General features: G+C 43.4%; 4 protein-coding genes across 12 annotated transcripts; 1 reads left to right on the forward strand and 3 right to left on the reverse strand.

Moving 5' to 3' along the window:
- Positions 1–5,571: 5,571 nt before the first annotated feature.
- fbxo5 (F-box protein 5) lies at positions 5,572–9,569 on the reverse strand. Its single transcript, XM_035754564.2, has 5 exons — positions 9,216–9,569; positions 7,816–8,493; positions 6,841–6,931; positions 6,384–6,581; positions 5,572–6,192 (listed from the first exon to the last, which is right to left on the reverse strand). Exons 2-5 carry the CDS (start codon positions 8,457–8,459, stop codon positions 5,935–5,937), a joined length of 1,191 nt encoding a protein of 396 aa, XP_035610457.1. The 5' UTR covers positions 8,460–8,493; positions 9,216–9,569; the 3' UTR covers positions 5,572–5,934.
- A 147-nt stretch (positions 9,570–9,716) lies between these two features.
- mtrf1l (mitochondrial translational release factor 1-like) lies at positions 9,717–68,918 on the reverse strand. Of its 4 annotated transcripts, XM_052498689.1 has the most exons (8): positions 14,068–14,330; positions 13,808–13,957; positions 13,311–13,390; positions 12,972–13,155; positions 12,689–12,852; positions 12,434–12,551; positions 12,183–12,319; positions 9,717–10,184 (listed from the first exon to the last, which is right to left on the reverse strand). In XM_052498689.1, the coding sequence occupies exons 2-8, from the start codon at positions 13,824–13,826 to the stop codon at positions 9,975–9,977; spliced, it is 912 nt and encodes a 303-aa protein (XP_052354649.1). In that variant the 5' UTR covers positions 13,827–13,957; positions 14,068–14,330; the 3' UTR covers positions 9,717–9,974. The 4 variants fall into 4 exon arrangements, with proteins under 4 accessions (XP_052354649.1, XP_052354650.1, XP_035610454.1 ...); XM_052498690.1 differs by lacking the exons at positions 13,808–13,957; positions 14,068–14,330 and adding an exon at positions 68,896–68,918; XM_035754561.2 differs by lacking the exons at positions 13,808–13,957; positions 14,068–14,330 and adding an exon at positions 15,185–15,961.
- Positions 29,962–97,290, forward strand: slc29a1a (solute carrier family 29 member 1a). 4 transcript variants are annotated; one of them, XM_035754566.2, is made up of 13 exons: positions 29,962–30,110; positions 86,630–86,710; positions 86,840–86,921; positions 88,384–88,553; positions 89,816–89,955; positions 90,456–90,590; positions 90,743–90,840; positions 91,311–91,395; positions 91,589–91,704; positions 91,816–91,924; positions 92,162–92,247; positions 94,733–94,932; positions 95,200–97,290. In XM_035754566.2, exons 2-13 carry the CDS (start codon positions 86,682–86,684, stop codon positions 95,309–95,311), a joined length of 1,362 nt encoding a protein of 453 aa, XP_035610459.1. In that variant the 5' UTR covers positions 29,962–30,110; positions 86,630–86,681; the 3' UTR covers positions 95,312–97,290. The 4 variants fall into 4 exon arrangements, with proteins under 4 accessions (XP_035610459.1, XP_035610458.1, XP_035610461.1 ...); XM_035754565.2 differs by lacking the exon at positions 29,962–30,110 and adding an exon at positions 68,077–68,238; XM_035754568.2 differs by lacking the exon at positions 29,962–30,110 and adding an exon at positions 68,078–68,238 and having other exon boundaries at positions 91,619–91,704.
- A 500-nt stretch (positions 97,291–97,790) lies between these two features.
- LOC118383761 (atlastin-2-like) lies at positions 97,791–121,426 on the reverse strand. Of its 3 annotated transcripts, XR_008095182.1 has the most exons (15): positions 121,288–121,426; positions 115,997–116,361; positions 111,304–111,447; positions 111,014–111,118; positions 110,796–110,846; positions 110,630–110,686; positions 110,414–110,506; positions 103,884–104,022; positions 102,766–102,893; positions 102,595–102,651; positions 102,417–102,488; positions 100,084–100,515; positions 99,731–99,907; positions 99,349–99,605; positions 97,791–99,067 (listed from the first exon to the last, which is right to left on the reverse strand). XR_008095182.1 is itself a non-coding variant. In XM_052498688.1 (13 exons), the coding sequence occupies exons 1-13, from the start codon at positions 121,358–121,360 to the stop codon at positions 98,948–98,950; spliced, it is 1,833 nt and encodes a 610-aa protein (XP_052354648.1). In that variant the 5' UTR covers positions 121,361–121,426; the 3' UTR covers positions 97,791–98,947. The 3 variants fall into 3 exon arrangements, 2 of the variants coding, with proteins under 2 accessions (XP_052354648.1, XP_052354647.1); XM_052498688.1 differs by lacking the exons at positions 99,349–99,605; positions 99,731–99,907 and having other exon boundaries at positions 111,304–111,444; XM_052498687.1 differs by lacking the exons at positions 99,349–99,605; positions 99,731–99,907.
- Between the last annotated feature and the right edge of the window lie 17,842 nt (positions 121,427–139,268).

Below are 139,268 nucleotides of genomic sequence, written 5' to 3' on the forward strand. Positions count from 1 at the left end.
TGCCAGTCACTCCTTATCAGCGTCACATGGTCCAGAGCTTCGTACCTACACCAACCCACAGGTTGTGTCTGGACATGTGCATCAACCACTGTTTGTGATATATGGTGTGTGTGTGTGTGTGTGTGTGTGTGTGTGTGTGTGTGTGTGTGTGTGTGTGTGTGTGTGTGTGTGTGTGTGTGTGTGTGTGTGTGTGTGTGTGTGTGTGTGTGTGTCACCATCACATACTGAGGGATATGAGGATTCTGCGACCAATCAGACTGGACAGAATGTGTTCGCCGCAAGACGTCGGAGAGGAAAGCAAATCCAGACTCTTGGTGGAGAAGAAACAATAGTGGGCATGGCGTTGGGCCGACGCCATGGTGGGTGGGTAGTCATGCTAGCAAAATGGCTCTTTGATGGGAAAATTACCCAATCAAAGAGACAGCATTACCAATGTCCCCTCAGCCATCCTACAGAGGCATATGTTCAGAATTCCTCTGGGACTCATGAAACTGTCCTTCAGACTCATTGGCCGCTGCTCTATAAGTCCATGGCAGACTTGAAAGTCACGACCTTAATGAATGATAGAGGCAAAAGGCCGTGTTAGCATGAGCAGTGCCATTGAGGGCTTCCACCATTTTAATGAAGTCGACTTGGTTAGACTTCCAGCTTCATTGGCTGATCCTTCCTGGTGACAATGTTAGAGTCATGTCCAACCGAGCCATCAGGAGTGATCAGCCAATCGTGAAGAAGAAAATGTCCTACTTCAAAATGGAGATAGCCTCAATGTTGCTATAATGGCACAGATACAAAGATGGTCACAATACATACATTATATTTACCTCTGCATCTTTGTGGACGCATGGAAGGTATTGCTGTTATGTGGTACAGAAGACGCTCGCTGCAGATGTTGACAAACACAATTGTGGAACTTGTCTGATTTGTCATGGCAAAAAAAAAGGTGAATATCTGAAAATTGTCAGAATCAGATCAATTAAAGTAAGTTACTGTAGTATCCCCTGTATGACTCATACACGACTCCACTGTTGACTTAAACAGGGTAGGTAAACACCTGATTGTGTGAAAGTCTGATGAGTTCAATAAATCAGATTAATTAATGACCCATGTGAATATCTGTCATGGAAAGGGCAGCTAAGAGATGTATCATCTGGTGTGCTTTGAGCACAAATGGCATCTGACACATACTCACAGTCAAAGGCTGTCTCCTTTCAACTTACAGTCATTCCTGTCCATGTTTGCTGGTTTCATGGAATTCCAACCCTTTTTAATAGCCTGAAGTCACAAGATGCACTGAGAAAATTAAAGATTTTAAAGATTTTGGAAAATGTTAAAATTCAGGATGGGCGATACGCTACTCACTAAATCTCTACAACTGACTTTACGATAAGGACCTATCAGGAACACATCAGAAGAAGGGTCATACTCAAAATGCCACATTTAATGGCAGAACTATTTTTGGCCAAATAAGTCAAATAACTGTTCACAACTTGCTTGGGCCAAGAAACACGAGCAATGGACATTTGACCGGTGGAAATCTGTCCTTTAGTCTGATGAGTCCAAATTTGAGATTTTTGGTTCCAACCGCTGTGTCTTTGTGAGACAGAGTAGTTGAACAGATGATCTCAGCATGTGTGGTTCCCACCGTGAAGCATAGAGGAGGAGGTGTGATGGTGTGGGGGTGCTTTGCTGGTAACACTGTCAGCGATTTATTTAGAATTCAAGGCATACTCAACCATCATGGCTACAACAGCATTCTGCAGCGATACGCAATCCCATCTGGTTTGAGCTTAGTGGGACAATCATTCGTTTTTTTAACAGGACAATGACCCAACACACCTTCAGGCTGTGTTAGGGCTATTTGACCAAAAAGAAGAGTGATGGAGTGCTGCATCAGATGACCTGGCCTCCACAAGCACCCGACCTCAACCCAATTGAGATGGTTTGGGATGAGTTGGACCGCAGAGTGAAAGAAAAGCAGCCAACAAGTGCTCAGCATATGTGGAAACTCCTTCAAGACTGTTCGAAAAGAATTCCAGGTGAAGCTGGTTGAGAGAATGCCAAGCGTGTACAAAGCTGTAATCAAGGCAAAGGGTGGCTACTTTGAAGAATCTAAAATGTATTTTGATTTGTTTAACACTTTGTTGGTTATTACATGACTCCATATGTGTTATTTCATAGTTTTGATGTCTTCACTATTATTCTACAATGTAGAAAATAGTAAAAATAAAGAAAAAGCCTTGAATGAGTATGTATGTCCAAACTTTTGACTGGTACTGTATATGAATTATATTTTTCTCCTTTATACTATTAGTGGAAGAAAGGGGGAGGAAAAGTGTTACACTTACACTGAAGAAAAATATAAACGCAACATTCAACAATTTAAAATATTTGACTGAGGTACAATTCATATAAGGAAATCAGTTAATTTAAATACATTAATTAGGCCCTAATCTACAGATTTCACATGACTGGGAATACAGATATGCATCTGTTAGTCACAGATACCTTAAAAAAAAGTAAGGGTGTGGATCAGAAACAAGTCAGTATCTGGTGTGACCACCATTTCCCTCATGTAGCGCAACATCTCCTTCGCATAGAGTTGATCAGGTTGTTGATTGTGGCCTGTGGAATGTTGTTCCACTCCTCTTCAATGGCTGTGTGAAGTTGCTGGACATGGGTGGGAACTGAAACACGCTGTTGTACACGTTGATCCAGAGCATCCCAAACATGCTCGATGGGTGACATGTCTGGTGTGTATGCAGGCCATGGAAGAACTGGGACATTTTCAACTTCTTGGAATTGTGTTCAGATCCTTGCGACATGGGGCTGTGCATAATCATGCTAAACATGAGGTGAATGGCACGACAATGAGCCTCAGGATCTAGTCACGGTATCTCTGTGCATTAAAATTTCCCTTGATAAAATGAAATTGTGTTCATTTAGTTTATACCTGCCCATACCATAACCCCAACGCCACCATGGGGCACTCTGATCACAAGGTTGACATCAGCAAACCGTCCGCCCAGACAACGCCATACACGCTGCCATCTGTCCTGTACAGTTGAAACCAGGATTCATCTGCGAAGAGCACACTTCTCCAGCATACCAGTAGCCATCAAAGGTGAGCATTTGCCTACTGAAGTCAGTTACGACGCCGAACTCGAGATGAGCTTCCCTGAGACAGTTTCTGACAGTTTGTTCAGAAATTCTTCGGAAGTCATGGGTGAACAGGGAGTACAGGAGGGGGCTGAGGACGCATCCTTGTGGGGCCCCTCTGTTGAGGATCAGCGAAGTGGAGGCGTTGTTTGCTAACTTCACCACCTGGGGGGTGGCCTGTCAGGAAGTACAAGACCAAATTGCACAGTGCGGGGTTCAGACCCAGGGCCCCGACCTTAATGATGAGCTTGGAGGGTACTATGTTGTTGAAGGCTGAGCTAGTCAATTAACAGCATTCTTACATAGGTATTGTTCTTGTGTGCAGAGCGATGGCAATTGCATCGTCTGTGGATCTTTTGGGGCGGTATGCAAATTGAAGTGGGTTTCGGGTGTCAGGTAAGGTAGAGGTGATATGATCCTTAACTAGCATCTTAAAGCACTTCATGACAACAGAGGTGAGTGCTACAGGGTGATAGTCATTGAGTTCAATTACATTTGCTTTCTTGGGTACAAGGACAATGGTGGACATATTGAAGCAAGTGGGGACCTCCGACTGGGATAAGGAGAGATTTAATATGTCTGTAAACACTCCAGCCAGCTGGTCGGCGCATGCTCTGAGGACACAGCTTGGTATACCGTCTGGGCTGGCAGCCTTGCAAGGGTTAACACACAAATGTTTTACGGCGGCCATGGAGAACGAGAACCCAGTCCTTGGGAGCGTGCCTCTTCGGTGGCACTGTATTACCCTCAAAGCGGGCGAAGGTGTTTAGCTTGTCCAGGAGCAAGACGTTGGTGTCCGAGACGTGGCTGGTTTTCCCTTTGTAATCCGTGATAGTCTGTAGACCCTGCCACATACGTCTCGTGTCTTTTCCATTGAACTACAACTTCAGTCTCTCTATTGATGTTTTGCCTGTTTGATAGCTTATTAAACATGGGACCAACACTTTACATGTTGCGTTTATATTTTTGTTCATTGTAGTTCCATCACCGGGGGTGTTGGCCAGAGCACAAGGGGGAGTCACAAAAATGGCTACTTCTTGTCACCATGGCTGGCAGGACACATGGCGGAATGGTCGACTGCACATTGACATTTTGTGAGCAGAGGGAGCTGTGGCCAGACACCAATGGACAGGGAGGACACACGCTGAGTGGAAGGCTAACTGGAAAAAACACTGATGTATTGGGTGTGCATCTATTTTAAGTGACAGCAAAATGCTTTTAATGCAGAGAGCATGTTTCACTATTGAAAAATAAAATTGTGAAATAAGTTGGCCCGTTGCTTTACCATAGACACCGACCAAGCACCACTTATTTCAGGCACCAGATAAGGCCTATGAAATCAATTTGTCAGACGGGAGAGATTGTGTTTGTATTACTCAGACTTTATAATTGAACATACATTTCTCAATTATGAAATGCCCCCAATGTGTATAACACAGGAACGTTTCAGATAAGCTTACACATCCAATTTGATTTTATTGGAGAATACCGGTAATTGTTTTTGAGGTGAATCAGCCTTTTCTCTGCATATAAAAATTTGGGCAGAAAATGTATCATGGATCTCATGAGTTGTTTTTAGACAGGTATGATTTGGCTCCACTCTGTACAGCCAACAAGTTGCACCTCATTCCAAACCATTAGAATGAGTCTGTTGTCAGTCAGATATAGCACATTATCAAACCCTTAGAGTAATTTACTGAGCCAGCTACCCTGAGCAATGTACTGATTATATTTTCATTGACAAATTATGACCATGAAGAGTGTGAATGACTGGTGTCCAGCCTTCAACTCCTTAAGGTTAACAATGCATCTTTCCAGGTAATGAGGATTTTAGCACAGCATAGGAACCCCTGTGCAGTATGTGAGAGAAGTACAGGGAGAGAGCCATAGTTGAGGTTAACCATTTGCAGCTTGGTAGAAATTCATTTGGAATTACAATGTAATGCCTTTTTATTAATTAATTGGCATCATTACTCCTTTATACAGAGGTGAGATGTTGAGGCCAAACAACTTTGTTAAAGTCACAAGATTTGACTGCCAATTCCATTGGAAAATACATTGCAGTATGGCACAAATGGATGAACGGCGTAGTTTCACCAGTTCACCAGCGCTTTTGAAGCTAGTGGCATTGTAACATGCTCCGCTTGCAACCTTTATTTAAGAAGCCAAGTCAGTTAATTTCAAATTCTTATTTACAATGACAGCCTACCCCAGACGATGCTGGGCCAATTACACGTCACCTTGTGGGACTCCCCATCACAGCCGGTTATGATACAGCCTGGAATCTAACCAGGGTCTGTAGCCTCTAGCACAGATGCAGGTCCTTAGACCAATGCGCCACTCTGGGCTTGATTACATTTGAAACTAAGTTTCCTGGTGGTATGTAGCTTTGAAAAATACACTTGGAGAAAAAAATCCCCAAAGATATTTTATTTCAACAATATAAATATTTACATCTCACATTTAAAAAAATATATTTACATACAGATATTCCAGTAAGAAATATTAAATTAATGTACAATTCAGGTAAAATGATATTTTTTGGCTTCCAGTAAGATTGTCGCTTTCTGACGACTAATGCCGGACAACTGACATCACGGGATTGTCACAGAATACAGTGTGTTCTAACACAGAGTATTCCAATAGCCCGAGATCCTTTTGGCCTGAGAGGGGGCAGTGTGTTAAAAGGTCCATGACTAAAACTAATAAATAAGATTTGAAATGTTGTTGGTTTTAAAAAGGTTAATGATTGAGTCTTCATCCAGGGCTGCATTGATCTCACAGGCGTCTGACGTTCCTCTTGCTGCGAGCACTGCCGATGAGGATAGGGTTAGCCCTGGAGCTGCTAGGCCCCCGGGCCAGCCCTGTCTGGCAGACTGAGGAGCCATGAAAAGGGCCCTGGCACAGGGTGCAGAAGTCAAATCCACAGCTGAGGCGGGTACAGGTGGCCCTCATGGCGTCTGCATTGTGCTTGGCAGGAGAGCCGCAGCGTTTACAGGGTTTCAACGACTCGTGCTGCTTCAGCAAACTGGCAGCCTAGAGAACAAAACCAAAGTTAAAAAAGACTACAGAGCATATCTCACTCATTGTATCATTTGTAACATGAACATGTCAATGACTTTCTTGGAACTGATTGAAGGGTGACACCAACTCTCAATAAGTACACACACTGAGCACCATTATGTCCTCTGAACCGTTACAAGCAGAGTGGATAGCACAACCCTCACCTCTTGGTATTCTCTGAAGCGAGATTGCTGGGAGCAGTACAGCGTCTGTGCACCTTCTCTCTGGGAGCGCGTCCTATAGGTAGACTTCTGGATAGGGGTTGAAGCTACTCTCTGCATACAGGACATCACAACCCGGGACAGCGCCGCATCTCGCGTCAAAGAGCCCACATTCTCCAGTCCTGCAGAGGTTCTTGTGTCCTACAACAAAAATGGACATTGTCATTTATCAAACAATATTCATACAGTGGATTACCCTATGGTTAGGTAATTAACATTGAAGTACTGGAAGGGGCCCCTGTAAATGAATCCAGATAAAGAACATATCAGCATAAGGGATTAGCAAAGTTGGGAGCCGCTGCAAGCTAAAAAACAAACCATCAATGTGGTTCAGAACTATTGCCACCCGATAAAGGGTATACAATGACTATAGGAACCCCAGTTAAATGTAAGGGCTTACCCTGAGTCGCTCTTTAGCCTGGTCGCATCTACAGAGTGCAGACTTGTTTTGGCAGATTACTTTTCTCCAGGTCTTGCTCACTTTTCTACAGCTGTGAAGAAAACAAAACCACCATGAATGAACAGCGGTGTAAAGTACTTAAGTTAAAAACACCTGAAAGTACTAGTTAAGTAGTTTTATTTTTTACATTTACTTAACTACATTCCCAAAGAAATGTACTTTCTACTCCATACATTTTCCATGACACCCAAAAGTATGCATTACATTTTGAATGCTTAGCAAGGTAGGAAAATGGTTCGATTCACTTCTATCAAGAGAACGTTTAATATATATTTAAATTATTTTTATTTTATTTATTTAACTCGGCAAGCCAGTTAAGAACAAATTCTTATTTTCAATGACGGCCTAGGAACAGTGTAACTGCCTTGTTCAGGGGGAGAACAACAGATTTCTCCCCTTGTCAGCTCAGGGATTCGATCTTGCAACCGTTCGATTACTAGTACAACAATAATCACTAGGCTACCTGCCGTCCCACATCCCTGGTCACCCCTACTGCCCCTGATCTGGCGAACTCACTGAACACATGCTTCGTTTGTAAATCATGCCTGAGTGTTGGATTGAGCACTTGGCTGTCCGTAACTTAAATAAGAAAATGGACCAGTCTGGTTTGCCTAACATAAGGAATTTGAAATGATTTACACTATTACTTTTGATACTTAAGCACATTTGAGCAATTACATTTACTTTTGATACTTAAGTATATTTAAAACAAAATACTTTGACCTACTCAAATAGGATTTTACTGGGCGACTCACTTCTACTTGAGCAATTTTCTATTAAGGCAACGTTATTACTTAAGTATGACATTTGAATACTTTTCAAACCACTGTCAATGAATACACAAGAGTATAAAGGCATTTCCCAGTTGAAAAACCTCTACAACTGTCATAGGACCAGTAAAGATCACACGTTTACCTTATCAAGTCTACATCTCCTAGCAGAAGCAGGATCCTTGTGAGGATGTGCTTCATGTCCCTCTCTAGCAGTGCTTTTAAAACGTCCATACATTCAAGGCCCAAGTGCCCACCAATAACCCTTTCAAGGCCAGAGTCCTCTGCTAGCCTGCTAATGACAGACCAGTCATAGCTTTGGGTCCTCTTGAAACTGTTGGCGAGTTCTTGGCATACAGCGTGTTGAAACTTCAGTATGGGGAGTTTTGAGGCAGTATGCTTAGCCTTGTTGTGATAATCAGCAACTGGAGTACTTGGGGAGAATATATGCTGTCCTGGAGACTTCTCTAGTTCCTTTATGTTATCAAAGTCCTCTATCTGGCTGTTCTGTAAAGACAGGAAACCGCTGTCCTCGAATGCTTCACAGCCTAGGTTCACCCCGTCAAGGTCCACATTATGTTGGTTATTCTCCTTATTGTGAACACCTTTCACATCATCCTCGAGGCAAAAGTTTGCAGCTGTGGTGACACATGGTGAGAGCTGTGATTTGGCTACTACTTGGGCGCATTCCTTTAGTGGTGAGGTTCTCAGGCCAGACTCCTTGTATGTGACATGTTTCTCCATGTCGCATGGAAATCGGGGTTCCTCGTAGTTGGACGGATATTTCATTTTTTTAATGACTGATTGTGTTCAAATTGTAACCCTGAGGTAGAGAAGATAAAAAGTTGCATTAGCCAGTTTCATCTCAATCAAAACGCGCCAAACTGGATAGCTAGTCAGAACTACAACACGTTGTGCATCAAACCAGTGGATTGCCCACTTATAGAGTTTGTTATATTCTCTAAAATGTAACATTAGCTAGATATTGTTTGGTTGATCAAAAAGTATAAAGACAACGTAGAACTGCAATCTCTCCAAAGGGCGCACTCCTAGTTCCCCCCAATTTAGCTTGTAACATAGCTAGCTAACTGGCTAGACAATTGAGTAAAATACTGTAGTTAACTACGAAAAGACCATCGTTAACGCTAGTCGTTTGCAGCATCAGATCTTTCCAGTAACGTTAACCTTCGTTATATTAAAGATAATGTTGACTGTGGTTATTATATTAATAGGATAGCCAAGGCTAGCTAACCTCTAATTTTACGCGCGTACGTTTAGCGCTTAAAAACGAAACTGTAATATTGATATTAACGTCATTGCAAAATGTATAGCTACAAAGCAGTTTAACTACCGGACGTTAAATTAATATTAAACTTCATAGCTAGGTAGCTAAGCCAGATAGTTATGGCTAGTCAAATTGGTTATCATTTACTAACGTTGCAAACTAACCAGCCTGCATCAAATTAAATACGACATATCATAGCTGAACACAAGTTAACTAGCTATAATAGAAAACTTGAGGTAACGTAACAAAATGTTTCATACCTGTAACTTTAATGACTTCTTGATTCCCACCTATTTCTGCTGTTAAACTTTTGCTAACGACATTAGCTCGCTAAGCGGGGTTTCACGAACTTGAGAACTACTTGAATGAAGACAATATGAAAATGCGCCTGTTTCCTAGCTACACATTTGAAATCCGTGTCCAAAAGGCGCACACCAATGAGGACCAAGCACGGCAGTTACCTTTAAACCGGGAAACAAATGGGAGTAGAGAAAAGCGCACGCTGACGTTATACGTCAGAGCGCAATAGACCGCTGCATTTTCCCCCCAGTATTTCAAACAATACCATTTTTTATTTTCAGTTTAAAAACCTTTCTTGGAAAATACAGTAGAAAATATGTCGAGGTGTACGCGACTCGTTTAAATATTGGTGCAATGATTTTTTTTCTTATTCTTTTACAAATGTGTTTGAAATATGGGAAAAGAAAAGAGCAGTCAACACAGCATGAATAAAGTAATAGGCAGTCACTGACAAATACCTGTCATGTCATACACAAATATAATTAATTGGGCAATACTTTGTCTCTGCTGGGGGGAGGGGGTACTGAAGTATTTTGAAGTTTTACTGCTAAAAGAGAAAAAAGCAGTTTGAGAACTGGCAGTTCACACCCATGGGCGGAGTGTGTAAAGTGGGCTCTTAAACTAAAACCATGAAGGCAAACAAGCAAACAAACACACTGATCTTGCAAAAGACAACATGCATAGCTTCATAGATTTAATGTAAACTACCACATAGACTATTATTGATCAGAGTTATTTTCTCCAAGAATGTCCATGAGAATCTCCTGATTAGAGAACTCCTCTAGTGCCAAATTCATTTCCTCCAGAAGCTCTTCACCCACAAGAAACTCCCTGACATCATGCACTGTTTTCAAAATCCGATGATCTGTGATTCGGTCCTGGGGAAAGTTGTAGGTCCTGATTTTCTCAGATCTACCTTTGGTACCAATCTAAAAAAAGGATAGATTAAACATAGTCAATAAAGAAAATGTGCTATACAGACCAACACTTAGTGTAAAAGCTTTGTAGCCAACAGACAGCCGGCAACTATTTGAGTTCCCACTCCCCCAAGCCCATCTCAGCTTCCACTTTCAAGGCAGTAAATCTTCCAACAGACAACTTTCTCCCCTATGTCAGTCATGTCGATTCTATCATTGCAAACCATATGAACTTTTGCCCATTGCTGTCCATTGTCCTTCTACAACACTGTCTTTTTGAGAGTTCAAGTCTAGGTTTTGTAAATTACTTTGTAGTAAACATACAGTGCATTTGGAAAGTATTCATACCCCTTGACTTTTTCCACATTTTGTTACATTACAGCCTTATTCTAAAATGTATTAAATTATTTCACCCCTCAATCTACACACAATACCAGATAATGACAAAGCAAAAACAGTTTAGAAATGTTTGCTAATTAATAAAAAATAAAAAACTATCACATTTACATAAGTATTCAGATCCTTTACTCAGTACGTTTATGAAGTACCTTCGGCAGCGATTATAGCCTTGAGTCTTAGGCATGACGCCACAAGCTTGGCAAAGCTGTATTTGGGGAGTTTTTCCCCATTCTTCTTTGCAGATCCTCTCAAGCTGTCAGGTTGGATGGGGATCGTCGCTGCACAGCTATTTTCAGGTTTCTCCAGAGATGTTCGATCGGGTTCAAGTCCGTGCTCTGGCTGGGCCACTCAAGGACATTCAGAGACTTGTCCCAAAGAAACTCCTGCATTGTCTTGGCAGTGTGCTTAGGGTTGCTGTCCTGTTGGAAGGTGAACCTTTGCCCCAGTCTGAGATCCTGCGTGCTCTGGAGCCGGTTTTCATCAAGGATCTCTCTGTACTTCACGCTGTTCATCCTTCCCTCGATCCTGACTAGTCTCCCCGTCCCTGCCACTGAAAAACATCCCCAGAGCCTGATGCTGACACCACGCTCCACCATAGGGACGGTGCCAGGTTTCCTCCAGATGTGACGCTTGGCATTCAGGCCAAAGAGTTAAATCTTGGTTTCAACAGACCAGAGAATCTTGTTTTTCATTGTCTGAAAGTCTTTAGGTACCTTTTGGCAAACTCCAAGCGGACTGTCATGTGCCTTTTACTGAGGAGTGGCTTCTGTCTGGCCAGTCTACCATAAAGGCCTGATTGGAGGAGTGCTGCAGAGATGGTTGTCTTTCTGGAAGTTTCTTATATCCCCACAGAGGAACTTTGACTGAGCTCCAGAGTTACCATTGGGTTCTTGGTCACCTCCCTGGCCAAGGCCCTTCTCCCCTGATTGCTCAGTTTGGCCAGGCAGCCAGCTCAAGGAAGAGTGTTGGTGGTTCCAAACTTCTTCCATTCAAGAATGTTGGAGGCCACTGTGGTCTTGAGGACCTTCAATGCTGCAGAAATGTTTTGGTACCCTTCCCCAGATCTGTGTCTCGACACAATCCTGTCACAGAGTTCTACGGACAATTCCTTCAACCTCATGGTTTGGTTTTTGCTCTGACATGTATTGTCAACTGTGGGACCTTATAGACAGGTGTGTGCCTTTCCAAATCATGTCCAATCAATTGAATTTACCACAGGTGGACTCCAATCAAGTTGTAGAAACATCTCAAGGATGATCAATGGAAACACTATGCACCTGAGCTCAATTTCAAGTCACATAGCAAAGGGTCTGAATACTTATGTAAATAAGGTATTACAGTTTTTTTTTTTATATACATTTGCAAAAAATAAAAAATACAACTTGTCACTTTGTCATTATGGGGTATTGTGTGTAGATTGATGAGGAAATGTTTTTATTTAATCCATTTTAGAATAAGGCTTTAACGTAACAAGATGTGGAAAATGTCAAGGGAGCTGAATATCTTCCAAATGCACTGTATGTAAAACTTTGAACTGGATTTTGATATCCATTCCTTATATAACAATTTTAACCAGGAACAATCTTGTATATGTGCAGTTCAGATTCGTACCTGGACTTTCCGTGCAGTATATCGCTTACTGGTCTCTTCTTCCAGCCTCATACTATAGAGTTTGGCACGTAAAACCTTCATGGCCTTCTCCTTATTTTTCAGCTGGGATCTTTCCTGCTGGCATTCTGATACCACACCTATGACCCCAAAACAGAGATAAAACGCCATTGGTTTCAAATCAAATCTATATAAGAATAGGAGTTTCATACTCCACTGTCTGATCCTTGCAAAATTGTATTGGCTGAGATTACCTGTCGGTAGATGAACTATTCGCACTGCGCTGTCTGTGGTGTTGACATGCTGGCCCCCGGCTCCACTCGCCCTCTTGGTTTCAATCCTCAAGTCCTTCGCATTAATTGTGAAAGTGATCTGAAAAAGAAATAATGAATTGAGCAATTAGCAAAATAAGTCTGTACTTAATCTTTGGTAACAGTGGTAATGTTACCAAAGAAAGAAGGTAAGTACAAGGTAAGTACAAGGGCCAAATGCTTCAGGGAAGGTCTCACCTCTGTAGGCTGGGGTAGCACTGCCACGGTCATGGTGCTGGTGTGCATTCGGCCCTGTTTCTCAGTCTTAGGGACTCTCTGCACGCGATGCACACCTGCCTCAAACTTCATCCTCTTGTAGCTCTTAGGACCACTGACACTGGCTGATGCATGACGTAACCCACCTGCAGACAGTTGACATTCACACACACAAAGTTACCATTCATAAAATGGAGTCAGTTGAAGTTTGGGTAAACACTAGCAACAGGAATGATTTGACAACAAACCTGTTAATGTGACTGACCTATTTCACTTTTCATGTACTCCAGGATGTCAAACCCCCAGCCCTGGTGTGCTGCAAAGCTCTGGTACATGTCAAAGACCTCTGCAGTGAAGAGCATGGCCTCCTGACCTCCGACCCCTGCGGTGACCTCCAGGACCAGGTCACTCATGTCTGACTCCTCCTCAGGGATCAACAGGGACAGGATCTGAAGGAATGTAGAAGAATCAGACATGACAGTTTAGTAATTTTCTCAAACTATGTTTTCCATACTGATTCGATTTCCTTTCGCCATCCTAAACGTGCTTTAATCAGTGTCATCTTATTCCGACTGTAGGGGGAACTTAAAATGCAGGTGTGTACCTTTTGTCTAACATCTTTAATGGCTTTCTGACAAGCCTCCCTCTCAAGGACTGCCAGGTCACGCATGTCTGGGTCGTCATCTTAGAAAGGAAAAACAATGTTTCTTATTTCACTGAATTTACTATCAGTGAAAGATCCATTTATACCGAACAGAAATATAAATGCAAAATGTAAAGTGTTGGTCCCATGTTTCAATACGCACAAAAAGCTTATTTCTCTCACATTTCACACATTTGTTAACATCCCTGTTAGTTAGTTAACATTCTTTGCCAAGATAATCCATCTACCTGACAGGTGTGGCATATCAAGAAGCTGATTAAACAGCATGATCATTACACAGGTGCTGGGGACAACAAAAGGCCACTAAAATTTGCAGTTTTGTCACACAACACAATGCCACAGATGTCACAGGTTTTGAGGGAGCGTGCAATTGGTATACTGACAGGACGAATGTCCAATAGAACTGTTGACAGAGAATTTCATTTGAACTTTTCTACCATAAGCCACCACCGTCATTTTAGAGAATTTGGCAGCCGGCTTCACCACAGCAGACCACGTATACCCGCCCCAGCCCAGGGCCTCCACATCAGGCTTCTTCACCTTCGGGATCGTCTGAGAACAGCCACACGGACAGCTGATGACACAAACTGTCAGAAAAAGTCACAGGGAAACTCATCTGAGTGCTCATCGTCCTCACTTGGGTCTCGACCTGACTGCAGTTCGGTGTCGTAACCGAATTCAGTGGGCAAATGCTCACCTTCGATGGCCACTGACACACTGGAGAAGTGCTCTTCACGGATGACTTCGGTTTCAACTGTCCCGGGCAGATGGCAGACAGTGTGTATGGTGTCGTGTTGGCGAGCGGTTTGCTGATGTCAACATTGTTAAGACTGCCCCATAGTGGCTTTGGAATGGGCAGGCATACGCTACGGACAACGAAGACCACATTTTATTGAGGGCAATTTGAATGTACAGAGATACCATGACAAGATCCTGAGGCCCATTGTCGAGCCATTCATCCGCCGCCATCACCTCATGGTTCAGGATGATATTGCACAGCCCCATGTCACAAGGATCTATACACAATTCCTGGAAGCTGAAAATGTCCCAGTTCATCCATGGCCTGCATACTCAAGAGACATGTCACCCATCAAGCATGTTTGGGATACTCTGAATCGACGTGTATGGCAGCATGTTCAAATTCCCGCCAATATCCAGCGACTTTGCACAGCCATTGAAGAGGAGTGGGATGACATTCCACAGGCCACAATCAACAGTCAGATCAACTCTATTCGAAGGTGTCGTCACGCTGCATGAGGCAAATGGTGGTCACACCAGATACTGACTGGTTTTCTGATCCATGCCCTGACCTTTAAAAAAAAGGTATCTGTGACCAACATATGCATATCTGTATTCCCAGTCATGGGGGATTGGCCACCCCACATAGCCTGGTTCCTCTCTAGGTTTCTTCCTAGGTTTTGGCCTTTCTAGGGAGTTTTTCCTAGCCACCGTGCTTCTACACCTGCATTGCTTGCTGTTTGGGGTTTTAGGCTGGGTTTCTGTACAGCACTTTGAGATATCAGCTGATGTACGAAGGGCTATATAAATACATTTGATTTGATGTGAAATCCATAGATTTGGGCCTAATACATTTTTTTCAATTGACTGATTTCAAATATGAACTGTAAATCTTAGAAATTGTTGCATTTATATTTTTGTTCATTGGTAGATACAAGATGCATACATTATACACAGTCACCTGATGTAGGAACAGGTACCGTTTGTTACAATGTCAAACTCACAAGCTGCTGATACCTATTGGCCATGAGATGCCCTTCTGTTGATAGAACATCACACATTAGGTGTGGCCTCACCTTTCAGTAATGTTTCAGTTTCAGCAAATTCCTGCTGTTTTGTCTGAAGCTCTCTAGTGTACTGGATTAGTGGGGCTAGTACAGAAACTCTTGTTCTCTTCACTCTCAATTCCTCTTCACCGTCCTGCTGTCCCTCTGTCATGTTGACAACTGTCAGACTATCTCTGTACTCTGTCTCCATCTTCTTGATGTAATCCTGTAGTGATCTTCTGGCAAAGATCTCGTCCACTGACAGTAACTTTGTAATCATCAATGGCCGAGTTGCATGCATAGCTCTACTATTTGGGCAAAGCTTTTGGGACGAATTTTGACATCTACCGCATAGAACCGCTCCGTAATCTCTTTGTCTTTGGGACATGACAGTAGACCCCCTCTGGTAAAAGGACATCCAGGACCGAACACACACGTTCCCTACGTGCATTTTGACAGCTTGAGTAAAAGCCATACTAAACAATGGTTCGCATAAAAGGCTCAATACAACAGTGGAACAATATTACTCTTTATAATTTGTTGATTTGTTTAGCATGTTATCTAGTTAGCTAGCTGATTTGTTTTGTACTACACAACGACAGCTAATTGAAGTGATATGACGTTCTGAAGGGTTTTGGATAGTGTGTACAGTTGTATCGACCATAACGACTATTTTCCATAAATCATTTTTTTCTGGATGTTCATTTATCGTAGCTAGCTAACCATCACCAAAGCCAGAGAAGTTCTTTGAGAGGTGCAGCTCAAGGGCGCTGACATGTTAGTTTTTGCACATAGGTAGTTGCGCACTATTTCGATTCTCATATACCGTAAGTATGGAAATAAACACGTAAATTACCGTAAGTAAACAAATACACGTAGCCAAAACATTAAGATGTATTTGTAGTAGTAGCTACAGTATATAATAAACCGGATAGTTTGGCTCCTGGTGCTGATTTGCAAAAAAATATATATTTATTTACTGATAATTACCTTAGTAACCCGTTTATAATAGCAATAAGGCACATTGAGGGTTTGTGGTATATGGCCAATATACAACGGCTAAGGATTGTATCCGCGTTGAGTCTGCTTTGAGTCGTACATAAGAACAGCCCTTAGCCTTGGTATACTGGCCATAAACCACAGCCTCTCGTGCCTTATTCCCTAAGTATCGCATTGTGTAAAAATAACAATGTTGTATAAAACTTCACCAAAGCATTCAAATGTCAAAACATGAATGGGTCACTGCACGGGACTGTCGTAATGACCACTTTGACTGTTGTGTTTACTGTTTATGGAAACAACCCAGGGAACAACCATCCCATGTTCCACCAGCAGATGGGAGGCAACATCCATCCAACTTTGCAGTTCACTGAATAGTCAATTTACAGATTGTGTAATGTGTAACTAACTACCAATGATATATATGTAACTACCCACTATATATGTAACTAAAAACTGGTTGAATCAACGTTGTTTCCACGTAATTTCAACCCCCCAAATATATGTGATGAGGTTGAATCAACATGGAAAACTGATTATATATGTATTATATATCTTCACCCAACTTTTACAAAACTAGACGTTGAACAGTGGGTAGACGTCTGTGCCCAGTGGGTAGAAACTAGACGTCTGTGCCCAGTGGGTAGAAATGGGGTAATGGTTTCATTACAGTACTGTATGTGTATGATGTTGGTAGGTTATTGCTTGCAGCTGTGCACCATCATACGATTGATTGGCAGCTCATAAAGCAAATCTAGTTCAAGAAGAGTATTGCCAAATTTGGTATTCCTTGGAATTTGCCTTGGGCAGAATAAAACATATTATATTTAACCAGATTTGGCTGTTGTTCAGCACTTTTGGTTCCTTGGAAAATGAGGATTTCCCAGCTGTGATTCACATTTTCTTTGCCCATAAGATAGATAGGATGGAATGCAAGGAACACACACAGTTTCCAGTAGTAATCAGGTTGAGATTTTTACTACTTGATGTTGGTAGTAAATAAGTAGTCACAACACTACAACCAGACTACACCAGCTTTTCGCAACTGCAGAAGAAGACAAAACAGGAAGTAGTTGGTTGTTGTTAGCTAGCTACTGTTTTTGACCATCCTGAATGTAATCATCTTCCATCCTTCGTCTGCCTGTCTTTCATGGCCCTTATGCTCAAATCAATCTTTAAATGCTTGTTTGATTTGATTTAGTCCTATTGATTTGATTTAGTCCTTTAACTTTGAGTTTTGGTTGAGATGGAGATGTGAATCCAACACAAACATGTTTTATTTGAAGAAAACTGGAATTAAAGCCAGACTAAGTCACTGGCACAGAAGGAACTATCCAAGCAGAAAATGCATCTCCTTCAAATGTTGATATTTGGTTGCGTTCACAACGAAACACAATTAAATAAACCAGAGCTTGAAATCCTAGGGCTATTGTATTGTCTCTTTTTAGTTTACTTCTGTGTTGAATTGAAGCAATAGCTGTTGATGACTTTATAAATGCTATGTAGGCCTAAATAACATCATTGATGATTGATAAAGTACAGTCACATTTCATTTGCTCTGTTAAACCTACCCTTTGGAATGACTTCGATAGCAGCTGTGAATCTATATTTAGTTTTTAAGTGGAGATCTCTCAACAATCATTCTCATGATAGCACATTGATAATAGTCAGTGACAAGTATCATATCTAAGCTGGGCTTGTTTAAAATGCTGGATAGGAGACCAAAATAATAGCTTTAGATCAATTATCCATTAAGAAATTCTCTAAAATGACTTTGGAGGCAGCTTATGGTAGAGAAATGAACATTAAATTATCTGGCAACAGCTCTGGTGGACATTCCTGCAGTCAGCATGGCAAGTGCACGTTCCCTCAAAAACTTGAGGTATCTGTGGCATTGTGTTGTGAGGACAAAACTGCACATTTTAGAGTGGCCTTTAATTGCCCCCAGCACAAGATGCACCTGTGTAATGATCATGCTGTTTAATCAGCTTCTTGATATGCCACACCTGTCAGGTGGATGGATTATTTTTGCAAAGGATAAATGCCCCCTAGAAGGCATGTAAACAAATGTATGCACAAAATGAGAGAGAAATAAGCTTTTTGTACGTATGGAACATTTCTGGGATCTTTTATTTCAGCTCATGAAACATGGGACTAACACTTTACATGTTGCATTTTATTTTTGTTCAGTATATTTTATACAAGGTTTGTCTATGTTGGTTACCATGATGACATAATCCTGTGGTTGAAATATCACTCTCAAAACAATCATTTTGATGACTTTTCCAAATCCAGTGTATATTCCACGTGGATTCCATGTCACAATACGTTGACATTGCGTTGAAAGAATGTTGATTTAACCAGTTTGTGCCCAGTGGGGTCGATTCCCTGTGAGGGATACAAGCCCAAAGTGACAATTATAGGGTTTAGCCTTGGTGCCGCTGCCAATATAGTGAAATCACTATCTCTTGATCAAAAGTAACTACAAAAATCCCCCCAAAGACACAATGACCACCCCTGTAGATGTGGAAATTAACTTGGTTTACTTTGTGCTGGATCAATGGGTCGCTTCAAAGAGTAGACAGTGTTATCACAAGAAAGATCAGACAATCAGACACACTGGTTTAAATCATCTTTCACAATCTACCCCCCAGTTTGCTAAAATTCTCAATACAAGACTCGGGTGATCCTATGGATGAATAACTTCTGGCTGCAGGACTTCCATCAGACTTTTTGGGCAGGCTGCCCCATATGATTCCTAAAAAAAAGGTTAATCTCCTGCAAAGTTATGCTTCGTGCTAATTATTTAAGGGAATTAGAAGGATTTTCTTGATATGGGTCAGGCCAGCGACTGTGCTGTGTCACCATAGATTACAGGACCTGGGGGGCTGTCAGGGGTGTATTACACTTGTAATATTCTAAGGGGGATTTTCAGTCGGAGGTGAGGGAGTTAGACAAAGGAAGCAGAGAGCTGCAAAACAAGACAAGTACTGTTTTAAATGTGTATTTCAAACAAAGAGTGACTTGTTGAATGAGGTCAGGATTGTGGTATACATATTAGGAAATTCCCCACCCCTCCTCGTCAGACTTCACCCCTCCGCTAGTCATGTCTCACCATGCACTAGTTAAACGTCACTACTCCCCTTCAACGCTTACCCCTGATTTGCTCAGGTGTCACCCCTCCGCCTCACCTCTCTCACCCATGCATCAGTCACATCTCATCTAATAGGGTGAGGGTTGAGGAGGAAGGGTGATGCTTGACTAATGCAGGGTTGAGACATGACTAGGGGAGGTATCAGTTCTGAGAAGGAAGGGTTACGATCTGACTTCTGAGGAGGAAGCTCTGATGATGGAGGAAGGTCTTACTGACATGGAGGGAGTTCCTAATATGTATTCCGTTCTTGGGTGACTCCTCATCCAATTCTCTCTCGTTAGAATTTTATGTGAATGGAAAAAAATATTTTCTATTTTAGTCAGAAGTTATCAAAGAAATGGGATTTACTTGCAATCCACAATAAATATAATATCAAATAAGAGGAATTCACAAGTGCTTTTACATTCTTGTCAGAATGTTTAATATGAGGTAAGGTAGTTAAACAATTCCACAAAGGCCTACTCAAACAAAACAATTCATGTTGCCTTGATGTAGGAGAAGAGGGATTTTCACATCGCCTCAGTAGAAAGTAAAAACTGTCAGTCATATCAAACAACACTCGTTCTCTCCTCTGGGGTTCCTGGATGAGATTGCATGACCTTTCCCTGCCAGAGTTCCCCCCGTGCTTGGTTGAACATTACAGTGCATTTGGGAAAGTATTCAGACCCCTTGACTTTTTCCACATTTTGTTACGTTACAGCCTTATTCTAAAATGGATTAAATACATCAATCTACACATAATACCCCATAATGACAACGCGAAACAGTTTATTTTTTATTTTTTTGCAAATGTATTAAAAATAAAAAACGGTAAGTATAACATAAGTATTCAGACCCTTTGCAATGGGACTCGAAATTGAGCTCAGGTGCATCCTGTTTCCATTGATCATTCTTGAGATGTTTCTACAACTTGATTGGAGTCTACCTGTGGTCAATTCAATTGATTGGATATGATTTGGAAAGGCACACACCTGTCTATATAAGGTCTCACAGTTGACAGTGCATGTCAGAGTTGGCTGCACGGTCAAACTGAGCAATCGGGGATTAGGTCCTTGGTCAGGGAGCTGACAAACAAGCTGATGGTCACTCTGACAGAGCTCTAGAGTTCCTCTGTGGAGATGGGAGAACCTTCCAGAAGGACAACCATCTCTGCAGCACTCCACCAATCAGACCTTTATGGTAGAGTGCCCAGATGGAAGCCACTCTTCAATAAAAGGCACAGCCCGCTTGGAGTTTGCCAAAGACAGCTAACGGACAGCTGTCAGCCCTTGAGAAACAAGATTATCTGGTCTGATGAAACCAAGATTGAACTATTTGGTCTGAATGTCAAGCGTCACATCTGGAAGAAACCTGGCACCATCCCTACAATGAAACATGGGGGTGGCAGCATCATGCTGTTGGGATGTTTTTCAGAGGCGGGGACTGGGAAACTAGTCAGGATCGAGGGAAAGATGAATGGAGAAAAGTACAGAGAGATCATTGATGAAAACCTGCTCTTGAGCGCTCAGGGCCTCAGATTGGGGAAAAGGTTCACCTTCCAACAGGACAACAACCCCAAGCACACAGCCAAGAAAACGCAGGAGTGGATTTGAGATAAGTCTTCTGTAACGGATCTCCTCCTCTTCGTCTGAGGAGGAGTACGGATCGGACCAAAGCGCAGCGTGGTAAGTGTTCATGATGAATTTAATTAAAGAAAGCACTGACCACTGAATCAAACCAATAACGTGAATTTACCAAACGAAACAGTACCTTGTGGCCCAAACACTCACACGGAAACAAACACCCACAACTCAAAAGTGAAACCCAGGCTACCTAAGTATGATTCTCAATCAGAGACAACTAACGACACCTGCCTCTGATTGAGAACCATACTAGGCTGAACTCAAAACCCCAACATAGAAAAACAAACATACACTGCCCACCCCAACTCACACCTTGACCATACTAAATAAAGACAAAACAAAGGAAATAAAGGTCAGAACATGACAGATGCTCCCCACCCAACCTGATAGAACTTGAGAGTATCTGCATAGAAGAATGGGGGATTCTAGGCTGTAACCGCTGGCAAATGTGCTTCAACAAAGTACTGAGTAAAGGGTTCGAATACTTATGTAAATGGGATATTTCAGTATTATTATAAATATATATATATATATTTTTTTAGGGGTAGATTAGTTTCAATATGGCAGAAAGATTGTAGCTTCCATCAATGTAATTGTTTCCAATTGTAACGAGTTTCCTCCTCTTCTTCCGAAGAGGAGAGGCGAAACGGATCAGAGGACCAATACGCGGCGTGGTAATTTTCCATGGTACTTTTTAATGCTATCAGGTACACATGAACAAACTAACAAAACAAAAAATTTGAAAACTCAAATTACAGTCCTATCTGGTGCACACACAGAGACAGGAAACAATCACCCACAAACACACAGTGAAACCCAGGCCACCTAAGTATGATTCTCAATCAGAGACAACTAATGACACCTGCCTCTGATTGAGAACCATACTAGGCAGCTTATAGAAATTCCCAAAACCTAGACAAACAAATATAGACTACCCACCCAACTCACGCCCTGACCATACTAACTAAACACAAAACACAGAAAATAAAGGTCAGAACGTGACAGTACCCCCCAAAGGTGCGGACTCCGGCCGCAAAACCTTGACCTATAGGGGAGGGTCTGGGTGGGCGTCTGTCCGCGGTGGCGGTTCTGGCGCGGGACGCGGACCCCACTTCACCCTTGTCTTTGTCCGCCTTATTTTCCGCCTCCGTGGCTTCCGCCTCCGTGGCTTTCTCACCATGGCAACCCCTCTCAATGACCCCACTGGACAGAGGGGCAGCTCGGGACAGAGGGCAGAAGCTCTGGACAGAGGGACAGGGGCTCTGGACAGAGGGACAGGGGCTCTAGACAGAGGGACAGGGGCTCTGGCGCCTCTGGGCTGAGGGCTCTGGCGCCTCTGGGCTGAGGGCTCTGGCGCCTCTGGGCTGAGGGCTCTGGCGCCTCTAGGCTGAGGGGCTCTGGCGCCTCTAGGCTGAGGGCTCTGGCGCCTCTGGGCTGAGGGCTCCGGCAGCGGCGCCGGACAGGCGGGAGGCTCCGGCAGTGGCGCCGGACAGGCGGGACGCTCCGGCAGCGCGCCGGACAGGCGGGAGGCTCCGGCAGCGGCGCCGGACAGGCGGGACGCTCCGGCAGTGGCGCCGGACAGGCGGGGCGCTCCGGCAGCGGCGCCGGACAGGCGGGAGGCTCCAGCAGCGGCGCCGGACAGGCGGGACGCTCCGGCAGCGGCGCCGGACAGGCGGGACGCTCCGGCAGCGGCGCCGGACAGGCGGGAGGCTCCGGCAGCGGCGCCGGACAGGCGGGAGCACCTGCAGAGAGGAGACAGAGAGACAGCCTGGTGCGTGGAGCTGCTACAGGAGGCAGCGGCGCCGGACAGGCGGGAGGCTCCGGCAGCGCGCCGGACAGGCGGGAGGCTCCGGCAGCGGCGCCGGACAGAGCGGGAGGCTCCGGCAGCGGCGCCGGACAGGCGGGAGGCTCCGGCAGCGGCGCCGGACAGGCGGGAGGCTCCGGCAGCGGCGCCCGGACAGGCGGGAGGCTCCGGCAGCGGCGCCGGACAGGCGGGAGGCTCCCGGACAGGCGGGAGGCTCCGGCAGCGGCGCCGGACAGGCGGGAGGCTCTGGCAGCGGCGCCGGACAGGCGGGAGGCTCCGGCAGCGCGCCGGACAGGCGGGAGGCTCCGGCAGCGGCGCCGGACAGGCGGGACGCTCCGGCAGCGGCGCCGGACAGGCGGGAGCACCTGCAGGGAGGAGACTGAGAGACAGCCTGGTGCGTGGGGCTGCCACAGGAACTACCAGGCTGGGGAGACTTTCAGGAGGCTTGGTGTTAGGAGGAGCCTGAAAGACCGGGCTGTGGGGAGCACTGGAGCTCTGGTGCGCAACCTTGGCACCACTTCCCCAGGCTGGACAACTACTCGAGCCCGGACCCTCCAGAGTGCAGGCACAGGTTGAACCGGGCTGTGGGTAAGCACGGGAGATCTAGTGCTTACTACACGCACCTCTCCCCTAGGCTCCACTCCCACAGTTGCCCGGTACGAGCGGAGCGCAGGCAGAGGACGCACTGCACCCTCCCAGCGCCCGGAGACACAGCACGCAGAGCCGGCGCAGGATAACCTGGACCAAGACTGCGTACCGGCGACCAGACCCGCTGAGCAGGCACCATACGCCCTGGCTCAATGCCCAAACTCGCATGGCACTCTCGGGGGGCTGTCCTATAGCGCACCGGGCTATGGACACGCACTGGCGACACCGTGCGCTCAACCGCATAACACGGTGCCTGACCAGTAATGCGCTGCTTATCATAAGCACGAGGAGTGAGCTCAGGTCTGCTACCTGGCTTAGTATCACACCTCGTGTGCCCCCCCCAAAAAAAATTTTGGGGCTGCCTCTCGTACCTGTCGCACTGCCGTGCTGGCTCCTCATATTGCCGCCGCTCAGCTTTCGCTGCCTCCGTGGCTTTCCTAGCTGCCTCCACCTGTTCCCATGGAAGGCGATCCTTTCCCGCCAGGATCTCCTCCCAGGTGTAGCAACCCTTGCCGTCCAATACATCCTCCCATGTCCATTCCTCCTGTGATGCTGGCCGCTGTTGTTGCTGCTGCTGCTGTCGTCGCTGTCCTTTACCACGCCGCTTGGTCCGATTGTGGTGGGTGATTCTGTAACGAGTTTCCTCCTCTTCTTCCGAAGAGAGGAGGCGAAACGGATCAGAGGACCAATACGCGGCGTGGTAATTTTCCATGGTACTTTTTAATGCTATCAGGTACACATGAACAAACTAACAAAACAAAAAATGTGAAAACTCAAATTACAGTCCTATCTGGTGCACACACAGAGACAGGAAACAATCACCCACAAACACACAGTGAAACCCAGGCCACCTAAGTATGATTCTCAATCAGAGACAACTAATGACACCTGCCTCTGATTGAGAACCATACTAGGCCGAAACATAGAAATTCCCAAAACCTAGACAAACAAATATAGACTACCCACCCAACTCACGCCCTGACCATACTAACTAAACACAAAACACAGAAAATAAAGGTCAGAACGTGACAGTACCCCCCAAAGGTGCGGACTCCGGCCGCAAAACCTTGACCTATAGGGGAGGGTCTGGGTGGGCGTCTGTCCGCGGTGGCGGTTCTGGCGCGGGACGCGGACCCCACTTCACCCTTGTCTTTGTCCGCCTTATTTTCCGCCTCCGTGGCTTCCGCCTCCGTGGCTTTCTCACCATGGCAACCCCTCTCAATGACCCCACTGGACAGAGGGGCAGCTCGGGACAGAGGGGCAGAAGCTCTGGACAGAGGGACAGGGGCTCTGGACAGAGGGACAGGGGCTCTAGACAGAGGGACAGGGGCTCTGGCGCCTCTGGGCTGAGGGGCTCTGGCGCCTCTGGGCTGAGGGGCTCTGGCGCCTCTGGGCTGAGGGCTCTGGCGCCTCTAGGCTGAGGGCTCTGGCGCCTCTAGGCTGAGGGGCTCTGGCGCCTCTGGGCTGAGGGGCTCCGGCAGCGGCGCCGGACAGGCGGGAGGCTCCGGCAGTGGCGCCGGACAGGCGGGACGCTCCGGCAGCGGCGCCGGACAGGCGGGAGGCTCCGGCAGCGGCGCCGGACAGGCGGGACGCTCCGGCAGTGGCGCCGGACAGGCGGGACGCTCCGGCAGCGCGCCGGACAGGCGGGAGGCTCCAGCAGCGGCGCCGGACAGGCGGGAGCGCTCCGGCAGCGGCGCCGGACAGGCGGGACGCTCCGGCAGCGGCGCCGGACAGGCGGGAGGCTCCGGCAGCGGCGCCGGACAGGCGGGAGCACCTGCAGAGAGGAGACAGAGAGACAGCCTGGTGCGTGGAGCTGCTACAGGAGGCAGCGGCGCCCGGACAGGCGGGAGGCTCCGGCAGCGGCGCCGGACAGGCGGGAGGCTCCGGCAGCGCGCCGGACAGCGGGAGGCTCCGGCAGCGCGCCGGACAGGCGGGAGGCTCCGGCAGCGGCGCCGGACAGCGGGAGGCTCCGGCAGCGGCGCCGGACAGGCGGGAGGCTCCGGCAGCGCGCGCCGGACAGGCGGGAGGCTCCGGACAGGCGGGAGGCTCCGGCAGCGGCGCCCGGACAGGCGGAGGCTCTGGCAGCGGCGCCGGACAGGCGGGAGGCTCCGGCAGCGGCGCCGGACAGGCGGGAGGCTCCGGCAGCGGCGCCGGACAGGCGGGACGCTCCGGCAGCGGCGCCGGACAGGCGGGAGCACCTGCAGGGAGGAGACTGAGAGACAGCCTGGTGCGTGGGGCTGCCACAGGAACTACCAGGCTGGGGAGACTTTCAGGAGGCTTGGTGTTAGGAGGAGCCTGAAAGACCGGGCTGTGGGGAGCACTGGAGCTCTGGTGCGCAACCTTGGCACCACTTCCCCAGGCTGGACAACTACTCGAGCCCGGACCCTCCAGAGTGCAGGCACAGGTTGAACCGGGCTGTGGGTAAGCACGGGAGATCTAGTGCTTACTACACGCACCTCTCCCCTAGGCTCCACTCCCACAGTTGCCCGGTACGAGCGGAGCGCAGGCAGAGGACGCACTGCACCCTCCCAGCGCCCCGGAGACACAGCACGCAGAGCCGGCGCAGGATAACCTGGACCAAGACTGCGTACCGGCGACCAGACCCGCTGAGCAGGCACCATACGCCCTGGCTCAATGCCCAAACTCGCATGGCACTCTCGGGGGGCTGTCCTATAGCGCACCGGGCTATGGACACGCACTGGCGACACCGTGCGCTCAACCGCATAACACGGTGCCTGACCAGTAATGCGCTGCTTATCATAAGCACGAGGAGTGAGCTCAGGTCTGCTACCTGGCTTAGTATCACACCTCGTGTGTGCCCCCAAAAAAATTTGGGGCTGCCTCTCGTACCTGTCGCACTGCCGTGCTGGCTCCTCATATTGCCGTCGCTCAGCTTTCGCTGCCTCCGTGGCTTTCCTAGCTGCCTCCACCTGTTCCCATGGAAGGCGATCCTTTCCCGCCAGGATCTCCTCCCAGGTGTAGCAACCCTTGCCGTCCAATACATCCTCCCATGTCCATTCCTCCTGTGATGCTGGCCGCTGTTGTTGCTGCTGCTGCTGTCGTCGCTGTCCTTTACCACGCCGCTTGGTCCGATTGTGGTGGGTGATTCTGTAACGAGTTTCCTCCTCTTCTTCCGAAGAGGAGAGGCGAAACGGATCAGAGGACCAATACGCGGCGTGGTAATTTTCCATGGTACTTTTTAATGCTATCAGGTACACATGAACAAACTAACAAAACAAAAAATGTGAAAACTCAAATTACAGTCCTATCTGGTGCACACACAGAGACAGGAAACAATCACCCACAAACACACAGTGAAACCCAGGCCACCTAAGTATGATTCTCAATCAGAGACAACTAATGACACCTGCCTCTGATTGAGAACCATACTAGGCCGAAACATAGAAATTCCCAAAACCTAGACAAACAAATATAGACTACCCACCCAACTCACGCCCTGACCATACTAACTAAACACAAAACACAGAAAATAAAGGTCAGAACGTGACACCAATCCCCAGATATATATATATATATGAGAACCATACTAGGCTGAACTCAATATATATATATATATACACACAAATTACCATTGAAAAGTTTGGGGTCACTTAGAAATATTTACATTTACATTTACATTTAAGTCATTTAGCAGACGCTCTTATCCAGAGCGACTTACAAATTGGTGCATACACCTTATGGCATCCAGTGGAACAGCCACTTGCATCTAAATCTTTTTTTTGGGGGAGAGAAGGGGGGTGAGAAGGATTACTTACCCTTACTTACCCTATCCTAGGTATTCCTTGAAGAGGTGGGGTTTCAGGTGTCTCCGGAAGGTGGTGATTGACTCCGCTGTCCTGGCGTCGTGAGGAGTTTGTTCCACCATTGGGGGGCCAGAGCAGCGAACAGTTTTGACTGGGCTGAGCGGGAACTGTACTTCCTCAGTGGTAGGGAGGCGAGCAGGCCAGAGGTGGATGAACGCAGTGCCCTTGTTTGGGTGTAGGGCCTGATCAGAGCCTGGAGGTACTGAGGTGCCGTTCCCCTCACAGCTCCGTAGGCAAGCACCATGGTCTTGTAGCGGATGCGAGCTTCAACTGGAAGCCAGTGGAGAGAGCGGAGGAGGCGGGGTGACGTGCGAGAACTTGGGAAGGTTGAACACCAGACGGGCTGCGGCGTTCTGGATGAGTTGTAGGGGTTTAATGGCACAGGCAGGGAGCCCAGCCAACAGCGAGTTGCAGTAATCAAGACGGGGAGATGACAAGTGCCTGGATTAGGACCTGCGCCGCTTCCTGTGTGAGGCAGGGTCGTACTCTGCGGATGTTGTAGAGCATGAACCTACAGGAACGGGACACCGCCTTGATGTTAGTTGAGAACGTCAGGGTGTTGTCCAGGATCACGCCAAGGTTCTTAGCGCTCTGGGAGGAGGACACAATGGAGTTGTCAACCGTGATGGCGAGATCATGGAACGGGCAGTCCTTCCCGGGAGGAAGAGGAGCTCCGTCTTGCTGAGGTTCAGCTTGAGGTGGTGATCCGTCATCCACACTGATATGTCTGCCAGACATGCAGAGATGCGATTCGCCACCTCAGATTTAGTTTAAATATCCTTGTTTTTGAAAGAAATGCTCATTTTTTGTCCATTAACATAACATCAAATTGATCAGAAGTACAGTGTAGACATTGTTCATGTTGTAAAGGACTATTGTAGCTGGAAACGGCTGATTTTTTAATGAAATATCTACATAGGTGTACAGAGGCCCATTATCAGCAACCATCATTCCTGTTGTCCAATAGCATGATGCTGGCCTTCTAGGCAGAGTTGCAAAGAAAAAGCCGCATTTCAGACTGGCTAATAAAAAGAAAAGATTAAGATGGGCAAAAGAACACAGACACTGGACAGAGGAACTTTGCCTAGCAGGCCAGCATCCCAGGGTTGCCTTTTCACTGTTGATGTTGAGACTGGTGTTTTGCAGGTACTATTTAATGAAGCTGCCAGTTGAGGACATGTGAGGCATCTGTTTCTCAAACTAGACACTCTAATGTACTTGTCCTCTTGCTAAGGTTGTGCCCTGGGGCCTCCCACTCCTCTTTCTATTCTGGTTAGGGCCAGTTTGCGCTGTTCTGTGAAGGGAGTAGTACACAGTATTGTACGAGATCTTCAGTTTCTTGGCAATTTCTCGCATGGAATAGCCTTAATTTATCAGAACAGGAGTAGACTGACGAGTTTCAGAAGAAAGGTCTTTGTTTCTGGCCACTTTGAGCCTGTAATCAAACCCACAAATGCTAATGCTCCTGATACTCATCTCGTCTAAAGAAGGCCAGTTTTATTTTCAGCTGTGCTAACATAATTGCAAAGGGGTTTTCTAATGATCAATTAGCCTTGGATTAGCTAACACAACTTGCCACTGGAATACAGGATTGATGGATGCTGATAATGGGCCTCTGTACGCCTATGTAGATATTCCATTAAAAATAAACTGTTTCCAGCTACAATAGTCATTTACAACATTAACAATGTCTACACTGCATTTCCGATCAATTTGATGTTATTTGAATGGACAAAAAATGTGATTTTCTTTCAAAAACAAGGACATTTCTAAGTGACCCCAAACTTTTGAAAGGTAGTGTATATATTTTAATACATTTGCAAACATTTCTAAAAACCTGTTTTTGCTTTGTTATTATGGGGTAATGTGTGTAGATTGATGGAAAACAAACTATTTAGGCTGTAACATAACTATATGTCAAAAAAGTCAAGGGGTCTAAATACTTTCTGAATGCACTGTATATGATTAGAGGAAGTCACACCTGCTACCCTAGATATCACTACTGTCAGGGCTGGCTGAGTGACTGCTATTAAAAACAGGACAACATGTGACACTGTTGCAGTCTGAGGTGGGATTCTTGGTGAACTAGTACAGTTGTATAGGAGAAGGAAATAAATAGGGCCAACCAAAAAAGCCTCTCAAGTGGATATTTATGGCAGGCATTTGTGAGTCAGAGCACATTTCAATGTATACACGCCACAGTGTCTCCCCCAGTGTTAATGTGTTATGTGGCTTCCTGTTTGGGAGGTGCTGAGTCATGGTAGTAATGGAGAGTGAAATTAAAATTGAGGCAAATTGAAACATTGAGTCACAAACCATTATGCTACATCAAATAGATAACATGGTTGTGACTCATACAATTGACTCATTCACTTTATCTTTGCAGGGAATTAATATTTGAATTTGTTACAACTTGCTACATTTTATCCACAGGGGTATTTCCATCCAATGTTTAGTGTGCTCTGGCTTTGTTTTCCCCATATTAGGATGTTTATCATTAGAATTAATAGTGTTCATAGTGTTCATGAATTAATGCCACATCAGTGTAATATAGGGGCTATAATAAAACTTCCAATATAAACTTTCCATTATAAGCTAATCAAAGTCCACTACATGTTATGACCCAAATTCTTATAGTAAAATATTTAAATCCTGGATTTGTAAGAATTCAAAGTAAGAGGTGCTCTGCTTCAAGGAATTTGAATTTCCCCTAATGCTAATTTGCATGTGTCACCATCATCACCACTGCTTTCGGAATGAATGCAGCCCAGTTTACACGTTTTGTCGTCAAATGAGTAGGCAACTGTAACGAATCTGTTGGGAAGATAACAGAACACCCCACCAACTTTTTGTGGCGGAAATGGAGCGCGTTTGAATGTGACAGCATCACACCACTTCTGATCATGTAAGTACATCGTTTTACTCCTATAGCTAACTATGGAAATACCATTATTTACATGCGACAACAGTCTGCACATGGCAAAAGCTTTTATTGGGCAGACGATATGAGTCGAATCTTCATGATGTAGCCAAGCGTTCGTCAGCGAAATTTCTAATGGTGTTGATGCACAGGTTTTGGGATTAAATTGTTTTAACAAAAGCGTTTACCAAACACCGTGCATGCATACTGCACAGAGTAGATCACAAATACCAACTCGTTTATAGCTGAAGGTCAAATGGTGACAACATCGCACTGCGCTACCTCGAAATGACAGGTGCACCGTTACATTTGAAATATGTCATGCCATGCGTGTGCATGATGCGAGGTGTTCGATTAGCCTGTGTTACATGCGAGCAGGTCCAACATGTTCTTTGATATGTGTGTAACTGCTATATGACCTTGCAACATTAGTAAGCCTATATTTTATGATTTCACATTTTGTGTGTGTGTGTGTGAGAGAGAGAGAGAGAGAGAGAGAGAGAGAGAGAGAGAGAGAGAGAGAGAGAGAGAGAGAGAGAGAGAGACATGTTTGGTCAATGTTTGGTCAGCTGTCCCAGTAGGATGTTGTGTTCCTATGAACTATGCAAAACAGTCCCTATAGAATAGACATATCTAACATACAACCTCATCCTTTTACAATGTGCTTCTGTGCTCAGATAAGCAATTGCTTATAGTCATCTGGAGTGAGATTGCATTCTCAGCTGTGTGGTGGCAGCAGTTCTGAGGAAAAGGGTCCTGCCCCTTTCTGGACAGTATGGGCCCAAACTATCTTTTAATTAAGCTGCTCATTTAGAAATGTTCATCTGCAACATCCTTAATAACATAAAGGATTGCATCAACTATTGCAACAACACATCATCAGTAGGGAAAACGAACCTGTCTCACAACGGTCTAATGCCTTTAATGTTACTTGCTCTGTGCCAATGGGAAGGTCATTTTTCAGACATGTCCTTAATAACTTTGTTGTTACATAATCATAACTCACAAATCATAATTCCAAAATCATACCATCATACCATCATACCACCAGCATTACCATTTTATATTACATTATACAGTGTCATAACACACATTACATTTAACCATTTAACCATATAGTTTTGCAACCTCAGGTGGCTTTTACTCAATGGCTTTTACTCAATTAAATCATTGTGGCCAAGGGGTTATTACAGGGTTTATAATTTCTGAGCCGCACTGACACAATCCTTTAATAACTCTAACTACATGTACATATTACCTCGATCATTAAGAGTATCTATACCGCTCTCCAACTCTCCTGCTGTCTCGAGAAAGTTGAAAACAGCAGGTCTGCTGTTTTCAACTCTCTAGGACAAAAGGAGCGGTAGATATACTCTTAATGATCGGCTATGAAAAGCCAACTGAGGTGCTGACTTGTTGCACCCTCGACAACCACTGTGATTATTATTATTTGACTCTGCTGGTCATCTATGAACATTTGAACATCTTGGCCATGTTCTGTTATAATCTCCACCTGGCACAGCCAGAAGAGGACTGGCCACCCGTCATAGCCTGGTTCCTCTCTAGGTTTCTTCCTAGGTTTAGGCCTTTCTAGGGAGTTTTTCCTAGCCACCGTGCTTCTACACCTGCATTGCTTGCTGTTTGGGGTTTTGGGCTGGGTTTCTGTACAGGACTTTGAGATATCAGCTGATGTAAGAAGGGCTATATAAATAAATTTGATTTGACTAACCCGTGCTCCCGCACATTGACTCTGTTCCGGTACCCCCCTGTATATAGCCTCGCTATTGTTATTTTCCTGCTGCTTTTTAATTATTTGTTACTTTTATTTCTTACTTGTCACGCCCTGACCTTAGTATTCTTTGTTTTCTTTATTGTTTTGGTTAGGTCAGGGTGTGACATGGGTGATGTATGTGTTTTTTGTACTGTCTAGGGGTTGTTGTAGGTTTATGGGCTCGTTTACTATCTAGGTGTTTATGTATGTCTATGGTTATTGTCTATGTCTGTCTATTTGCCTGTGTCTGCACTAGTATTATCATAGCTTCATGTTCGGTTTGTTGGTTTGTATAGTTAAGTGTTCTTCGTCTTCATTAAAAGTATGTATTCATCTTACGCTGCGCCTTGGTCTTCTCACTACGACGAACGTGACATTACTTTTTTAAGGTATTTTCTTAACTGCATTGTTGGTTAAAGGCTTGTAAGTAAGCATTTCACTGTAAGGTTATATTATATTTGGCGCATGTGACAAATACAATTCGATTTGATCTGATCCCTGCCAGAGACAGAATACTTATTGGTGCAAAAGATCACACTTTGGGTTTGAAAGGTATAAGGAGTTCCAAAGAAGCCCAACAGGCATCCCTGGAACTCATGGCACATTAACATCAGGGTGCAGTAAGCTAGAGTCCTACTAACTAACCCTTTCCATGTGCAGCACAGCACAGCACAACAGCAGAGTATTAGCAAGGCTGTTAAGTCAACTCTGTGCCCGCTCTCACCCCCAGAGTCCATCCCAAGCCCCCACAGCTCCCAAATAAACAATACTCCACCAGCTCTGAGCTGCTGTGAGCCAATATTTAGAGGCTGTGACTTTAAAGCAGGAGCTCCGATGAGATGTAACTTGCACAGTAATGTCAAGCTGCGGTTTGGCAGCCAGTACAATAATGTTGTCTCATTGCTGTGTGGAGCTTTTTGGGACAGCTCCCATGAATCAGAAGACACATTTTGATGGATGGAGGAAATCTTTAAGATCAAAGCTGTATCAAATGGTTCCAAAGTACGCAATCTCATATTTACCACTGGTATGTGCTGGTTTGGGTCTCTCAGGTCCAATCTGATCGAAAGAAAAGTCATACCTCAAGAGATGGAAATTGAGAAGGAAGTGCATCATATACTGCAGGCCAGTTGTTCCCAAACTTTTTATAGTCCCGTACCCCTTCAAACGTTCAACCTCCCATCTGCGTACCCCCTCTAAGCACCAGGGTTGGCACACTCTCAAATGTTGTCTTTTGCCAACATTGTAAGCCTGCCCCAGATACACTATACAATACATTTATTAAACATAAGAATGAGTGTGAGTTTTTGTCACAACCCGACTCGTGGGAAATGACAGAGAGCTCTTATAGGACCAGAGCACAAATAATAATATAATAATAATCAATAATTTAGCTATTTATTTAACCATCTTACATATAAAACCTTATTTGTTCATCGGAAAATGTGAATAACTCACGACAGGTTAATGAGAACTGTGTGATTGAAAGATCTGCAATGTTAGGTTGTATTGGAGAGTGTCTCAGTCTTAAATCATTTTCCACACACAGTCTGTGCCCGTATTTCGTTTTCATGCTAGTGAGGGCCGAGAATCCATTCTCACATAGGTACGTGGTTGCAAAGGGCGTTAGTGTCTTAACATCACGATTTGCCAAGACAGGATACTCTGAGTGCAGCCATATACAGAAATCTGGCTGTGGCTTCTGATTAAATTCAGTTTTCACAGAACCACTTGTTGCAATTTCGATGAAGATCTCTTGTTCAGATATCGGTAAGTGGACTTGAGGCGGGTCATGAAAGTTGTTTGTGTCATCTGTTTTGGGAAAGTACCTGCATAATTGCGCACCCAACTCACTCAGGTGCTTCGCTATACCACATTTGACATTATACGTAAGCTTGAGTTCATTTGCACACAAAAATCATACAATGATGGAAAGACCTGTGTATTGTCCTTGTTAATGCAGACAGAGAAGAGCTCCAACTTCTTAATCATAGCCTCAATTTTTGCCCACACATTGAATATAGTTGCGGAGAGTCCTTGTAATCCTAAATTCAGATCATTCAGGCGAGAAAAAACATCACCCAGATAGGCCAGTCATGTGAGAAACTCGTCATCATGCAAGCGGTCAGACAAGTGAAAATGATGATCAGTAAATTAAAAAAAATGTCTTTCAAAAATGTCTTTCAAGCTGTCAGGCATTCCCTTGGCAGCAAGAGCCTCTCGGTGGATGCTGCAGTGTACCCAAGTGGCGTCGGGAGAAACTGCTTGCACGCACGTTAAAACTCCACTATGTCTCCCTGTCACGGCTTTTGCTCCATCAGTACAGATACCAACATGAGCAGCAGCTACAGTTGAATTCAGAAGTTTACATACACCTTAGCCAAGTACATTCCTGAGACAATAACGACCCAGACCATAAGACCCATTTTGTAACCTAGTATGTCACTTCATCAATACAGCTTGAAAGCCTACACTGTGTGCATGACCATGCCAAGAATTTAGTGCACAAACTCAGAACTTATACATTCACTTGTTTTCCTGAAACTGGCTAAAACGACAAAAGGGAGGTCCAAATTAGGGTTGAATATACTCCCTGTATTTTACAAATGTTCCATCCCGAGAAAAAAATCACTTTTCTCCCCAGTAACCCAGTACTTCCTGCCCAAACCGGAAGTGTCATCATAAAGCATATAAATGCCTGGATTTGATTAGGGCAATGATCGGCATGAAAATTCAACCCTGATGCTACCTGAGCCTGATGAGCCCTACATTAAAGACATTATATGAACCCTACATTAAAGATATTTTATGAGCCCTACATTAAATACTTTTTATGATCCCAAGCCAAAAACAGCCCAAAATGATCTTAACGAAGATTGAACGGTTATAGGTGTGATTAAATAACTGCTATGGTCAACCGCCATCGCACGTTCCCTTTTCTTTCAAACTCCCTGTGAGTTCTATTGGCTAATGTATGTAACAGTCAGCAATCAAGAGATTGCATCACTCGTCCAATAGTCTATTAGTATAAGAAACAATAAAAACATTTTTTCCAGCAAGCTAATCTCGTCTAGCTGTTCCTGGGACTCCAAGAGCTAAGGAGCGTTTTTTAAGGAGAGAGGCCAGTAGAGTGCAGGTGTGTAATACGCAAGAGACAGAGGCTAAAAGTTAGAAGCTTATGCATAACCCATCATTCATGAACTAAATATAAGGCTAGTAGGCCTAATGAATACAATGTATTACCTGAAAGAGGTAGGCTAGGATATACAGTTGAAGTCGAAAGTTTACATACACCGTAGCCAAATACATTTAAACTCAGTTTTTCACAATTCTTGACATTTAATCAGAGTAAAAATTCCCTGTCTTAGGTCAGTTAGGATCATCACTTTATTTTAAGAATGTGAAATGTCAGAATAATAATAGAGAGTGATTTATTTCAGCTTTTATTTCTTTCATCGCAGTGGGTCAGAAGTATACATGCACTCAATTAGTATTTAGTAGCATTGCCTTTAAATTGTTTAAATTGGATCAAACGTTTCAGGTAGCCTTCCACAAGCTTCTCACAATAAGTTGGGTGAATTTTGGCCCATTCATCCTGACAGAGCTGGTGTAACTGAGTCAGGTTTGTAGACCTCCTTGCTCGCACACGCTTTTTCAGTTCTGCCCACAAATTTTCAATAGGAATGAGGTCAGGGCTTTGTGATGGCCACTCCAATACCTTGACTTTGTTGTCCTTAAGCCATTTTGCCACAACTTTGGAAGTATGCTTGGGGTCATTGTCCATTTGGAAGACCTATTTGCGACCAAGCTTTAACTTCCTGACTGATGTCTTGAGATGTTGCTTCAATATATACATATCATTTTCCTTCCTCAAGATGCCATCTATTTTGTGAAGTGCACCAGTCCCTCCTGCAGCAAAGCACCCCCACAACATGATGCTGCCACCTCCATGCTTACCGGTTGGGATGGTGTTCTTCGGCTTGCAAGCCTCAACCTTTTCCCTCCAAACATAATGATGGTCATTATGGCCAAACAGTTCTATTTTTGTTTCATCAGACTAGAGGACATTTCTCCAAAAAGTATGATCTTTGTCCCCATGTGCAGTTGCAAACCGTAGTCTGGCTTTTTTATGGCTGTTTTATTTAAAAAAATGTATTCCACCTTTATTTAACCAGGTAGGCTAGTTGAGAACAAGTTCTCATTTACAACTGCGACCTGGCCAAGAGAAAGCATAGCAGCGTGAACAGACAGCAACACAGAGTTACACATGGAGTAAACAATAAACAAGTCAATAACACAGTAGAAAAAAAGAAATAAAGAGTTTATATACATTGTGTGCAAAAGGAGGAGGTAGGCGAATAATTACAATTTAGCACTGGAGTGATAAATGATCAGATGGTCATGTGCAGGTAAAGATACTGGTGTGCAAAAGAGTAGAAAAGTAAATAAATGAAAACAGTATGGGGATGAGGTAGGTAAATTGGGTGGGCTATTTACCAATGGACTATGTACAGCTGCAGCGATCGGTTAGCTGCTCAGATAGCAGATGTTTAAAGTTGGTGAGGGAGATAAAAGTCTCCAACTTCAATGATTTTTGCAATTCGTTCCAGTCACAGGCAGCAGAGAACTGGAAGGAAAGGCGGCCAAATGAGCTATTGGCTTTAGGGATGGTCGGTGAGATACACCTGCTGGAGCGCGTGCTACGGGTGGGTGTTGCCCTCGTGACCAGTGAACTGAGATAAGGTGGAGCTTTACCTAGCATGGACTTGTAGATGATCTGGAGCCAGTGGGTCTGCCGACGAATATGTAGCGAGGGCCAGCCGACTAGAGCATACAGGTCGCAATGGTGGGTGGTATAAGGTGCTTTTGTAACAAAGCGGATGGCACTGTGATAAACTGCATCCAGTTTGCTGAGTAGAGTATTGGAAGCCATTTTGTAGATGACATAGCCAAAGTCGAGGATCGGTAGGAGAGTCAGTTTTACTAGGGTAAGTTTGGCGGCGTGAGTGAAGGAGGCTTTGTTGCGAAATATAAAGCCGATTCTAGATTTGATTTTGGATTGGGGCTGTTTGATATGAGTCTGGAAGGAGAGTTTACAGTCTAGCCAGACACCTAGGTACTTATAGATGTCCACATATTCTAGGTCGGAACCATCCAGGGTGGTGATGCTAATCGGGCATGCAGGTGCAGGCAGCGAACGGTTGAAAAGCATGCATTTGGTTTTACTAGCGTTTAAGAGCAGTTGGAGGCCACGGAAGGAGTGTTGTATGGCATTGAAGCTCGTTTGGAGGTTAGATAGCACAGTGTCCAAGGAAGGGCCAGAAGTATACAGAATGGTGTCATCTGCGTAGAGGTGGATCAGGGAATCGCCCGCAGCATGAGCAACATCATTGATATATACAGAGAAAAGAGTCGGCCCGAGAATTGAACTCTGTGGCACCCCCATAGAGACTGCCAGAGGACCGGACAACATGCCCTTCGATTTGACACACTGAACTCTGTCTGCAAAGTAGTTGGAGAACCAGGCAAGGCAGTCATTAGAAAAACCGAGGCTACTGTGTCTGCCGATAAGAATATGGTGATTGACAGAGTCGAAAGCCTTGGCCAGGTCGATGAAGACGGCTGCACAGTGCTGTCTTTTATCGATGGCGGTTATGATATCGTTTAGTAACTTGAGCGTGGTTGAGGTGCACCCGTGACCGGCTCGGAAACCAGATTGCACAGCGGAGAAGGTACGGTGGGATTCGAGATGGTCAGTGATCTGTTTGTTGACTTGGCTTTCGAAGACCTTAGATAGGCAGGGCAGGATGGATATAGGTCTGTAACACTGTTATGGACCAGTGGCTTCTTCCTTGCTGAGCGGCCTTTCGGGTTATGTCAATATAGGACTTGTTTTACTGTGGCTATAGATACTTTTGTACCTGTTTCCTCCAGCATCTTCACAAGGTCCTTTGCTGTTGTTCTGGGATTGATTTGCACTTCTCGCACCAAAGTATGTTCATCTCTAGGAGACAGAACACATCTCCTTCCTGAATGGTATGATGGCTGTGTGGTCCCATGGTGTTTATACTTGCGTACTATTGTTTGTACAGGTGAACGTCGTACCTTCAGGAATTTGTCAATTGCTCCCAAGGATGAACCAGACTTGTGGGGGTCTACACTTTTTTTTTCTGAGGTCTTGGCTGATTTCTTTTGATTTTCCCATGATGTCAAGCAAAGAGGCACTGAGTTTGAAGGTAGGCCTTGAAATACATCCACAGGTACACCTCCAATTGACTCAAATTATGTCAATTAGCCTATCAGAAGCTTCTAAAGCCATGACATCATTTTCTGGAATTTTCCAAGCTGTTTAAAGGCACAGTCAACTTAGTGTATGTAAACTTCTGACCCACTGGAATTGTGATCCAATGAATTATAAGTGAAAAAATCTGCCTGTAAACAATTGTTGAAAAATGTATTGTGTCGTGCACAATGTAGATTTCCTAACCGACTTGTCAAAACTATAGTTTGTTCAGAAGAAATGTGTGGATTGGTTGAAAAACGAGTTTTAATGACTCCAACCTAAGTGTATGTGAACTTACGACATCAACTGTATGTTTCCCGCAAGAGAGTGACGGTTAATGTCATTGGATGTTAATTATTTGACTAGGCTACCTGTATTTGACATTGTGTTGTTATTCGCTGAACACTAGAAGGTTTAATTTTAATTTTGGCAGTGAAACGGGGCTACTCAGGCGAGCAAAAAAACTAATCCAAATGTATAGCCCTTTGGAAAATATAAATGGACTGTTTGGAAATGTGAAGAAAAAAAAAGAAAAAATGTTAATCACATTTTTGCTTGGCGTACCCCCGACGGCTAGTTTGGGAGTACATGCTGTAGGCAATCAGAAAAGGACAACAGATAGTTGTCCCACAGTTTACCAGAATACCTGAAAAATGTAGATTAGCCAGGACACGGTTACACAACACAGCGCAGCAGAACTACCTGAGAGGTGTCAGGGAGGACCAGGGATATGAGAAAATAATCATCTGCAAGAATGTAAATCTCCACAGAAATCCTCTATGCAGTCAAGACATTTGGTCTGAAAACAAGATTAAATCCATGAAAGTATTTTGACTTAAGGCATGGAATGTACTCATTAGCTTCCCATTAAGAAAATAAGCTTGGGGTTGTTTTCAGGGCTTAATAAAGCATTGGGGATGTTTTCAGGTCTTAATAAAGCCGGTGAGACTTCAAGATAGCAAAATACACAGACTGCACAGGCTGAGCCTGGTTTTAAGGTCTGGAGATTAATACAATCTGCTATTGATTGTCTTTGAAGGCTAGAGCTTGTGACATTCACATACCAGGTCTCAAGCATGGATTACACTTGAGGCTCATGCCATTTCCACGGAGTTGGGTATGGCTGTGTCACGCCCTGGTTTTAGTATTCTGTGTTTTCTTTATTATTTTGGTTAGGCCAGGGTGTGACATGGGTTTATTTAGTGGTGTGTTTTTGTATTGGGGTTTTAGTAGGTTTTGGGATTGTGGCTTAGTAATAATAATATAATAATATATGCCATTTAGCAGACGCTTTTATCCAAAGCGACTTACAGTCATGTGTGCATACATTCTACGTATGGGTGGTCCCGGGGATCGAACCCACTACCCTGGCGTTACAAGCGCCATGCTCTACCAACTGAGCTACAGTGTCTAGAAAAGTCTATGGTTGCCTGAGGCGGTTCTCAATCAGAGGCAGGTGATTATCGTTGTCTCTGATTGGGAACCATATTTAGGCAGCCATATTCTTTGAGTGTTTCGTGGGTGATTGTTCCTGTCTCTGTGTTTGTAGTCACCAGATAGGCTGTATAGGTTTTCACGTTACGTTTGTTGTTTTTGTATTGCTCGTTTTTCATCGTTATTAAACATGTATGAAAATTACCACGCTGCATTTTGGTCCGACTCTCCTTCGACGGAAGAAAACCGTAACAGGCTGCCTTTTCCTGTTACGCTCCTTGCCTATGGAATAGCCTGCAGACTAAACTTAAACTTGAGACTCTTGTCCCTCTGTTGCCCATTTTAAATATTTATTGGAGCATTTTTATTTTTGTATTGCTTGCAACTGTTTCGTATAATGCAAGTTATTGTGCTGTTAGGGGAATAACCTGTTAGGGGAATAACCTGTTAGGGGAATAACCTGTTAGGGGAATAACCTGTGTGTAAATGTAATAATCTGCTGCTGTAGTTTTTTTGTGTGTTATCTGTGATCGTTTTATTTGTCTTGTGTAGTTTCTTAAGCATTGTACTTAAACTGTATGTGTAAACATGTATACGCAGGGCCCAGCTGTAAAAGAGGTCTCAGTCTGTGTTCCTTGTTGACATAAAGGTATAATAATGTCAAGAGAATTATGTTCTCAATGTTCATAACCCAATTCAATTATACTACTCAGTCAGCGACCTAGAATTTGTAAGATACTGGTCGAATGAAACAGACGGAGGCCCAGCTAAAATAGTCAAAAAGGTTTATTCACGGGAACATTCTAAAGTCAAGAATACAAAACAATTCATTTTATACTGGCTTCTCACGCACACACATTCACGCTAACATTAGCACACAATGTCCTGCTATGCACACACATTCACACCAACCAGCCGATAGAGATTAGGGAGACCTTGGCCTTGAGACGTACTCCCCGTTCTCTCCCAAATCTCTAGTCAGGTCGGCACCGAGCTCAGACTTATTGATTATGATTTTATACATTCTAATCCATTCCATACAATTACATGTTTCAGGGCGGAATATTCTAATCATTCAATTAACAGATAAATCCAACTAACAATCCACCCTTAATGACTAAATAATACACACTGATACATCAATTGATGTACAAGAATAATCCAGACCAATACATTGCTTATCATATCCTGCCATATGTTACACAATCTATTGCAAGCCCAACGGTTTCTCCCCTCTCTGGGTGGGAGACCTCCTTCCCTGTTATCAGATTCACAGTGGTCATACGTTGTCTGCCACGGTTCCTTGTCTGCTATGATCCAAACACATTTCCATATGTTATACTGTGACAGGGTGGAATACTGTTAATTATTGCCTAAACATTAACTCCAAAAAAGTACACATCTATTTTTATTAATATTGTCAATGTCACTCAAAATCAATCTCACTAAACCAATATGTGTATTTTCTTTCCTTATCCACCAATGACTGTTATATGCCTACATTAGGTATCCTAACACTTCTTTTTAGGGTTTTTATTACAATCTTCATAAAAAACAGTCTTAACCCTCAAAAAATAGTCTCATGCAACATTGGCTCCTCGTAGTTAAAAGAAACGGATATATATTACTCTCAGCCTGAAACCCAGAATTTGTAGGAAACTGGTTGAAATGAATCATGCGGAGGCCCAGCAGCAATCGTCAAATGTTTATTCACGGGAACTTTCTCCCTATCATTTCCGGTACATTGGTCTATATACCTCCACATTTCGTCATAAATGTCCCTCTTCCTCTCAGATAATATGGCAATATAGTTCACAAGCCTTCTCACATTGTCTGCCACCTGTTAAACAATCTACTACAAACCCAAGGTCTCTCCCCTCCCTGGGTGGGGACAGAATGTCCTGTAAGGAACACAGTATTCCAGCCGGTCTGACGATAGCTCCATTAGTTTCTAACAAGGAACGGAAAGTCCTTGTTCTAATTCTTGACTAAAACTACACACATTATATTCAGTATTGTGATTATAATAAGATTCATACATTCATACAGTAACAGAGTAGTATTCTGTTTAGTTATAGTTCTAAGTTAAATGTATACATAATTGAGTCATTATTCATAAAAATCCCACCACAACTATCAAACCAATTTGTTAGAGCATTATCTACCCCAGAGTTCTCTGCCAATTCGTGAGCTAATGTTGTTAAACCAGCCAGGGCCTTGGTCACTGATCTATCTGGAGCTGTGTTATCGGGGATGAAAGTACAACATTCTGCTCCGAATATCACACACACACCACCCTTTTCCGCCAGTAACATGATGGAATTTTTGGTTACTACGTGATACCATATGTGTTATATGTGGAATATGTCAAGGGGTATGAATACTTCCTGAAAGCACTGACTGTGCATCTAATTTTCACATCTCCATCGGTCTTTTGGGGGTCACCTTGTTTTTTTATTGTATAGATTCTTTATTTTTAAATTACAGTTGTTTTAAAACAGCCTGTCACTCCAATATCGTTGCTTTAAATCAGTGCGCACACAAACACTCTCTCAGTCTTTCTCTCTCTCTCTCCATCAATTAAATTAAAATTGCATCTAAAATAGATAATCCTGTTCAAGATTGATACATTATTTACACTGTACAACAATGTAAACGCAACATCCAACAATGTGAAAGATTTTACTGAGATACAATTCATATAAGGAAATCAGTCCAATTAAATAAATTCATTAAGCCCTAATCTATGGATTTCACATGACTGGGAATATAGATATGCATCTGTTGGGTAGGGCTGTAGATCAGAAAACCAGTCAGTATTTTGTGTGACCACCATTTGCCTCATGCAGTGCAAATCATCTCCTTCAAATAGAGTTGCTCAAGCTGTTGATTGTGGCCTGTGGAATGTTATCCCACTCCTTTTCAATGACTGTGCAAAGTTGCTGGATATTGGCAGGAACTGGAACACACTGTCGTCCATCAAAAGCATCCCAAACATGCTCAATGGGTGACATGTCTGGTGCAGGCCAAACCGGGACATTTTCAGCTTTGTTTCAGAACATTCAATTCTCTGGCAATAGCTCTGGTGGACATTCCCACAGTCAGCATTACAAATGCACACTCTCTCAAGACTTGGCATTGTATTGTGTCGCCAGCACAATGTCCACCTGTGTAATTACCATCCTGTTTAATCATCTTCTTGATATGCCACACCTGTCAGGTAGATGGATTATCCTGGCAAAGAAGAGATGCTCACTAACAGGGTTGTAAACAATTTTGTGCACAAATTGTTAGAGAAATAAGCTTTTTGTGCATATGGAACATTTCTGGGATCTTTTATTTCAGCTCATGAAACATGGGACCAACACTTTACTTAATATGCGTTTATATTTTTGTTCAGTATAATATATATATATATAGTCAAAAGTTTGGACACACCTACTCATTCCAAGGTTTTTCTTTATTTGTACTATTTTCAACATTGTAGAATAATAGTGAAGACATCAAAAATATGAAATAACACATATGGAATCATGTAGTAACCAAAAAAAGTGTTAAACAAATCCAAATATATTTTATATTTGAGATTTTTCAAAGTAGCCACTCTTTGCCTTGATTACAGCTTTGTAGACTCTTGGCATTCTCTCAACCAGCTTCACCTGGAATGCTTTTCCAACAGTCTTGAAGGAGTTCCCACATTCTGAGCACCTGTTGGCTGCTTTCCCTTCAGAGTGCGGTCCAAATCATCCCAAACCATCTCCATTGGGTTGAGTTTGGGTGATTGTGGTGGCCAGGTCATCTGATGCAGCACTCCATCACTTTCCTTCTTGGTCAAATAGCCCTTACACAGTCTGGAGATGTGTTGGGTCATTGTCTTGTTGAAAGACAATGATAGTCCCACTAACTGCAAACCAGATGGGATGGCGTATTGCTGTAGAATGCTGTTGTAGCCATGCTGGTTTAATGTGCCTTGAATTCTAAATAAATCACAGACAGTGTCACCAGCAAAGCACCTCCACACCATCACACCTCCTCCTTCATGATTCAAGGTAGGAACCAGACATGCTGAGATCATCCGTTCACCTACTCTACATCTCACAAAAAAATCTCATATTTGGACCAATCAGATGAAAGGACAGATTACCACCAGTCTAATGTCCATGGCTGGTGTTTCTTGGCCCAAGCAAGTCTTTTATAATTGGTGTCCTTTAGTGGTTTCTTTGCAGCAATTCGACCATGAAGGCCTGATTCACGCAGTCTCCTCTGAACAGTTGATGTTGAGATGTGTCTGTTACTTGAACTCTGAAGCATTTAATTGGGCTGCAATTTATGAAGCTGGTTACTCTAATGAATTTATCCTCTGCAGCAGAGGTAACTGAGTCTTCCTTTCCTGTGGCGGTCCTCATGAGAACCATTTTATCATAACACTTGATGTTTTTTGCGACTGCACTTGAAGAAACTTTCAAAATGCTTGAAATATTCAGAATTGACTGACCTTAATTTAAAAAAAATATATATTTAACCTTTATTTAACTAGGCAAGTCAGTTAAGAACAAATTCTTATTTACAATGACAGTCTACCAAAAGCGGGGACTGGGGCTGGGATTAAATATTTACATATATATAAAAATTTGGACAAAACACACATCACGACAAGAGAGACAACACTACATAAAGAGAGACCTAAGACAACAACATAGCAAGGCAGCAACACATGACAACACAGCATGGTAGCAACACAACATGACAACAACATGGTAGCAACACAACATGGTAGCAACACAAAATATGGTCAAACATTATTGGGCACAGACTACAGCACAAAGGGCAAGAAGGTAGAGACAACAATACATCACGCAAAGCAGCCACAACTGTCAGTACGAGTGTCCATGATTGAGTCGTTGAATTAAGAGACTGAGTGTTTGTTCCAGCTCATTCCAGTCGCTAACTGAAAAGAGGAGCGACCCAGGGATGTGTGTACTTTGGGGACCTTTAACAGAATGTGACTGGCAGAACGGGTGTTGTATGTGGAAATTGAGGGCTGCAGTAGATATCTCAGATATGGGGGAGTGAGGCCAAAGAGGGTTTTATAAATAAGCATCAACCAGTGTCTAGCATGGGTACGATGGTCATCTGAATCAGGGTTAGTTTGGCAGCTGGGGTGAAAGAGGAGCGATTACCATAGAGGAAACCAAGTCTAGATTTAACTTTAGCCTGCAGCTTTGATATGTGCTGAGAGAAGGACAGTATACCGTCTAGCCATACTCCCAAGTACTTGTATAAGGTGACTACCTCAAGCTCTAAACCCTGAGCGGTAGTAATCACACCTGTGAGGATAGGTGCATTTTTCTTACCAAACCACATGACCTTTGTTTTGGAGGCGTTCAGAACAAGGTTAACTTCTTTGGGATAGGGGGCTGCATTTTAACTTTTGGATGAATAACGTGCCCAGAGTGAACTGCCTCCTACTCAATCCCAGATGCTAATATATGCATATTATTATTAGTATTGGATATAAAAACACTCTGAAGTTTCTAAAACTGTTTGAATGATGTCTGTGAGTATAACAGAACTCATATGGCAGGCAAAAACCTGAGAAGAAATCCAAACAGGAAGTGGGAAATCTGAGGTATGTAGTTTTTGAACTCAGCCCCTATCAAATTCAGTGGGATATGGGTTATTTTGCACTTCCTAAGGCTTCCACTAGATGTCAACCATCTTTAGAATGTTGTTTCAGGCTTCTCCTGTGAAGGGGGGCCGGATGGGAGCTGTTTGACTAAGGGGTCTGTCAGCAGCCTCGTTCTCAGTCATGCACATTTCACATGAGAGGTATCTCTCGTTCCATTGCTTTTCTACAGACAATGGAATTCTCCAGTTGGAACATTATTGAACATTTATGATAAAAACATCCTAAAGATTGATTCTATGCTGTCACGAGAATTATGTTCTCAATGTTCATAAACCAATTCAATTAAACTACTTAGTCTGCTAAATCAGGATTTGTAAGATAATGATTGAAATGAAAACAGACAGAGGCTCTGTCTACAATAGTCAAATGTTTATTCACGGGAACGTTCTAAAATCAAGAATACAAAGACATCCATTTTAAAGCTGCGCACATACTTCCACACAAACAGTAGATATCCTACCCACATACATACCCACAAACAGAAGGTATCCTATGCACATACTGTCTCACTACCCAGCCGACAGAGATTAGGGAGACCTTGACCTTGAGACATACTCCCCGTTCTCTCCCAAATCTCTAGTCAGGTCGGAGCCGAATTTTGCTCAGACAGTTTGTGTTTAAAATACCATAAAGACATAAACATTAGCTATATTGTTTTACCCTAATTCTGACTAGGACTACACATTTATTGATTATGATTTTATACATTCTAATCAATTCCATACAATTATGTTTCAGGGTGGAATATTCTAATCATTCAATTAACAGATAAATCCCATTAACAATCCACCCTTAATGACTAAATAATACACACTGATACATCAATTGTATACAAGAATAATCCAGACCAATACATTGCTTATCATATCCTGCCATATGTTACACAATCTATTGCAAGCCCAACGGTTTCTCCCCTCTCTGGGTGGGGAGACCTTCTTCCCTGTTATCAGATTCACAGTGGTCATACGTTGTCTGCCACGGTTCCTTGTCTGCTATGATCCAAACACATTTCCATATGTTACACAGTGACAGGGTGGAATACTGTTAATTATTGCCTAAACATTAACTCCAAAAAAGTACACATCTATTTTTATTAATATTGTCAATGTCACTCAAAATCAACCTCACAAAACCAATATGTGTATTTTCATTCCTTATCCACCAATGACTGTTATAGGCCTACATTAGGTATCCTAACACTTCCTGTTAGGGTTTTTATTACAATCTTCATAAAAAACAGTCTTAAAGATCAAAAATGGTCTCATCCAACATTGGCTCCTCATCGTTAAAAGAAACGGAGCCATCTACTAAGCCTGGAGGCCTGTATTTATCATCCCACTGGCCGGAGCTCGGAATCGGTCCGTACCTCACCATCTATTGCGGCATTGACCTCTCCAGAGTCCTGGTAATCAACCCTCTTACACAGGGGACCAAACAACATCCACACAGAACCAAAACACTCATACAGGTGAAAGTTGCCCACAACACAGTGATTATGACATTTTTCCATTTCCCAAACACACTGTCAAACCACTTTGTTAGAGCATTATCCACTCCAGAGTTCTCTGCTAATTTGTGAGCTAATGTGGTTAAACCAGCCAGGTTCTTGGTCACTGATCCGTCTGGAGCGGTGTTATCGGGGATGAAAGTACAGCATTCTGCTCGGAATATCACACACACCCGACCCTTTTCACCCAGTAACATATCCAAGGCTATTCTATTCAGCCATACCATCAAACTAGTTGCCTCTGTTTGTCCTGCTAAACCTTTTATTGCCCCTCTAGTATAGTTGATGAAACGCTGTTGGTTATAGTAGATATAATTGATCCAATCTAAATTTTTATTGAGCGTTGACCACCAGAAGATGCTTGATTCCAATCCAGCCCATATCTGATTTCTAGCTTTGAACTCACCCCCCTTGGAACTCCGATGCTATCAATGTTCGGTTGTAACGTTCTCTCAGACGTTTCTAAAACTGGTTAAATCACAGCTGTGACTATAAAAGAACGTGCGTTTCATCGAAAAGCGCAGGAAAATCTGATCACTGAAAATGGGAAAATATATCAATGCGCCACTTGAATGTATTGTTGAATGGGAACCACATTACCTGGAGCAGAGATTGCAATTCCTACAGCTTCCACACGATGTCACCAGTCTTGTCAATTGCCTAGGCTTTGTTTCTTGGTCAAACGAAGAAGAGATAGCCCATTTCTTCCGGTCTCCGACCGGATATTTTGGTTGAGATTTATCCGGACATTATTTCAAGACGGAGAGCTATAGAATATACATCGCCTCGTGATCAATTTGATCAATTATTAACGTTTACTAATACCTAAAGTTGCATTACAAAAGTATTTGGAAGTGTTTTGTGAAAGTTTATCGTCAACTTTTTTAATTTTAAAAAATGACGTTGCGTTATAAAACGCTGTTTTTTCCTTACTTACACAGTCTTCATAGATTGATATCTAGGCTATATATGGACCGATTTAATCGAAAAAAAGACCCAATAGTGATGTCTATGGGACATCTAGGAGTGCCAACAAAGAAGATCGTCAAAGGTAATGAATGTTTTATATTTTATTTCTGCGTTTTGTGTAGCGCCGGCTATGCTAATTATTTTGTTTGCGTCCCCTGCGGGTCTTTTGGGGTGTTGCATGCTATCAGATAATAGCTTCTCATGCTTTCGCCGAAAAGCATTTTAAAAATCTGACTTGTTGGCCGGATTCACAACAAGTGTAGCTTTAATTCAGTACCCTGCATGTGTGTTTTAATGAACGTTTGAGTTTTAATGAGTGCTATTAGCATTTAGCGTAGCGCATTTGCATTTCCAGATGTCTAGATGGGACGCCTGCGTGTCGGGTCGACCTAAGAGGTTAATGAAGTAGTGATTAAAGAGCTCAGCCATGTGCTTCTTGTCAATAACAACCAGATCATCAACGTTAATGGACATGGGCAGCTGTGAGGGGTTTATTCTCCAGTTCTTTAACCGTTTTCCAGAGCTTCTTGGGGTTAGACCCACAGAGAAAGAACTGCTCCTTAAAGTAACTAACTTTGGCCTTCCGGATAGCCTGAGTGCACTTATTTCTCATTCGCCTGGACGAGAGTCAGTCAGCCTGAGTATGCGTGTGCCGAGCCTTTCACCAAATGCAATTCTTGAGGTGGAGTAGCTCTGCAAGATCACGGTCGAACCAGGGGCTGAACCTGGGGCTGAACCCTTTATAGGGGCTTGTATGCTAAAAATACCACTGAAAATATATAATACGAAGGTCCAAGCGTCTTCAACAGAGCGGATCAAGCTGATTCTATAACATTTTACAAAGGCCAGTTCATGAAGGAAGGCTTGCTCATGAAAGTTTTTTAGAAAGTGTCTATGACAAATCAGGACAGGTCGTTTCACTGAGAAGCCATTACGAACACAGGCTGTAAAACAGTGATTACTAAGGTCATTACAGAAAACACCAAACTGTTACCTATCAGGATTATTTGTGAGGATAACATCGAGGAGAGTAGTCTTTTCTGGATGTTTGGAGTCATACCTTGTAGGATTGGTAATAATCTGAGAAAGATTTAAGGAGTCCCATTGATTTAGGACTTGGTCAGGTGGTTTAAGCATGTCCCAGTTTAGGTCAACTAGCAGGCCAGGAGAGAGCTTAGGGCAGATAGAGTACAGGCCGGTGCTGATAGAGGACCATAGCACGCAGCAAAGGTCAACAAAGAGCTATGTGAAAGTTTAATGCTTAAAACCAGAAAATCAAATTGTTTGGGGACAGACTTGGTGGAGACAACCGAGCACTGAAGGTTATCCTTGGTAAAGATTTCCACTTTTGGAAGATCTGTCTTGGGGAAAAACGTTATAACTAGAAAGGATAACATCAGTATTCAGAAACTCATCCTTAACCATGTCTCAGCAGTGACCAACACATCTGGATTGGGGCTGTGAACCCACACTTTCAAATGATCCATTGTGGGTAATAAGCTTCTAGTGTTAAATGCAGAAAACCCAGGCTTTTACGAGAGCAGAAATCAGTGAAGCAGATATCAGAGCACAAGTCAGAATTGGGGTAGCAACAGTAGGTGGGCCAGGGTGTACATGCACATTTCCAGATATCATCAACAGTAATACAATCAAGGCACGGTATAGAATAGGGAGAGGTCTGCAGTGCTGATTTATGCCATTCATGTATTAATGTCTTAAAGCAATGATGGACTGTTGTTTCTCTTTGCTTATTTGAGATGTTCTTGCCATAATATGGACTTGGTATTTTACCAAATAGTGTTATCTTCTGTATACCACTCCTACCTTGTCACAACACAATTGATTGGCTCAAACACATTAAGACGGAAAGAAATTCCACTTTTAACAATGCACACCTGTTAAATTGTTAGGCATTTTATTTATTTATTTATTTAACCTTTATTTAACCAGGTAGGCAAGTTGAGAACAAGTTCTCATTTACAATTGCAACCTGGCCAAGATAAAGCAAAGCAGTTTGACAGGTACAACAACACAGAGTTACACATGGAGTAAAACAAACATACAGTTAATAATACAGTAGAAAAATAAGTCTATATACAATGTGAGCAAATGAGGTGAGATAAGGGAGGTAAAGGCAAAAAAGGCCATGGTGGCGAAGTAAATACAATATAGCAAGTAACATTTCTTTTAAAAATAAACACTGGAATGGTAGATTTGCAGTGGAAGAATGTGCAAAGTAGAGATATAAATAATGGGGGTGCAAAGGAGCAAAATAAATAAATAAATACAGTAGGAGGAGAGGTAGTTGTTTGGGCTAAATTATATGTGGGCTATGTACAGGTGCAGTAATCTGTGAGCTGCTCTGACAGCTGGTGCTTAAAGCTAGTGAGGGGGATAAGTGTTTCCAGTTTCAGAGATTTTTTGCAGTTCGTTCCAGTCATTGGCAGCAAAGAACTGTAAGGAGAGGCGGCCAAAGTAAGAATTGGTTTTGGGGGTGACCAGAGAGCTGCTGGAGCGTGTGCTACAGTTGGGTGATGCTATGGTGACCAGTGAGGTGAGATAAGGGGGGACTTTACCTACCAGGGTCTTGTAGATGACCTGGAGCCAGTGGGTTTGGCGACGAGTATGAAGCGAGGGCCAGCCAACGAGAGCGTACAGGTCGCAATGGTGGGTAGTATATGGGGCTTTGGTGACAAAACGGATGGCACTGTGAGAGACTGCATCCAATTTGTTGAGTAGGGTATTGGAGGCTATTTTGTAAATGACGTCGCCGAAGTTGAGGATTGGTAGGATGGTCAGTTTTACAAGGGTATGTTTGGCAGCATGAGTGAAGGAGGCTTTGTTGCGAAATAAGGAAGCCAATTCTAGATTTAACTTTGGATTGGAGATGTAATGATGTGAGTCTGGAAGGAGAGTTTACAGTCTAACCAGACACCTAGGTATTTGTAGGGCAGGTGCAGGCGATTGGTTGAAGAGCATGCATTTATTCCAGGTGACTACCTCATGAAGCAGGTTGAGAGATTGCCAAGTGTGTGCAAAGCTGTCATTAAGGTAAAGGGTGGCTACTTTGTAGAACCTCAAATATAAAATATATTTTGATTTGTTTAACACTTTTTTAGTTACTACATGATTCCGTATGTGTTATTTTATAGTTTAAGTCTTCACTATTATTCTCCAATGTAGAAAATCGTAAAAATAAAGAAAAACCTTGGAAACCTTTTTGTGGAGCGATGGGTAACGATGCTTCGTGGGTGACTGTTGTTGATGTGTGCAGAGGGTCCCTGGTTCGCGCCTGGGTATGGGCGAGGGGACGGTCTAAAGTTATACTGTTACATTGATGCTGTTGACCCGGATCACTGGTTGCTGCGGAAAAAGAGGAGGTCAAAAGGTGGGTGAGTGTAATGGATGTGAAACGGCTAGCTAGTTAGCGGTGGTGCGCGCTAAATAGCGTTTCAAATCGGTGACGTCACTTGCTCTGAGACCTTGAAGTAGTGGTTCCCCTTGCTCTGCAAGGGCCGCGGCTTTTGTGGAGCGTGGATGACTGTTGTTGATGTGTACAGAGGGTCCCTGGTTCGCGTCTGGGTATGGGCGAGGGGATGGTCTAAAGTTATACTGTTACATGTGTGCCATTCAGAGGGCAAATAGGCAAGACAGAAGATTTAAGTGCCTTTGAACGGGGTATGGTAGGATGTGCCAGGTGCACGGGCTTGAGTGTGTCAAGAACTGCAGGCCCAACAGTTTCCCATGTGGCTCAAGCAGTGAAGGCTCCTCAGAGGAGGAAGGGGAGGACCATCCTTTTCAGTAAATTTCATAGCAATAGTTCAACATTAAAAACTTTATATATTCACATCACCAAATAATTGATTAAAACACACTGTTTTGCAATGAAGGTTTACAGTAGCCTCAACAGCACTCTATAGGGTAGCACCATTGTGTAGCTGGAGGACAGCTAGTTTCCGTCTTCCTCTGGGTACATTGAGTTCAATAAAAAAAAAACTAAGAGGCTTATGGTTCTCACCCTCTTCCATAGACTTACACAGTAATTATGACAACTTCTGAAGGACTTCCTACAACTTATCAGAGCTCTTGCAGTATGAACTGACATGTTGTCCACCCAATAAAATGATCAGAGAATGAATCTAGTACAGCTCGCTAGCACTGCAGTGCATACAATGTGGTGAGTGGTTGACGAAAAGAGAGAAAAAGACAATAGTTATTGAACAGTTTTGAACAAACTCACTTTAAAAATTAAGAAGCGAGAGAGAGAGAGATATAGCTACATTTATTTATTTTACATTTTTATTTCACTTAGCTAGCAAATGTACCCAGCTAGTTTAGCCTACTCAAACACCCGGCTCAAACAGAGATACATGCTGTATTAGCTAGCTGTCTATGGTTATCCAACACTGGAATTCTTCCAAGTCATGGTAAGCCTTTGGTTTTATTGATTTATTGCCACCGGGGTCCGCCAGTGTAACTGTTCAACTGCTTGCTGACTGTACACTGTACTGCATGATTGTAGCGGGTTTACTGATGTGTTAATTCTAGTAGCTATGTTGACTATGACATTAGCTAATGGTGATGATGATGTAGGCTGTGTGTAGCGGTTAACAGTTATGATATGAAGGTTTGGCTTGGAAAGGTTTTTTCGCCTTGTCACATACAGCTGATGTGTTGTGCACTGAGGTCCACAAGTGAAGGAGAGCGCATAGGTGCGAGAAGGGATTATACATCGAGCAAAATGATCATGCTGTTTGTATGTGGCTCCTATGAAAGTGAACTGGGTTTGCGTGTGATCAGGGTTGTATTCATTCTGACGATTCTGTTGAAAGACATTTCTTAAACGGAAGTAAACGGAATGTTACGGGGATAAACATACCTGAATTTGTCCAATAGAAACTCTCGTTTGCAACTGTTGGACTAATAATTACGCCCAAGATTAACTGGATGCAGGCAAGAGTGTGCAAGGCAGTATTGAATGTGTCACTGTCTGTCACCTTGATTGCTCAATTTGTTTCGCTCGACCTGAAAGTTTCATTCATTGGCTAGGTTGTAGCAACCTCATGATGGGTACAGGGAAAATTTGAGTGTCATATAGTAGCCTAAACATATCAATGTTACACTGAACTGGGTGAATGCCATATGAAAGAAAGTCATCCAATATTCTTTAATAGAAATAATACCATACAAAAAATATATATATAATCGGCACCTTAAACGTCATCGACCGCCACTGGTATCAAGAAAGATCCACCACCCAAAGGACATCTAGCCAACTTGATACAACTGTGGGAAGCGTTGGAGTCAACATGGGCCAGCATGCCAGTGGAATGCTTTCGACACCTTGTAGAGTCCATGCCCCGACGAATTGAGGCTGTTCTGAGGGCAAAAGTGGGTGCAATTCAATATTAGGAACACTCAGTACACTCAGTGTACAGTGGGGCAAAAAAGTATTTAGTCAGCCACCAATTGTGCAAGTTCTCCCACTTAAAAAGATGGCTGGCTCTCACAGACCTGTAACTTCTTCTTTAAGAGGCTCCTCTGTCCTCCAACCGTTACCTGTATTAATGGCACCTGTTTGAACTTGTTAGCAGTATAAAAGACACCTGTCCACAACCTCAAACAGTCACACTCCAAACTCCACTATGGCCAAAGAGCTGTCAAAAGACACCAGAAATAAAATTATAGACCTGCACCAGGCTGGGAAGACTGAATCTGCAATAGGTAAGCAAGCTTGGTTTGAAGAAATCAACTGTGGGAGCAAGTATTAGGAAATGGAAGACATACAAGACCACTAATAATCTCCCTCGAATCTGGGGCTCCACGCAAGATCTCACCCCGTGGGGTCAAAATGATCACAAGAACAGTGAGCAAAAATCCCAGAACCACACGGGGGGACCTAGTGAATGACCTGCAGAGAGCTGGGACCAAAGTAACAAAGCCTACCATCAGTAACACACTACGCCGCCAGGGACTCAAATCCTGCAGTGCCAGACGTGTCCCCCTGCTTAAGCCAGTACATGTCCAGGCCCGTCTAAAGTTTGCTAGAGAGCATTTGGATGATCCAGAAGAAGATTGGGAGAATGTCATATGGTCAGATGAAACCAAAATATAACTTTTTGGTAAAAACTCAACTCGTCGGGTGTGGAGGACAAAGAATGCTGAGTTGGATTCAAATAACCCCATACCTACCGTGAAGCATGGGGGTGGAAACATCATGCTTTGGGGCTGTTTTTCTGCAAAGGGTCCAGGACGACTGATCCGTGTAAAAGAAAGAATGAATGGGGCCATGTATCGTGAGATTTTGAGTGAAACCCTCTTTCCATCAGGAAGGGCATTGAAGATGAAATGTGGCTGGGTCTTTCAGCATGACAATGATCCCAAACATACCGCCCGGGCAACAAAGGAGTGGCTTCGTAAGAAGCATTTCAAGGTCCTGGAGTGGCCTAGCCAGTCTCCAGATCTCAACCCCATAGAAAATCTTTGGAGGGAGTTGAAAGTCCGTGTTGCCCAGCAACAGCCCCAAAACATCACTGCTCTAGAGGAGATCTGCATGGAGGAATGGGCCAAAATACCAGCAACAGTGTGTGGAAACCTTGTGAAGACTTACAGAAAACGTTTGACCTCTGTCATTGCCAACAAAGGGTATATAACAAAGTATTGAGATAAACTTTTGTTATTGACCAAATACTTATTTTCCACCATAATTTGCTAATAAATTCATTAAAATTCCTACAATGTGATTTTCTGGATTTGTTTTCTCATTTTGTCTATCATAGTTGAAGTGTACCTATGATGCAAATTTACAGGCCTCTCTCATCTTTTTAAGTGGGAGAACTTGCACAATTGGTGGTCGACTAAATACCTTTTTGCCCCACTGTATATATATACTGTTTATATACAGTTTAAGTTGGAAGTTTACATACACTTAGTTGGAGTCATTATAACTCATTTTTCAACCACTCCACAAATTTCTTGTGAACAAACTATATATTCTTGTGCATGACACAAGTAATTTTTCCAACAATTGTTTACAGACAGATTATTTCACTTATAATTCACTGTATCACAATTCAGTCAGAAGTTTACATACACTAAATTGACTGTGCCTGCTTGGAAAATTCCAGAAAATGATGTCATGGCTTTAGAAGCTTCTGATAGGCTAATTGACATAAGTTGAGTCAATTGGAGGTGTACATGTGGATCTATTTCAAGGCCTACCTTCAAACTCAGTGTCTCTTTGCTTGACGTCATGGGAAATCAAACAATAGTACGCAAGTATAAACACCATGGGACCACGCAGCCTTCATACCGCTCACGAAGGAGACGTGTTCTGTCTCCTAGAGATGAACGTACATTGGTGCAAAAAGTACAAATCAATCCCAGAAGAACAGCAAAGGTCCTTGTGAAGATGCTGGAGGAAACAGGTACAAAAGTATCTATTTCTACAGTAAAACGAGTCCTATATCGACATAAGCTGAAACCCCACTCAGCAAGGAAGAAGCCACTGCTCCAAAACCACCATAAAAAAAGCCAGACTACGGTTTGCAATAGCACATGGGGACAAAGATCCTACTTTTTGGAGAAATGTCCTCTGATCTGATGAAACAAAAATAGAACTGTTTGGCCATAATGACCATCGTTATGTTTGGAGGAAAAAGGGGGAGGCTTTCAAGCCGATGAACATCATCCCAACCGTGAAGCACGGGGTTGGCAGCATCATGTTTTGGGGGTGCTTTGCTTCAGGAGGGACTGGTACTCTTCACAAAATAGATGGCATCACGAGCCAGGAAAATGATGTGGATATATTGAAGTAACATCTCAAGACATCATTCAGGAAGTTAAAGCTTGATCGCAAATGGGTCTTCCAAATGGACAATGAACTCAAGCATACTTCCAAAGTTGTGGCAAAATGGCTTAAGGACAACAAAGTCAAGGTATTGGAGTGGCCATCACAAAGCCCTGACCTCAATCCTATAGAGAATTAGTGAGCAGAATGGGCCAAAATTCACCCAACTTATTGTGGGAAGCTTGTGGAAGGCTACTCGAAACATTTGACCCAAGTTAAACAATCTAAAGGCAATGCTACCAAATACTAATTGAGTGTATGTAAACGTCTGACCCACTGGGAATGTGATGAAAAAAAAATAAGATAATAAATCACTCGCTACTATTATTCTGACATTTCACATTCTTAAAATAAAGTGCTGATCATAACTGACCTAAGATGGGGAATATTTATTTGGATTAAATGTCAGAAATTGTGAAAAACTGAGTTGAAATGTATTTGGCTAAGGTGTATGTAAACTTCCGACTTCAACTGTATATCCTAGTCTACTTCTTTCAGGTAATACATTGTATGCAGTAGGCCTACTAGCCTTATATTTAGTTCATGAATGATGGGTTATGCATAAACTTCTAATTTATAGCCTCTGTCTCTTGCGTATTACACACCTGCACTCTACTGGCCTCTCTCCTTAAAAAACGCTCCTTAGCTCTTAGAGTCCCAGGAAAAGCTAAACTAGATCTGCTTGCTGGAATAGTTTTATAAATTGTTTCTTATACTAATAGACTGTTGGACGAGGAATGCAATCTCTTGTTTGCTGAATGTGACATACAGCAGCCAATAGAACTCACAGGGAGTTTGAAAGAGGAGAGGATGTGCGATGGAGGTTGACCATAGTAGTTTATTAATCATACCCATAACCATTCGTTCTTTGTGAAGATCATTTGGGCTGTTTTGGGCTTGGGATCATAAAAAGTCTTTAATGTAGGGCTCATAAAAAGTCTTTAATGTATGGCTCATCAGGCTCAGGTGGCATCAGAGTTGAATTTTCTTGCCGATCAAAGATCGAATCTAATCCAGATATTTATATGCTTTAGAATGACACTTCCGTTTTGGGCAGGATATACCGGGTTACTGGGGAGAATGGTCTGGGTCGTTATTGTCTCGGTCGTTCCACCAATGTGGTGTCTTTTGAGAAGTCTAACTTGGTAAAAAAATAATTTACCATAATTCACCAAAGTTGAACTTTCTGTCATAAAGAGCACATGTTCAAATTCATAAAAACCATGTTTTCCATCTCAAGAGGTTAAATAAGAAAATGACTTTAGTATAGCCACCATGCTTCTACATCTGCATTGCTTGTTGTTTGGGGTTTTAGGCTGGGTTTCTGTATAGCACTTTGTGACATCGGCTGATGTAAAAGGGGCTTTATAAATACATTTGATTGATTGATTAATTAAGTGCCAAATAAAGTAACAGAGTTGACGTAACAGGGTTGATGATTTAATCTTAATCAAATAATTGAACTGAACGATTGTTTTAATATGGTGAAACTATTCCTTGTAAATGTTTGGATTAAGTGGGTTGAGATCTTCAGGGTTGACAGAAGGATCCATAATATTTGAGTAATTTTTGCACTTTAGCAAGCCTTTATTCATATGAAAAGAAATCTGATTTATTGAATTATCCATGTGGTCTATATTAAAGAGGAACTTCATTTAAAATAACAGGCTTTTAAAATGTAACATTGTGGCACAATTTCGACTTAATATATCAAAGGGACGCAAAAGGCACCCATTTTAATGGTCCTTGTGGACACCATCATGGCACAGCCCTGCTGCTTTGGCAGAAAAGAGGAGGATGGTTTGGATCAGTCTGACGCCCACCCATCTATTGGTGAATGTTGTATAAGGACAAATGTATTTCAGTTACTACGACTGTGGTATGTGGTTGTCCCACCAAGCTATCTGTAAGTCACTCTGGATAAGAGTGTCTGCTAAATTGCTAAAATGTATGTTGTTTTGGAATCTCTGTGGCTGAGTGTTACTCAAACCTGCTTCCACTCTCACAACACCCCCCCACTGAACCTCTGGAAATATAGTGCATTCAGACAGACATGACTGCAGCATGGTTCCTTTGCCCATAAATGACAACTAATGATATCACTGACATGTTCAGAGCCAAGTGGAACCTGAACCCGTTTAATCTCACATTGATTTGCACGCTCAAGGTTCACTGACTCGACCTGACTGGCCTTTTCCCTGAGTGGTGTCAAGGCATGTGAAACACCATGACAAATGTTTTACACTAAATTATTGGGGCATACATTCTATGTTGACATATGGAGAAAGTTTATATGACAGGCTGTCAGATGGCTATAACCGTGCCTTTCAGAATGACAGGATCCCTGCAAGAGATGAGTGAGTTGACCTTCAGACTAATAGATTGAAAACATCCTGTCATGATATCCTCTTTATCAGCTAAAAATGCAGTGTGAGCCTTGTGGCTGGACAACATATTTTAAACTGCTATTGGTCTATTTAGTTATTTTAACTTACACTTTAGGTTACCTCAGGCCACAGATTCGTCTGGGTTCATGTATTTGTTTGCTCACCCAGATTCGGAAACGTAATCAGAACACGGAGCCAGTCTTCTAGATTCCATTCAACAGCTACAGGAAGAGGATATGGGGATTCTTTCCCCCTGTATGATTAAATGCACTGGACTGTATTGCTTATGGAGCAATGTTATGTGATTCCTGCGGGGGTCCAGTCGATGATAGGTAATAGTATATCATTTTAGGAGTGAACCTAAACGACCCTGAATCCTCTCCATGACATGGACGTGAAGCGGAGTGGACCGATAAGCCCTTTATTCAGTCTACTGCACCACCGGTGTGTGTCTGCTGTCTGCCGTCTTGATGGCTTCAGCAGGTGCCTTCCAGGACCCATGCAAACAATTAGAAAAAGGTCACTAACAATCAGGGCTAATGGGTTGGTAGGACTGTGCTTGGCAACTCACTCTTGTTTTCTTTGGTATCGGTTTAGGTGATGATGGGAAGAGAACAATTGTGTAATGACTTCTGGACAAGGTAACAGGATGTACAGCCCTTCGAGGGTTGAGAATGTTGACCTTTTGTCTTGTGCTCGAATAATAGGGCTCAAAGGGGGAAGAAGGATCTACAGTAAGAAAGAAATCCCCTGCATCTAGATCCCATACATACAGAGCTTGATAGGTAAATATATCATTAAGGACCTAAATTGAGATGGGGGGGGTTCAGATTTCCTTCCCCAACATATGGTGAAGTAATTTCAGCAGTGCCCATGTCATAATGAATAGAGTTCTTTCCGAAGCTCCGTTCCTCTGCCAGGTATGTCACGTACAGGGCACACACAGATACCAACATGCCTTCAGGCACAATTCAACTCCCCCACTGATCCCCCAAAGGCTAAACAGAATGTGCAGTTACACAACACAGCTCTTCTGGGATTTTGATACAGCTGTTGTAGATGTACTTTCAAATTTGCAAAACAAAACATAAGGAACACATCTTGGTCAAATTATTCAGGCAGGTCTGTGAATGAATCTGTTTCAGATTGGCTGTTCTGTCAGATTTTCAATAAATTCCTTAGAGCCTTGATTAAATAAATTAAATGTAGTCATTTAATGTGTAGCAGCCACTGCCACATCCCACATAGCTGTGGATTTTAGAAGAACGCTATGAAAAACATCAGTGGGATTTGCCCAACTGAGACCTCTGTTTTCTTCCTTTACACTTTACACTGTAGCAGTTCAGAGGTAAATCCGTAGGGTTACAGTGTTTTATTCCCTGCAAAAACTAATCCTGCATGGGGTTTAGGGCTCTATCAACTCTTTTAAGAGTTAAAAAGGCTTTCCCAAGGACTTTGTTTCTGTCCTCTCAGTCTTAAATCTCAGTATGTTGTCAGAGACACCACTTTCACTCCTTTTTGTGAATGTGTTTTTTCTTTCTTTGGTTGTTGTGCCACAAACTCAACAGGAAGTTCTAGAATAGGCATTGACTGTATGTTTGTGTTCGTATATTATTGCCTGTCGTTACTAAAATGGGTAGACAGAATTCAAACCAATTTGAGCAAGTAGACATCTTATCATGTCATGATACTGTAACACATGGAAAATGTTAAACTAATTGCACATCTGATATTAAGATCGTGTTACTAACGGAAATAAAGTTGGTTGACTGTTATAGTGGGAGAAATGGAAGTAAGAAGGACAAGCTATACAAATGTAGACAACCACCACAGGTCTCACCCTGCCCATTTTCCCCCCATACTCCGGCCCTGGAAAAACACAGTCAGTGCTGTCCTGTTCTGTGTGCTTAGTGAGTTTTCCATCCTGGAGGAAGCCAAATAAAACAATGTGGCCGAGGTTGGAGAACTAGAGCCAATTATGACGATATACGCATCTTTGTTTTGAGCTCGTTTCAGAAATATAATTAGGTCTACTTCTTTAAGGTGTAATATGGCGTCGGGCCATTAGACTCTAGTGTTTCCCAACTCCGGTCCTCCAGTACCCCGAACAGCACACATTGTTGTTGTAGCCCCAGACAAAAACACCTGATTCAACTTGTCAAGGGCTTGATGTTTAGTAGACTAGTTGAATAAGGAGTGCTTGTCTGGGGCCACAACAAAAATATGTACATTTGGCAGTACTTGAGGACTGGAGTTGGAAAACACTGCATTAGAGGACAGGTTTTGGACCTTCCCTCAGCAGCTAGCCCAGTTCCTTTGTGGGTTAGGGATCTGGGGTGTTTTGAGGGGAAGCTGCCAGATTACACCTCCTCCGATGGTCTCTGTCCAAACCACAGCAGCCTTATTTTAGACTAGACAGGGTGTGGGTGAAAGCAGTTGTACCATAAGAGCAAACAACAGTCTCACACTCGGCATATCCAGTAGAATACTGTCAAAGCCGAACATAAACAACGCTTCAGACAATTCCATTCAAAACACACTAATTCCATTCAACAGCCACAGCAGACAATCTAAAGAGCATTTGGAAACCCACACTCAGAGCAATGCTTTATAGTGTTGTCCGTGGAAAAGGGCTCTCAGAGCGCTACATTTAGACACAAAGCTACAGTGCCTTCAGAAAGTATCCACACCACTTGACTTTTTCTACATTTTGTTATGTTACAGACAGAATTTAAAATAGATTAAATTGAGATTTAGTGTCACTAGCCTACACACAATACCCCGTAATGGCAACGTGGAATTATGTTTTTCAAAATGTTTACAAATGAATTAAAAATGAAAAGCTGAACTGTCTTGAGTCAATATGCTTTCAACCCCTTTGGTATGGCAAGACTAAATAAGGTCAGGAGTAAAAATGTGCTTAATAAGTTGCATGGACTCACTTTGTGTGCAATAAGTGTTTAACATGATTTTTGAATTACTTGGCCTATCCCATCTCTGTACCCCAAACATACAATTATCTGTAAGGTCCCTCAGTCAAGCAGTGAATTTCAAACACAGATTCAACCACAAAGACCAGGGAGATTTTCCAATGCCTCGCAAAGAAGGGCACCTATTGGTAAATGTCAGTAAAAACTGATATTGAATATCTCCCATTTGAGCAAGTTATGAATTACACTTTGGATGGTGTATCAATATACCCAGTCACTACAAAGATACAGGCATCCTTCCTAATTCAGTTGCCGGAGTGTATGGAAACTGCTCAGGGATTTCACCATGAGGCCAATGTTGACTTTAAAACAGATACAGAGTTTAATGGCTGTGATAGGAGAAAACTGAGGATGAAAACTGAGGATGGATCAACAACATTGTAGTTACTCCACAATACTAACCTAAATGACAGAGTAAAAAGAAGGAAGTCTATACATAATACAAATATTCCAAAACATGCGTTCTGTTTGCAATAAGGCAATAAAGTAAATCCAATACGACACATTATTGAGTACCACTCTTCATATTTTCAAGCATAGTGGTGGCTGCATCATGTTATGGGTATGCTTCTAATCGGCAATGATTCGGGAGTTTTTCACGATAAGAATAGAGCTAAGCACAGGCAAAATCCTAGAGGAAAACCTGGATCAGTCTGACCAGACACTGGGAGATGAATTCACCTTTCAGCAGGATAATAATCTAAAAAAACAAGGCCAAATCTACGCTGGAGTTGCTTACTAAACAGACAGTGAATGGCCTAGTTACAATTTTTACTTAAATCGGCTTAAAAATCTATGGGAAGACTTGAACAATTCTGTTTAACTTGATCAACAACCAACTTGTCAGAAGCTGAAGAATTTAAAAAAGAATAATGTACAATCCAGGTGTGCAAAGCTTTTAGAGACACACCCAGAAAGATTCACAGCTGTAATCACTACCAAGGGTGCTTCTACAACGTATTAACTCAGGGGTGTGAATACTTATGTAGTAAATAGGATATTTCTGTATTTAATTTAAAAGAAATATGCAACATTTCTAAAAATATGTTTTCACTTTGGCATGGGGTATTGTGTGTGGGTGAGAAAAAAATTATTGTTTCATTTCAACTGTCAGGCTCTGCAATCATACTGACACCCTGTTCTGTTTCACCTGTCTTTGGGATTGTCTCCACCCCCCCTCCAGGTGTCACCCATCTTTCCCATTATCCCCTGTGTATTTATACCTGTGTTTTCTGTTTGTCAAGTCAACCAGCGTTTTTGTTCTCAGCTCCTGCTTTCCCTAGTCTCTCTTATCTTGCCCGCCTGGTTTTGAGCGTTGCCTGTCCTGACTCTGAGCCCGCCTGCTTGACTACTCTACCTGACCCTTACTGCAGATCTGTACCTTTGCCCCACCTCTGGACTATTAAACCATTGTTAATTCGAGGTTGTCTGCATCTGGGTCTTACCTTCATACCTGATAGTACGAAATGGCCATGTCTGACCCAGCAGACCCGGGCCAGCTGCGCAAGCCATCTCCTCCCAAGGAGCCTCCATTGGTAGGCACGAGGAATTGCTTCGTGGTCTTATGAAGGGGGTCAAAATGTTGGCTGAGCGCCATGACCGGGCGTTGGACATGCTGCTAGAGCATTTCCGCGGGTTGTCTGGGGGGCAGCCTGCCTAAGTTGGTAACACCACTGCCACTCAGTAACTCGGCAGTTAGCAGCATCGCTCCACCTTCCCGGGAGCCCTGTTTACCTCCCCTGAACGCTTTAATGGAGAGCCGAACACCTGTCTGCGTTTTTAGCTCAGTGTTCCCTCATTTTCGAGCTTCCGCCCTCCTCCTTCCCCTCAGATCGCACCAAGATAGCCTACCTCATCACGCTGATGTCTGGGAGGGCTCTCACCTGGGCTACCACCGTATGGGAACAACAGCCGGCCATGTGCGTGAGTCTGGAGGGGTTCGAGGTGAGGAAGGTTTTTAAATCCCCGTTCTCCGGAAGAAAAGCTGCCCGGAAGCTAATTCAGCTCTAGCAGGATGCCCACAGAGATTGCGGGAACAACGGATGGAGAGGAAATTTGATTTTGCTCACACGTCCAGGGATTCCACCTCGCCTCCGCATCATCCCGGAAGTCCCCGAAGGACCCGCTGTCGAGAGCACCCGAGGTATCCCGACCTTCCTTGAGAGTCACCGAAGACGGCCGAGGCACTGTTTCCCAAGCCTATGTAACTAGGCAGGGCTGAGCTATCGCCAGCGGAACGGCAAAACAGGATCAACACAAGGAGCTGTCTGTATTGCGGGACTGTTGGTCATTTTATGTCCTCTGGCCCGGTAAAAGACCAGGCTCACCGGTAGGAGCGAGAACTCTGGTGGGCCATATGGAGAACTTTTCTGATTCCCTTACTCGCACCCCTTTTCATGTCATTCTGCTGGGGAAACCAGTCCAAATCTTTCCGGGTCCTCATTGACTCTGGGCACTCTATAGGTCGGGTCATCCATAACACCACTCCCATCAACTGGTCTACGGGTGTCTCAATGGCATTACTGTGAAGAACCGTTATCTGCTACCATTCATTTCCTTGGCCTTCGAGTCGCTCCAGGGGGCCACAGTTTTCTCCAAGCTGGATCTACGAAACACCTACCACCTGGTGCGGATACGAGAGGGGGACGAGTGGAAGACCGCCTTCAACGCGGCTACGACTATCTGGTTATTCCCTTTGGCCTCACCAACGCCCCTGCCACGTTCCAGGCTTTGGTGAATGATGTTGTCCACGACATATTGAACCGGTTCGTCTTCGTCTACATTGATGACATCCTCGTCTTGTCCTGCTCCCCCCAAGAACACGTGCTCCACAGTCTGACATGTTCTCCAGCGCCTTCTGGTTGTTTGTTAAGGCGGAAAAGTGTGAGTTTCATCGCTCCACCCTTCCCTTTCTTGGCTACACCATCTCTGCTGGGAATGTCCAGATGGATGCCAAGAAGGTGAAAGCAGTGGTGGATTGGCCTCAGTCTACGTGCAGGGTGCAGCTGCAACGCTTCCTGGGGTTCGACAACTTTTATTGCCGCATTATCCGGGGTTACAGCACCCTGGCCTCCCCCTGTCTGCACTCACTTCTACCAAGGTTCCGTTTACGTGGTTCTCTGCCGCTGACCGGGCTTTCCGGAACCTTAAATACCGCTTCACCACTGCTGCTATCCTGGTTCATCCTGACCCGTCCCGTCAGTTCGTGGTGGAGGCCGACGCTTCGGATGTCGGAGTGGTGGCTGTCCTGTCCCAACGTTCTGCCCTGGATCTTAAGCTGCATCCCTGCGCCTTCTTCCCTCACCGCCCCAAAGCCACGGAGAGGAACTTACGAGCTTCTCCCGGTGAAGATGACGTTGAAGGAAACGAGGCACTGGCTAGAAGGGACTGAACATCTGTTCATTGTGTGGACCGGCCACAAAAACCGGCCACAAAAACCTGGAGTATTTTCACACCTCCAAGCACCCTCCAGGCAAGCGAGATGGGCCCTGCTGTTTACCCGGTTCAACTTTTCCCTCACCTACCGGCTGGGTTCCAAGAACGTCAAGCCGGATGCTCTGTCTCACCACTATAAACCCACGGTTATCACCCCAGAGCCCGAGACCATCCTTCCCACCTCGTGCCTGGCGACGGCACTCAGCTGGGGTATAGGGAAACATGTACGGGAGGCGTAACAGTCCCAGCCGAACCCTGGGGGGGCCCAGATAACCAGATGTTTGTCTGACGTTGTCCACTCCGCGGTCCTGGAGTGGGAGCATTCCTCTAGGCTTGCCTGTCACCCAGGCTCTCGTCGGACTCTGGCCTTAGTGCGATAACGCTTTTGGTGGTCTACTATGGTTCTGGATGTTGCCGTGTTTGTCGCCGTCTGCGCACAGAACAAGACTCCTCGGCAAGCTCCGGCTGGTCTTCTCCAACAACTGCCTGTCCCTCACCGTCCCTGGTCCCATTTATCCCTGGATTTTGTCACGGTTCTCCCCCGGTCTGAGGACAACACTGCCATCATCATGACTGTGGTCGACCATGTTCTCCAAATCCACCCACTTCATTCTTCTCCCCAAACTACACTCGACCAAGGAGACGGACGAGCTTATGGTGCAGCACATCTTCTGGTTCCATAGACTCCCGGTGGACATGGTGTCCGACCGGGGTTCGTAGTTCTCGTCCCAGTTCTGGAAGGCGTTCTGCGCGCTCATTGGGTCGTCGGCCAGCCTGTCCTCCGGATTCCACCCCCAGTCCAACGGCCAGTTGAAGCAAGCCAACCAGAACTTAGAGACGACTCTTCGCTAGTCTCCACCAACAACTGATATGGGTTGAGTCAACAACTGATATGGGTTGAGTACGCCTGCAACACCCTTCCTTGCTCTGCCACGGGTCTCTCACCATTCGAGTGTTCCTTGGGATATCAGCCTCCGCTCTTCCCCGAGCAAGAGGAGGAAGTCAGAAATCCCTCTTCCCAGATGTTCATCCGCCGCTGTCGCCATACCTGGAAGAGAGCTTGGGCCGCTCTGTTGAAGACCACCTCCAGGTATAGGCGACAAGTGGATCACCACCGGACCCCTGCTCCACGCTATCGGCTCGGGCAGAGGGTATGGCTCTCCACCCAGGACCTGCCCCTCCTGGTAGACTCCCGTAAACTTTACCCCCGTTTCATTGGCCCGTTCCCCATCTCTAGAGTCATTAGCCCCACTGCTGTTCATCTTTTGTTACCCCTTCCCCCCCGTATTCACCCTACTTTCCATGTGTCTAGGATTAAGCCTGTGAGTGTTCGACCAGTTTTAGCACCTTCAATATCCAACCTCACCCAGGACACTTTGTTACTATTAACAAAGTAGATTGTTGAGTTTTGAGATGACAAAACAGACATGGAATTGTAAAAGTTCCCACACACTTTCAGAGAGTATTTGTTCTTATGGTAAATCTCCCCCAAACATATGTAATTATGTTTCTTTCACCAAGTCTTTCAATTTGGTTGTCGGCAGTGGATAGAGAACATTTCTCAAATCAACTCAAGATTGTGTTTTGACAACAAGTTCCCCTTTTCAGAGTGGAATGTACATGCTCTTTCGGTTGGGAGTGATGATTGCTGCTGACCCATGACCAAGCAGGGCAAGCTGAATGTTCCCATAATACCAGTCAGGTGTATGTCTTCAGACTACACCTCCCTCGTAAGAGCCTAAGTCCTAATGGATGTGCTCTCGCGTTATCTCTCCCTAACTTGATTTGATCTACTGTATGGTTTGAATTGTAAATCACAAGTCAGCCTTGTGACTTGCTGTGCGTGAGTGGTAATTGAGGAGCGATGGTGGTGAATACTTTCACAGTAGGGTCCTAAGGGGTATACGATTGTAAAGTACGTTTTGAACCTTCAATCATGCTGCCATTTGAGACCAAGTGAGTATTTTAAACTGTCCTCAAATGGTTACTTGCACTTTTTATTGACTGTAATTACAGTTGGTAGTAATTTCGATGTAGTCAGATTTTTCATCCGTTTCCTCCATTTGTTTTTCTTTGTTCCCTTAATACAAAAAGTAATACCTTTAAAAAAAAATGCATTGCCTCAAACCATTAAAAAAATTAATTGGCCTAGAGAGAGGCTACACGAATTCACAAGGAGTCAGGAGTAGCTTATCATTTGAAGCATCATTTATCAAGTCATATCAGCCATGGTTCTAAAAATGAAGTCAAATCTGTAAATGAATGAGGTTATCTCAATAATATATTAAAATAATGAAGAAAATCTTTATATTTTGAACCAAGATTGAAGTAGAACTCAATTAACTCTGATCAATCCATGATAAGGGTGTGTTCGAATCGGCAGGAGAGATCTGAGGGTATGCATTTTTTTAAAATTGAGAACTGATAAGCCTGGCCTGTTTTTCTTTCAACACAATGACCCCTAAGGCCCCCCGTAGAATGAAGTAGAACTATCATGTTTACCACAGAGATCTGTATATAATGACGAAATGCTCATGTCTTCATCCTAACAATAGGAGTCGTTGCCCCAAAGGTGGAAAGGCAGGCAAAAGCTTAGGTCCAAAATATGCCCAGAGAAACACATGGGTGTTATTTTGGCGAGCGTAAAACCTCTCGCTTCACCTATTCCTGTCTGGTTACCATTTTGAGAAGGAGAGCGCGAATATGAGGAGGACCGGAGGTCAACTTTGATAGCTTGCTACAACTATAATAGATTTTTATTAAAAACAATATGTTTCTTGCCCATTATGTATTTATCAATTATTGACTTGACAATAAGCCAGATTCAAGTAATTTACATTGTGGTGCTGAAACTTGGAGCAGCTCATTGTGCTGCAGGTAAGCATATTTGAGTAGGCATAATCCATTTCAATGTCTTCATCTAAATGAGACTTTACTAACAACAAGAGGGCTTTGCATTGGAGCCTATTTCTTCCTATGTAAGAAATTAGGCTATAGGCTGCTCTATCCATTGATGTGTCGGTCAATTCCTCCACCCACTATGCACTATTTACATATCCATGTATAAGAAAAATAACAGTACTTAATGCTACAAACAAGCTGTAAAATACCCGGGAAAGATGTGACTGATGCATATGGGGATATTATTTTTTAGTTTATTTGACATTCAGAGGCTGAGCTATAACCTTCTATAGTCGAGGAGACTATAGCAGGGGAAGTGATCAAATTCTGACACTATCAATTGATTAAATGATTCACATACATGTTGTAGAATATATGTTGTATTCAGTGAATGTTATTTGAAAAGTAATGAATTAGCTAAATCAATGCTTTGGTGATAAATAGTATCTTTAGGTTAGGATCACCAAACAGTTAGTGATATTTCTCAGTCATATTGGTCAAGGGGAGAGTCCTATAAATCAGTGATGGGGCGCGTTAGCAGAACACTTCGTTTTGGAAAGTTCAGATATAAACTTGATATGTAAACATAGAGACACGTAGAACAAGGAATCATGTCGGCTCTATTCATGGTATTTATATATGCAAAGTTCAACAACGTATGGTAACTGAACGTGGCCCTGCTGGGGTTTATTCATTACGCCAAGTATGTTGCAAAACGTTTCGTCTGTTGAAAAACGTTGTGCAACAGAAACGGTCAACGGTTTCCGTTACAAGATGTAATGAATACACCCCCTGTCATTCCATGAGCTGGGGGAGATCCATGCGACTCCTCACTATTTCGTAAATTCGGAATCTAATCTGGACAGCGTTGAGGATAGACTACTCTTCTCACGCTAAGGTACTGTTGCCTTAAATTGTATTACAATTTTTGTTGAAAACTACTTGTACATTCATATCAATTGTAGAATATTTTACAAATGAGTAAATTATTGCAGTAACTTGTATCGCTCGCCGAGTAGCTACAATTTATGATTGCGCATTTTGTTTACGAATGAGTGACGTTAGCTAATTTCTTTGAGATGTCGCAATTGTTAGCTAAAAGTAATTCTCATAGCTACACTGTCATTTTTAAATCTTTTTTTACAACATGTTCCCCGCCTTGGTGCTGAAAAATACCGATGGTTTGTTCTAGAAAACTCTGTTGTCCTGATTTGTGAATACATTTAGCGCCAACTTTGAAGCGCGCAAAGCAGTGCGGCTAAAACAAGACAAGGGGACTGTCGGGTTGTGAGTCTGGCTAAACACCCATCTGTTTGTTAACGTTAGGTAGTTGTCCAATTCTTGTGATCGGACGTTGCATTAATGTTTTTTCTTCTTTCTGAGTAAGCACGTTGGCTAGCTCTCCCTGTCAGTTAACAATGCCGAAACTGGTCACGTCTTTGATATAGTTGTGTACTCGCATGACATGTTACTTTCAATGTTTCCCAGAAGACTTGGCTATACTATAGCCTACTATATCCAATTCATAAAAGAAGAATGGTTAGCCCAGCGTTACCTCGCTCGTCTTGGTGCGTGCTGTCGTTCACATGTGTCAGTGCTATTTTTGGTCATCTTCCTTGTGGGTCACGAGAATGGCTTCTTTGTCTTAACATGAACAGCTGATGAACTGCAGCTAACTGAGCTAGTTACTACCATACATTAGTGGTTACTAGCTAGAACACAGACCGCAACCGTGTTCACTCCTATGAGAAATGGGGGGCATGCCACGCAGTTACATTGTATTTAAACATTTACTGTTACTAGTTGCTAATGTCAATATTCAGCGAGCTGGTTGGTGCCTCCCACTGTTCAGAGGCAACTGTCACCAACTCTTGAAGTGTATAGTAAACTAATATGTTGGTAGTTTAGGTAATATACAAAGTAGAGTTGGGCAAAAACGGTATTACAGGTGGTGAAAATCTCACCCCTGCCAGAACCCACTCTTTCTAATTTCCTTAATTTTGTGGCTAGAGTCAAATACTTTGTGGCACACATCAGAGTCAAATAATTTCTATAGAACAAACTATACGTTAGGATAGGCAACCAAAATGAATAATGAATGTACAGTTGGAAGTTTACATACACTTAGGTTGGAGTCATTAAAACTCATTTTTCAACCACTCCACAAATTTCTTGTTAACAAACTATAGTTTTGGCAAGTCGGTTAGGACATCTACTTTGTGCATGACATACTGTAAGTAATTTTTCCAACAATTGTTTACAGACAGATTCTTTCACTTATAATTCACTGTATCACAATTCCAGTGGGTCAGATGTTTACATACACTAAGTTGACTATGCCTTTAATTAAACAGCTTGGAAAATTCCAGAAAATTATGTAATGGCTTTAGAAGTTTCTGATAGGCTAATTTACATCATTTGAGTCAATTGGAGGTGTACCTGTGGATGTATTTTAAGGCCTACCTTCAAACTCAGTGCCTCTTCACTTGACATTGTGGGAAAAATAAAAATAAATCAGCCAAGACCTCAGGGGAAAAAAAGAAAGTGTAGACTTCCACAAGTCTGGTTCATCCTTGGGAGCAATTTCCAAACGCCAGAAGGTACCACGTTCATCAGTACAAAAAATAGTACACAAGCATAAACACCATGGGGTTGTCATTACGCTCAGGAAGAAGATGTGTTCTGTCTGCTAGAGATGAATGTACTTTGGTGCGAAAAGTGCAAATCAATCCCAGAACAACAGCAAAGGACCTTGTGAAGATGCTGGAGGAAAAGGGTTCAAAAGTATCTATATCCACAGTAAAACGAGTACTATATCGACATAACCTGAAAGACTGCTCAGCAATGAAGAAACCACTGCTCCAAAACCTCCATTAAAAAAAAGCCAGAAACTGCACATGGGGACATCATTATGACCATCGTTATGCTTGGAGGAAAAAGGGGGATGCTTGCAAGCTGAAGAACACCATCCCAACCAGTAATCACGGGGGTGGCAGCATCACCTTGTTGGGGGTGCTTTGCACCAGAGGGACTAATGCACGTCACCAACTAGATGGCATCTTGAGGAAGGGAAATTATGTGGATATATTGAAGCAACATCTCAAGACATCAGTCAGGAAGTTAAAGCTTGGTTGCAAATGTGTCTTCCAAGTGGGCAATGACCCCAAGCATACTTCCAAAGTTTTGGTAAAATGGCTTAAGGACAACAAAGTCAAGCTATTGGAGTGGCCATCACATAGCCCTTGACCTCAATCCTATAGAAAATGTGTGGGCAGAACTGAAAAAGCGTGTGCGAGCATGGAGGCCTAGAAACCTGACTCAGTTACTCCAGCTCTGTCAGGATTGGGCCAGAATTCACCCAACTTATTGTGGGAAGCTTGTGGAAGGCTACCCAAAACATCTGACCCAAGTTAAACAATTTAAACGCAATGCTACCAAATACTGATTGAGTGTATGCAAACTTCTGACCCATGCTTAACACCCCGGCCGTTCTACAATCTAAGCTAGATGCCCTCAATCTCACACAAATGATCAATGAACCTTCCAGGTCCAACCCCAAATCCGTAAACACGGGCACCCTCATAGATATCATCCTGATCAACCTGCTCTCTAAATACATCTCTGCTGTCTTCAACCAGGATCTCAGCGATCATTGCCTGCGTCCGTAATGGGTCTGCAGTCAAACGACCACACCTCATTACAGTCAAACGCTCCCTAAAACACTATAGCGAGCAGGCCTTTCTAATTGACCTGGCCCGGGTATTCTGGAAGGATATTGACCTCATTCCGTCAGTATTCCTGGATATTCTTTAAAAGTGCTTTCCTCATCATCTTAATTAAGCATGCCCCATTCAAATGTTTTTTTTGAACCAGGTACTGATATAGCCCTTGGTTCATTCCAGACCACAAAAACACCCTGTGGCGTACTGCATTAGCATCAAATGTCCCCCGCGATATGCAACAAGTTAGGAACCAATATATACAGGCATTTAGGAAAGCAAAGGCTAGCTTTTTCAAACACAAATTTGCATCCTGTAGCACAAACTCCAAAAAGTTATTGGACATTGTAAAGTCCAGGAAGAATAAGAGCACCTCCTCACAGCTGTCCACTGCACTGAGGCTAGGAAACAGTGTCCCCACCGATAAATCCATGATAATTGAGAATTTCAATAAGCATTTTTCTACAGCTGGCCGTGCTTTCCACCTGGCTACCCCTACCCCGGTCAACAGCTCTGCACCCCCCCCTCAGCAACTTGACCAAGCCTCCCCCATTTCTCCTTCACCCAAATCAGCGATCTGGATGTTCTGAAAGAGCTGCAAAATCTGGATCCCTACAAATCAGCTGGGTTCGAAAATCTGGACTCTCTTTCTGTTGCAACCCCGATTACTAGCCTGTATCGTCTGAGATCCCCAAAGATTGGAAAGCTGCCGCGGTCATCCCCCTCTTCAAAGGGGGAGACACTCTACACCCAAACTGTTACAGACCTATATTCATCCTGCCCTGCCTTTCTAAAATAATAATAATAATAATAATAAAATCTTCGAAAGCCAAGTTAACAAACATTTCACTAACCATTTAGAATCCCACCGTACCCTCTCCGCTATGCAATCTGGTTTCCGAGCTGGTCATGGGAGTTGTAAATGGGAACCTATTCTCAACTGACCTACTTGGTGAAATGAAAAAAAAACTCTTTCAAATACTAGTCGAATAAGATATTGGAGAGATGACGAATTTTGGCAAAGAGATTTATTTATAGACTAATACAAATCAGTAGAGGATTTATGTACGGTAAACATTGGCACGGCCGCATGTGGCCCCTGGGTGGGGCGAGGACGCGGGCGCTGAAGAGGGGATTCGCCCAGGGCGCCATACAAGCTAGAACCGCCACATACACTTGAAAGAAATAGCCAAACCAAAAACTGCGGACATAATTGCTTTCTGCTAGTAACATCAGTGAAATGTAGTGAAGAGCAGAAATCTCATCTAGCAAGCAAGTCGTAGAAATGAAGACCACGAAGGGGGGGACAATTCTGCCAGGGGGAGATTTTTAGCACAAAACCGGAAGTGCACACGAGGGGTGCTATTTAAAAACCAATGTATCCCCCCTTGTACAAAATAATTTAGGTAACAAGGATCTTGCTCCAGGAGGGGATTGAATGTCTGCTGTAACCAAGAAGTTTGATCTTGACATCTAGCATGTTAACAAACCAAATGCATAGCTGGAAGCCTTAGCTGGAGATAATTTATTTGACACTTAGATTTCTTATAATTATACTTATAGTTAGTTATAGGCAGTGCCATAGAAATTAGGATACATTTTTCAAAAGTGATCAAGCATAAAGAATGTATTTTTGTAGTGTTGTGAGCTGTTCATGTTGAGTATCCTGGTATAAAAAGAATGCCATCATGTTTCCTATTAGTCCTAAATGCATATGAAAGGCGAGTTGAAGAGCTTCAGTAGTGTGTGTGTGTGTGTGTGTCAGTAGTATCAGTGTTCTTTCCTGCCTGGACTATCATGTCCCTCGGAATTATCGTCACAAAGCTGAATTTAACAGCATTATTTCAGTTAGGGCTGGGTGATTTCAAAACATACGATATAGGTAATTTCATACCTGACAGTTATCTGAGGGCTGGGTGATATGGTCAATGCTAATGCAGAACGTCACAGGATGTTTTTGTACTCGTCAAGGGCAGTCAAGTCTGGGGTGAACCAAGGGCTATATCTGTTTTTAGTCCTACATTTTTTTTGAATGGGGCATGCTTATTTAAGATGGTGAGGAAATAACTTTTTTTTAGAGCATCCATGCATCCATCCATACTGACAGCATGAGGTCAATGTCCTTCCAGGATAGCCGGGCCAGGTCAATTAGAAAAGCCTGCTCGCTGTATTGTTTTAAATCAAATCAAAATCAAATTTTATTGGTCACATACACATGGTTAGCAGATGTTAATGCGAGTATAGCGAAATGCTTGTGCTTCTAGTTCCGACAATGCAGTAATAACCAACGAGTAATCTCGCTAACAATTCCAAAACTACTACCTTATACACATAAGTGTAAAGGGATAAAGAATATGTACATAACGATATATGAATGAGTGATGGTACAGAACGGCATAGGCAAGATGCAGTAGATGGTATCGAGTACAGTATATACATATGAGATGAGTAATGTAGGGTATGTAAACATTGTATTAAGTAGCATTGTTTAAAGTGGCTAGTGATATATTTTACATCAATTCCCATCAATTCCCATTATTAAAGTGGCTGGAGTTGAGTCTGTGTGATGGCAGCAGCCACTCAATGTTAGTGGTGGCTGTTTAACAGTCTGATGGCCTTGAGATAGAAGCTGTTTTTCAGTCTCTCGGTCCCAGCTTTGATGCACCTGTACTGACCTCGCCTTCTGGACGATAGCGGGGTGAACAGGCAGTGGCTCGGGTGGTTGTTGTCCTTGATGCTCTTTATGGCCTTCCTGTGACATTGGGTGGTGTAGGTGTCCTGGAGGGCAGGTAGTTTGCCCCCGGTGATGCGTTGTGCAGACCTCACTACCCTCTGGAGAGCCTTACGGTTGTTAGGGAGCGTTTGACTGTGATGAGGGGCAGACCCATTACGGACGCAGGCAATGAGCCAATGATCCCTGAGATCCTGGTTGAAGACAGCAGAGATGTATTTAGAGAGCAGGTTGCTCAGGATGATATCTATGAGGGTGCCCGTGTTTATGGATTTGGGGTTGTACCTGGTAGGTTCATTGATAATTTGTGTGAGATTGAGGGCATCTAGTTTAGATTGTAGGACAGCCGGGGTGTTAAACTGGGACATGCTTATGTCACCTAACAGTACAAACTCTGAAGATAGATGGGGGGCAATCAATTCACATATGGTGTCCAGGTCACAGCTGGGGGCTGAGGGGTGATTATAACAAGCGGCAACGGTGAGACACTTGTTTCTGGAAAGGTGGATTTTTAAAAGTAGAAGCTCGAATAGTTTGGACACAGACCTGGATGGCCTGTAGAGTTCTATCATACTATCTCTGCAGTAGATTGCAACTCCGCCCCCTTTAGCAGTTCTTTCTTGTTGGAAAATGTTATAGTTAAGGATGGAAATTTCAGGATTTTTGGTGGCCTTCCTAAGCCAGGATTCAGACATGGCTAGGACATCCGGGTTGGCGGAGTGTGCTCAAGCAGTGAATAAAACAGACTTAGGAAGGAGGCTTCTAATGTTAACATGCATGAAACCAAGGCATTTACGGTTACAGAAGTCAACAAATGAGAGCGCCTGGGGAATAGGAGTGGAGCTAGGGGTTGCAGGGCATGGGTTAAGCTCTACATCACCAGAGGAACAGAGGAGGAGTAGGATAAGTGTACGGCTAAAGGCTGGTTGTCTGGTCGTCTAGTGCGTTCGGAACAGTGTAAAAGGAGCAGATTTCTAGGCGCGGAAGAATAGATTCAAGGCACAATGTACATACAAGGGTATGGTAGGATGTGAATACAGTGGAGGTAAACCTAGGCATTGAGTGACGATGGGAGTGGTTTTGTCTCTGGAGACTCCATCGAACCATCTAGAAGCTGGTGAGGTCACTGCATGTGTGGAAGATGGAACAAAAGGGCTAGCTAAGGCATATTGAGCAGGGCTGGAGGCTCTGCAATGAAATAAGACAATAATCACTAACCAAAACAGCAATGGACTAGGCATATTGACATTAGGGAAAGGCATGCGTAGGCGAGTGATCATAGGTTCCAGTGAGTAGCGAGGCGAGCTGAAGACCCGGCGATCCAGACAGCTACGGCCCGTGGGTCTTTGCAATGGAAGAGCCTGTTGAAACCCCCGTGGACGATTTAGTTGGCATACCAGTCGTGATGGATCGGTGGGGCTCCGTGTCGGCAGTAAAAGGATCCAGGCCAATGGGCAAAATATGTATTATAGCCCAAGAATTGGCTGAATGAACTTCTCCGGCTAGCTGGGAGATGGGCCTAGCTTGAGGCTAGCTCCAGTGTGACTGGTGTTTAGCCAGGAGTAGCAACTCGGATATCAGCTAGCTAGCTGCGACGATTCGGCATAAAGGTTCAGAGCTTGCGGTAGGAATCCAGAGATGTGGTAGAGAAAAAGCAGTCCAATATATGCTCTGGGTTGATATCGCGCTGTGCAGACTGGCAGGAATTGACCGGGCTGAGGCTGGCTGATGTTATGTTACAGCCTTATTCTGAAATTGATTAAATAGTTTTCCCCCCTCATCAATCTACACACTACCCCATAATGACAAAGCAAAAACAGGTTTTTAGAAATGTTAACAAATGTATTATATATACAAAAAAGAAACTGACATTACATTTACATAAGTATTCAGACCCTTTACTCAGTGCTCTGTTGAAGCACCTTTTGGCAGCGATTACAGCCCTGAGTCTTCTTGAGTATGACGCTACAAGCTTGGCATGCCTGTATTTGGAGAGTTTGCTATTTTCAGCTCTCTCCAGAGATGTTCGATCGAGTTCATGTCCAAGCTCTGGCTGGGCCACTCAAGGACCTTCAGAGACTTGTCCTGTAGCCACTCCTGTAGCCACTCTTGTCTTGGCTGTGTGCTTAGGGTCGTTGTCCTGTCGGAAGGTGAAACCCCAGTCTAAGGCCCTGAGCGCTCTAGAGCAGGTTTTCATTCAGGATCTCTCTCTACTTTGCTCCGTTCATCTTTCCCTTGATCCTGACTAGTCTCCCAGTCCCTGCCGCTGAAAAACATCCCACAGCATGATGCTGCCACCATGCTTCCCCTTAGGGACGGTGCCTGGTTTTCTCCAGACGTGACTCTTGTCATTCAGTTCAAAGAGTTCAATCTTGGTTATATCAGATCAGAGAATCTGGTTTCTCATGGCCTGAGAGTTGTTTAGGTGCCTTTTTACTGAGGAGTGGCTTCCGTCTGGCCACTTTACCATAAAGCCTTGAATGGTGGAGTGCTGCAGAGATTGTTGTCCTCCTGGAAGGTTCTCCCATCTCCACAGAGGAACTCTGGAGCTCTGTCAAAGTGACAATCGGGTTCTTTGTCATCTCCCTGACCAAGGCCCTTCTTCCACGATTGCTCAGTTTGGCTGGGCGGCCAGCCAGCTCTAGGAAGAGTCTTGGTGGCTCCATCATTTTAAGAATGATGGAGGCTACTGTGTTCTTGGGGCCCTTCAATGCTGCAGAAATGTTTTGGTACCCTTACCCAGGCCTCGATACAATCCTGTCTCAGACCTCTACAGACAATTACTTCAACCTCATGGCTTGGTTTTTGCTCTGTTTTTGCTCTGACAGGCACTGTCTGATCAATTTAATTTACCACAGGTGGACTCCAATCAAGTTGTAGAAACATCTCGAGGATGATCAATGGAAACAGGATGACCTGAACTAAATTTAGAGTCTCATAGCAAAGAGTCTGAATACTTATGTAAATAAGGTATTGATGTTTTTTATTTTTTTGCAAACAGTTCTAAAAACCCATTTTCTCTTTGTCATTATGGATTATTGTGTGTAGATTGAGGATATTTATTTCATCAATTTTTAGAATAAGGCTGTAACGTAACACAATTTTGAAAAAGTTAAGGGGTCTGAATACTTTCCTAATGCATTGTACACAACAACTTTTATGTTTCTAACTCTTTCTCATAAGATTCCTATGATTTCATTTGTTCTCTCAGCTAATGGCCAAAGACTTGGGTTCATCTCCATGCCTTTGTCTGTCAAAGCCTCTAACACAACCAACTGTGTTACCTAGGCCTGCTGTGCTGAGCTAATGCTATTTTAGCCATGTGGAACTGATGGACTGAATATGTATTTGGCCCAGGCTTTAATTTCCAAGTACCCCATCCGAAGTAGGAGAGAAACTAGCAATGGGGAGCTTACAGAGAACTCTGCATTAATAGGATTTTTTTGTTCACACCAAAATCCTAGGAGTCCTAGCCAACTGTCTTCATAAATGGGCGCTATGGTGGGATGTGTGACGCTGCTGTGTAGACTGGATGTGTGTTGGCTGCCTGAGCAACCCACAGACGCACCACAGTATCATACGTACCATCCTCCTATTACAGGCCCTGCAGTGGCTGTTATAAACCAACCCCAGCCCACAGGCTATTTGTGGAGCCCACAGTATGGTTTTTGACATGATAATCCACCCGTGTCTGATTCAAGTACCAGATCCCTGGAAATGGTGGAGGAAATAGCTTTTGGATGATGAATCTGAGAGGGAGCCCTTGGTCGTTAAACATGATCGTAAAGGATTGAAGTACGTGTGTGTGTTGGTCAGCACTCTCCTGTGCTCGAGGTTGGGCAATGGGGTGAAGGCAAGGGGAGCTCTGATATTTCCACCAGATTTAGCTCCTGATAACGGCTTGCAAACTGCCCACATTAAACCAGAGGGATGAATTACAACATGTAAAAAAAAAACCATTGTGATACTGTTGATACATCTATTTAGACTACCCGATAACAAGCTGTAAGTCTGTTTTCATCCAGTACATGGGGGAACTGCTTACTATTCTTTCTGACAAGTTATTTATCTGCTGCTACTTTGCTCTCCTAGTAGTATTCTGAAATGTTTAGCTAATTCTGAATGGGACAACTTCTCTTGCGAGTACTATTGATTTCTCCCTTAAACAGTCGAACAGTGATAAGGACTAGTGCTATATAAACTCCTGGGAAATGGTGAAGCAAGCGGTTCTTTTCCCCTTGTCATGTGAGCCATACACTGTCTGGGAATAAAGGTCTACCCGTCACAGAGCTATTCCTATATGATCAAGATCATATAGGCCCCATTCTATGCTAACGCAAAGGGTGACCTCCACACTATTTCAAAGTACTTTCTTACTACTGTTTGGTCTCTTGGGAATGAGGCTAGAGTGACGGCTTTAGATTTATTGGGTGACTTCAAAGGGCAAAACAACTTGTGTTCTCAACATTTTGTTAGTCAGTATTTTCCTTAGGGCCGGAAGTAGGCTTCGTTGTGATTGGCTTATGAGAGTTTTACAACTTGATGTAAGAGTATTATGTTGCAGCCAACTTCCACTGCAATAGTGGTACTTAGAGTCAGTTTTATTTTGAGTGGCACTGGTGAAGTGTCATTGGCTCAGGACAATGTGGGATTTTGTGTTGTGGCTCTGAGCTGGTCAGACAGGGGGACAGACTTCGGCCCAGAGGGACACGCCAGCCAGCTGGCACTGTTTGATGACACGTTCAACGGAGTGAGGCAGACTGAACCGGAGCTTGGTACCTCCAATTGGATTCCTTCTTCAACCATGTGACACACAGTCTCAGTAATTCCATTGGCTGTGATAACGTTGTTAGTTAGTTGTTATTAGTTTGTGCTGGATTTCAACGATTTAGTCTGTCATAGAGGCAAAGAGATTGAAATCCTATCCACATGTAGACCTTTCACTATGGACCGACCTGTCCTCAAAGGCCATTCATTTCTGGGGACAATATTTATGTAAGAGTCCAATGCAACAATTGCAGAACTGTATGTTTATCCTCTATTTTTAGTTACCATTGCCTTTTATAAATGTTATGGCATAGTAGCTACAGCTATAAATACTATGGGGGAACTTAATAATGACAGCTTTTAATGTGCTGCTGGGCTCCTAATCAGAGCTTCAGATAACCTAACCCAATCAAAGTCGCCATGCCTTCCGCTACTAACTTGTTCCTTGCATGTCAGATTATTTAGTCAGTCCTTCCGCTGATCAAGTTTTCCAATGAAACACACTATTGAGAAATAATTAGCTCGTCAAATCCAGTTTGTAGGGTTGGGCGGTATAGGCGAATATATTGATAAAAGTCACCTTGTCCCAAAGAAATTTACATGGATATCAAAATGTCACGCCAGGGTAAACCTACACGAAACACAGCCCTTATTTGAAGTGTTTCCAAAATCCTTTATGGGAAAAATGAATGGTGGAAAAAGGATTGTAACCATTTCCCTGTCTGACCTCTAGGTTTTATAGGTATTATGACACATACTGTAGGACTCTATGGAGACACCATTTCTATTCATTCTTATTTCTATGCTGGTTTCCGTTGGACAAACAAAAAATTGTTGTTTAGTAACCGGATACCACTGTTCTGTCGAGAGAGAAAAAAATTGAGTTCCAAAATTAGGATAATAGTTGTGATTGGAGGATAGCTGTGAGACTTATCGAATCAGGATCAACTCCTCTATTTTCCTAGAGCTCATTAATGATAGAATATTCATTGAAGATGGCAGAAAGGCCAGTCTCTTTTTGACAATGGCTACAGTAACATTCTGTTAGTCAAAGAGACTAGTACTCAGGCTAGAATGTCTGCTGTAACCAAGAAGCTGGACATCTAGCCATTGGACATCTAGCCAGCGAGCAAGTTATCAATCCAAATGCAAAGCTGGAGCCCTGAGCTGGATATAATTCATTTGACACTTCTTAGATTTCTTATAGTTAACATATATTTAGTTATAAGCAGTGGTGCAGCATGCAGCCAACCGTATATATATATATATATATATATATATATATATATATATATATATATATATATATATATATATATATATATATATATATATGCACTACCGTTCAAAGGTTTGTGGTCACTTAGAAATGTCCTTGTTTTTGAAAGAAAATAAACTTTTTTTGTCCATTTTAAAATAACATCAAATTGATCAGAAATACAGCATAGACATTGTTGTAAATGACTACTGTAGCTGGAAACGGCTTTTAAACTTTTTTTTTAATGGAATATCTACATAGCCGTACAGAGGCCCATTATCAGCAACCATCACTCCTGTGTTCCAATGGCAGGTTGTTGGCTAATATAAAATATTTTAATTTTAAAAGGCTAGTGATGGTTGCTGATAATGGGCCTATGTAGATATTCCATAAAAAAATCTGCCGTTTCCAGCTACAATAGTAATTTACAACATTAACAATATCTACACTGTATTTCTGTATATATACACTGTATTTCTGATCAATTTGATGTTATTTTAATGGACAAAAAAAGTTGCTTTTCTTTCAAAAACAAGGTCATTTCTATGTGACAACAAACTTTTGTGTGTGTGTGTGTGTGTGTGTGTGTGTGTGTGTGTGTGTGTGTGTGTGTGTGTGTGTGTGTGTGTGTGTGTGTGTGTGTGTGTGTGTGTGTGTGTGTGTGTGTGTGTGTGTGTGTGTGTGTGTGTGTGTGTGTGTGTGTGTGTACACTGCTCAAAAAAATAAAGGGAACACTTAACACAATGTAACTCCAAGTCAATCACACTTCTGTGAAATCAAACTGTCCACTTAGGAAGCAACACTGATTGACATAAAATTTCACATGCTGTTGTGCAAATGGAATAGACAACAGGTGGAAATTATAGGCAATTAGCAAGACACTCCCAATAAAGGAGTGGTTCTAGAGGTGGTGACCACAGACCACTTCTCAGTTTCTATGCTTCCAGGCTGATGTTGTGGTCACTTTTGAATGCTGGCGGTGCTTTCACTCTAGTGGTAGCATAAGATGGAGTCTACAACCCACACAAGTGGCTCAGGTAGTGCAGCTCATCCAGGATGGGACATCAATGCGAGCTGTGGCAAGGTTTGCTGTGTCTGTCAGCGTAGTGTCCAGAGCATGGAGGCGCTACCAGGAGACAGGCCAGTACATCAGGAGACGTGGAGGAGGCTGTAGGAGGGCAACAACCCAGCAGCAGGACTGCTGCCTCCGCCTTTGTGCAAGGAGGAGCAGGAGGAGCACTGCCAGAGCCCTGCAAAATGACCTCCAGCAGGCCACAAATGTGCATCTCTGCTCAAACGGTCAGAAACAGACTCCATGAGGGCCCGACGTCCACAGGTGGGGGTTGTGCTTACAGCCCAACACCGTGCAAGACGTTTGGCATTTGCCAGAGAACACCAAGATTGGCAAATTTGCCACTGGCGCCCTGTGCTCTTCACAGATGAAAGCAGGTTCACACTGAACACATGTGACAGAGTCTGGAGACGCCGTGGAGAACGTTCTGCTGCCTGCAACATCCTCCAGCATGACCGGTTTGGCGGTAGGTCAGTCATGGTGTGGGGTGGCATTTCTTTGGGGGGCCGCACAGCCCTCCATGTGCTCGCCAGATGTAGCCTGACTGCCATTAGGTACCGAGATGAGATCCTCAGACCCCTTGTGAGACCATATGCTGGTGCGGTTGGACCTGTGTTCCTCCTAATTCAAGACAAGGCATTGATGCTATGGACTGGCCCGCCCGTTCCCCAGACCTGAATCCAATTGAGCACTTCTGGGACATCATGTCTCGCGCCATCCACCAACGCCACGTTGCACCACAGACTGTCCAGGAGTTGGCGGATGCTTTAGTCCAGGTCTGGGAGGAGATCCCTCAGGAGACCATCCGCCACCTCATCAGGAGCATGCCCAGGCGTTGTAGGGAGGTCATACAGGCCCGTGGAGGCCACACACACTACTTGAGCCTCATTTTGACTTGTTTTAAGGACATTACATCAAAATTGGATCAGCCTGTAGTGTGGTTTTCCACTTTAATTTTGAGTGTGACTCCAAATCCAGACCTCCATGGGTTGATAAATTTGATTTCCATTGATAATTTTTGCGTGATTTTTGGTGTCAGCACATTCAACTATGTAAAGAAAAAAGTATTTAATAAGAATATTTCATTCATTCAGATCTAGGATGTGTTATTTTAGTGTTCCCTTTATTTTTTTGAGCAGTGTATATTACAAATCCATACTTGGAGTCAAGGATTGATATATCATCCAGAAATTATATTGCGATATGTAACTGTATCGATTCAGCGTGGAACCATGAGCTGCATTCAATACTCCTTACCCATGGCCATGATGACGACTCCACTATCTAAATTGGACATGCACATTTCCATCTAAAAAGGCTTAGTCTATTCCTTTATGGCATCCAGAACACATCATGCCTATGCTTATGAGACACATTGTGAGATAAACCTGTTTGGGCTGCTGGGATGCTTGGAGTTCTGCACAGACATCTGTGTGTACAGTGAACTCTGGCTATTTGTTTTAGAGGGTCTCAGAAAGCCTGCTGTGTTTCAGAAAGGCGTCACAGAAGTATCTGTCTGTGTGTAGATGTCTTCCATCAGTGGTAGAGTAGTTGCTATGTGATGTGTGGGGCCAGTGAGCATATTGTGATAGGAAGGACTAATGCCAGACTTCTGTATGTTCTTTTTAGACCACCTCTTAACCAAGGCTTCCTCCCATGTATAAAATGAAACGATGTTCAGCTGCCAATCTATCCTTTCAGTAAATCAACTCTTGGATTTAGGCTACTCCTGCGCTACTCTAAGTAAGTGTAATAAAACAAAATCAGAAGAAAATAGTGCTGATATAGCAGACTCTGTGTCTGGCTTGGATGATACATTTTGACTTGTGTGGATATTTGGCTAGAATGTATTGATTTGTTGAGATGACACATTATCGTGCTTAATAAGATTTTGAAGGTTGTCTTGTGGCTTTATTTGTCACTATGGAACACTGAAACTGGATAGGCTAGACTTTTGGTTTGGTTTAATGGTAGGAATATCAGCGGTTATAACTCCTATTGTTGCTTACACATGCTGCATCTTTTTTCAATTTAACAAACGATATTTTCCTGGTAAACAAGAACTTGGTTTGTATCTTTCAGTTACAAATGTAGTAGGTAGGAATTGTTGTTTGTCTGAAATGTAATGTTGGTTACATGCTCATCTGTATATTTGGTCAGAATAAGAAAGTAGCCTAATTAGGGCTGTGACGTTACCAGTATCGCAATATTTTTTCCCACGGCAGAAAAATGTAAACACGAAGCGGCCCAAACTCTTCGGTCCTTTCAAAACCTGCTGAATGTAAAATATTGAGATATACAGTACCAGTCAAAAGTTTGGACACAGCTTCTCATTCAAGGGTTTTACTTTATTTGTACTATTTTCTACATTGTAGAATAATAATGAAGACATCAAACCTATGAAATAACACATGGAATCATGCAGTAACCAAATAAATGTTAAACAAAATATATTTGAGATTCTTCAATGTAGCCACCCTTTGCCTTGACATCTTTGCACACTCTTGACTTTCTCTCAACCAGCTTCACCTGGAATGCTTTTCCAATGGTCTTGATGGAGTTCCCACATATGCTGAGCACTTGTTGGCTGCTTTTCCTTCACTCTGCGGTCCAACTCATCCCAAACCATCTCAATTGGGTTGAGGTCAGGTGATTGTGAAGACCAGGTCATCTGATGCAGTACTCATCACTCTCCTTGGTCAAATAGCCCTTACAGAGCCTGGAGGAGTGTTGGGTCATTGTCCTGTTGAAAAATAAATGATAGTCCCACGAAGCGCAAACCAGATTGGATTCCGTATCGCTGAAGAATGCTGAGATCATCCGTTCACCTACTCTGCGTCTCATAAAGACACAGAGGTTGGAACCAAAAATCGCACATTTCCACCGGTCTAATGTCCATTGCTTGTTTTTTTTGGCCTAAGCAAGTCTCTTCTTCTTGTTGCTGTCCTTTAGTAGTGGTTTCTATGCAGCAATTTGACCATTAAGGCCTGATTCCCACAGTCTCCTCTGAGCAGTTGATGTTGATGTCTTTTTTATTTATTTTTATTTAACCTTTATTTAACTAGGCAAGTCAGTTAAGAACAAATGTGTGTTTTATCACACACACATTACGACAAGAGACAACACTACATAGAGACCTAAGACGAAAACATAGCAAGACGAAAACATAGCAAGACGACAACATAGCAAGGCAGCAATACACAACAGCACAGCATGGTAGCAACATAACATGGTAGCAGCACAAAACATGGTACAAAAATTATTGGTCACAGACAACAGCACAAAGGGCAAGAAGATAGAGCCAACAATGCAGCCACAACTGTTACTTAAACTATGAAGCATTCATTTGGGCTGCAATTTATGAAGTTGGTAACTGTAATGAACTTATCCTCTGCAGCATAGGTAACTCTCTCTTCCTTTCCTCATGAGAGCCAGTTTTATCATAGCGCTTGATGGGTTTTGTGACTGCACTTGAAGAAACATTGAAAGATCTTGACATTTTCTGGATTGACTGACATTCATGTCTTAAAGTAATGATGGACTGTCATTTCTCTTTGCTTATTTGAGCTGTTCTTGACATAATATGGACTTAGCCCTTTTTGGTAAAAGACCATCTTCTGTATACTACCGCTTGTCACAACACAACTGATTGGCTCAAACGCATTAAGAAGGAAAGAAATTCCACATATGAACTTAACAAGGCACACCTGTTAATTGAAATGTATTCCAGGTGACTACCTCATGAAGCTAGCTGAGGGGATGCCAAGAGTGTGCAAAGCTCTCATCAAGATAAAGGGTTTCTACTTTGAAGAATCTCAAATTTAAACTATATTTTGATTTTAACACTTTTTTGGTTACTAGATAATTCCATATGTGTTATTTCATAGTTGTGATGTTTTCACTATTATTCTACAACCCTACCGTAGACGGGTAAACTAGCTCGACAGGAAATTGTTTTGTTACTGGCAGGATGGTGAACTTGTGGACTGAATTTCAGTTGGAGATGTGATGTACAGTGGGGCAAAAAAGTATTTAGTCAGCCACCAATTGTGCAAGTTCTCCCACTTAAAAAGATGAGGCCTGTCATTTTCATCATACACTTCAACTATGACAGACAAAATTAGAAAACAAATCACATTGTAGGATTTTTAATGAATTTATTTGCAAATTATGGTGGAAAATAAGTATTTGGTCAATAACAAAAGTTTATCTCAATACTTTGTTATATACCCTTTGTTGGCAATGACAAAGGTGAAATGTTTTCTGTAAGTCTTCACAAGGTTTTCACACACTGTTGCTGGTATTTTGGCCCATTCCTCCATGCAGATCTCTTCTAGAGTAGTGATATTTTGGGACTGTTGCTGGGCAACACGGACTTTCAACTCCCTCCAAAGATTTTCTATGGGGTTGAGATCTGGAGACTGGCTAGGCCACTCCAGGACCTTGAAATGCTTCTTACGAAGCCACTCCTTTGTTGCCCGGGCGGTATGTTTGGGTTCATTGTCATGCTGAAAGACCCAGCCACGTTTCATCTTCAATGCCCTTGCTGATGGAAGGAGGTTTTCACTCAGTCTCACGATACATGACCCCATTCATTCTTTCCTTTACACGGATCAGTCATCCTGGTCCCTTTGCAGAAAAACAGCCCCAAAGCATGATGTTTCCACCCCCATGCTTCACAGTAGGTATGGTGTTCTCTGGATGCAACTCAGCATTCTTTGTCCTCCAAACACAACGAGTTGAGTTTTTACCAAAAAGTTATATTTTGGTTTCATTTGACCATATGACAATATGATATTCTCCCAATCTTCTTCTGGATCATCCAAATGCTCTCTAGCAAAATTCAGACGGGCCTGGACATGTACTGGCTTAAGCAGGGGGACACGTCTGGCACTGCAGGATTTGAGTCTCTGGCGGCGTAGTGTGTTACTGATGGTAGGCTTTGTTACTTTGGTCCCAACTCTCTGCAGGTCATTCACTAGGTCCCCCTGTGTGGTTCTGGGATTTTTGCTCAACGTTCTTGTGATCATTTTGATCCCAAGGGGTGAGATCTTGTGTGGAGCCCCAGATCGAGGGAGATTATCAGTGGTCTTGTATGTCTTCCATTTCCTAATAATTGCTCCCACAGTTGATTTCTTCAAACTAAGCTGCTTACCTATTCCCAGCCTGGTGCAGGTCTACAATTTTGTTTCTGGTGTCCTTTGACAGCTCTTTGGTCTTGGCCATAGTGGAGTTTGGAGTGTGACTGTTTGAGGTTGTGGACAGGTGTCTTTTATACTGATAACGAGTTCAAACAGGTGCCATTAATACAGGTAACGAGTGGAGGACAGAAGTTAAAGAAGAAGTTACAGGTCTGTGAGAGCCAGAAATCTTGCTTGTTTGTAGGTGACCAAATACTTATTTTCCACCATAATTTGCAAATAAATTAATTAAAAATCCTACAATGTGATTTTTCTGGATTTTTTTTCTCATTTTGTCTGTCATAGTTGAAGTGTACCTACGATGAAAATTACAGGCCTCTCATCTTTTTAAGTTGGAGAACTTGCACAATTGGTGGCTGACTAAGTACTTTTTTTGCCCCACTGTACAATGTTGGATAATATCACAATGTGGCGTTTTGTTAATCTTTTTGGGATAATTGGCAAAAAACTGCATGTCGAATTCATTCTCCTGAACTTTCTCTTGTATATTGTTACTTTGTGAAGACTAGGCTGATTAATTTATGAAAATGTCTGTTTTCAGTACCCGTGACACATTTTGACTTCAGAGCTGGTTCCTGCAGTACTTCAGGACAATGACGGCCATCAATGCTCCACAGGACAAGTGAGTGCAGTGACTTTGCATTTTTTGCTTCTGCCTGCAATCATTTAATGCTATATGGATATATTTGATGGATACAATTGGTAAAGGCTACATATTAAAATTTCTGGTGTGTGACTGTGTATTTGTCAGGTATAATGCGGTGTGGATAATTTTCTTCATCCTTGGCTTGGGAACCCTCCTGCCATGGAACTTCTTCATGACTGCAACCATGGTAAATGTTCTGCATTCTTCACAACTGCTTGATTATAATAACCATGAGAAATCAGACTTACATGGAACCCAAACCGGCTGCTGCGCGCATTCGACATCGTGCATACATTTATTTTGTCCCCCTACACCAAACGCGATCATGACACGCAGGTTAAAATATCAAAACAAACTCTGAACCAATGACACTAATTTGGGGACAGGTCGAAAAGCATTAAACATTTATGGCAATTTGGCTAGTTAGCTTGCACTTGCTAGCTAATTTGTCCTATTTAGCTAGCTTGCTGTTGCTAGCTAATTTGTCCTGGGATATAAACATTAGGTTGTTATTTTACCTGAAATGCACAAGGTCCTCTAGTCCGACAATGAATCCACACATAAAACGGTCAACCGAATCATTTCTAGTCATCCCTCCTCCTTCCAGGCTTTTTCATCTTTGAACTTATATGGTGATTGGCATCTAAACTTTCATAGTATTACCACAACAACCAGCAACACAATTCGTCTTTCAATCACCCACGTGGGTATAACCAATGAGGAGATGTCACGTGGGTACCTGCTTCTATAAACCAGTGAGGAGATGGAAGAGGCAGGACTTGCAGCGCGATCTGCGTCAGAAATAGAAATGACTTCTATTTTAGCTCTTGGCAACGCAGACTTACGTGAGCGCAATAATTGAATAACACAGATTCATACATTTATTTATTTCAAAAAAAAAAATTGGTTGGAATTTTTACCCCTTTTTCGTGGTATCCAATTGTTTAGTAGCTACCATCTTGTCTCATCGCTACAACTCCCATACGGGCTAGGGAGAGACGAAGGTTGAAAGTCATGCGTCCTCCGATACACAACCCAACCAAGCCGCACTGCTTCTTAACACAGCGCCATCCAACCCGGAAGCCAGCCGCACCAATGTGTCGGAGGAAACACTGCAACTGGCAACCTTGGTTAGCGCACACTGCGCCCGGCCCGCCACAGGAGTCACTGGTGCACGATGAGACAAGGATTTCCCACCGGCCAAGCCCTCCCTAACCCGGACGACGCTAGGCCAATCGTGCGTCGCCCCACGGACCTCCCGGTCGCGACAGAGCCTGGGCGCGAACCCAGAGTCTCTGGTGGCACAGCTGGCACTGCAGTACAGCGCCCTTAACCACTGCGCCACCCGGGAGGCCATATATTTATTTTTGCAGCGCACGCGACGCGAGCAGTGTGGTTATTTTTGCTCATATTACTTTCTTTCTACCTTCCGAGACATTCTCTCCATAGGGTTTCACTGGATCGTTTCACACTAAATCGTATCGTTCCTGTATTGCATCGGAGCCCATATAGTTTCAAGTTTCGTATCTAGATACATATCGAATTGTCTTGAAAGGGAAAGATGCACATCCCGAGAAATCATTGACTCTCGTAAGCTTTGGTCATGAACCCCAAGTCTTTCGCTCCTCCACCCTGCTGCTTCCCTTTAGTACTTCACCAGCCGACTGAAGGACCCGGCCATCGAAGGCTCAGTGAATCTGACGGTAGTGGAGGCAGACACGAGGAATGTCCTGGAGTCCAAGTTCAACAATGTGATGACCCTGTGTGCCATGGTGCCCCTGCTCATCTTCACCTGCCTTAACTCCTTCATCCACCAGAGGTATAGTTAGAACTAATGGTAATGTTTCCACTGCAGGGATTGGTATTAAGGTTGCCCTATTCCCTGGGGCAATTAAACTGAGCAGTTTTTTATTTTACCTTTTGTATTTAACTAGGCATGTCATCTAAGAACAAATTCTTATTTTCAATGACGGCCTAGTGGGTTAACTGCCTTGTTCAGGGGCAGAACGACAGATTTGTACCTTGTCAGCTCAGGGATTCGAACTTGCAACCTTTCGGTTACTAGTCCAACGCTCTAACCACTAGGCTACCCTGCTGCCAGTTGCACAAGTTGAGCCTGCTCTGAGGTTGCACCTTTACTCCCAATTGTTCAATCACATTTATTTATAAAGACCTTTTTACATCAGCAGATGTCACAAAGTGCTATCAGAAACCCAGCCTTAACCCCCAAACAGCAAGCAATACAGATGTAGAAGCACGGTGGCTAGGAAAAACTTCCTATAAAGACAGGAACCTATGAAGAAACCTAGAGAGGAAACAGGCTCTGAGGGATGGCCAGTCCTCTTCTGGCTGTGCCGGGTGGAGATTATAAGAGTACATGGCCATTTAAAGCCAGATTGTTCACCAAGATGGTTTAAGTGGAAGATGGACAATTTATGGTAGGCAGGCAAGTTGAGCCTGCTCTGAGAATGTATTTTACTGATACAAACAAAATACAAAGAATTCCAGTAGAGATCTTCCTGGTTCCACCCCTATGTGTAGGTGAAAGGCAGGTACTTCTGCATGTAAATAGCTCATTAGCATAACCAATTAGCATTTTGGGGAAGGTTATGATAATCTTTGGGAAGACAAAAAAATATTCCTGCCTTGTCTGATGGTGAAGCACTTTTCAGACTTGAATGTCAATCCCTTTACTGTGACCTCGAGGAGACCCAGGACTCAAACTCCAAACCACACCTCATTCCTCTTAAACGCACCTTGAATTGATACCTCACTCTTATCCTCAAACATTGCCTGTTCACATGCCCCCCTAACCTCGCTCCATACATGTTCCTCAGTTTCCCCTAAGCTACCCTGAACGGTACCTTTCATGTAAACCTAAGTTATCTCTGCCTACCTAATACTCACTCCGTGAACCCCATCAGTTGTTTCCATAGGACATTGGTATATGGACTTTAATTATAGTTGGATATAGAGAGATCCAGCAAGGGCTTGTCCATCAATGACCCCCACTCCTGTCTAAACAGTCCTATGAATATCTCCTTCTGTTTTTCTCCCCTTTTCCCCTCACCTGTCCCCCAGGATCCCTCAGAATTGGCGTATCGCCGGCTCCCTGTCTGTGATCCTGTTGGTGTTCCTGTTGACGGCGGTGCTGGTCAAAGTGGACATGAGCCCTCTCCCCTTCTTCTGTCTCACCATGATCAAAATTATCTGCATCAATTGTAAGTGGACCCCACCCAAACTACAAGACTCTTACCTAACATACCAAGCTCACACAGTTCAACTCACTCACCTTCACACCATCTGCTACGGAGTTGGCTTGTTTAAAGTGGGATGTTAAACAGCAGGGATATGCTCTCCTGTTGCTTTGATCCTGGCCCCCTGATGCCTGATGAGGACCAGCTTCTCTGACGGTCCAGGTTCCACTAGAGTGGAGGAGAAGGTGACCCAGTTGGAACGCTTTGATGTTGACATCCACACTCTCCCTGTAAAGACTTCCAGTCTGTCTATACTAGGAAGACGGGTGAATTAAATAATGTTTATTATGTAAAAAAAAAACCTGTGATGTTCTCATTGGTTTTGCTTTATTTTTCTTGTGTTGCTGATATAAACCTCTTGCCCTCTCCTTTGCTTTTAAATGTATTACTCCCTCCTATATCCAACATCTGTAATCACTCGTTCTCTCTCTACTTTGACTTAATGACATTTTTTCTCTCCCCAGCGTTTGGGGCAGTGCTGCAGGGCAGTTTGTTTGGTCTGGCTGGGATGCTGCCGGCCTCCTACACTGCACCTATCATGAGTGGACAGGGCCTCGCCGGGACCTTCGCTGCCTTCTCTATGATCTGTGCCCTGGCCAGTATGTCTGACACACACTCAAAACACACACACCACTGCTCTCAACACTTTCCATAACACTCCCACTCCCACCAGGTCCATAACTCATATCCCAGGATGAGAATAGTAAGCACTTCCAGGTCATGACCCTGTATTCTCTTTGTGTGTGTTTAGGTGGCTCGGCCCTACAGGACAGTGCCTTTGGCTACTTCATCACAGCGTGCGTGGTCGTCTTCCTGGCCATCTTGTCCTACTTCGCTCTGCCCAGAATGGTGAGACTTCAACTAACACACTATTGACCCATACTAGTGTGTTCTGCCTAATGGAATGCTCTGACCTCAAAATGCTAGTTCACTCTGTCAGACAAGTTGTCATTGGCTCAACAATGTTATCTGAGGGAAGCCTTTAGTAGTGTGTAGCATTGTATAGCCTCCCTGGCCTGTATCCATAATGTGTCCTTACATGCAGCTATATAGATAGATGCAGTAACCTGATAATAGTATGTTGGGGTGTTAACCCCCATGTCCTGGCTAAATTCCCAATCTGGCCCTCATACCATCATGGACGACACCTGATCCCCACCTTCCACTTGGCTTCATTCATCCCCTCTCCTCCCCCCTGTAACTCATCCCCAGGTCGTGGCTGTAAAAGCAAATGGTTCTTAGTCAACTTAGCTACCCTAAAGTAAGGGTAAGTAAAACAAATGTGCTGATTTTTGTTAATGTCTCACCCAACATCGCAGGACTTTTTCCAGTACTACCTGGAAAGTAATGGATCCAGGCCAGCCGGCAGAGATGAAGAGAACAAGATGGACCTTTTGGAAAAAGGTGCAGATGGAATGTAACGTTGAGAAATGTTTCTCATTTGCTGTGTAGTAGTAGTGTACTCTAAATCTGCCCAGGGATCACTGGGTTTATACTACAATACATATTTTGCTTGTTTATCTATGCTCTTTGACCTAATTCTCAGTGATTTTTCTTCCAAGTTGTGCATTTCTCTTGCATATCTACCTGTGTAAAGCTAACAGCAAAAGGGGATGTTGTGTGACAGACAGCCCAGCACAGAAGAGGCCGGTGGTCAGTCTGACAGAGGAGGAAACCAGGTCCAACATATCTGTGTTTGCCATCTTTAAACGGGTAAGGGACCGGCACAAAGATGATATAAACAAAGTAGTCCTCCCAAGTGAGGGAATTGGCGGTGGGGCCTAAAACCCCCTACCGATGTCCTGATGTTGTGGTCTCCTGTAGATCTGGGTAATGGCCCTTTCTGTGTGCTTCGTGTTCACCATCACCATCGGAACATTCCCTGCAGTCACAGTTGACGTCAGGTCCACCGTGGCCGATGGGGGAGCCTGGGGTGAGTGTCTTAAGGGAAAGTCTTTATTTACTGTGTTTTGCTGTATTAATGGCTTGTGAAAAGCCAGAGACCAGCATACAGGCTCATAGCATTAATCCTCTCAAAACTGGCAAGGACAATGCCGAACATCTGCCTTTCTGACGATTTTGCTGTAATGGGTTCCAGTAGGATTTAAGAGTCTGTGAGGACTGTAGTCTTATTCGCCATGCGGCTACTGCTGTTCCTTTGTCTCCACAGATAAATACTTCATCCCTGTGTCGTGTTTCCTGCTCTTCAATGTGATGGACTGGGCAGGCAGAAGTCTGACGGCCGTGTGTATGTGGGTGAGTCTGAAGCCTTAAGCACTTTCCACTAACACTGGCTCAAACAGACAAAGGTTTGTTGGTGTAGATTCCAACCTAACATCTGTGCTCCCCTGAAATGGTTCCCCCTGGCCTGACCAATTGTTCCCCTTGGCCGACTTCTTTTGCCGTTTCACTGGAACATGGATCAGAATGTCTTGGCGTCTCATCACTCTGAAGAGGAGAGGATTAGACTGACGAATCCCATGACAACAGTATCATACATGATGACACAACAAATTCATTTCTGGCTTTTGTTTAAAAATACCATCTCAAATGTGTTAAATCTAAATATTTAGCCCAAATCTGATCTGGATTACTGCCTGATGATGTCATGGGGTTGTAACCCTCTCCACAGTTGAAAACATATTGCCGAGACATCAATCGTTCAGAATTCTCTGGAAAATCTAGAACACTTTGATGTGTAGGCCAGTGGTTTGTATTGGGAAAAATCCCTTGTGTTTTTAGGATGAAGAGGTTGTGTGACTGCTGAAAGAAGTGTATTTGGAGGGGTAGGTGAGGAGTGGCTCGTGGTGACACTGAAGACCCCCTATTGATTTGGACTAGTTTCCTGTTGTAAATAGATCACATGACTGGGGCTGTAACAGCTGTGCGATTCACTGGCTGAGAGTTGCTGTAGAGATATACAGGTAACTGTCAAAATAAAGGAAACACTGACATAGTGTCTTAATAGGGTATTGGGCCACCACGAGTCAGAACAGCTTCAATGTACCTTGTCATAGATTCTACAAGTGTCTGGAACTCTATTGGAGGGATGCGACACCTTTCTTCCACAAGAAATTCCATAATTTTGTGTTTTGTTGATGGTGGTGGAAAACGCTGTCTCAGGCGCCACTCGAGATTTTCCCATAAGTGTCCAATTGGATTGAGATCTGGTGAGTGACACACACACACTTTAAATGCCCTATGCTTCTTTGAGACCCCTATGGTAGCCAAAATAATGGGGAACTGGGCATTTTTATACATAATGTTAATTGCTTAATTAACTCAGGAACCATACCTGTGTGTAAGCACCTGCTTTCAATATACATTGAACAAAAATATAAACGCAACATGTAAAGTGTTGGTTCCATGTTTCATGAGCTGAAATAAAAGATCCCCAAAATGTTTCACTTTATTTTATGGACAGTCATGCTACGGACAACAAACACAATTGCATTTTATCGATGGCAATTTGAATGCACAGAAATACCCTGACGAGAACCTTGAGGCCCGTTTATATATATTTTTTTTGGGGGGGGGGGGCTGTGATCAACAGATTCATATCTGTATTCCCACTCATGTGAAATCCATAGATTAGGGCATAATGAATTTCTTCATAGGAACTGTAGCTCAGTAAAATCTTTGAAATGTATGTGTTTTTATATTTTTGTTCAGCATACTTTGTATCCCTCATTTACTCAAGTGTTTCCTTTATTTTGGAACTTACCCGTAGAAGGTGTTTTATTTCATTCTGTGGGTTTCTAATTTAACCTCAGCCCCCCTTCCACCTCAATCCTATGATTACTGTATAATATAATGATGGGCTGAGTACACAGTGCACTGTTACCTTAACAGTACATTCAGTTGAATAGAGGTTCATTCCTTAAATTCTGATTAAGTGTACATTTGCATTGTGACCCATTTCTATTAAAGGAAATTGCTTTAATTCACTACAAGTTGGCACCCTCATAAAGTCAGCGGAAAACGTGGACGGAATCACAGAATCCCAACAATAAAATGAACAAACCATTTTTTTTTTAATTGAACATTAACAAAATGCATCAGTGATTCGTATTTTCCTGCAACTTTCTGAACCGGCACAGGAAAACCCGTCTGTGTGTACGCGGTGCGCGCTTATGTCTACACTCTGTCGAGCCGTTAGTGATGGTGCTAATGATAACCTTTTATTCTGGTAGAGATGGAAAGGCTTTCCCAAAAAACTTCTCAATTAAATGTTAACTACACAGTAGCCTCTGCCTGGCAGAGTATCATGATTATTTACGTCAATCAAGTGGCTTTGTTTTGCAAACTCTGCAATCACATGAGCGCTACAGAAACATTGCTAACCAAACAGTCTCTTGCTGGGGCAGGGTTGAGTTAAAGGGTAACTACACCCAAAAATTCAAATGTCTTACATTTCTTCCAGACCTCAAAATATGTCTCCTGATGTGGTTTAAGCGTTGTTGTGGACTTAGATTTTTTTTTATTAGAGAAGTGTGATTTTGAGAGCAATAAACAGAGTTTATTAGCTAGTTGAGAAGATGTTGATTTCTCTTGTTTTCTCTGAATTATGTTACTCATGGTTTCATTTGAAAGTCATTGCAGAATTTTGTGAGTTCACTGGCTCCTGGTCTAAGCTCTTTATTGGAATGTGTGTGTGTTAATATGATGCACAATATAATGGTGGAGTGGATCTGTATTATAATGTTGACGTGTACTGAGATGTCCTCTTTTGTCCCTTCAGCCCGGTAAGGACAGCATCATCCTGCCAGTCATGGTGGGTCTCCGTGTGGTCTTCGTGCCTCTCTTCATGCTGTGTAACGTCCAGCCCAGGAACTACCTGCCCGTGCCGTTCGCCCACGACGCCTGGTACATCCTCTTCATGATCTTCTTCTCCTTCAGCAACGGATACCTGGCCAGCCTCTGCATGTGCTTCGGACCAAAGTAAGGCCATCGCCAGTGGCAAATACGGCATAGTTCTCAACCCTCTGGTTCCTCAAATTGAAAGCTGACAGTAATTGCAGTCAGTACTCAAGCGGTACTCCATAGAAGGGAACCATAGCTTGCCGGTTCCTGCAAACACGTGTTGAGAAACACTGTACTACCACACGCTACTCACGACAAAGACATTGCACTGTTTCATCAAGGTGTGTACAGTCCTCTTTTCTCCTCCTAGTCATGTTGTTTTGTCCCTCCTGTGTTTCCATACAGGAAAGTGGCACAACATGAAGCGGAGACAGCCGGCGCCATCATGGCGTTCTTCCTGTCTCTGGGTTTGGCTCTGGGTGCAGCCCTGTCCTTCGTCTTCAGAATCATTATCTAGACCCAAAACACCCCTGAACACTTTCTTCTAACCAACCTGCCGTGGAGGAAGTGATGGGGGTTGGAGGAGGTGGTGAACTTTTCTGTTAATTGATTTGTTCTTCTCACACGGGAGCAACGCTAGTACACTCAAAGCAGCCAGCCTCTGAGAGTCCCCTCCTGCCACTGACTGATGATACTCTTTCATTATGAAAGAATGCAAAGTTCATCTAGTTAAGCTGCCTATGTTACTGCTCTCATATCTTGTTCTAGTTGCCAACATCTATAATGTCTCTCTCATCCTCCAAGGACCATGGTGGAAGACAGGAGTTCTCTCCACTCAAGGGATTATTTCAGTTTATTGATCAAAATGCCGCTATGAGCCGTGTATATTTATATGGATTGTGAAACTACCTGGATTCTTATGTCTTGGTGTGTTATCATTGAATTGTATAGGCATTCTAAATCTCAATGGAGTTTTACCAGCCTACGTCAGTGTGTAAATGCTCATTGTGGTATAGCCTTGCCATGTAAAAGTATTTTATAGTATTTGAATATCTTTACCACAGTGACATATGTAGCTATTAATTACATGTTGTGCTAGTGAACGGCGAGGGTAGGAGAGTTTGTAAAACTCACCTCATTTGTTCTGCCAGTTTGCCATTTTGTTTTTTTATTATCAAAACATTTTGTATCAGATCTAGTTCTGAGTGCTCTATTTTAAAACCGGATTGGCACAAGTTAAATTTGCCTGGTTCGTCTCAATCAGGTTGTTTTTATGAATAAAAAAAAAAAATGCACGTGCCGAGGGCTTTACAGTATGACAAAATATTTTGCTGTGCAACCTTTTTAATTTCGGCGCACCAGTGCAACAAACGTGTGTGTGTGTTCATAAAATGAATAAGGCTTTGCTCTACTGTTGTTTCCCAAGCGCATAATCGTTAGCGTCATGCTTGCACCATTACTACAGCGAAAACGCCTTGTTTCTAGCCCGAACAGTTCGAAATATCTTTGGCCCATATTACTGGTGGAACGTTTTTTAAATCTTCCTGTAAAGGACTGGGGGGCCGCATTTTATTCATAAACTGTTCTAAAACTCTTTGTGGGCCGTGTACCATTTGTTTTACACCTTGTTCAGTCATGGTTGTTACCTCATTAGCTAGCTAGCCAACAACCTGGTAACTTTACCGGTATAGCCAAACATTTGGGGGCACCGAAAGAAAAGGATAGCTTTTTCAGGAGTTCAATGATCATAGCAAAGAATAAATGGCCGATTTCTTACCTCATCACAAACTTGACATTTCTAAAGAGACCTTGAAAAATGTAATGTAATTCATCTCAATAGGAAAATGGTGCTTTTACATAATGTAGAAGCCTCTTTCCACAATTGACTTTAACATTTCAATGAACAGATGTATTTATAGGGTTACATACTGGGCACTAGGTATCCTAGCTGTTTAGATCATTCGGCCGTAACCAAGATTGCAAGTTCGAGTCCCTGAGACTAAGTGAAATCTGTCTGTGCCCTTAAGGCACTTTTGCTCATTTAAGTCACTCTGGATAAGAGCTTTGCTAAATTAGAGGTCAATGTGCTTCAGACTTAGCAAGAATTCATATTGGATAGATCTCAAATTATATATAAAAATGTTCTGGTGCTCCAGTGGTACTGAATGTTATTTTAGAGCCCTGAATGTGCCTGTTGCAATTGACTTATTTTTATAACCCATTCTCCAATATGCATCCTATTAACAGCAATTTGCATCCCAACAGCACAATGTCTTCTCATCCTGATTGGAATGAAAGTCTGATCCAGAAAGTTACACTACAAAATGAAGCAGTCCTGTAAAAACATTTGGTATTTAAGACACTCTACCTGCACTGAAATGTAAAATGATTGAAGTTTCAAAAACAGATCTAACCACATGTGTAGCATTTGTGAACATGAAAATATTGCATTGCAACAAGTGTTTGACTTCTTTAAAGCTTTTATATAAAATTGTCCAGTCTGCTGAATTTGTATACAAAACTTCGTGGAGCAATTGTTTTTTTGGGGCTCCCGAGTGGCACAGCACCTTGTGTGACAATCCTATCGTCAGCCTGGACAAGGACATCCCTTTTCAGGGTCTTGGGATAACGCTCTCTGGCTACTCTTACTGCATACACACACGTTTCATACAAGATCGTGGTAGTTAAACCATGCACTGAAACAGACAGCGGGTATAGCTGAGGATACCGGCAATGAATGTATTGGGGAGGGGTCTCCATCTCCACAGACCAACCTTAACTGGCTTATGATGCCATGTGTCTAGTAAACTGGGAAGACAAGATAAACAGTTATGGTGGGTATTACAACAAATCTGACTTTGATATTGAACTACTAGTGTGACTTAAGCTATAAAATTGAAGCTTTATACCCACTGTATTGACATCTATATTGTTGAATACTGCGGGAGCAAGCCGGGATGGTTTTGCCTTTGTTTCAATAAACAAAGGAGTCAACAGTAGATTATCGATTTTAATCAATAAGGTCAATGTACTTGTTTATTGAAAAATAAATTCCAGGAAGTGATTTAAAAAGACAATCGACCCACTCATCAAATTCCAGAAAGCTTTGTCCGGGGTGGAATCTAAATGCTCTAGCCTAGAGTTTGTTTACGTACCGGTATAGTAGATCACTGAAAAAGATGCAACTAAGACCAATCACAAAACATTCCTTAAAACCACACTAGGCCAATCAACAAAAAACACCCCGCCAACACTAGAATTTATACAAAGTGTAAAATGTGTCATACATCATTCCCTATTTTTTTTAAATGAACTGTAACAACTGCCGCGTTCCTAGGCGAGACAGTTGTGGATGGAATTGGTACAAAAGCGTTGACCTAACTGATATCATTAGTGCTGTATTGACAAAAAAACTAGATGTGCAATACCATTGATCACTCCCACTGTTCTGTGGGTTTTCAAGAAAGGCAAATTAATGAAACGGTCTGAATTACATTCCCCTGCTAAGCACAATAGATTGAGCTCTAGGGCCTATTATAGTGCTATGCTGTGTTTGTCTAATACCATGCAGTAGATAACACTGGTAGATAGACACTAAAGCAAGATTAAAAAGCAGTATCTTAAAACAACTAAAGAGGCTCAAAGGATTTCCAAATTCACCCCTGTTAACCAAACGGCATCAGGAGAGAGGGTAGGAACAACGGCTAGGCTATAGTATGCATGACTATACAGACAGTTCATCTTGCATCCAATGGCACACCAAAGAGCTGTGACTCCCTGAATTAACCTTGAAACCAAGCAAGTGCAATCTGCTTAATATGACAACACTAAAACCGGGTCAGCAAACCTAACTCTTAATAATTTAAAATCCTGACATAGGTGTGTATGGGGGGGGGGGTTGCGTGTGAATCAGTCAAATTGTGTTAAAGGTGAGAGCGGACCGGCAACTACTTCTTAACTCGCTGATTGTCCACCTTCCAACAGGGGGATCCAAGAGTAGAGTAGCCAGCAGTAAGACAGGCCACTACAGCAGACAGGGAGGCTGGCTGGGCCTGTGCAGGGTAAACTTTGGTTTGCACAGTGCCACAGTCCTAGGATTTAGCACTGAATGAAGGGGTGGGGTGAGTGGATGGTAGAGTAATAGCAAGAGGGGTCAGTGTGGCTTTAATTTTGCGTGCTGTGTGGCTTGTTCCGTCAGACTGGCTCTGATGGAGTTAACCACAGTCTGTCTAACGTTATCCTCCATATATTGCGCACTCAGTGGCTTCAACACCTGGAGAGGGAAGAGGAGAGCACAAAGGGACATGACATGAGATCAAATCAATAGAAATTAAAACATGAGGACAAAGAAGAGATTCTGTCCAACAGACTGAAAACACGCATGATCATTTAAAATGAATAGAAACGTCGCAAAAACTCAACTCCAATCATGGCAATTGAACAAATGGCTAAAACAAAAATCTATGAAAATTGTAGATTTAAGACTAGTCAGTAGTAGGCCAATTCCAGTTGGCCTGCTGTGATTACAATCAGAAGAGTAGGGAGAGTGCCAACCTGCATTCTACATGTAGACTGAACTAGGCAAACACAACCTCCCTGTAATTAAGACCAGCCCCATATGTCACAAGGAATGACAAGAGTGGACTGCAGATGCATTTGGAAATAAAGAGCCAAGCAGCTAGCCAGAAAAGTTAGTGAGTCTTCTTGTCATTGTTGTTTGAGGGGAGTCTCTTTCTCTGCGTTGCTGCTGATGGTAGGAAAGAGTGGCACGTGATTCGACTCCTGGCCAACTCAAAGAGTTTGGAAAGCACCTGGAGACATGGGAGGTGAGGAATTAGCAGAGAACAGCGGCAAAAATCAGGGAAACAACCAAACAGAGACAGAAAACAGTGCACTGAACCAGGAACATAGGCAGGAAGAGAAACCTCCACCTCACCTTTCTGGCAGTCATCTGAGGCGGAGAGGAGAGCAAGATCAGATTAAAAGAACAGATCGGGCAAGCTGATTGGATGGTAAAGGAAAAAGGCTGGTAGCTCATTGGATAGGGCTGGTGAAGGATAATGCGATTGAGTTCAGGGCTGATGGGGAACTAGAGCCACTAGAAATCTGGACTCTGAGGGGAAGGAATCAACATCACAGACAGTGGAGAACATGAAAAATTCTCAGCTTCACATGGCTTTGAGTCACACATGCTAAACAAACATACTTCCTGTATCCATACTTCTATCCTTAATAGAAAAATCTATGAAAACACAAAACACATTTATCCACAGACATATCAGCACCCACCTGTTCCCAGAGTGTCTCTGCCAACAGGTCTATGATGGTGCCCACATCTCTGAACTCCCCTGAGTATTTGACGTAGGCCCACATGCAGAGGGTTATGAGAGCCACGCCCATGACCAGGTTGGCCAGCAAGGCAATAGTGTTCATTCCAATGAAGCCGGTCAGCCCTGAGACGATGTAGGTGGTGAACATGACAACGAAGAGCGTGGCGGGTGTGCGTGCAGCGTAGAAGATGTTCTTGCCCTCGTTGTGCTTATGGAAGTTAGAGTAGGCCTCATCCAGCTCGCCCTCCAGCTGCTCCTGGTATTTCTTGCAGAAGTCCTCCCCTCCCATCTTCTTCACAGAGCGGAACTGACGCACCGAGCACTCCTTGAACTCCTCGTGGCAGCGTTCCAAGTCTGCAGGGGCGATGTAGGGCTTGTCCCCTCCACACACCTAGTAGGGAAACACCACATTTCACAAACCAAATAGATTACTACACTGACTAACAAAGACTAGTGGCAAAAATATTACCTCTACAAATGACCTCATTGGTTACATTTGTATTATGACAATTTGTATTTTATTAGGATCCCCAATAGTAACAGCTAGTCTTACTGGGGTCCAACACAACAAAAAATACATAAGAATTTACAGTTCACATACATTTAAAAACATTAACATGTAGTGTGCGTGAGTACAACAGCAATAGTAAACCAATCTGCTTGGAATGTGTGTAGATACAGTGCATTTGGAAAGTACTCAGACCCACTCATTTTTCCCAAATATTGTTACAATACACCCTTATGCTAAAATGGATTAAATTGCCCCCCCCCATCTACAAACAATACCCCATAATGACAAAGCAAAAACAGGTTTAGGCATTTTTGCAAATGTATTAAACTAATCACAGTTCCAGTATTCAGACCCTTTACTAAGTACTTTGTTGAAGCACCTTTGGAAAAAATTACAGCCGAGTCTGGGTATGAGGCTCCAAGCTTGGCACACCTGTATTTGGGAAGTTTCTCCCATTCTTCTCTGCAGATCCTCACAAGATCTGTCAGGTTGGATGGGGAGTGTTGCTGCACAGCTATTTTCAGGTCTCTCCAGAGATGTTTGATCGGGTTCAAGTCCGGCCTCTGGCTGGGCTACTCAAGGACATTCAAAGACTTGTCCTGAAGCCACTCCTGCGTTGTCTTTGCTGTGTGCTTAGGGTCATTGTCCTGTTGGAAGGTGAACCTTTTCCCCAGTCTGAAGTCCTGAGCACTTTGGAGCAGGTTTTCATCAAGGATCTCTATACTTTGCTCCGTTCATCTTTCCCTCGATCCTGACTAGTCTCCCAGTCCCTGTCGCTGAAAAACATCCCCCACAATATTATGCTGCCACCACCGTAGGGATTGTGCCAGGCTTCCTCCAGAAGTGACGCTTGGAATTCAGGCCAAAGAGTTAAATCATGGTTTAAATCAGACCAGAGATTCTTGTTTCTTATGGCCTGAGAGTCTTTAGGTGCCTTTTGATCAACTCAGGTCTGTCATGTGTCTTTTACTGAAGAGTGGCTTCCGTCTGGCCACTACCATAAAGGCCTGATTAGAGTGCTACAGAGATGGTTGATCTTCTGGAAGGTTCTCCTATCTCCACAGAGGACCTCTGGAGCTCTGTCACAGTGACCATCGGGGTCTTGGTCACCTCTCTGACCAAGGTCCTTCTCCTCTGATTGCTCAGTTTGACCGGGTGGCCAGCTCTATGAAGAGTCTTGGTGGTTCCAAACTTCTTCCATTTAAGAATGGAGGCGGCCACTGTTTTTGGGGACCATAAATTCTGCAGAAATTTGTTGGTACCTCTCCAGATCTGTGCCTCGATCCCGTCCCGGAGCTCTACCGACAATTCCTTCGACCTCATGGCTCGGTTTTTGCTGACATGCACTGTCAACTGTGGGACCTTATATAGACAGGTGTGTGCCTTTCCAAATCATGTCCAATCATTTGAATTTACCACAGGAGGACTCCAAATCAATTTGTAGAAACATCTCAAGGATGATCAATGGGAAACAGGATGCACCCGAGCTCAATTCCGAGGGTCTGAATACATTCGGGTGGCCAGAATACATTCGGGTGAGTATGGTGGAGGGGGTGGAAGGGGTAAATAAGGTATCAGTTTTTGTATTTTTATACATTTGTAAAAAAATCTAAAAACCTGTTTTTGATTTGTCATTATGGGGTATTTTGTGTAGATGAGGAAATGTTTTTATTTAATCCATTTTAGAATAAGGCTGTAACGTAGCAAAATGTGGGAAAAGGGAAGGGGTCAGAATGCACTATACATTGTTCGTGTAACAAGCCAGGGGTGAACAAACCTACCATTTCCATGCTTTTGCTGTAAGTGTCTTTTCCTCCAGCAACTGCTGTAAGGTTGTTGGCTTCAGCAGTTGCCTAGGTAACAGAGCACAGTCAAATACAAAGAGGGTTTGAGCAAGATAAGAGAAAACCCCCACAAGCTTGCTCAAAATTTATCAATGTGGATCAAACCAGTACATACCTGTAACATTGATTTAGGATGAGGAAGCTCCTCCCCTTGATAGATCTTTATATAGGCCTGGGAAGAAGCCGTGGAGAAAATGTGTTTTCTATAACTTCAGTTGTGACGAGAAGCTAGGAAGTTTCAGGCATTTAAAGTAGTTTATAAGCCATGGGAGAACATAGTGCTCACCTTAAAGTACTCCACTAGATCTCTGCAGGTCACTTTAGCCCCTCCTATCTCCTTCTCCACCAGGTTCTCAGGAGCCAGCAGTAAGGGCACCAGTTTGCCCAGTGCCTCCTTAAAGTCACCATCAATGTCTACACAAAGAACACAGCCAGAAGCATAGTAAAGCCAAAGAATGTCTCCTCCAGGGGTTAACTATTTTCTTAAACTGCCTCTCCACCTCAGTATTAAGAAAAGGGTCTGGGAGTCACTGAGGATGGGATAATATAAATAATAATAATAAATGCCATTTAGCTGACGCTTTTATCCAAAGCGACTTACAGTCATGTGTGCATACATTCTACGTATGGGTGGTCCCGGGAATCGAACCCACTACCCTGGCGTTACAAGCGCCGTGCTCTACCAACTGAGCCACAGAAGGACCACACGTCAGGTGGAAGGAAAGGGTCGGTAGAGTTTGAAGGAGGTTAGTAGTGTATGGAGCGGGTTGGTGGAGGGGTTAGTAGAATATAGAGGATGAGTGGAAGGGGGTTAGTAGAGTATGAGTGGTAGGGGGTTAGTGGAGTATGGAGGTTGAGTGAAAGGGGGTTAGTGGAGTATGGAGGATGAGTGGAAGGGGGTTAGTGGAGTATGGAGGATGAGTGGAAGGGGGTTAGTGGAGTATGGAGGATGAGTGGAAGGGGGTTAGTGGAGTATGGAGGATGAGTGGAAGGGGGTTAGTGGAGTATGGAGGATGAGTGGAAGGGGGTTAGTAGAGTATGGAGGATGAGTGGAAGGGGGTTAGTGGAGTATGGAGGATGAGTGGAAGGGGGTTAGTGGAGTATGGAGGATGAGTGGAAGGGGGTTAGTGGAGTATGGAGGATGAGTGGAAGGGGGTTAGTGGAGTATGGAGGATGAGTGGAAGGGGGTTAGTGGAGTATGAGGGGGGATGGAGGGGGTTAGTTGAGTAGGGAGGATGAGTGGAAGGGGGTTAGTGGAGTATGAGGGGGGGTGCAAGGGGGTTAGTTGAATATGGAGGATGAGTGGAAGGGGGTTAGTGAAGTATGAGGGGGGTGCAAGGGGGTTTGTATATAGTATGGAGGGTGGAGGTGGAAGGGATTATTCTCTGCAATGGGAGGCCTCACCTTTTAATCTGCCGTCAAACATGGGGTTAATGGCCACTTTGAGGCCGGGGTGGGGCAGTAGGAAGCAACCGATGTTGGAGAAGCAGGAGTGGATGTGTTTCCTCACGGTCTGCAGTTCCTCGTGCTGGTTCTGTTTCACCTGTAGAAAAACACACACAGCTGTTACATAATATCCAAGACACTGGTCTGTTGTCTAAAGCACAAGTTTAAAGGACAATTCCGCCACTTTATAATCAGTTATGCTGTTTGTATATATGTACTACTGTAAAATTTAACACACAATATGATGTTATCATTTGTTAGTCATACTGCACAATCCTCATTTCAGTCATTTAAAAAGTTTCTGCATTGTCCTCTTCTACTATAATTCCCAGGGTGCATTTCATCTCCATGACTTCCTGACGGGCCGTTCCCGGGTGGTGAGGGTAGGTAGCAACATATCTGCCACGCCGATCCTCAACACTGAAGCTCCACAGGGGTGTGCTCAGTCCCCACCTGTACTCCCTGTTCACCCACGACTGCATGGCCAGGCATGACTCCAACACCATCATTAAGTTTGCAGACGACACAACAGTGGTAGGCCTGATCACCAACAACGGCGACGAGATGGCCAGGTCTCTGACCTCCCTATAGGCTGTGTGGTGCCAGAATAACCTATCCCTCAGCGTAACCAAGACTAAAGGAGATGATTGTGGATGACAAGAAAAGGAGGACCGAGCACGCCCCCATTCTCATAGACTGGGCTGTGATGGAGCAGGTTGAGAGCTTCAAGTTCCTCGGTGTCCACATCAACAAACTAGAATGGTCCAAACACACCAAGACAGTCGTGAAGAGGGCATGACAAAGCCTATTCCCCCTCAGGAAACTAAAAAGATTTGGCATGGATCCTGAGATCCTGAAAATGTTCTACAGCTGCAACATCGAGAGCAGCCTGGTACGGCAATTGCTTGGCTTCTGACCGCAAGGCACTACAGAGGGAAGTGCATACAGCCCAGTACATCACTGGGGCTAAGCTGCCTGCCATCCAGGACCTCTATACTAGGCGGTGTCAGAGGAAGGCCCTAAAAATGGTCAAAGACCCCAGTCATAGACTGTTCTCTCTACTACTGCATGTCAAGCGGTACCGGAGTGCCAAGTCTAGGACGCAAAAGGCTTCTCAACAGTTTTTACCCCCAAGCCACAAGACTCTTGAAAACGTAATCAAATGGCTACCTGGACTTTTTGCATTGTGTACCCCCCGCCCCCCTCTTTTTACACTGCTGCTACTCTCAGTTTATCATATATGCATTGTAACTTTAACTACACATTAATGTACATACTACCTCAATTGGGCCGACCAACCAGTGCTCCCACACATTGGCTAACCGGGCTATCTGCATTGTGTCCCGCCACCCACCAACCCCTCTTTTACACTACTGCTACTCTCTTTTCATCATATATGCATAGTCACTTTACCATATCTACATACTACATCAGCCTGACTAACTGGTGCCTGTATGTAGCCTTTCTTTACTTACCCATTGTTCACCTAACACCTTTTTTGCACTATTGGTTAGAGCCTGTAAGTAAGCATTTCACTGTAAGGTCTACTACACCTGTTGTATTCGGCGCACGTGACAAATACACTGATTTGATTTTGGAATGAGATGTTCGAGGAGCAGGTGTCCACATACACTACAAGGCCAAGAGTATGTTCATGTCATTGGTGGCAATCAACTGCATTACACACAAAAAAAATGAAATTAAGTTAATGTGTCTGATGCTGGTTAGCTAGCATGCTATTAGAGCCAAGTTGAATCTTAGCGACTCTTAAAACAGTCCAAAAAACATAAGATTTACAGGCAAATCACTAAGGAATCCTAGTCTCATGATTGAAGCCTGCTCTACATTAGCCAGCCAAGTAGCTAACAGTGCTGCATCTGAAATAAAATTGTAAAAAAATAACAGCCAAATACAGCCTTAGCAACTATCCAACAACACTGTAGGTCTTCTGGAACTAATAAAAAAAAAATGTAGGTTTACAAGTAATTCACCACGAAAACATAGGCTATTTGGAAAGAGTGCAATGGCTGCAACTTCTGATGGTGGGAGTGGTTTTGCCAAATGGAATCATGGGAGTTGGAGCCTTGAACAAAAAAAAATATTTTGAGCATCCATTAAAAATATTTAATGTAATTCGATGAAGACAACCAGACCAACATATATCAGGGAGTCCCAATATGATCAGAAAACTACAGACAGGTTATATAGATGACTGAAAATGACCATCCATAATCAGGAATCCTGCTTGAAAACAGCAGAGAAGCAAATGCATTTGATGGACCCTTCTTGTCTTCTACTAATGCCTCAAAGTAAAGATTCACCCATTTTGATTGTTATATTGCTTTTGTACATCTGAGCGATGTTCTATCAATTCCCTTGGTCATTTAATGTGTATCGGAGTTATTCGGCTGGTATTTTTTATTTTATTTAACCAGAAAGGGCTCATTGAGATTACAATCTATTTTTCAAGAGCGCTCTGGCCAAGATAGGCAGCACCAAGTCATTACAAAGAAAATAAAGACAGACAACACGAAAAACTACAAGTAATCCACACTCCAAGACTGCTTCCATCACGTGGACTGGGATATGTTTCGTATGGCGTCAGACAACAACATTGACGAATACACTGATTCGGTGAGCGAGTTCATTAGAACGTGCGTTGAAGATGTCGTTCCCATAGCAACGATTAAAACATTCCCAAACCAGAAACCGTGGATTGATGGCAGCATTCGCGTGAAACTGAAAGCGCGAACCACTGCTTTTAATCAGGGCAAGGGGACCGGAAACATCACCGAATACAAACAGTGTAACTATTCCCTCCGCAAGGCAATCAAACAAGCTAAGCGTCAGTATAGAGACAAAGTAGAATCTCAATTCAATGGCTCAGACACAAGAGGTATGTGGCAGGGTCTACAGTCAATCACGGATAACAAAAAGAAAACCAGCCCCGTCACGGACCAGGATGTCTTGCTCCCAGGCAGACTAAATAACTTTTTTGCCCGCTTTGAGGACAACAGTGCCACTGACACCGACCGCAACTAAAACATGCGGACTCTCCTTCACTGCAGCCGACGTGAGGAAAACATTTAAACGTGTTAACCCTCGCAAGGCTGCAGGCCCAGACGGCATCCCCAGCCGCGCCCTCAGAGCATGTGCAGACCAGCTGGCTGGTGTGTTTACAGACATATTCAATCAATCCCTATCCCAGTCTGTTTTTCCCACATGCTTCAAGAGGGCCACCATTGTTCCTGTTCCCAAGAAAGCAAAGGTAACTGAGCTAAACGACTACCGCCCCGTAGCACTTACTTCCGTCATCATGAAGTGCTTTGAGAGACTAGTCAAGGACCATATCACCTCCACCCTACCTGACACCCTAGACCCATTCCAATTTGCTTACCGCCCAAATAGGTCCACAGACGACGCAATCTCAACCACACTGCCCTAACCCATCTGGACAAGAGGAATACCTATGTGAGAATGCTGTTCATCGACTACAGCTCGGCATTTAACACCATAGTGCCCTCCAAGCTCGTCATCAAGCTCGAGGCCCTGGGTTTCGACCCCGCCCTGTGCAACTGGGTACTGGACTTCCTGACGGGCCGCCACCAGGTGGTGAGGGTAGGCAACATCTCCACCCCGCTGATCCTCAACACTGGGGCTCCACAAGGGTGCGTTCTGAGCCCTCTCCTGTACTCCCTGTTCACCCACGACTGCGTGGCCACGCACGCCTCCAACTCAATCATCAAGTTCGCAACAGTGGTAGGCTTGATTACCAACAACGACGAGACGGCCTACAGGGAGGAGGTGAGGGCCCTCGGAGTGTGGTGTCAGGAAAATAACCTCACACTCAACGTCAACAAAACTAAGGAGATGATTGTGGACTTCAGGAAACAGCAGAGGGAACACCCCCCTATCCACATCGATGGAACAGTAGTGGAGAGGGTAGTAAGTTAAGTTCCTCGGCGTACACATCACAGAAACTGAATTGGTTCACCCACACAGACAGCATCGTGAAGAAGGCGCAGCAGCACCTCTTCATGAAGAAATTCGGCTTGTCACCAAAAGCACTCACAAACTTCTACAGATGCACAATCGAGAGCATCCTGTCGGGCTATATCACCGCCTGATACGGCAACTGCTCCACCCACAACCATAAGGCTCTCCAGAGGGTAGTGAGGTCTGCACAACGCATCACCGGGGGCAAACTACCTGCCCTCCAGGACACCTACACCACCCGATGTCACAGGAAGGCCATAAATATCATCAAGGACAACAACCACCCGAGCCACTGCCTGTTCACCCCGCTATCATCCAGAAGGCGAGGTCAGTACAGGTGCATCAAAGCAGGGACCGAGAGACTGAAAAACAGCTTCTATCTCAAGGCCATCCGACTGTTAAACAGCCACCACTAACATTGAGTGGCTGCTGCCAACACACTGACTCAACTCCAGCCACTTTAATAATGGAAATTGATGGGAAATGTAAAATATATAACTATCCACTTTAAACAATGCTACCTAATATAATGTTTACATACCCTACATTATTCATCTCATATGTATATACTGTACTCTATATCATCTACTGCATCTTTATGTAATACATGTATCACTAGCCACTTTAACTATGCCACTTTGTTTACATACTCATCTCATATGTATATACTGCACTCAATACCATCTACTGTATCTTGCTCATGCCACTTTGTACCATCACTCATTCATATCTTTATGTACATATTCTTTATCCCCTTACACTTGTGTCTATAAGGTAGTAGTTTTGGAATTGTTAGCTAGATAACTTGTTGGTTATTACTGCATTGTCGGAACTAGAAGCACAAGCATTTCACGACACTCGCATTAACATCTGCTAACCATGTGTATGTGACAAATAAAATTTGATTTGATTTGAATCTCGTAAAAACCATTGAATTCACAAGAGTATAAAACAGCAAATTAAAAACATTGACAGATCAGGGAATCAGCTTCAAAATCCTTCATCAGTGATTTAAAAACACCAAGCGAGACAAGTTCTTCCAGTTTAAAAGTATTTTGTAAGGCGTTCCAAGACTATGGCACAGAGGACATAAAAGCCCTTTTACCAAATTCAGTTGGGACATTTGGAACAGTTAGCAGGATAAAGTCCAGCGAACGAAGAGACATTTCTAAACAATAAAATGCACAAATAAAAAGGCAGTAAACCCAAAATGGCTTTGGAATAAAAAGTATACCAGTGACTGAGCCTACGAGTGACTAGAGAAGGCCAGCCAACCCTGGTATACAAAGTGCAGTGGTGCGTAAGGGTTTTGCAGTTTAAGATAAATCTCAAAGTGCCATGGTAAAGAGTGTCAATTGATCTCAAACACCGAGCGGAAGCAATCATATACGACGTAGCATTGTGATAAAGCCGCTCTCACATCACTGGAAGTTGAAAGGAATACGACTTTTAGATCGCAAAAACGTCAATCATCATATGTGTGAGTTCAATACTGGCCAATGTCATAACACGGGAGGTTGTCTTCTCTCGAATTAGCCACTGATCATATTTTTGCGATATTTCTACCACAAGAAATGTGTAATTTAACAAAGGACACATGTATCCTATTTGTCTGCCTCTTCAGTCCAGGGTGCATTTCATGGTGCGGTTGCAAATGACAGACTCCACTCTTCAAGGCACACTGATCTGCAGGTTGAACATGGTGAGACTGGAGACTCCTAAACTGATAGCTGTAAAATAATTTAAACAAACTGCACTAACTAGCTACTTCACATGCAGATAGACTTGTGTGTAGCTACGTTTGCTAGCTAGCCCATAGAGCATTTCGGGTTTTGTAGTCGACTTGAGCTGCAACAGATTTCCACAACGATTTTCATGTTGCCACCAACCTTGTTAAATGGACAAAATGAAACATTTCTTCGCCAAAATAAAAATCTCACATGTTAGTGTTAAATAACACTGTATATTATACGAAGTGGTTTTGGGTGGATTTGTCCTTTAAAAAGGGAATACAATCCAAAAATAACCGTAATCAGATTTGTTAAATCCAAAAGTTACGTTTGATGACAATTTGACAGTAACTAATGTATCACATTTAGAAAGTAACCTTACAGATCATCCACTAAAACTGATACTGCACGCCACAGGAGGTTGGTGGCACCTTAATTGGGGAGGACGGGCTCTTGGTAACAGTTGGAGAGGAATAGGTGGAATGGTGTCAAACACATGGTTTGACGCCATTCTATTCGCTCCGTTACAGCCATTATTATGAGCCGCCTTCCCCTCAGCAGCCTCCACTACTGCGAGCGTCCTTCCATTCACAGAGACACTGAACAAAATTCATATTACAATTCTGCTGAGATAATTTAGTTCAAAACTGTAGTGGAAATTCCCCTCAGAAAAAGCCACACTGGACTAGATACTAGGTTTAAATATGGAGGAGCCCATTCTAAATGATCCATCATGGGCCCCATTCTCTTCTCCAGACCTACCTGCAGTCTCTTCTCTAGAAAGCGTTTACCTCCCTCCAGTCCATAGTTGTGCTCATATGGATAGCTCCAGTCTCTGATGAGGAACATGAGAGACTGGAACACAACACAGACAGGGTTACTGAGAGAATGTGCTCAGGGAGGACAAATGTGCACAGCCAAACTTTGCATGTTGAATATATTGAAGAAACAATATCCATTTTCAGGACAGTAACACACCTGGAAGGGTTTTAGATAGATTTCCTCCAAAGCAAGCCGGCCGTATTCTGTGAAGAGCTAAACAGATAGAGAAAATACAATGTTAGTCATAGCCTTAATATTGTTTTCAAACACACCAACAAATGTCTAATGTTTTCATTAAGATGGGGCGGAATAGTGTGTATACCTGGAGATGCTGAAGATCATCCTCCTGAATATTCTGGGACAAGTTATACACCTGAAAAGAATTAGACCATGAAATATCCTTTGTACGTAGGCCAGTTCTTGACATCAACCAGCCCTTTCCATCCACAACACACCATTAACTCAACTGGCACGATGTGTGCACCTTTATGGGTATGTAATCAAACAGTGAGAACTCAGTCAGATCCATCATAGACTCACCTGTACAGAGCTGGTCATGGTGCTCAAGGCAAAAACCGTTGCACAGTCCTTTATGGTAGACTGGCTGTCGAAGGCTCCTTGTGTATCCACTAGCAGAACAGCAACCTGTCAAGGGTTAGGATATTACAGGTCACCTTTAGGTCATTAACATGATGGAAATCCACTTGAAGACAGTACAGCCAGTATGAGCGGCAGGGATGGACATAAGACCATACACAAAACACGACTGTGCCACTGTGGTGTTCCTCTCAATGTTAATAACAGTGTGTGTGTCACAGAGTAGGGCTCACCTTGCTCCCATCCGGCTTGTTGACCACAAACACTTGACTCCAGACCTGGATCCCTGTGGTCTCCCTCTCACTGCCTCCTCTCCAGCTGAACCCTGTCAGCGGCTCATCATCAGCCCCAACCCACGATTCTGACTGCTCCTGCTGCTGTGACAGGAGAGGGGGGGTCAGTATAGGAAACAAGTTATTGATTCCCGTAGGCAAGTGTGTGTTTCATATGGGCAATGTGGAAAGAGTCCAACAGTAATCAAAGGAAGGAGTAGGCATACTGCTATTTCTTACATGCATTTGCAACTTACTACCACTGGGGGTCCCTGTGGTATCACATTCAAACCACTGGTGTCCTGAGATCAGGGTAATTTTACACAGCCTATGCAAAACGCAACATCATGTCAGACTCATTTCAGTGTAGGCAGTAAAAAAGACAAAGAAACTTAAGTCTGAAGAACACCTTACATACAATGAGCTGCTGTTGTGAAAACAAGTCCGTTAGAAGTGTGCGCGCATTACTCTACTACTTCATTACAGGGCTGGTCTTAATTCCAGGGAGAGCGTGGCCTACGGGGCTGGTCTTAATTCCAAGGAGAGCGTGGCCTACGGGGCTGGTCTTAATTCCAGGGAGAGCGTGGCTTAATTATACAAAATGGTATGCTATATTTCATGCCTAAAAGGTATTACTTAACAAGTGAACCTGGCTCTGTCTACTGGCAGCGTTCCGAAGCAGAAGAGTAGCTTAACCTAACCATGCCTGGTGGTGATAGATCTCACACAGCTATTAAAATACACATCCTGCAGCAGTGCTAATACAGAGATAATAATCAAGTGCTATTAAACAAGGATTCTACGGCGCTATTAAACAATTTATTTTATATTTAACTGGGCAAGCCAGTTAGGAACAAATTCTTATTTTCAATGATGGCCTAAGAATAGTGGGTTAACTGCCTTGTTCAGGGGCAGAACGACAGATTTTTACCTTGTCAGTTCGGGATTCGATCTAGCAAACTTTCGGTTACTGGCCCAACGTTCTAACCACTAGGCTACCACGGCGCTATCAAACAAGGGTAGCCCGGCGCTATCAAACAAGGGTAGCCCGGCGCTATCAAACAAGGGTAGCCCGGCGCTATCAAACAAGGGTAGCCCGGCGCTATCAAACAAGGGTAGCCCGGCGCTATCAAACAAGGGTAGCACGGCGCTATCAAACAAGGGTAGCACGGCGCTATCAAACAAGGGTAGCACGGCGCTATCAAACAAGGGTAGCACGGCGCTATCAAACAGGACAGGCTTCAGATAACAAGCTTTAGTTCTGTCTCCTCCCTCTGAGGACATTAACCAAACAGTCCAGTCAGTCAGTCAAACTGCCACACACACACAGAAGAGCAGACTTCTCTATCCAGCAGGAAATGTGACTGGAATGGAGTGTTCAAATTCTAGGCTGTAAAAGAGAGTGATCAGCACCAGGAGGAAAATTAGGTTGGCCAGACCAAGACCCCAAAATAGCACCTGCCTGGGACGTAATTACAAAGATATCTAAAGGGTATAACTAACCCGCTGGAGACTAACATGGGGGGAATACTCAATCTCTGAAGTTCATTCTGTTTTATCGGGACTGGAGTTGTTGCTGTGAAAGAACTTAGGCAACACAATCAGAGCAATCCTGAATACCTGACCCTAAAGGCGATGGAGTGCATCGTCTCTCAGAACAACACTAGCAATCACTGCTCCTCTGACCCCACTGTAACCTCAAGTTTACTTCTCCTATCCATCTGTCCTCAGATCATTCAGTGAGTCAGATAGTGCTTTTTGAAGTTCAGTAACATAATAAAACCATTAATAACAGTTCCATAATGGTAGTGACTTCCCATTAATGCTTATCACTTAACCACTTATTAATAACCATCATTTATTTCACAACTTTAATAAATATTTCAGGTGTGTGTATTACATGTTTTATTTAATGACTTTATTACTTCAGTCCAAGTCATCATCTTAGCTCTATAGTGCTGCTGCCTATTTTGTCTAACAAAAATCACTATTTTGGAGTTCTTCAAATAATACCAACTATAAAATCACTTCGATCATGAAATCTCAGATAGAGATACCATGCAAAGTAAAAGACCGGACAAGGATACGTGCAATGGATTATGGTCATTGTAGTTAATTACCACATTGTGTGTGCTAAACTATGTAGAATATTGGCCTGTTGGAAACTACAACTCCCTACTACATCGTTCAGGCTGGATCAGATTTATCTTTAGAGAAACTGATGTGCGCATTGAGCTCACAGGAAAACACAATGGAATTCAAATAATTGAACAAACATTGGTCAATTGGTTGCTTAAAAAACAAAACAGAAATTTCAGTTCATTGCTCAGCACTAGTGACAGACCTTGAGAGGAACAACAGACCCAGGCAGGCAGGGAAACTAGCAGCAGACTACAGTGAGAATGAGTTTGAGGCAGCTATAACTATATAAGATAAAGCTTTCCCAAGCTTCCAGACCTATAATAACACTGTGGTCTGTAAAGTGATACTGGCCCTGCAATCGCTGGCTGCTGCTTGGCTGCCCTGATGGAGGGCATGACTGACTGTCCTCTTCCTCACTCTCTCACTCAGATTCAAGTCATCGGTAGAAATATTGATTATACGTCCATGTTTATTCAGTGCCGAGAAAACACCAGACATTCCCAAATCTAGGCCGATAGCTACATAAATATTTCTCAAAGTAAAAACAAAAAAACAATATTTCGACACATGGTTCAAGCCAAATCCTTGACAGTGGACACATTAACATAACCCTGGAGGCTGATTAGAAAGTTGCACTGGAAGGTAGTGATGCGGCCTTGGAAATGTATGCCCTTCCCTTGGGAAGCTCTTGTCCCAGAAACTGGCAGAGAAATTCATATTTCAGCAAAAGGAATGCTAATGAGACAAATTGCTTTTGAACTACAGAGTATGTGAAATGACCTGAAGACAAGGCTAATTATCTAGCAGTCTAAGAATGGAAAATGCATTTGGCTAAAAATAAAATGTCCTGAAGGAATTTCACACTACTAAATTAATCCCAAAGGAAAGAATAACTACTAACATCCATTTAGAGCCATTAGCAGACTTCCTGTTTCATCAACCCCTAGATGGAGGACATTATGTAAAACCAGCCAGGTAACACAATCAGGTCAGTAGGTGGATAATTCATCTGGGAATCCAAGACTAATACAGGGTTTATTCAGGATCTCCAAACTGTTTTACAAATGTTGGTACTGAACCAACAACCCAGAGATTTACCCTGAAAAGGTTAGCAGCGTTACTCAACACCTTAGAATTAACCCTACACCCAGGGGTGTGTTAATGACGTGATAATAGATTGTTGATCTTGATGCTGCCAGAAAGTGCTTTTAACCACAGTTTTTCCAGCTAACAGACAGTTCAATTGGTTCTTCCTTTTAGCGCAGCAAAACCTTCATTCAACCTGATCTGCCCAATGAATGATTCAGAGAAATATCAGTATTTTGTAGTGAATTGTCTGTACTGTAGGTACAGTGCCTTCAGAAAGGACAATTGATTAAATTCCTTTTCCTTTAAAAAAAAGAAAATATCTACACAAAATACTCTGTCAAAGTAAAATAAAATGTGGTACACTTATGAAAAATAAAACTCATATCTTGATTAGATAAGCATTCAACCCCGAGTCAATACATGTTAATCACCTTTGGCAGCCATTACAGCTGGGAGTCTCTGGGTTGTTAATCATGGTTGTTGGTTGGTTGTTAATCATTGTTAGACAGCAATCAAGTCTTGCCATAGATCATCAGTCTGAACTGTAACTAGGCCACTCTGGAACATTCAATGTCGTCTTGGTATGCAACAGTGTAGATTTGTCCTTGCGTTTTAGGTTAATTGTCCTGCTGAAAGGTGAATTTGTCTCCCATTGTATGTTGGAAAGTGGACCACCACGTTTTCCTCTACTTTACTCTAATATATAAAAACTCCCTAGTCCTTGCCAATGACAAGCATACTACCCATAACATGATGCAGCCACCACCATGCTTGAAAATATGAACAGTGGTACTCAGTGATGTGTTGATTTGCCCCATCACGGGTATTAAACTCTGTAGCGGTTTTAAAGTCACCATTGGCCTCAAGGTGAAATCCCTGAGACGCTTTCTTCCTTTCAGGCAACTGAGTTAGAAAGGACACCTGTATCTTTGTAATGACTGGGTGTATTGATACACCATCCAAAGTGTAATTAATAACTTCACCATGCTCAAAGGGCCTTTTTTTAACCCATCTACCAATAGGTGCCCTTCTTTGCAAGGCATTGGAAAACCTCCCTGGTCTTTGTGCTTGAATCTGTTTTTGAAATTCACTGCTCGATTGGGGGACCTTACAGATAAGTGGGTGGGGTACAGAGTCATTCAAAAATCAGGTTAAACCCTATTATTGCATGCAACTTATTTAGCACATTTTTACTCCTGAACTTATTTAGGCTGGCCATAACAAAGGGGTTGAATACTTATTGACTGAAGACAATACAGCTTTATATATAATAATACATTATATTATGGGGTATTGTGTGTAGAGTGCCAATTTTTTATTCTATTTAAAACATTTTAAATTCAGGCTGTAATAACAAAATGTTGAAAAAGTCAAGCGGTTTGAATATTTTCTCAAGGCACTGTATATGTGCACCGGTTCTCACCTGGTTGAGCATGTATCGGAGCATGAAATCCAGCAGGAAGGACTTGCCCTTACGGAAGGCCCCAGCCACTGACACCACCACCACATTAAGGTCTCTGACATCCTCCTGCAGTAAGAGCTTCTCCAGAGCAGCGGTGTCCAGCTCAAATTTGTGGTAGTCTTCGTGAGCCAGGACAATCTGGATGGGCCGAGCCTTCTCCTCTTCTACAGGTTGCTCCTTGACAGGACTTTGATAGGCAGCAGTCAGCTCTGGGGCATGTTCCCACTCCTCGTCTGTCTCGCTATCCGCCTCTGCCCGAGGCGCCATCCTGGGAGGAGGCTTCCGATCTGGCAGGGACAGAGGAACATCTTCCACACCACCCGCACCTGAGAGAGAGAGAATAGGACACTGTGTCATGACCTTAAGAGCAGGGAGAGAGTGCACATGGTGCAATTCAAACTTTACACATCACAAGGACAATACAGAGAAGTGTCAGGGTCCTCTTCAATTTGTTTTGCCAATATTCTTATAATCTTAGAGGATTCCAGCATCTGAACTTCCATCAGGCATTGTAAATATTATAGGCCATTCCATGACAGTTCCTGGCCATGATATTTGTTGCCTGCTGCAGAGGTTGACAAGAGAACAGGACTCCAGCGGGTCTTACAAGTCCTGCGGGATTGCAGCAGGAATAGGTGGGAAGTTCTTAGTCATTTTGGGACAGGAGAGGAATAGCATGTATTGTGTGGAGCATTTAATAAAATATATATATTAAAAAGAGCCTACTATACACCGAGTGTACAAAACATTAGGAACACCTGCTCTTTCCATGACAGATTGACTAGGTGAATCCAGCTACAACCAGGCTTGCCCTGAGAACAGTATTGGTTTCTGCTAACGCTATGCAGCCACAGAGCTAGGACAGACAGGCCAGTAGCTAATGGAGGAAGTTATTTCTGATTTCTGAGCATTAAAAATGAACATGGGACGGGAGTGATTTTTATCGGGATGGGACCGGAAAGTTCCGGGGTTATATAAGTGTACGTGAAAAAAACGGTACAGGACAGGAACGAATTTGCACTCCTGTGTCAACCTCTAGCATGACGCCAGTACATTGCCACAGGCCTGCAGTGCACACACTTGGGTATTAGGAAACATATCTGAGAAAGGGGGACAAAAGACAGTGGTATTATGAGATGAAGTACTAGGCCTACAGATGGGTTATATGTGGGTCAATGTCTATAGCATCTACACTGTGCAGTAGCCTCTTTTCTATGTCCAAGCCTGTAGGTATTTCACTGTTAGTACACACCTGTTGTTTACCAAGCATGTCACAAATACAATGATTTTTTAGGGCTATGCCATCAAGGAGCTCAAAATCAAAATAAGCAAAAGCATTTCAAAAAGCTTTGTTTGGTCTTTTAATCTTTCGATGAAAGGGTGTCTAAAGGTAGGCGTTCCCCTCCAGGTGTGGGAAATGTCCTCTACATCAGATGTCCCTCCCCATCACACTAGACAGACACCCTGGGAACTGGTATGACAAGTATCAACCAAAAACTGTTGTGTCAAGGAGACCCTTGGAGAGGTATGGTTCACAACACCAAGAAGATTCCAAGGAAAAACCTTATTCTCCCCATTATGACATTTCCTTCCTGAGCTGACAGTCCTACAAGACATGTGACTTCAACATATCAAAGAACAAACACTTCGTACCAAAACTCAGAGTGAGAATTTGGTCTAAGGCAGGTGAGGGCTTGCCGCAAGGTTGTTGTCTGCCGACGGCAAACAGCAGTGGGCTGACTGGGCTCTATGGCTGATGCCAGGAGAGGGGTTGCCGAACAGAAGGTATGAGAGAACAGGGAGCAGAGCTTACACTGGAGAGGCATCCTGCTGATTCTGGTATAATGACTGTCTGGTCTGTCAACAGACATAATTCACTGTGGGTTTGAGACTGCTAGATAAACACTACCAAAAAATAAGTTTAAAAAAGTAAACAAAATCACAACAAGACAGGTTATGAATTTATTCTACAGCTAGACGGACATCCATGTCACAGACAACAATGCCAGAGTTCCTTTTTAGCCGCAGTGACACTAAAGCTGAATTTAAATACCCCCAGCTCCTGACACCTCAGAATGTCCCCCACATGGGCAGATGTGAAGTTCACACCAGTCCAAATAATGATAAGCTGCAACACGCGCATATTAGCATGATAGCAGGTAGCAGGACAGGAAATGGAAGAGTCCCTGTGTTAATCGGGTAAAACGGTAATCTACTGTAACTCGTGGCCAGACTGCTCCTAACTTTACTCACATATAGACATCTGTACTAAACATCCAACATCAGTCCAGTGTAAAATAGACCATAACCCACACATAGGCCCCTCTATGCAAAGTGTCCAGCAAAGCAGGGAATACGAAGCAGTAGTCAGCAAAATTAAGTGGCAGTGGTGCCATAGGAGAGAGACTATTCTGCAGGGACTGGGCTGGGAAGTCCAATCCCCTCATCCTTGGAGAAAACAGAGCCAGATCTAAAATTGGCAGGCTTATTTATCATTCCTTATCTTGCCATAGTTCTCTCCTGTTGTATCTGAAACAGCCCTGATCCGGGTCTCTGGCAGGCCATGTATGAAGCCAGTCTAGATCTACATCTGAAACAGCTCTCTTTACTCTGTCCATCCTCTCCTTCGTCGTGACACTGCGGACCGGTGCCAACTCCAAGAGACGACTCCCTCTCTGGACCGGAGTCAAGCAGGGCAAATGTTAAACTGCAACAAGGGATCTGCACACCAAGGACAAAGTGCAGCACCACTGAGTGTTAACTATTGCCACACAAACAAACCCAGCTGTATTTTGCACTGATACAAGAGTCATGTCACAAAGCTAAAGGATTTGAAAGAACCCCTTTACTAAAGTGATGTCAAAAATAACACCTTCCATTTTCCTGTCGACTGATTTCTGTATACATTAACATTCCAAAAACAACATTATTACCCAAATAATTGTACCAGACTGCAACTGTTGTTCAGTGAGAGATGTTAGCTAGGGGTGTTGGGTAGAGGTGCAAGGGAATTTCCCCATGTGAAACCAAGACTAGGCCAGCTGAGGAAATGGAAGGCTACACATAGCTAGCCTATATCACATTACAATAGAGTTGATGATGGCTGTTGCACCTGACCTGACAGAGGGAGAGAAAAAGCATCTGGTGTTGTTCGTTCCTTGCATGAGTCTGATGCAAGGATACAGCATGGGCATGCAAAACCACAGGAGCAAAGAGTTTTATTTTCGATATATTAACATTAGGTCTAGTTTTCTAAATGGGTTTGGAGGGTTTCAGTTAATCTGCAAGAAGACAAAAACGCTATTCCAAGAGTGGAATATTGGTTTCAAGGAAAAGCCATAAAGTTGAAGTTCCTAGCTAACGTTAAAACAATAAGAGGCTCCTGGTTGTCTAAATCCAAAAATTAGAGTTCAAACATGCGCCGCCGCCAAGTCTGCTAAATCCTTCTCCTGATTCTGCCTCGACCAAACTCTCCTCCCTTTCCACATCCTATGACTCCTCCTGTCTCCTTTCCTCCTGGCCGGCTTGGCTCTGCCCATCTACGCCATGGCTGAGTGACTCATTGCCAGCTTACACAACAGGGATGCGCAGGCAGCAGACCGAAAATGGAGGAAAACTAAACTTCCAGAGGACCCATCATCCTTTCACGCCCTCCTCTCTACCTTCTCTTCCGCTAAAGCCAATTCTATCAATAAATGTCAAGCTTCTTCCTCTAACCCTAGGAAACTGTTTCCACCTTCTGTTTCCACCTTCTCCTCCTTAATCCTCCCCTGCGGACAACTTTGTAAACCACCTTGAAAAGAAGGTTGACGACATCCGCTCAATTCGACCTTTGCTTTAAAAAGCAACTCAAACACCACATGTAAGAATGAACTAAAGCTATTGAATTGTACAGTGCCAATATACTGTGTTATTTAAGCAATAAGGTACGAGGGGGTCTGGTATATGGCCAACATACCACGGCTAAGGGTTGTTCTTAGGCACAACGCAAACTGTGCCAATATATCCTCAAAGCACCAGCTTCCAGGGAATTATCCAACTGGGTCACCAACATATTTAAATAATGATTTACATATTTTAATTGAAAACGTTATTTACGACTAGTTCGCGTCCATAGATGCAGAACAAAAAAGACTGAACGACTGGATCGAGTATATGGCAACCGAACCGATAGAACTAACGACCAGTCGGCTTTGGTAGCAACCCTACATTTGTGTCGGGACTATCTTGTTGTAGGATGAAATAGTATGAATACCATACTGGCTGGCAACGTTCTTATCCCTTGCTTGCTAGATAGCCAACTATGGTTAACTTACAGTCACGTCAAACTGTGCCAGAATAACATTGAAGTAGTCGCATTTGCATAAGCTGTTTTCTAGTGACATTTATGTGGATACAGCCATAACAATGAGCTAATGATGCGCGATTTCACCTGGCATAGAAAATGTGCTCTCTCGTCAGGACACTTGTTCAGAGGAGTTAACCAACAACACAGCTCACACAATCACTTCAAACTGAAGCTGGAAAGACTTTAAACTAGCTGCACGTCGGTTCGTTTTACCTGTTGTTTTCTATTGATAGTTATTTGTATATGTCCATAAAAATTATGTTGATTCATGATTTCGACTGGCTGAGAAAAGCTGCCGACCTGTCTCTCATCCCAACTCGTTCATTACTATGGGACAGCCGGAACTCCAATTTGAATATTGAAACAATGTTGCAAATGTTGAGACCGACAGCAATCGGTTGAAAACCAAATGTTAAACGAAAAAAAATGCGAGATAATGTCTAGATGTTTTTTATTAGTAGAGATTAAGTTGATAAATTGCCTGGCTGGGTTTATGAGACAGTGGATTGCTTAGTCAGATGGAAGAGAGTATAGGCATTTTAATGTCATAGATTTAGACGGTGGTAACTTGTGGAAGAGACACCGGCTGGAATGCGGTTTTAACCAATCAGCATTCAGAATTGAACGGACCATGGGATAGACGCAACTCAACAGCGAGCAACACTCGCGGTCCGAAAATGACAGATCCGGCCAGGTGAGAGTAAGGGCTGACGGGCGAGAATTAGCCAGCGAAATTAACTACACAAAAACGTTAAACCCTTCACTGGCTGGGTCCCTGTAAAAGTAAACACATACGTTACGATCTTGGCTACTGGAGGTTACGGCACGCCAAACGAGGTTCATGTAACAGTCAGTCTCAATATTACTATCCAGTTCCACGTATTCTCCTTAAATTTAAAATTACCTTCGTCACAGACGTGTCTTTTGCGGTTTTGTTCGAAATGATTCCGTTTCCTCAGCCCGCTAACCTCGGCCATCTTGTCCTATTTAAAATAATCCCACGTAGTTGCGTCAAAGAACCCTTCTTCTTCTTTGGGATTGTGTTGTTGGATCGCATCCAATACACCGCCACCTACTGTACTGACTGGAGTGTTTGGCCGTTCACGGTCTGCCTACATTTTTGTGATAAGGTACTATACAATTGGGGGAAAGGAAAAATGTGCCCTATCTAAGAATATAAATAATAATAATGATTTAAAAAACACCACCCCATTCCACTATTTACCCTTTAAAATCCTACTCAAGTGGCCTAAAGAACTCTTATTTTTCTTCTTCTATGGTATATTGGAGATCACACAATTTAATGTGCATCCCACCACCTACTAGGCGGGATGGAAACAGGATTCCCACCAAAACTGAACAAACTACCCAAAAAATGACCAAAGAAATACATAAATAATTTGAACAAATTTTCCAGTAAAAAATACACCCGATCTGAGTCCACAAAAACTTTTCTGCCGCAGCCACAATAATGTCCAGTTTCTTAGACTTCTTTGAGACTTGTGCTGTACAGTTTATCACTGTGGCAATGAACACAACAAAATCCACACCGGGTATCTTTTGTCTGGAAGCAAACATTAATATAATAATATAATATATAAATATATGCCATTTAGCAGACGCTTTTATCCAAAGCGACTTACAGTCATGTGTGCATACATTCTACGTATGGGTGGTCCCGGGAATCGAACCCACTACCCTGGCGTTACAAGCGCCATGCTCTACCAACTGAGCTACAGAAGGACCACATTTACTACAGGCTGTGGTGTATCCACTACCATATCTTCACTACCATCACTTGTTTTCTCAATTCTTTTCTTCGCTCCTGCATAGGAGATTCGCTAGACTGCTCTAACTTTTGCCACTTTAATCTCCTTCACCCTTACGGGGCACTCCAGGAGCTCAGAATCATGATCCCCACCAGAATTGCAACACTGTTGTCGTTCTACACATCGTTCTTTAGTATACTCTGTTCGTCTGCACACACTTGAAACATGGCGAAATCCTTTTACAATTCTTACACTGCAGTGGTTTGGGGACGAAAACTCTTACGACGTATCTTACATAACCAAGTTTCACATGAGTAGGTATTTGCTCTTTATCAAAAAACATCAAGACTGACAGACTTTCTTCTTTTTCTTCATTCACCCAGCAGGTCAGACACTGGGCACCAACCATGGCAGGAATTCTCTTCATGTATTCAACCTGAACATCCGTCATCACCCCTGAGATTACTCCTTTGACACGTGCTCTACTCTGAAGTTCAAAACACAAAACTTCTGTTGTCCGGATTCTTTTGAGGCCCACTGTAATCTTCCTCTGTTCTTCAGAAATATAATGAATCAAAATATCAGTCACACACTCCACTCCAATTTTAGACCATTTCCCTTTTGTCCCAGTTTTCAATACTACTGTCCATTCAGAACATTAATCTTCACCAAATTTACTTGACCCGCTGCTTGATTCGAACTCAGCATCCAATTCTACCATTTTTCCACGAGCCTCCTCCTCCTTCTTCTACCAAAAATATGCATTTCCGCCACCAATTGGACTGGAGTGTAAATCCATTACACTGTGATGAAAAGGGGAAAATGATGAAAATGACCCTGTCTACTTTACATTCATTAAAAAAAAACCTCCCCTTTACACTACTTGACCGACAGCCAGGGAGGACGGGACACTACCATTCAACACACCCTGTAACTCCTCTGCAGTAAAATCTTGTAAACCCAAGTACTTCTCTGCAGCTGCCACCATAACATCTATTTTTGTGATGAATGTTTAATTTCTGCAGTACAGATTATAATCATGTCAATGTACTCTAAAAAGCCAACTTTACTGAATTGCATTTCATTCGTACTGGCAAAGGTCTACTACTCACCGGGAGCCTCTTAGGATACCTCACCCTCAACCCATCTTCCTCTACTTTCTTCACTGCCTCAGTATACGACATCTTCTGTACAACTCCGACGCTGTCAACCTCAACCTGCCTCTCTCGCACCGGACACTTCTGATCCCCAGCAACAAGGGCACCCCTATAGTTCACTTCTTTCACCGACACTACACATTTATTCGTCCAATGCCCTTCTGCACATCTAGGAATCTCCCTCCTACATACTGCTGCAACATGACCATAAGCTTGGTACCTGAAACACAGTAGTGTGTTCTGCACAAAAGCTCTTATAGGATAACTGATATATCCTAACATTACTTTGTAGTGGAAACGCTCGCTACTGGGTCTGCGTTGCACCAAATGACGGGCTTCACAGACACCGGGAATCTTCCCCCTGCTACTCTCAGTCCAGTGATCCCGCCGACCAAGGCCGGGTCTGAGAAGCTATTTGGTGTAGGAGCTAGCCTAGCTGCTAGTTTTCTTGAGAGCTTGAACGCAATTTTTGTGGCAGGGATCACAGATTGTCCCAGGTTTGTGGCTGTCTAAATCCCTGCTGTTATTTTTGTTCAATCTTCCCTGTGACCTGCCCTGCCCAAACAAAGACCAAAGCCTGCGGTAGCACCATTGAGGACAGTGGTGTCTCACTATCACAGGTGAAGGATCTTTCAAACAAACAAAAGTAGTTCTACCATCAGGTGTTACAACAAGAATATACAGTAGCTTCGTGTTTTGTCCGAATACTGCTCAGTTCAACTAATAAAATAATGGACGACCTGACCAGAGAGGTCCAGGACCTGAAGAACAGATTGCAGTTCTTCCGGGTCAGCTCAATGAGTTGAAACAGTAGAATGGCAAGATGACAGTAATCTGTAAGTCATTGAGAGAGGACATCAGATCTGTGTGTGAATCCATGATAACAATGACTGAGAAATCAGACTCGAGGGACAATCAAGGCGGAACAACATGGTTGTGGATGGAATTGCAGAATCTCCACATGAGACCTGGATGGAATCTGAAGACAAAGTGAGTGAAATGATCTCTGAGAAATTGAAGATGGACCACAGGAAGATTGAGGTGGAGTGCGCCCACAGGACTGGAAAACCCATCATAAGCCCAGGTGACAGGCCCAGGCCGATAGTGGTCAAGTTCTTGAGGTTGAAGGACAAGGTAGCTGTTCTGGAAAGAGCCAAGAACTTAAGAGGAATGTATATCTTCCTCAACAAGGACTATCCTGAAACTGTGTGCCGGAAGAGGAAAGATCTTATCCCAGCCATGAAAGCTACCAGAGCGCGTGGGGACATTGCTTACATCTGCTATGACAGGCTCATTGTCCACCTTCTCTCCCAGAAGCCTGGAAGGGATGAAAGAGCCAAGCCTATGGGTTCATATCTTAAACCCTGCAGCGCACACACACACACACACACACACACACACACACACACACACACACACACACACACACACACACACACACACATTGATTCATGGATTGCTGAATGTACATTTTTTTCTCTTGCTTTGTTTGCTCTTTTACATATCATGTCTCTCTCTGATACACTACCCAGGAAGGGGCTAAAAATGGCCCATGTTAATATATATAGCCTTAGAAATAAGGTTCATGAAATCAATAACTTGCTAACATCAGATAACCTTCATATATTTGCCATTTCTGAGACTCAGATAATTCATTTGATGATACAGCAGTATCAGTACAATGATATAACATCTATAGAAGATACATAAATGCTTTTGGGGCAGATGTTGTTGTATATATTCAGAGCCATATCCCTGTAATGCTTAGAGAAGATCTTATGTCAAGTGTTATTGAAGTGTTGTGGTTGCAGGTTCACTTGGCACATCAAAAGCCTTTTCTATTGGGGTGTTGCTATAGGCCACCAAGTGCAAGCAGTCAGTATCTAAATAATATGTGTGAAATGCTTGATATTGTATGTGAAGTAAACAGAGAGGTCTACTTTCTTGGGAACCTGAATATTGACTGGTTTTCATCAAGCTGTCTGCTCAAGAGGAAGCTTCTCACTGTAACCAGTGCCTGTAATCTGGTTCAGGTTATTAATCAACCTACCAGGGTGTGTACAACACTACAGGAACAAGATCATCCACAGTTATTCATCACATTTTTACTAATACTGTAGAACTCTGTTCTAAAGCTGTATCCGTACCCATTGGATGAAGTGATCACAATATAGTGGCTATATCCAGGAAAACCACAGTTCCAAAAGCTGGGCCTAAAATAGTGTATATTTTGCTGTGACTCTTATGTGGATGATGTTAACATATTTGAATGGTGTGATGTGATTAATAAGGAGCATTCAGATGCTGCACTTGATGAATTTATGAAATTGCTTCTTCCAATTATTGATAAACATGCACCTATTAAGAAACTGACTGTTAGAACTATTAAGGCTCCATGGATTGATGAGGAATTGAACACCTCTATGGTTGAAAGAGATGGGGCAAAATGAGTGGCTAATAAGTCTGGCTACATATCTGACTGGCTGATCTACTGCATATTGAGACTAATGTCATGACGTGCCCTGGGGGTATCATAGGCGCTTATAATTGCTAGTTATAATTACTAGTCTGTAGCTAAAAATTACGTAAATCTAGAACGAGAATACCGACAACCGCCGAAGCATCTATTCTATGACAACATGTCTGAATGGTACTCTGAAGTATCCTTCTAACCACTTACAACCACAAAAGACATGACTTCTGGTAAAGTTAACCAGAGACTCTGATGAACCCTACAGGACGATCAAGGTTTCCAACAGAGAAGACAACCACTACATACGGGCGTAATTATATAAATTGCAATTATTCTCGAATGAGCGGCCGTTCATGTACAAAGGATTAGCATTTCAATGAATATAATTATAGACAGTGTGTAGTGAATCCATTTAGTTTTTCCCGCTTTTTCTCAGCCCCCCCCCCCTTCCTTTTGTCCACCAAGCCGTCATATCGGCTTAGCCACCTAGGGACTTATCAATGCATTGTGTTAGTAACCAATGTATTTCTGTGATTAGTTAGTTAGTTAGTAAATAAATAATTAAGCCAATTTGTATATTGCTGATTCATTATGGAAACTAGGGTTCGTGCAGATAACCAAGAATTTTACGACATTCAGATGAGACTGATAGAAGGTAAAGAATAATTAATGACTGTTGATGACTGATCAGATCTTTAGATCTCTAAGAGTTCATTCGTAAGATGGAACTCGTTAAATAAACTTCTCCGTGGTGCCCCAGGTTATTAATGAATTAATTGTTGCATGATTTAATTCAATCACGTAATCAATTAAACGTTAGGTAATCGATTTGATAAAATAGCATGTCATCACATTAAGGATACTAACGACACAACACTAAACTTAACAAAAGGAAGAAGAAACTGTATTATGAAGCCAAGATCAATGATGAAAGAATGATGGAAAAAAAAGACAAATTCAACTCTATATTTCATCGATTCAGATGGCTTATTCATCACAAAACCATTTGATGATAATTTTTTATAATGACTTCATTGGCAAAGTGGGCAAATTTAGGCAGGAAATGCCAACAATGAACAGTGAGCCATCATATTAATCCATAAAAAAACAAAAAATGAAAGAAAAGCATTACAAGTTCGATTTTTTTTAGTTAGTGTGGGAGAGGTGGAAAAATTACTGTTATCGATCAATAATGACAAACCTCCTGGCATTGACAACTTAGAATGAGAGCTACGGAGGATGGTAGCTGACTCTATAGTCTCTCATATCTGTCATATCTTTAACTTAAGCCTAGGCGTCCCGCTATCGGGACAACTTCTGGTGAAACTGGAGGGCGCGCAATTCAAATAAATAATCATAAAAATTGTGGATATTAAACATTTAGGTACATATAAGTGTCTTATATCGGTTGAAAGCTTAAATTATTGTTAATCTAACTGCACTGTCCGATTTACAGTAGATATTACTGCAAAAACATGCCATACGATTGTTTGAGGACGGTGCCCCACATCAAACTTTTTCCACCAGCACAGGTTTCAGAAATTCACAAATGGTGATTAAATATTCACTTACCTTTTGAAAATCTTCCTCTGATTTGTCATCCAAAGGGTCCCAGCTATAACATGTAGTGTCATTTTGTTAGATAAAACCATTTTTTATATCCCAAAAATACTGTTTTGTTGGCACCATCGATTTGAGTAATCCACTCGTTCAACATGCAGAGAAAGGAATCCGAACATCTACCCCTAAACTTTGATTCAACAAGTCAAAATACATTTCTATTTACTCCCCAGATCCCCTAAAATGTAATCAAACTATAATATTTCTTGCAGAAAGAAGTATGTTCAATAGGAAACTAATTTTAGCAGGTGTGTCCTGTCTTCATGGCGCACGCAAACACACATTTCTTAGACTGTCCCCATACTAAAACTGATATGTCTTATTCGTTTTCAAAGTTACAAGCCTGAAACCTTGAACATAGACTGCTGACACCCTGTGGAAGCCATGGGAATTGAATCCATGGAGCTAATTCTCAGTATGACCTTATACTTGCCATTCTAAATCCGGTTGGTTTTTCTTTGGATTTACTCCTTCCATATCTATTGTGTTATATTCTCCTACATTATTTTTAACATTACCAAAAGCTTCAAAGTGTTTTCTTTCCAATGGTACCAATTATATGAATATCCTGGCTTCAGGGCCTGAGCAACAGGCAGTTTATTTTGGGCACGGCATTCAGGCGGAAATTGAGAAAAAAGGGGCCTAGCCCTAGAAGTCTGAGCCTAAAGGAATGTCTTTATCCTCAGGCCTGGAGGGAAGCCAAAGTAATTTTGCTACCAAAGAGTGGTAAAGAGGCTTTTACTGGTTCCAACAGCAGACCTATCAGCTTGCTGCCAGCTCTCAGCACACTGTTAGATTTCAGTGCACCCTTTGATATTATTACCATAACCTGTTGTTGAAAAAACATACAGTACCAGTCAAACGTTTGGGCACAGCAACTCATTCAAGGGTTTACTTAATTTTTGTACTATTTTCTATATTGTAGAATAATAGTGAAGACATCAAAACTATGAAATAACACATATGGAATCATGTAGTAACCAAAAAAGTGTTAAACATATCAAAATATATTTTAGATTCTTCAAAGTAGCCACCCTTTGCCTTGATGACAGCTTTGCACACTCTTGGCATTCTCTCAACCAGCTTCACCTGGAATGCTTTTCCAACAGTCCTGAAGGAATTCCCACATATGCTGAGCACTTGTTGGCTGCTTTTCCTTCACTCTGCGGCCCAACTCAGCTCAAACCATCTGAATTGGGTTGAGGTCGGGTGATTGTGGAGGATACACCACTCCATCACACTCATTCTTGGTCAAATAGCCCCTACACAGCCTTGAGGTGTGTTAGGTTGTTGTCCTGTTGAAAAACAAATGATAGTCCCACTAAACGTAAACCAGATGGGATTGCGTATCGCTTCAGAATGCTGTTGTAGCCATGCTGGTTAAGTGTGCCTTGAATTCTAAATAAATCAATGACAGTGTCACCAGCAAAGCACCCCCACACCATCACACCTCTTCCTCCAATGCATCACGGTGGGAACCACACATGCAGAGATCATCTGTTCACCTATTCTGCGTCTCACAAAGACACACACGGTGGTTGGAACCAAAAATCTCAAATTTGGACTCATCAGACCAAAGGACTGATGTCCACCGATCTAATGTCCATTGCTCATTTGTCTTGGCCCAAGCAAGTCTCTTCTTCTTATTGGTGTCGTTTACTATTGGTTTCTTTGCAGAAATTTGACCATGAAGGTCTGATTCACGCAGTCTCCTCTAAGCAGTTGATGTTGAGATGTCTGTTTCTTGAACTCTGTGAATCATTTATTTGGGTTGCAAATTCTGAGGCTTGTAACTCTAATGAACGTATCCTCTGCAGCAGAGGTAACTCTGGGTCTTCCTTTCCTGTGTCGGTCCTCATGAGAGCCAGTTTCGTCATAGTGTTTGATGGTTTTTGCGACTGCACTTGAAGAAACTTTCACTGACTGACCTTCATGTCTTAAAATAATGAAGTGCTGTCATTTCTCTTTGCTTATTTTAGCTGTTCGTGCCATAATATTGACTTGGTCTTTTACCAAATAGGGATATCTTCTGTATACCACCCCTAATTGATTGGCTCAAACGCATTAACTTTTTTGGTTACTACATGATTCCATATGTGTTATTTCATGGTTTTGATGTCTTCACTATTATTCTACAATGTAGAAAATAGTAAAATGAAAGAAAACCCTGTAATGAGTAGGTGTCCAAACTTTTGACTGGTACTGTATCTGTTATGGCTTTTCAACTTCCGCCATATCATGGTTTCAGAGCTATCTATCTAATAGAACTCAAAGGGTTTTATTTAGTGGAAGCTTCTCTAAGGTCAAACATGTAAAGTGTGGTGTACCGCTGCGCAGCTCTCTAGGCCCTCTACTCTTTTCTATTTTTTCCAATGACCTGCCCCAGGCATTAAACAAAGCCCGTGTGTCCATGTATGCTGATGATTTAACCATATACTGTCACGTTCTGACCTTTATTTCCTTTGTTTTGTCATTATTTAGTATGGTCAGGACGTGAGTTGGGGTGGGCAGTCTATGTTTGTTTTTCTATGATTTGGGTATTTCTATGTTTCTACCTAGTATGGTTCTCAATCAGAGGCAGGTGTCATTAGTTGTCTCTGATTGAGAATCATACTTAGGTAGCCTGGGTTTCACTGTGTGTTTGTGGGTGATTGTTCCTGTCTCTGTGTTTGTTGCACCAGATAGGGCTGTTTTGGTTTTCCACGTTTTATGTTCATGTTTAGTTGTCTTATTAAAAAACATGAATAGTAACCACGCTGCATTTTGGTCCTCCTCTCCTTCAAGTCAAGAAAAAACGTTACATATACGCAAAAGCAACCACAGCTAATGAAGTCACTGAAACCCTTAACAAAGAGTTGCAGTCTGTTTTGGGATGTATTGTATTTGGCACAATCATTCCCTAAGTTTTGGACCTCAGATGAATCTGGTAATAAATGGTGTGGCTGTTGAACAAGTTGAGGAGACTAAATTACTTGGTGTTACCTTAGATTGTGAACTGTCATGGTCAAAACATATAGATTCAATGGTTGTAGAGGTCTGTCTTAAAGAGATGTTCTGCTTTTTTGACATTACACTCCAAAAAGCAAGTCCTGCAGGCTCTAGTTTTGTCTTATCTTGATTATCGTCCTGGCGTGTGGTCGAGTGCTGCAAGGAAAGACTTAGTGAAGCTGCAGCTGGCCCAGAACAGAGCGACACGTCTTGCTCTTCATTGTAACCAGAGGGCTGATATAAATATGTCAGTCTATCTTGGCTAAGAGTTGAGGAGAGACTGACTTATTTTTTACTTCTTCTTTATATGAGAAACATTAATGTGTCGAAAATCCCAAATTCTTTGCATAGTCAACTTACACACAGCTCTGTAACACACACTTACCCCACCAGACATGCCACCAGAGGTCTTTTCACAGTCCCCAAATCCAGAACAAAATGTAGAAAGCATACAGTATTATATAGAGCCATTATTTCATGGAACACCATTCCATCTCATATTGATCAAATGAACAGGAAACCTGGTTTCAAAAAACAGATAAAGCAACACCTCACGGCATTCCCCAAAGACTGGAAAGCTGCCGTGGTCATCCCACTCTTCTGAAGGGGAGACAATCTAGACCCAAACTGCTACAGTCCTATATCTATCCTACCCTGCCTTTCTAAGGTCTTCGAAAGCCAAATGAACAAACAGATCACCGGACCTCTGGCAGTCTCTATGGGGGTGCCACAGGCTTCAATCCACAGGCCGACTCTTTTCTCTGTACATTTACATTTACATTTATACATCAATGATGTCGCTCTTGCTGCTGGTGATTCTCTGATCCACCTCTACGCAGACAACACCATTCTGTATACTTCTGGACCTTCTTTGGACACTGTGTTAACTAACCTCCAGACGAGCTTCAATGCTATACAACTCTCCTTCCGTGGCTTCCAATAGCTCTTAAATGCAAGTAAAACTAAATGCATGCTCTTCAACCGATTGCTGCCCACACCTGCCCGCCCGTCCAGCATCACTACACTGGACAGTTCTGACTTAGAATATGAGGACAACTACAAATACCTAGTTGTCTGGTTAGACTGTAAACTCTCCTTCCAGACTCACATTAAGCATCTCCAATCCAAAATTAAATCTAGAATCGGCTTCCTATTTCGTAACAATGCCTCCTTTACTCATGGTGCCAAACATACCCTCGTAAAAGTGACCCTCCTACCTATCCTTGACTTCGGCGATGTCATTTACAAAATAGCATCCAACACTCTACTCAGCAAATTAGATGCAGTCTATCACAGTGCCATCTGTTTTGTTACCAAAGCCCCATATACTACCCACCACTGCGACCTGTATGCTCTCGCTGTTTGGCCCTCGCTTCATATTCGTCGTCAAACCCCCTGGCTCCAGGTCATCTATAAGTCTTTGCTAGGTAAAGCACCGCCTATCTCAGCTCACTGGTCACCCTAGCAGCACCCACCCATAGCACGCGCTCCTGCAGGTATATTTCACTGGTCTCCCCCAAAGCCAATTCCTCCTTTGGCCGCCTTTCCTTCCAGTACTCTGCTGCCAATGACTGGAATGAACTGCAAAAATCACTGAAGCTGGAGACTCATATCTCCCTCCCTAGCTTTAAGCACCAGCTGTCAGAGCAGCTCACAGATCACTGCCCCTGTACATAGCTCATCTTTAAATAGCCCATCCAACTACCTCATCCCCATACTGTTGTTTATTTGATTTATTTTGCTCCTTTGCACCCCAGTATTTCTACTTGCACACTCATCTTCTGCACATCTATCACTCCAGTGTTTAATTGCTATTGCCTTGTCTCCCTTGTCCGACCTCATTTGCACACATTGTATATAGACTTAAATAAATTAATAAAATAACTCCTCTCCCCTATTTGACCTACATAGTTTGTATATGTATTGATATGTTAATTGTATTGATGTAATTCTGTTCTTGTCTATTAATGTTCTGTATTATGTCATGTTTAATGTTTTGTGTGGACCCCAGGAAGAGTAGCTGCTGCTTTTGCAACAGCTAATGAGGTTCCAAATAAAATACCAAATACCTAGAAACACAAAAAAATTATCACCTTCACCAATTCAACAGCACCCAACCCGAAACCACACATGGGCCAGCCAAAAGGTAGGGATCCACTTTCTCCCAAAATGTCACCCCTACTGGACCAGAATAATCTTTATCATGACCATCACCACACCTGCCACCTCAGTTCACCTCCAGTGCTACTGGAGTACGGCTCTGTTTGTACTTGACGCCAAAATTCCTCGACACACTCCTTCCTCACTGTCCTAAAGGAAGGTCAAGTCCATCAGTGGGCTGATGTCCATTGTCCACTTTTTTCTGTTTTCCAGTTCCAAAATCCTCTTTAGATTTCTCTTTTGGGTCTAGAAAATGTACAGATCTTGTACACTACTGAAATTTGGTCACTGATGGTGAAATGTCATCACATTTCCTAAGGATATGCCTGCTCTATGTGGCAGAGTTAACTTTGAAAATGAGGCATGATACAACCGACCATTATAGCCATTACAAGCAATGTGATTAAAACAAAAATAAGTAGTGAGTGAAGTAGTCTGATCAATAAATCATTGTCTCCTCTCTCTGCTTCCTACTCTTTTCTCTCTCTCCTTCTCATGGTTTGTGATAACAGGCTACAGCTACTCTACTGTATTAACAATCTAGAACTGCCTGGGAGTGCAGTCTGTATCAATTATATGATTCTATTACTTAATATATAACTCAGGAGCCAAGCCTCTTTTAGCCCATTGCCAGAAATCCTCTTCCACAGTAGTCCTTTATTTGTTTTCATTTTATTAGCTTTAATTTTAGATACCTAATTTCTAATATATTAATGTTTATGTCAATAGTAGATTCTCCTAAAAATAAATAATGTAGACGCTACACAGCTTCTAGCTTTCTGTGGCTAAGATAGAAACTAGTTATGCAAGTTTCCAAACGCCTTTCTCACATTCATAAATATTAGACGTGGAGGTGTTTCTCAAATGAGAAGTTGCAGAAGAGACCGGGTCGTTCAAAATAGGCCACACAGAAAGGAGGTCTCAGTTTGGTTGACTAATGCCTCAAGCTTAGCAGAGCATTTTTAAAGCCAGAAGAGGGAAATACAGTATGGTGTTCCTGCTGGTTATAAGCCCAGAGAAGTTGTCTCTGATTATACCCATATTTTGTACTTTGCCTATTGATTCTAGAAGGAGTAGCAGAGGTGAGGGGGAGAGAAAAACCCTTTTGTATTCCTCAGAGGAGAACAGGCTTGCCACTACCCACATTGCACTTGAGAGAAACTGCTAGATCTATTTACATAACTATCCTCTACCCACACTGCTCTCTAGACAATTTGAGGAGAAAAGGAGGTCAGAGAGGATGAGGTGGGAACTTGAGATGCCTTCAGCAACTGTAGATCCACCATAGAGTGACTAAGGAAATCACACAAGCTACTGAAAAATGTGTATATACAGTATTGCCCATTGAGCTGAATGGATTCTGTGTCGGTTTATCTTTGTCTAGCCGTTATGGTTAGTACTTAGGGATCATTGAGGCACTTTAAAAAGCAATAAACATATTCAGTGCAATAACATTCTGTTATTTACCTGACGTCATATCATCTGCTGCCTACTATCACTATTTGGATAAGAGCAGTAAACGTATAGTGATGTTGATTGAGGTAATGGTCTCCTTATGGAACAGAACAAACACAATAAAACTGGAGTAGGGCCCTCGAGGTATGGAGGCTTCAGACTAGTCTAGATTGCTCAGGTCTTCACCAACTTTTGTTTCAGTTGTTTGAAAGTCGACAAAGTCATGGCATCGCATCAATGATTGCTACTGTTTGTGTTCATGCTCTAATAAAACAAGGCCAAGGACAAACCTCCACAGTAAATTCATTCTGAATAGGAGAGCGGACATAGAAGAGCATGCTAAATGTAATGATCAGTCACCATACAGTAAGTGCTTGATGTGGAGCTCCATAATGTAATAAATAGCAAACTGACTAGTTGTAAAATACGAGACATATGCATTGTAATCCTTCAACACAATTCAAAAAACAAGGACAGGACAAGCCTTTGTTTGACTATTTCAGCTAGTCAGACTTCTACAAACTTGCTTTCGTAGCCTAATTTCTCAGTTAGTGTGCTTGCATTGGCAGGGTTTGAACTTGGCTCTTTCCCCAGGGTTCATGGGAGTTATAAACTCAGCAAAAAAAGAAACGTCCTCTCACTGTCAACTGCATTTGTTTTCAGCAAAAAAAATGTGTAAATATTTGTATGAACACAACAAAATTCAACAACTGAGACATGAACTGAACAGGTTCCACAGACATGTGACTTACAGAAATTGAATAATGTGTCCCTCAACAAATGGGGGGGTCAAAATCAAAAGTAACAGCCAGTATCTGATGTGGCCACCAGCTGTATTAAGTAACCTGGCTGTGAGATGTTACCCCACTCTTCCACCAAGGCACCTGCAAATGGCCCTAGCCCTCACCATCCGATCCAACAGGTCCCAGACGTGCTCAATGGGATTGAAATCCGTGCTCTTCGCTGGCCATGGCAGAAGACTGACATTCCTGTCTTGCAGGAAATCACGCACAGAATGAGTAGTATGCCTGGTGGCATTGTCATGCTGGAGGGTCATGTCAGGATGAGCCTGCAGGAAGGGTGCCACATGAGGGAGGAGGATGTCGTCCCTGTAACGCACAGCGTTGAGGCTGCCTGCAATGACAACAAGCTCAGTCCGATGACACTGCCCCAGACCATGACGGACCCTCCACCTCCAAATCGATCCCTCTCCAGAGTACACGCTCATTCGACGATAAACGTGAATCCGACCATCACCTCTGGTGAGACAAAACCGCAAATCGTCAGTGAAGAGCACTTTTTGTCAGTCCTTTCTGGTTCAGCAACGGTGGGTTTGTGCCCATAGGCGACGTTGTTGCCAGTGATGTCTGCCTTACAACAGGCCTACAAGCCCTCAGTCCAGCCTCTCTCATCCTATTGCGGACAGTCTGAGCATTGATGGAGGGACTGTGCGTTCCTGGTGTAACTCGGGCAGTTGTTGTTGCCATCCTGTACCTGTCCTGCAGGTGTGATGTTTGGATGTACCGATCCTGTGCAGGTGTTGCTACACGTGGTCTGCCACTGCGAGGAAGATCAGCTGTCTGCCCTGTCTGCCCTGTCTCCCTTACCTCACCTCGCTCATCAACTCATCCCTGACCGCTGGCTACGTCCCTTCCGTCTTCAAGAGAGCGAGAGTTGCACCCCTTCTGAAAAAACCTACACTCGATCCCTCCGATGTCAACAACTACAGACCAGTATCCCTTCTCTCTTTTCTCTCCAAAACTCTTGAGCGTGCCGTCCTTGGCCAGCTCTACCGCTATCTCTCTCAGAATGACCTTCTTGATCCAAATCAGTCAGGTTTCAAGACTAGTCATTCAACTGAGACTGCTCTTCTCTGTATCACGGAGGCGCTCCGCACTGCTAAAGCTAACTCTCTCTCCTCTGCTCTCATCCTTCTAGACCTATCGGCTGCCTTCGATACTGTGAACCATCAGATCCTCCTCTCCACCCTCTCCGAGTTGGGCATCTCCGGCGCGGCCCACGCTTGATTGCGTCCTACCTGACAGGTCGCTCCTACCAGGTGGCGTGGCGAGAATCTGTCTCCTCACCACGCGCTCTCACCACTGGTGTCCCCCAGGGCTCTGTTCTAGGCCCTCTCTTATTCTCGCTATACACCAAGTCACTTGGCTCTGTCATAACCTCACATGGTCTCTCCTATCATTGCTATGCAGACGACACACAATTAATCTTCTTCTTTCCCCCTTCTGATGACCAGGTGGCGAATCGCATCTCTGCATGTCTGGCAGACATATCAGTGTGGATGACGGATCACCACCTCAAGCTGAACCTCAGCAAGACGGAGCTCCTCTTCCTCCCGGGGAAGGACTGCCCGTTCCATGATCTCGCCATCACGGTTGACAACTCCATTGTGTCCTCCTCCCAGAGCGCTAAGAACCTTGGCGTGATCCTGGACAACACCCTGTCGTTCTCAACTAACATCAAGGCGGTGTCCCGTTCCTGTAGGTTCATGCTCTACAACATCCGCAGAGTACGACCCTGCCTCACACAGGAAGCGGCGCAGGTCCTAATCCAGGCACTTGTCATCTCCCGTCTTGATTACTGCAACTCGCTGTTGGCTGGGCTCCCTGCCTGTGCCATTAAACCCTACAACTCATCCAGAACGCCGCAGCCCGTCTGGTGTTCAACCTTCCCAAGTTCTCTCACGTCACCCCGCTCCTCCGCTCTCTCCACTGGCTTCAGTTGAAGCTCGCATCCGCTACAAGACCATGGTGCTTGCCTACGGAGCTGTGAGGGGAACGGCACCTCAGTACCTCCAGGCTCTGATCAGGCCCTACACCCAAACAAGGGCACTGCGTTCATCCACCTCTGGCCTGCTCGCCTCCCTACCACTGAGGAAGTACAGTTCCCGCTCAGCCCAGTCAAAACTGTTGGCTGCTCTGGCCCCCCAATGGTGGAACAAACTCCCTCACGACGCCAGGACAGCGGAGTCAATCACCACCTTCCGGAGACACCTGAAACCCCACCTCTTCAAGGAATACCTAGGATAGGGTAAGTAATCCTTCTCACCCCCCTAAAAAGATTTAGATGCACTATTGTAAAGTGGCTGTTCCACTGGATGTCATAAGGTGTATGCACCAATTTGTAAGTCGCTCTGGATAAGAGCGTCTGCTAAATGACTTAAATGTAAATGTAAATGTAGCACTGTCTTAGGCGTCTCACAGTACGGACATTGCAATTGATTTCCCTGGTCACATATGCAGTCCTCATGCCTCCTTGCAGCATGCCTAAGGCACGTTCATGCAGATGAGCAGGGACCCTGGGCATCTTTCTTTTGGTGTTTTTCAGAGTCAATAGAAAGGCCTCTTTAGTGTCCTAAGTTTTCAGAACTGTGACCTTAATTGCCTAAGCTTTTAGTGTCTTAACGACCGTTCCACAGGTGCATATTCATTCATTGTTTATGGTTAATTGAACAAGCATGGGAAACAGTGTTTAAACCCTTTACAATGAAGATCTGTGAAGTTATTTGGATTTTTACGAACTATCTTTGAAAAACAGGGTCCTGAAAAAGGGACGTTGCTTTTTTTGCTGAGTTTATAAAGGAGTTTGTTTAGAGTTGGGCTGAGTGTTAGGAAGTTAATATAATAATATTGTGTATTGTAATGGATTTCTCAAGAGCTCATTTTCATAAAGGTTAATACGTTTACCTCGTAGGGGTATTCTTTTTACTGATGCCTAAGGAAGTGCTTGCAATTACACAGACATCAAATAAATAGCTAACTATAGCTCCCCCAAAATAACTCATTTTAAATGATGTATAAGGCCTTCGATCAAAGACCAAAATATCTTGCTGTAATTATGTTGTAATCAAATCCCGGTGGGGTAGCAGAGGATTATAACACACCTGGGGTGTGTTTGCCCAAAACGTTCTTCAACTTTCTAGAACAGACTTTGAGGTACATTTACTCCGTTTGGTGAATGTGGAGGGGTGTGGCTTGAAGCAATGAGTGAAAGTATTTCAGGCGTAGCGGCTATGCTGACAGCGTTCCCCAACCAACAACCCAACCCCTCACTGGTCGTTCAACTGGTCGTTCAGAACAGCACCGTTATGTTTCACACCATTTTTTAGTATTGAACGCATCCCTGTCATATAAATATAATGTGTCCTTAAAGCTGTATAAACACATTACCTTAGAGTACTCCTCATATACAATCTCCATTTATGCACACACTGTAAGACCCATGTGACAAGGTCTTGGCCAGAGTTCACTGGTCAGCGATGCTGGACTGGCGAGGTGTCACAGTTCGCCGGATGGCTCCAGGTGGGATTCACAGCTGTCCTCAAATAACCCCTCACATAGCCATAAGAGATTTACTGGACCTGAGAAAAAGACTGTGGTCGGATATCCAGGCAGGTGGCACTGGATCAACACACACACACACACGTGATAAACACACACAAAGGCCTGCGCATGCACAAACACATATGTCCAATTGCCAGGACTACTGAGCCAGGAGATCCCCCTTCCATCCCAGGATTAAATGTGACATTTTCGGTTCTCCCAAAGGACTTTTCCCCTGCGTGAGACATGTTCTTCTGCAGTTATAAAATGTCATATATGTGTCTTTCATGTACAGAGAATCAGAGGTAGCTGTCAGTTTACAGGAGAGCTGTCAAGAGTGACATGTGAGGCTAGAATCATAATGGAGTGGTTAGTGGGAATCGCACCTTTGAAGAGACAAGTATCTCTCTGGGTATCTCTGGGCTCAAGGGCACCTGTTTACATAGATCGGCCTGGCTAACCTAGAAAACTGGGACACAAAGAGCTGGAGGACGTCTGTGCTTATTCTGACTTTCTTATTACAGTCCCTCCCTCTCTGCTCATGTGAAGTCTGTGTAAATTCATATGAGCTACTATCTTCCTCCTAAATCCTTGCTGTTTTTTTTATCACCTTCAGTATAGCACTCATAATACTCTGATTAAGTGCTGACCATAAGACCCAGTCATGATAAAAACATGCATGCAGCCTTAATATGTTAATGAGCCTGTGACCTGCCCTCTGTTCCAAAGAGAAAAGAGGAACGGGTCAGTGGCTAAATAAAGAAAGCCAGGGAACTAGAAAAGGCCCCAGCAGAGAGAGAGGTACCCTCCTCGGCTCAGACTGGAGTAATCTGTGTCACAGCACTGCTATTATTAGTGTCGCAGCCGGCTAGAGAAATATGAGAGACCCACACAGGGAACAGCAACAGGCAGCTGTAAATTTA

The sequence above is a fragment of the Oncorhynchus keta genome, chromosome 36, assembly GCF_023373465.1.
Source record: "Oncorhynchus keta strain PuntledgeMale-10-30-2019 chromosome 36, Oket_V2, whole genome shotgun sequence".
NCBI classification, from domain to species: domain Eukaryota; kingdom Metazoa; phylum Chordata; class Actinopteri; order Salmoniformes; family Salmonidae; genus Oncorhynchus; species Oncorhynchus keta.

Coding starts and splice junctions, on each gene's coding strand:
- fbxo5 (XM_035754564.2), bottom strand. CDS start 8,459: ATGAAATATCCGTCCAACTACGAGGAACCCCGATTTCCATGCGACATG. Junction 6,932..7,815: donor GGAGATGTAGACTTGATAAG/GTAAACGTGTGA, acceptor TTTTCTTCACAG/CTGTAGAAAAGTGAGCAAGA. Junction 6,193..6,383: donor GCTTCAGAGAATACCAAGAG/GTGAGGGTTGTG, acceptor TTTGTTCTCTAG/GCTGCCAGTTTGCTGAAGCA.
- mtrf1l (XM_035754561.2), bottom strand. CDS start 15,629: ATGGCTTTTACTCAAGCTGTCAAAATGCACGTAGGGAACGTGTGTGTT. Junction 13,156..13,310: donor TTAAAGATGTTAGACAAAAG/GTACACACCTGC, acceptor ACATTCCTTCAG/ATCCTGTCCCTGTTGATCCC. Junction 12,320..12,433: donor AATAGTTCATCTACCGACAG/GTAATCTCAGCC, acceptor TTGGGGTCATAG/GTGTGGTATCAGAATGCCAG.
- slc29a1a (XM_035754566.2), top strand. CDS start 86,682: ATGACGGCCATCAATGCTCCACAGGACAA. Junction 86,711..86,839: donor ATCAATGCTCCACAGGACAA/GTGAGTGCAGTG, acceptor TGTATTTGTCAG/GTATAATGCGGTGTGGATAA. Junction 90,841..91,310: donor ACTTCGCTCTGCCCAGAATG/GTGAGACTTCAA, acceptor CCAACATCGCAG/GACTTTTTCCAGTACTACCT.
- LOC118383761 (XM_052498687.1), bottom strand. CDS start 121,360: ATGGCCGAGGTTAGCGGGCTGAGGAAACGGAATCATTTCGAACAAAAC. Junction 116,362..121,287: donor AAGACACGTCTGTGACGAAG/GTAATTTTAAAT, acceptor TCTCTCTCTCAG/GTGCGGGTGGTGTGGAAGAT. Junction 110,687..110,795: donor ATGATCTTCAGCATCTCCAG/GTATACACACTA, acceptor CTATCTGTTTAG/CTCTTCACAGAATACGGCCG.